The sequence below is a fragment of the Macaca thibetana genome, chromosome 4 (genome assembly GCF_024542745.1).
Source record: "Macaca thibetana thibetana isolate TM-01 chromosome 4, ASM2454274v1, whole genome shotgun sequence".
Taxonomy (NCBI): Eukaryota; Metazoa; Chordata; class Mammalia; order Primates; family Cercopithecidae; genus Macaca; species Macaca thibetana.
In genome coordinates, this window is record NC_065581.1 from 82,134,584 (window position 1) to 82,278,762 (window position 144,179).

Genomic DNA, 144,179 nt, shown 5'->3' on the forward strand with positions numbered 1-144,179 from the left:
CCAAGACATAAAAATGGGCAGAGCATTTTTCTATTTCCTGTTAAATCTATTCTTCTGCCTCATAGCCCTTCTTGAGTATGAAGCCTTCCCTAGACCCAATAACCAAAGTGACTTTTCACCCTATTCTCTGTGTTTCTGCCTCATTCTCCTCCTACTGCATCAAAAGTATACTCTCAGGAACTAAAGGATGGCTTATCCCTTTTACTTAACATTCAACAGCACTATCAGTGAACTCCAGAAATATTTCCCAAGGGAGAAGCAGAAAATATTTGTCTCACAAGTAATGTTTTCACTGTTATAATGAAGAATAAAAATGTTTACTAGAGTGAAAGAATTAGTAGCTGAATCAGTTCACTCTTTCTTATTAGAAGAACTTAGGGTTGTAATTAGAAGTGAAATTATTCTACTGATCCCTATGTCAGTTCCAGCTTGTTGACTTTAATGAGGAAGTATAACACTTGGAAATGTGAAAACACAGTGGGTAATATTTATATGAAATCTTCAAAAACCATGGTATTTTGCTCATGTGGAATACGATGGCATTTTGCCTAGATCAGGGAACCAGCAGATTAGCACATTAACACTTTTAGGATGCGTGCATATAATTTGCTTTGAACGTGGTCTTTGACTTCTAGGAGAAATACCTAATGATTTCAAACTGACCAACTACTTTATAAAGCATTTCTTTAAAAAATGCTGGTTGCCAAGAAGCTCCTAGCATCTTTATTATAAAACAAGTCTAAACTCCACTTTTGAACAGGAAAAGTCCGGTTTAAAACTCAAGGCAGGGGCACCCTCCATCTTGGAGTTTAGGTTGGCTTGGCGGTTCTAGCCTGCCAGGGAGTCCAGACAGTCCAGACTAGGAGGAGTGTCCTACAGTGCAGCACAGCTTCTGTGCCAGATTGTGGTCAGACTGCTTCTTTGAGTGGGACCCCAATCCCCAAAGGCCAGGTCACCTAGAAAGGGAAGCCCATCAGACTAACAGTGGACCTTCATCCCTCTGGATGGGGCCTCCCTGTGGGAATTTCAGCAACTCTAGCCAGTGTTATATGGAAATAACTCAAATCTCTCCCTGGGACAAAGCCCCTGGGGGTTGGGGATGGGGTGGCCACAGTTTCTACGGTTCAGACAACTCAGCCCTTCTAACTTGCTAGCTCGGAGAGTCCAGGCAGTCTGAATGAGGAAGTCTTTCCCTCAATGTAGCACATCTGCTCTACCAAAAAGCAACCAGACTGCTTCTTTAAATGGGTCTTCAATCTCATCCCTCCTGACTGGGTGAGACTCCCAAGAGGATTCTCCAGACACCTCCTATAGAAGCATCCAGGCTGGCAACAGTTGAGAATCCCCCTTGGATGGAACTCCCAGAGGAAGGAGCAGGCTGCCACCTTTGCTGTTTTGCAGTCTTTGCTGGTGATTCCTCCAGGTAACAGAAAAACCTGAGGCAACTAGGGTCTGGAGTGGTCCCCCAGCAAACCACTGCAGCCCTACAGAAGAGTGGGTGACTATTAAAAGAAAAAACAAAAAGAAAGCAACAACAACATCAACAGAAAAGACCCAACAAAAACCCCATTCAAAGGTCAGCAACCACAAAGATTGAAGTAGGTAAGTACACAAAGAATAGAAAGAATCAAAGCAAAAATGCTGAAAACTCAAAAAACTAGTGAGTTCCCCTTATTTTCCAAATGACCACAGCACTTCTCCAGCAAGGGCACAGAACTGAGCTGAGGCTGAGATGGCTGAATTGACAGAAGTAGGCTTCAGAAGGTGGATAACAACAAACTTCACTGAGCTAAAAGAGCATGTTGTAACCAAATGCAAACAAGCTAAGAAGCATAATAAAACAATACAGGAGCTGATAACCAGAATAGCCAATTTATAGGGGAATATAACCAACCTGATGGAGCTGAAAAACACAAAAACTTCACAATACAATCACAAGTATCAATAGCAGAATAGACCAAGCAGAAGAAAATCTCAGAGTTTGAAGACTATCTTTCTGAAATAAGACATGCAGACAAGAATAGAGAAAAAAGAATGAAAAGGAACAGACAAAACTTCTGAGAAATATGGGACTGTAAAAAGACTGAACCTACAACTGATTGTGGTACCTGAAATAGACAGGGAGAATGGAATCCAGTTGGAAAATATACTTCAGGATATCATCCAGGAGAACTTCCCCAACCTAGCAAGACAGGCCAACATTTACATTCAGGAAATCCAGAGAACCCCAGTAAGATACTCCATGAGAAGATCAACCCCAAGACACATAATCATTAGATTCTCCAAGGTCAAAATAAGAAAAGATGTTAAGAGCAGCCAGAAAGAAAGGCCAGGTCATCTACAAAGGGAAACACATCAGACTAACAGTGGACCTCTCAGTGGAAACCCTATAAGCCAGAAGAGATTGGGGGCCAATATTCCAACATTTCTAAAGAAAAAAATTTCCAACGCAGAATTTCATATCCAGCCAAACTAAGCTTCACAAGTGAAGGAGAAATAACATCCTTTTCAGACAAGCAAATGCCGAAGGAATGTGTCACCACTAGGCTTGCCTTGCAAGACCTCCTGAAGGAAGCACTAACTATGGAAAAAAGAATCATTACCAGTCACTCCAAAACCACAATGAAGTACACAGACCAGTGATATTATGAAGCAACCACATAAACAAGTCTGCAAAATAACCAGCTAGCATTATGATGACAGGATCAAATTCACATATAACAATATTAACCTTAAACGCGAATGGGCTAAATGCCCCAGTTAAAAGACAGAATGGCAAGCTGAATAGAGTCAAGAACCATCAGTATGCTGTCTTCAAAAGTCCCGTGTCATGGGCAAAGAAACACATAGGCTCAAAATAAAAGGGTAGAAGAAAATTTACCCACCAAATGGAAAACATAAAAAAGCAGGACTTGCAATCCCAGTTTCTGAAAAGACAGACTTTAAATCAACAAAGATTAAAAAAAGACAAAGAACAGCATTACATGATGGTAAAGAGTTCAACAAGAGGAGCTAAGTATTCTAAATAAATATATATATATGTACCCAATACGGGAGTACCCAGTTTCATAAAGTGAGTTCTTAGAAACCTTCAGAGAGACTTAGATTTCCACACAATAATAATGGGAGATTATAACACCCCACTGACAATATTAGACAGACTATCGAGACAGAAAATTAACAAAGATATTCAGGGCCTAAACTCAGCTCTGGATCAAGTGGACCTGATAGATATCTACAGAACTCTATGTCCCAAAACAAAAGAATATGCATTTTTTTCTCATCATTATATGGCACTTACTCTAAAACTGATCACATAAGTGAAAGTAAAACACTCCTCAGCAAATACAAAAGAACTGTAATCACAACAGTCTCTCAGACTACAGCACAACCAAATTAGAATTCGAGACTGAGAAATTCATTCAAAACCACAGAACTACATGGAAACTGAACAACCTGTTCCTGAATGACTCCTAGGTAAATAATGAAATTAAGGCAGAAATCAAGAAGTTCTTCTTTGAAACTAATAAGAACAAAGATATAATGTACCAGAATCTCTGGGACATGGCTGAAGCAGTGCTAAGAGCGAAATGTATAGCACTAAATGCCCACATCAAAAGGCTAGAAAGATCTCAAATTAACGACCTAATATCACAAGTAAAGGAACTAGAGAACCAAAAGCAAACAAACCCAAAGCCAGCAGAAGACAAACAATAACCAAGATCAGAGAAGAACTGAAAGAAATAGAGATACAAAAAGGCTTTTAAAACATCGACAAATCCTAGTACTGTTTTTTGAAAAAAATTAATAAAATAGACCATTAGCTAGACTAATAAAGAATGAAAGAGAGGGCCAGGCACAGTGGTTCATGCCTGTAATCCCAACACTTTGAGAGGCTGAGGCGGGAAGATCACAAGGTCAGGAGTTTGAAACCAGCCTAACCAACATGGTGAAACTCCATCACTACTAAAAATACAAAAATTAGCTGGGTGTGGTGGTGCACACCTGTAATCTCAGCTACTCAGGAGGCTGAGGCAGAAGAATCACTTGAATCCGGGAGGCGGAGGTTGCAGTGAGCCAAGATGGTGCCACTGCACTCCAGCCTGGGTAACAAAGTGAGACTCCATCTAAATAAAATAAATAAATAAATAATGAAAGAGAGAAGAATCAAATAGACACAATTAGAAATGATAAGGGGGATATCACCACTGACCCCACAGAAATACAAACAACCAGGCCAGGCATGGTAACACTTTGGGAGGCCAAGGCGGGTGGATTGCCTGAGCTCAGGAGTTTGAGACCAGCCTGGGCAACATGGTGAAACTAAATACAAATCTACTAAACTACAAAAAATTAGCCGGGCGCGGCGGCGTGTGCCTGTAGTCCTAGCTACTCAGGAGGCTGAGGCAGGAGAATTGCTTGAACCTGGGAGGCAGAGGTCACAGTGAGCCAAAAGCATGCCACTGTACTCCAGCCTGGGCAACAGAGTGAGACTCCATCTCCAGAAAAACAAACAAATGAAATACAAACAACCATCAGAGAATATTATAAATGCCCCTATGCACAAAACTAGAAAATCTAGAAGAAATGAATAAATTCCTGGACACATACACCCTCCCAAGACTGAACCAGGAAGAAATTGAATCCCTGAATAGACCAATAATGCGTTCTGAAATTAAAGCAGTGATAAATAGCCTACTAACCAAAAACAGCCTGGGCCCAGATGGATTTACAGCTGAATTCTACCAGAGGTACAAAGAAGACCTGTATCATCTCTACTGAAACTATTTCAAGAAATTGAAAAGGAGGGACTTCTCCCTAACTTATTCTGAGGCCAACATCATCCTGAAGAGATAAAACAAAAAAAGAAAACTTCAGGCCAATATCCCTAATGAACATCAATGCAAAGATCCTTAATAAAATACTGGCAAACCAAATCCAGCAGCACATCAAAAAGCTTACCAACCATGACGAAGTAGGCTTCACCCCTGGGATGCAAAGTTGGCTCAACATATGCAAATCAATAACTGCAATTCATCACATAAACAGAACTAAAGACAAAAACCACATGATTATCTCAATATATGCAGAAAAGGCCTTTGATAAAATTCAACATCCCTTTATGTTAAAAATTCTCAATAAACTAGGTATTGAAGGAACACACCTCAAAATAATAAGAGCCATATATAACAAGCTCATAGCCAATATCATCCTGAATCGGCAAAAGCTGGAAGCATTCCCCTTGAAAACCGGCACAAGACAAGGGTGCCCTCTCTCACCACTCCTATTCAACATAGTATTGGAAGTTCTGGCCAGGGCAATCAGGCAAGAGAAAGAAATAAAGGGTATTCAAGTAGGGAGAGAGGAAGGCCAATTACCTTTGTTTGTAGATGACATGATTCTATATCTAGAAAACCCCATTGTCTCAGCCCCAAAGCTTCTTAAGAAGATAAGCAACTTCAGCAACGTCTCAGGATACAAAATCAATGTGAAAAAATTGTTAGCATTCCTATACACCAACAACAGGCAAACAGGGAATCAAATCATGAATGAACTTCCATTTATAATTGCTACAAAAAGAATAAAATACCTAGGAATACAGCTAACAAGGAAAGTGAAGGACCTCTACAAGAAAAACTACAAACCACTGCTCAAAGAAATCAGAGAGGATGCAAACAAATGAAAAAACATTCTAGGCTTATGGATAGGAAGAATCAATATCATGAAAATACTGCCCAAAGTAATTTGTAAATTCAATGTTATTTCCATTAAAATACCATTGACATTCTTCACAGAATTAGAATAAACTATTTAAAAATTCATATGAAACAAACAAACAAAAAAAGAGCCCAAATAGTCAAGACAATCCTAAGCAAAAAGAACAAAGCTGGGGGCATCACACTACCCGACTTCAAACTATTATTTTACAAGACTACAGTAAACAAAACAGCATGGAACTGGTACAAAAACAGACCCACTGACCAATGGAGCAGAATAGAGAACTCAGAATAAGACTGCACATCTCCAACCATCTGATCTTCAACAACCCTAACAAAGTCAAGCAATGGGAAAAGGATTCCCTATTTAATAAATGATGCTGGGAGAACTGACTAGCCATATGCAGAAAATTGAAACTGGACCTCTTCCTTACAGCTTACATAAAAATTAACTCAAGATGGATTAAAGACTTAAATGTAAAACTTCAAACTATAAAAACCCTGGAAGAAAATCAAGGCAATAGCGTTCAGGATATAGTCACGGGCAAAGATTTCATGATGAAAACACCAAAAGCAATTGCAATAAAAGCAAAAATTGACAAATGGGATCTAATTAAACTAAAGAACATCTGAATAGAAAAATAAACTATTATCAGAGGTGAACAGACAACTTACAAGATTGGGGAAAATTTTGCAATCTATCCTTCTGACAAAGGTCTAAATTCAGAGGCTATAAGGAACTTAAACAAATTTATGAGGAAAAAAAACAAACAACCCCATTAAAAAGTGGGCAAAGTACATGAACAGACACTTCTCAAAAGAGAATATACATGCAGACAATAAACATGTGAAGAAAAAGCCCAATATCACTTATCATTAGAAAAATCCAAGTCAAAACTACAATGAGATACCATCTCACACCAGTCAGAATGGAAATTATTAAAAAATCAAAAAATAACAGATGCTCGTGAGGTTGTAGAGAAAAAGGAACACTTTTAAACTGTTGGTGGAAGTGTAAATTAGCTCAATCATTGTGGAAGACAGTGTGATGATTCCTCAAAGATCTAGAGGCAGAAATACCTCTAGATAGGACTTGACCTATTAGATAGGTAATAAGACTTGACCCAGCAATACTATCACTGGGTATATACCCAAAGGAATAAAAATCATTCTATTATAAATATATATGACACATATATTCATTGCAGCCCTATTCACAATAGCAAAGACATAGAATCAGCCCATTAAAAATAGACTAGATAAAGAAAATGTGGTACATATACACCATGGAATACTATATAGCCATAAAAAATAATGAGATCATGTCCTTGGCAGGAGCATGGATGGAGTGGGAAGTGGTTATTTTCAGCAAACTAACACAGGAACAGAAAAACAAGCGCCATGTGTTCTCACTTATACATGGGAGTTGAATGATGAGAACACATGGACACATGGAAGGGAACAACACACAATGGGGCCTGTTGGGGGAGTGGGGGAGGGAGAGCATCAGAAGAATAGCTAATGGATGCTGGGCTTAATACCTAGGTGATGGGTTAATTTGTGCAGCAAATCACCGTGGCACACATTTACCTACATAACAAACCTGCACATCCTGCACATGTATCCTGGAATTTAAAATAAAAGTTGAAGAAAAAAAAATTTGATTCCCTAAAACTATAAATTTTAAGAAATATTTTACATAACTACTTATATTTATGAATTACAAATAATATTTATAAACAAATATAATATTTAATATCACTATTAAAAATAGCTCTTAGGCTGGTCCTCAATTATACATTTAAAAAGTATATCTTATGTTTAAGTCTTATATTCCAAGAAAGGTTCTAAATACTATATCCATATCACTTTACTTAATCTTCCACGAGTTAGGTACTACTATTCTCTACTACTATTCTCATTTTAGAGGGAAAACAACGGAGGCACAGAGAGGTTAAAAGAAAAAAAAAGGGGGGGGCAGGCGCCGTGGCTCACATCTGTAATCCCAGCACTTTGGGAGGCCGAGAAGGGTGGATCACCTGAGGTCAGGAGTTCGAAACCAGCCTGGGCAACATGACGAAACCCCATCTCTACTAAAAATACAAAAAAGTAGTTGGGTGTGGTGGTGGGTGCCTGTAATCCCAGCTACTTGGGAGGCTGAGGCAGAAGAATTACTTGAACCCAGGAGGTGGAGTTTGCAGTAAGCTGAGATCGTGCCATTGCACCCCAGCCTGGGCAATAAGAGCGAAACTCCATCAAAAAAAAAAAAAAAAAAAAAACTTATCCAAAATCATACAGCTGGTAACTGGTAATGCCTAGATTTGAACCTGAGTAGTCATAGTCCGAGATTATGTGTTTAACCACCATGCCGCACTAATTCCATGCATGGATAGGCTGAGAGTTCTAATGCTCAAGAAAGACCCTATAAACAATAAACATTATTATCATTAACAGCATTAACCATCCAACTTTCCTCTTCCCATTTCTTTTATAAGTAGGGAACTACTGTATTTACCATTTAATCAGGCTCAAGCCAAACATGTTATTACCAGGAGATTATAATTTTGCTTTAAAAATATAATGCTTGCACTACTAGAGGTAAAATATTAATCAACAAGTGAGAGGTTTAATCTCTAAATTGGTATAACAGTTCCTCAGCAGCTTTGCTTAAAACGGTAAAATACAAATTTTTGTTTTGTCTTATTTTCTATTTAATCCTGCATCAGTTTCTGGTTCCATATTGACTCAAATGCCAGTATGAAGGTGGAATGCAAAAAACCCACAATAGATAACCCACTGCATGGCAGAGAAGAGGAGAGGAAGAGGAAAGAAGAAGTAAGAAGAAAGAAGAAAAAGAGGAAAGAAGAAGAAGGAGAAGGAGAAGGAGGGAGAGGGGGAGGGGGACGAAGAAAATAATTAATGCTGAGGGCAATAAGGGTGAATTTTGATGTGTTAAAAAGCTAAGGTAGAGGCAGGAGAGGGATGCAGAAAGACAGGACACAGTTGAGAAAACAGCTCCTGATTCTCAGTGACCCTCCAACACTGAAGAAAGTACCCTGTCTAGGAAGCAAGGAAGAATTAACAACCACAGAGATCACTAGCCAGCTTAGGCATCCAGGTGTTACATATATATATAATATATATGAATATGTATAATATATATGAATATATATGATATATATGAACATATAATATATATGAATATATATAACATATATGAATATATATTTTATATGAATATATATATGAACAACCCTACTTCCACAAGAGAAGGTTATCTTACCAGTATTTGTGTGTGTGTGCCCTCTGTATCCCTGCCCTCCAAATGACGTTTAGGCAACATTACTTGTATCCCTTCTCCTCACAGATTCAAATTGGCCCAGATGAAGCGGGTGTCTGGAACATGACTATCAATAAAGGCTTTGATTCAGGTTAACCAAATATATTTTGGGGTAGCAGAAAGCAAGTAGATATTCCTTTTCAGGGGATTTTTTTTCAACCTTGTTTCAGTTTTATCCAACAGAGTTGCATTTTCCCTTAGTTTCTTCTTTTTTTTTTTTTAGATGGTTGCTCTGTCATCCAGGCTAAAGTGCAGTGGCCTGATCTCAGCTCACTGCAACCTCTGCCTCCTGGGTTCAAGCAATTCTCCTGTCTTAGCCTCCCAAGTAGCTGGGATTACATATGCACGCCACCATGCCCGGCTAATTTTTGTATTTTTAGTAGAGACAGGGTTTCACCATGTTGGCCAGGGTGGTGTCGAACTCCTGACATCAAGCGATCTGCTTGCCTTGACCTCCCAAACTGCTGGGGTTACAGTCGTAAGCCACCGTGCCCGGTCTTCTTTTCTTTATCAACGTCTTCCCATACATCATATTCTAACTGGTATCTAAAGAGACCACACATTGAGGCTGACATATTGAAAAAAAAGAAATAAACTAAGAATGTATGAGAAATCAATTCAAGGCTTATGAACTTAACCATACCGTCTAATAAACGCATAATAAAGACTAGAACATAAAAGATTGGGTTCTTCGTCATATTATTCTCCTTCGAAACACTGAAACACTCATTCTGGGCAATTAGAACCAGAGCATTTGGAGTGCATTTTTTTTCTCTTCCCATTACAATGCTCAACTTTGTTGGATCTTTTATAAATACTTGCAGGCAATCCGTCTACTTTCTTTGATAAATTATTGAGAATTATTAGATAAATTATTACTCTCTTTTTTTGTTACCTTTTAAAGAATCATTCATTCAAGAGTTCTGAGCAAAGGAGAATCATTGCAGATTTGTGTTGCAGATCAGTCCTTTTAGAGGCTATGAAGAACAAAGTCAAAGTGGGTGAGGTTGGAAGCAGAAAATCCAAATAGAAGTTGGTGGTATCCCAAGGAAAAGGTAATGAGCTACTGAGCCAGGAGAGTGTGGTAGGGAAGAGGAAGATAGGAAAGATTTTAAAAATTAGATTTAGCAATTGATTGAATATGTGGCTAAAGGAGACAGGTTTATGGAGGAAGAGCAGGATCAGGAGCAAAAACAAATATTTCATTCTCAAATCAGTTGAGTTTGGAATCTTCAGGGATGAATCAGAGGAAAAGGCCCAGCAGAGAGTTGGACTGACATGAAATTTATGGAGACATCTGCAGAGGAGTAATAGACTAAGGCATCATCAACTGCAGGTGATTGGAATTATGAGAATAGATAAGGCAACTCAAGGAGAGCTCAGAGTGGGAGCACATAGTAGGTCAGGGACAGAACTCTTAGCCACAAGGCTAAAGGGGTAAAGGAAAAAAGAAATGCCTGTGAGTGATAATGTGCAAAATACAATATATTAATATTCAGGGCTAGTCTCACCTTTTTAAGCACTCCCTTTTACTTTAGAGACTGAAAGCCTTAGAAACTACATCACTCCAACTCTCTTGACAGTCATGTCTCCATTTAGATGCTGTAAATTTAAGATGCTTACATAAGAATAGAATGTGGGAGAAGATGTGGTTCTCTGAAGCTATGTGCTCGAATATCAGCAGATGGCCTTAGATGGCCTCAGAAATTTACTTCTGGGTACTGGCCTGAGAATCATTCAATTCAGTGATACAGACAAGAGTGTTTATTTGCTGTATTTTTACTGGGACTTTGTGAAGCTCCAGCAACTTCCTTGAAATTTGCTCCACAATGATTATAATGGTTCTAATTTCCTATATTAAATATCTCCCTCTTCAAAATGCTCACAATAAGGTCTGTTTGTGAACAAGCCTTTACTAAAATGCTCACAATAAGGTCTGTTTGTGAACAAGCCTTTACTAAGATAAAAAGTGTAGTGTCAGAGGGGTATAGAGACAAAAACCTTTTTCATTATGTTGAGAGTAAGTGACCCATGAAAAAAGTACAGACAAGAAGCATAGACTCATTCTGGGGAGAGAACCCCTTTTAACAGGGAGAAGAGACATATTAAATGGCACCTAAAAGGAGAGATGAGGCTAAATAATTCGAGTGCGAGTGTGTGTGTGTACCTTATGATAAGATAGACCCCAGCATGTTTACAAACTAAGACAAGAGCCCACAGAAAGGGAAAAGGTGAAGACATGTGAAATAGTAACTATGACTGATGAAGTAAGACCCTGGACTAGATGGAAGGAGTCAGGACCAGTGCTGGGTAGGCTAGCCGTAAACAGGGAAAGGAATATTCTTTTCTTCTAAGATGATGGGAAGAAAAAGGGTATCAATTGGGAAGTTGGAAGAGGTTCCACTTGTCTTGACAGAATAGATTCCCAGTTCAAAGGACAACTGGGTTTGGCCCCAGAGCCATTCATACCACCTTCTTTTGGCAAGCAAACCCTTATTCCCCTTGGGAAACCACCCCATTCCATTTTCAACCCTGTGACTCTGGAGTGGCACACATGACCCAGTCCTAACTCACTCAGAACATCACATTCCACTGTCCATAGTGACCGGTCCAGTCATGTGTTGCAACTGAGTTAATAGGCTGCGATAGGATGTTTGCTCAGGCATCTAGTTAAGAGGCAGGTATATTTTCCTGCAGGACTTTGAGCAGAGAGGATGAGTTTTCTTGTTTCCATGGCAGAAAGACTTTTTCTAATAATGGAATTAAACCAGAAAGAGAAAGAGATTGAGAAAAACCAGGTCCTGGTGATATAGATTAAGTCCCTACTCTGAGCTTCATTTGAAGCCAGACTTTCTCTGGACTTTTCAATTAGTTTAACCACTAAATTCCACTTTTGCCTAAGCCAATGTGGGCTGCATTTTCTCTCGTTTGTTGAAAATACCCTAAACCATATAGTGAGGTTGTCTGCTGAAAGTGAAGGAAGAGGGACGTAACTTAAATTAAAAAAAAAAAAGAGAGAGAGAAAAGCAGAGTGATAGCATAAACAGCAAAGGGAAGAATCTTAACCAATAATCACCCAGCTAGGCCATAAAACACAGTTCAATTTGGCTGAACTCAGCCATGCTAATGTCAAGCCCAAGTCAGTAATTTGGTTTTTTAATGTTCTCTGTGGCAACCAAAGAAACTGATTTTTTTCATCACTTCCAATTGCCTTTGTGAAGTATAGACCGCCTTTGGCTGGCTCATATGACACCTAACATCTGGATAAAAATTGAAAAATGTGATGTCAACCATGTGTTTTGTCAAACACAATTACAAACCCCTGGGTAGTTAGAAAATATCTAATAATTGTTTCAGATTTCATCTGAATCATGTACACACAGCATTTGTGATTCAAAACTTTCAGAGTTAAGGAACATAATCTCTGCACCCACCATTCCTGTTTTACAAGTCAGTCCCCAGCCCAAATGTGATGTCACCTTCTCCCCCAACTTAATATTTCCCCTGTGTAGTATTTTCTCAATGCAAATGCATCAAAATTTCAGCTCCATGAGCAACTATTTATGTTGGAGTCATATATCTTATATTTCAATTTTGTTGCATAAAAGGCAGAATTTACAATATTCAAGTTGGAAGGTATATATAGATTTAAAAGGGCAAAGCAAAATCTTTTTGCTTTTTTTTTTTTTATTTTTTTATTTTTTCTTTTTTACCAGGAATGAAGCTGATGTTCAGGAAGGTTAAGTAACTTGTACAATATCCCATTGCTAGTTAGTGGCTAACCTGAGGCTTGAACCCATGACTTTTGGCTACTCCCACTACTATACTATGCTACTTTCGCCTGTCATAACCTGCTCAGAAGTAAATTTTGGTTATGTTACTATTTTGCAGTAAGGAGCACTTTGTAGCTCTGAATATACTTAGAGCTACCCAAAATACTATCAACCATTCCTAAAACACTTCCTTTGAAACGTCCATAAAAGTTCAGGACCAGTCTCACCCTTCTAACCACTCCTTTTTACTGAAATCTGAAAATTCATCTATATCATTAAATAGATAAGCACTATAGCTATTAAATCTCTGTCTACCCACCATTCCTGGTGAGACAGCCAGGTGGGAGGGGTCCCCAGAGATAAAATCCAACTGGCCTGCACACTGGGAGGAGTGCGCATTGGGGTGGAGCCACAGAAGTTTTTGCCTTTTACAGTGGGGAGGAGCCTGGCCCCTCCTCCTCCTGGGTGAAACCTGGGATTCAATCTGTGAGGCGGAAAGCCCACTGGCAGGAAGCACACACTCTCGCTTTGCTGAGTCTCTGTTTCCCCTTTTCTCCCTTTTCACCCAATAAAACCCTGCCCTACTCACCCTTCAAACTGTCTGTAAGCCTAATTTTTCACGGCCCTGTGGTAAGGACCCCCATCTTTAGCTGAAGTAAGGAGAAGTTACCGCAACATTGGGATTTATTGTCCAAATATTTAATGCCAACTCGTGGCCAGTATATTTAAAGGGCTCTTTACATGAATTGTCTCATATATGTGATTCCCTTTTTATGTTTATGTAGCAATTTTATATATATTCTATTACCTTGTGGAATTCAATGGAATATAACAATCAAACTCATTTAATATGATATCATTTTCAATAGGCAGGGAAGGCATCTCTTTATTTTACATGAACCATATAAAAGGAGAAGCTTACAACCCTGTCTTCTCACTACAGGTCTTACTTCACAGAGAGTGGTCTAACAGTGCAAGGCCATTTATTCAAGGGAGATTATGACCTTATGGCTTCTCACTCATTAATTCTTTCAGTTAGACTTATGATACAACAAATATTCCATAACAAAATTTCTATTACTTCCCTATGTTTACTCAATATCTTCAAATGAAATGCTACATATTCACATACACATGGTTCTTAGCTAAGAATTATACAAATCAATTTATTCTGAATTAATTTAAGAAAAAAGGTTTTATGATTTTTTTCCATGTTTTAGAGTTTGAATCAAGACCAGGAGTTAAAATAATACTTACAAAGAGAAGACTTTGGCTGAAAAGCCTAGAGAAATTACCAAAAACTGGAAATCTAGCCAATCATTTTTTCACCTTTTTTAAGTCAGGAAAGAGAAAAGGTGAGATGAAAAATGTAAAAGAACGTGATCTTTTGAAAATAGTAGGATTAATGACTCTCACAGATTCTTGAAATGCAAGGAACAATATCCTTTATAACTAACCAATTCATCAAGTGCTGTAAATGTAACACAGAAGGGTGAGATGTGGCTTGGCATCTAGGATATTTATGATCCAGTTGGGGTGATAAGACATGGAATCAATTAGTGGAGAATATGAAATATTGTCTATTTAAGTGATAAATTATTCTTCTTCCTCATCCTCTGGTATACCACTTAATAATCTGATTAGAACTCTGCCTGAAACTTCTTGGGGTCAACCCTGTCTTATATAATGGAATACACACTTTTCTTTCTTTTATTTAAATCTGAAGTCAGTACATTGATGATGATAAAATAGCTCTTTTGTTCTGAGGTCTTGGAGTTTACAAAGTACTTTTATCTACATTGTTGTCTCATGACAATACTTTAGGAGTCCCATATTATTGATAGGGTGAGAATGTTTCCATTTTATAGGTAAGGAAGCTTGGACAAAGAAAAAAGACCTCTCTTTGAGTGTTCAGTAGTGCCTAGATAATTGAGACACAGTGAACTTTAATTTAATTAAACTTCACACTTAAGTCCATGGGTATTCAATCTAAAAGGCAGGAGAAATGACTAAAATCTAAACTCTACCAGTTATTACCTGTGTCATAAGAAGCACGTCATTTTAGTCTTTCTAGGCCCAATTTCAGAAACAGCTTCCTGTATTAGTAAAATTAGGTTTAATCCTGAGTAAAAGAAAACCAAAACCAAATTATTAAGAAGAAAACCAGATTATTTTTAAAAACCATATTATTAAACTTACTCATAAAGAAAGTCTGGGGTTGGGCAATCCAGGGCTAGTATAGAAGCCTGGAATCAGGGTTCCAGGCTTCTTCTAGGTCATTATTTTGTCATCTTCAGCTTGAGTTTTTCTACTTTAGGATTCAATATGTTTTCTAAAATTTAAACTATCACATCTGCATTCCATCCAACAGGAAGAGAAGAGTTCACCACTTCTCTGAAAGTATGAAATATGTATGAACTACATTTCCTGTGAGTTGTACACAATACTGCCACTTTTGTTGGTCAGAGGCTAGTCACAGCCACATCTACCACAAAGAATATTAGGTAATCAATCCTTATTCTGGATGGTCTTGAACTTACCTAAAAATTTGGAATTTTATTGAAAGGAAAAAGGAGGGAATAGGATTTGGAGACCAGTATCAGTCTGCTACACTATCCTATCAATATCATTGAGTTGCTAAAAATATGGATTTGACATATTACACATAAAAGTGTATACTTAAGAATATAAAGCAGTTTTATTGTATTATCTATTAATCTGACTTCAAGTGTAAAGAAAAAGATATTTCCTTACATAGTGCTATTCCTGGGTGTTTCATATCAAAGTACAGACATGACCACCATGAGTATGCACCTGCCAACCTCTGTTACAGAGAGCCTTTCTAATTGACCATGTGCCATCGTGTTTGCATGGAGGCCGTGCCTCCCACAGTCTGCTCCCAGCCAATGACTGTTGAGACAGTCTCATTCCTGGTAGACTAGGGACTCTTCTGACAGCCAACTTTGGCTCCAGGACTCTAGACAGTGTCACTGAAACTTCCTTAGATAACACAGCAGTCCAGGATGCTCCTCCAAACCTACTCTTCCTCTTTTCCTCACTTGAGGTCAGATGTGCATCATGGCCTGATGTCTCTCCCCGTCTTCTCCAGCCCATCCCTGTTCTCTCCCATGCAGATACTTCCCTTAATAAAATCTTGCATGTTTAATCCTGTCTTGACATCTGCTTCTTGTAGGACCCAGATTAACATAATATTTGATAAAAAAAATATATAACTCATGGAATTTCTTGGTAAAAGAGACTTTTGATAGAACTAAGCTATTGTTAAATAAGCACATCTTCAGGATCATGTTATATGTTCACATTCATCTCCAAAAAATTCAAATATCATAGATTATTTTTAATTATGGTAGCAACTAAATGTTTTGTAACATTATTTCTTTTTAGATACAATGGCAACATTTTACTTGGCTTATAACTACAGAGTTGGCATAAGTACCTCATAGCAATAATTTAAAAATCTAAAATAATATGCATATATGTTTAAAAACCATTAGTAAGGGTCTTGTATGTTTAAAATTTTTGTTCATTCGTTAATCAAATATTGTGTCAGCATTGTGTGTTAGGTACAAAGTTAGACTCTGGAGAGATGAATAAAATACATCTACCCTCAAGCACCTTGCCACCTGGTCATAGAAAAACATTTGTAACAGCCAACTACCAAGCCATCTAAACCACAACCCTTTCTTTATTAGTGGGAATTTTGACCAGAAAGGACCATGGATTCAGACCTCAAAGAGGCCTGCGTGCTAGGTCACAAAACAGAAGATGCACATCTGTACTTTTTCTTCAAACTCTTCAGAGTAACCTGTGTGGAAAGAGACCCTGAGAGCAGAGGGTCAGTGAAGAAATAAGAAGCCAGAAATAAGATAATCTAGGACAGCAAGGAGAAGAATCTGCCCACTCAGAGTCTGACACAGAAAAAGGTTTTGGGAGTCAATGAATATTTGGGACTCCCAAACCCATCCACAAACTCTGGAGAAGAGTCCTGGAGAAAAAGAAGAACCCAGGAGGAAAACTTGGAAGAAAATACTGCTTATTTGGACTTTTTGTTGCTGTTGTTTTTACATCTCCCAAGAATCCTTCTAGCAATATTTGAACTATTGTCCTCCAGGTTTTTGGCTAGCTCATACAATGGCAAAAAGTAGAGCTGCTATATTTTTCAGAGCTCTCAGCACAGAACTTCTTTAAAAAAAAAAAATTAAAAACATTTAAAAGTAAATACAATTTAGCTAATTTCAAATATTTCTCAGTAAACTCTATTTTATACTGAATATATCAAATATGATAATTTTATGAGCAAAACAAATTGTTAAGGCATTACATATTTTAATGTTCCCAAACAACTAAAGTGACTTTTGCTCTATAAAACTCTCCTAGAAAATTAAATATTGCCTAAGTTTTAAGTTTTGCCAAGATGTCTCTTCTTTTTTAGCTGAATTCTTTTTACAGAAATTCTATTATTTTTTACAGAAAGACTTATGAAAAAAGCAAGCAGTTGTGAGTGGCAGGGGTCCAAGGAATAGTTAAAACTCAATGAGACCATGCAGAGTCCTTAGAAGACCTGAACTTCCTTGCAGAAGACCTTGTCATATACCTGTCCTGTGGCTCTCTACAAGTCTTACCACAGATCTAGATGCCCAAATCCTTATGAAATAGATGCATGGGGGATCAACAGTTGAGCAGATGGGAAATAGGAAAGGAAGGAAGAGAGCTGGGATGAGGGATGACGCCACCTCAGAGCACTCAGCATTGGAAACGAACTGGGAGGAAGCTTGCCAGACTAGGAATCCTGTGACCTTAAGACAGTCAAGAAAACAAACAGCAGATTGTCTTTGTCTTCAAAAATAAACAAGGAGAAGAGGAAACCACCTGAACTAATGAAAATTGGTTTCTTATGGCTTTCTCCTAGGAAATAAAAACAGCTCACATAGCATTCTTGGTAGACACAAGTGTCTAGGAAATTAATTGCAAGTTAGCTGTGAGGGTGACCAAAAACTTGATCTGCTATGACATTGAAGGTAGGATATGAGACCCATGGGCACCATTACATTAGGACACTCTATTTTGAATAGTCCTTTCTTCTCTTTGAAGAGCATATAAACTTGGGTTCATCTGGTCCTGGCGCTGAGCTTCAGTTTGACTTTAATAGCTGCCTTGGGATTGGAAGAGAAACGATTTGAATTTGGTGGCAAACAAAATTCTGGCAACTGCTGCCTGGGCTAGGAAGCTGAGGCATGTTGAAGGCCAGCAGGCTGTAAATGCTTGCAGGTTGTGCTACAAGACAGGGCACTGAACGCTGCTCAGAGGTTACCTTCCTCACCAGCCTAGTCAGAAGGAACCTCCTCCTTTCTCAAACTTCGGCAGTTTGTGTGTCCCTTATAGACTTTATCTTAATCAGTTTTCTGTTCATTATTTTTGAGCTTGTTCTTTCTCTCTTAGAAGATCACAGGTTTCCTGAAAGTAGCATCTCTTTGCTTCCCTGTTTTTGGCTCATAGAGGATGCTCAATGAATATTTGTTAAATGAATTGATTGAAGGACAGACCAATGCAACAGGTCGTGGCAATATCCACTGTCTCTACTTCCCTACAATAAACTCTCTCCTCCTGGGCTTTTGTTTTGCTTTCTCCTTCTCTTTCCTGAAATCTCCCTTGGAAAGATCATCAAATACTTCCCGGCAGGTAAACTGAATGGTTTCTCGGCTGCTACATCCTTCTGGGCCTCTTCAATATGCATTATGACTATCCTACATTGTTTTAGGGACATCTCACTCTTTTGGGTTCTATTGCCTTGCCTTCTCTTGGATAAATCATTATGAGTTTTCTCATCTTTTCTTCTATTAGCTAACAGTCATCCACAAAACATCAACTTCAAGTCATTTGACAAAATTTTATTGAGCGCCTACTACAGGACCAAATACTGTGTTCATATCTCTAGGAGAAAATCACCTCATCTGACTTCAGTTACCACCTCCATGGGTGTATGCAGAATCTGCAATGCCAAGAGGCAGGTCAGCTCTCTTTGTACAGTAAATGTGATGCTGTCAAGCAGATAGAACCCTTGCTGTGCTTAAAGAAACTGCAGGGTGGCTTGGGGTTGTCTTAACATTTCTAAATCATAAACTTCCAGGTTCTGTTTTTATTGTCCTCCCCTTACCTGCTCCTTCCCTGACTGATATTATAAATCACTACCCACCTACATGTCATTCTTCTTTCAAATTGCCACCCTTCAGTCCCTTTTCCCACTTTCCAGGTTAAATTCTATTTGAATAAATTCCACTGTGGAGAATATCACTTTACAGCAAGTAAGTAATTTCCAAACCCCAAGGCATTGCTGAAATAATTCTTTCCTCTGATGACATTCCCCTTCACCAAAAAACACTAGTTGCTTTGTAATTTTACAAACCATTTCCTCTGTACTTTCTTCTCAATTCAGTGTGACAGCCATTGCAGACATCTCCCGTAGGAGATGTGCAGTCTGTGTGCAGTAAATAAGTAACACTATGAGGTCTCTGCCCTATAGAGGCTCTCTCCCTTTTTGATAGGAGGAGTAAGACAAAGCCTCAAAAAACAAGTCAGTTCTTCTGTCCCACATTTTTATCTGCCTCCAGTGTGGGTGCTCTCCACTGAGTTGCCAAATTCTTCCTAAAAGTTTGAAAAATCTCTCCCCTATGGCAAGTTTCCCGAAGCAGTTACGACCACATCTGCCTCTACAAGGGAACCCCCTTATGGAAAGAATCCAAACACATGAGCCTTCTGTCTCCAGGATCGAGTTCAGGCCTCCACTTTTGGCTCCAAAGCATGGCCCTGGTCTTCCCCAGCAGCCCAGGAAAGTCCTAGAGGACCTTTTGTGCACTTGACTTTTGGCCAACCTGAAACTTTGCAGGTTGCACAGTACCTTTCAAATGGGTGGGGAAGAGAAAGGAACAAACATGTAGCCCAGCTGTACTCTAGGGTCTTTAACTCATTCTCAAGTGGCTTGAATTTGGCAAACCCAAAATACTCTTTGCCAATAACTTTTTTGCCTTAAATTTTTAAACCCATGTGAATTTCAAAGAAAATTTGGTCCGTATGTTTCTGATTCATTTACACTTAACTCATCACAAAGTTGTTGTGAAATAGCCATTTGATGTCCAAGAAGCCTTTAGAAGTCCTTTCCTATGGCGTTTCTCCTTTGCCAATGCTAAATACAATTCCAGTCCAGAATCTCCAACTTAAATTTGGATCTAAACTCAAAACTCAGTTTTCAGAAAGAAGACTCTTGTCTTGACAAAACATTTCTTGTCATCAAGTAGCCGATTTAAACCCATGGGAAACAGAATTCCCTGAAGCTCCTGAAACTTCCTCCAATTCAAGATTTCCTCCCCCTTTCCACATTCATGTTAGATCAAAGGCAGAATGTTGATATATCAATGGACATTGCACCAGGTCCTGCCTCCATTGCAGCAGAAACCCCAGAGAGAACATTTGCCCTAACATTTGCTATCAGATATTTCAGCTTGAAGTTTTCAGGAGAATTACAGTCACTTCCTCTCAGGATTGAACTTTATAAACTGCAAGAGCCTTTGATCTCTACAAATTCATCCATAAGTTTCTAACATGCAAAGTAGCCTGACCATCAGCTATAGAAGGCTAGAACTAAAATAAGTATCAATTTACCTCATACATAATATAATCCTAATATAAGCTAAAATCAAACTGATAGAATTTAGGAGGAAAAGGATGTTTCAGGACTGTGGTTTCCAGCTGGTCTTTTGGTGTGGGCATTGTGGTGTTAGTTTTAGAATCAAATGCTGCAAAGAGGAAACAGGAGGATCAGGGAACGTCTTCCATACTTGTTCAGGTGTTTGTACACAGGAGTGAATTCCAAAGCCTCAGGCATCCTGGGGAAAGTGGGCAGGGCTAGCCAGGTTGGAAAGGAAAGTGATGAGGGTGCACGCTGGGTACTTCTTGGCCAGGCATTCACTCACTCAGGCCCAAGTGCCACCTCAGCACCCTCATCTTCCTGCCAGTGCTTTTTATCAGAACAAAGACTCTTCAGATGAGGGGAGATCAAGACTAGGTCACAGAGGAAAAAAAAATCACTCCCAAACAATCCCCTCCTTCACCTCTGTGCTCTCCTCCCCATCTTTTTTTATTTCCTGCTCATTCTTAAATCATTTTCTTAAGCATTTTAAAATGATATTTGCATTTAATCATCTGGAAAAATATCCTTTACAGCAGCTCCAGAACTCTTTCAAATGCCCCTCCATGAATCTGAACATAACTTGAACCATTTCAAACAACTCCCTCTTGGCTCAGTAAAGTTACCATGTTTTTCCCCCTTGATTTAAATTGTGCAAACAATTAGACATTTTGAAAACGGCATACATCAAGTAAAGCAAGTCAGGTTTTAATTACTTTAAACTCTTTATAATCTCTGCTGTCAAAAATCAGCCCTCTCCCCCTGGACGTGTAACATTTAGCAATGTTGTGATATCTTTCTGGTTTGACCTAAATATCTATTTACTTAATTAAGTCAGTATAGGGGCTGATAGGTCAAAAATTAGGCATGGCTAGTTAAAGAGCAAATACCTGCTACAAGATTTCAGAGTTAAGAGGAATTGTAAAATTAAATGCATCTTTCGAGGTTTCTAACTAAGTTCACATTTGTATTTAAATAACAAATAATCTTCCAATTTTTATGCATAGTTTTCAGTCACTGTAACAAAAACATGATGTCGTGCTCATGCTGTGAGTACTGTACTGGGTTTCCTTGTTTACATTCACAGCTGTAAACACAGTCTAATCCAGGCTTGCTTGGAAGGAAATTCCCCATTGTTGCCTGCATTCACCATGTTGAGAAAGCTAGAATTTCATTCTTTTCCTCACATTCTCATTCTTTATGCATTGGTCCTTAAGCGTCTAAACTTTTCAGGGTTTGACTTCTCTTCTACCTATCAAAATCCCAACTCAGGTTTACTTTCTCTAAATTTTAACTCCTCTCAGATTTTAAAATAAATTATAAATAGAAAACTCTGCCAGGGGTATTTATTAAAAGTCATTTTTATGCAAATATCTTTGCTTTAGCCCCACTCCTTGCCCAACAAGCAGCTTCCTGGCCATGTACTTGAACCCCATCCATCTTTCCAGGCAGAGCTTGCCTCTCAGCTCCTGTGCCAGAGCCACTCTGGTGACTCCAGGAACAGAGATTTTTAAGTAGAATTTTTAGCTCTCTTAATTGCCCCATCCAAAAGGACCCTAAATCAGTGCTGTGGCAGTAAACAGTATTTAAATAGGCTCTATAGGATTAATCAGAGGAGGGTTGAAAGAGGGTTTTGAAGAAAGGAGACAAAGGAATGAAAAGAAGAGAGAAGTAGATGACAATGGAAAGGAATTAGAAGAAAAGGAGATTAAATATTAAAAAGCAAATAGAAGCAAAAGACCATTAAATGTATTAAATGTATTTGTGTATAACATACTTTTATATTTTATTGTATTCCTTGTGATTTTTATTAGAATAGAGAAAAACTATATCCCTAAGTTTCTGAAAATGGACCAAATATCAAAAATTCTATAGTCCCTGAACTCGAAAAGAGCATCCTATGTACATGGAGTATTTTTAGGGCTAAGGAAAATGCTGGCATGTAATTATTTAATTTTAAAGACAGAATCATGCAACTGAAATGGCAAGGAACAGACAAGATATGTCTAAGTCCTTCGAGGAATTGAAGGCCCTCCGTAATTTTGCTACACTTTACAAATGCAAAGACCCCAAAGAAAAATCCAGAAAGCACACTGCTGATATGCAACAACAAAAGATCCTGAAATGACTTCTGAACCAAAGAATCAATAAATAATGTCCAACACACTTAAATATGTTTTAACACATTAAAAAATTAGACATTGAGTATAGCATATTAATCAGAAAATCCTAGTCCCTGACTACTCCATATAAAGGAAATGGAGTCACAGCAAGTGTTTAAATTAGCAAAAATGAAACCCTAAGTAGGGCAGCCCAAGTCAAATCCTTGTTTCTTCAGAAACATTGAGTGAAAAATCATTGAACGGAAGCAAACTGGAGGGTAGGGAAAAGGTGAAGGGAAGCCACAATGAAAAATAAAAATGGAGGAGAGACAACTGTGAGCCCTTCTCATGAAAGCCATGAGGCCACTCTTGTGAAAAATGCACATGCACATAATTTTGCAATCAATGTCAAGGAGTTCATAGACCCCCTCAGAGTCTCCTAGGGAACCCTATAGTAAATAATAATATAAACATCTTTGAAGCCTACAGTAGTGTTTAACCAAGGTATTTGCAAAAGAGGAAACTGGAGAAAACGCAACTGTGTCATTCAGAACAAAATTATTGCCAAAGATTATTTTGCTTAAATTAAGACTGATGACTCTGCTATTAAATCAAAACTTGTGTTAAACTCAGGTATGGATAGTCCTGTATCCCATTTTGTCTTCTTTAGAAATATTCTGTTGAAGATAGGGCCATTTCTCAAAGTTTTCAAATGTGAATATCATTTTTAATTTTTTTGATGCTCCTAACTCAATCATTTCATGTAGTAATAAAAATAATTTGTGCTTAAGTGCTCTCCAAGGACTCTGTTCCAAGTTCTGTAATTCCTTTCATTTGGCCTACAGCCTCTGTGACAGTTCCCTGCTAAGGGCCTCCCATGGGTTCCATCTGGATCACTGGAGTCTCTGGATAATTTGCATTTACTTTATGTTGAGTCAGTTCCTAATTCCAACATTGCAGTGTCAGAGATAGAATTAGATGACAAGTTTTCTTGAGAGATTGAGACTTCAACATTTCTGAATATTATGCCAGAGAGTACTACCTTATGAGGGAACAAATTCAAATAAGGGTAAACAAACAATACAAAAAGAAAGTTTCTGTCTTTGATATAGTTTGGCCCTGTGTCCACACCCAAATCCCATGTTGAATTGTAATCCCCAGTGTTGGAGGTGGGGCCTCGTGGGAAGTGATTGGAAAATGGGGATGCTTTCTCGTGGTTTAACACCATCCCCCTTGGTGTTGTCATGGGGAGAGTGATTCATCGCGAGATCTAGTTATTTAAAAGTGTGTAGCACCTCCCCATGCTCTCTCTTTCTCCTGTTCCTACCATGTAAGAGGAGCCTGCTTCACCTTCACCTTCACCATGATTGAAGGTTTCCTGAGGCCTTCCCAGAAGCTGAACAGAGGCCAGTATCATGCTTCCTGTACAGCCTGCAGAACTAAGAGCACATTAAACCTCCTTTCTTTATAAATTACCCAGACTCAGATATTTCCTTATAGCAATACAGAAACAGACTAACACAGTCTCACTCATAATTAAAGAAGTATAAGTCAAACTCATGATGTGATACTACTCTACAGCACTTTTTAAAGATAAAGTAATATTATTTATAAGGGTTAGTAATACTATAAAATGGTACAGTTCTTAGCCAATTGAAGTATATTTTAGTAATACACAGATAAAATAATAAAAATATTCAGTCTCTTTGACCCAGCAGTTCCATCTTTGGGGAATCTTAAAAGGGTGAAGAAGTAGAAATTACATATACCAAGCTCTTTCCAGTAGCATCATTTATACTAGTCAAATTTAAAACACCCTAAATATTCAATAGTAACAGATTGGTTATATAATTATGATTACTCCATAAGGCAGTGGTTCCTAACCTTTTTGGCACCAGGGACCAGTTTTGTGGAAGACAGTTTTTCCATGGAAGGGGTGGGGAGTGGCAGGGTGGGGTGTGGAAATAGTTTGGGGATGAAACTGTTCTACCTCAGCTCATCAGGCATTAGTTAGATTCTCATAAGGAGAGCACAACCTAGATCCCTGCATAGCAGCCCAGAATAGGGTTCCTGTTGCTATAAGAATCTAATCCTGCTGCTGATCTAATAGGAGGTGGAACTCAGGCGGTAATGTTCGCTAGCCCTCGGCTCACCTCCTGCCATGTGGCCTGGTTCCTAACAGGCCACGGACAGGTTCTTGTCTGTGGCCCAGGGGTTGTGGACCCCTGCCATAGAAGACACTGTGGTCTATGTCAGCTATAATTTTTTTTTTTTTTTTTTTTTTTTTTTTTTTTTTTTTTTTTGAGACGGAGTCTCGCTCTGTCGCCCGGGCTGGAGTGCAGTGGCCGGATCTCAGCTCACTGCAAGCTCCGCCTCCCGGGTTTACGCCATTCTCCTGCCTCAGCCTCCCGAATAGCTGGGACTACAGGCGCCCGCCACCTCGCCCGGCTAGTTTTTTTGTATTTTTTTTTAGTAGAGACGGGGTTTCACCGTGTTAGCCAGGATGGTCTCGATCTCCTGACCTCGTGATCCGCCCGCCTCGGCCTCCCAGAGTGCTGGGATTACAGGCTTGAGCCACCGCGCCCGGCCTATGTTAGCTATAATAATTCTACCCCCCAACTACCATCCCACGTCAGTGATTGGATTGCAAATGGTCACGACTGAATTCTGGACATAAGAGAAGTTTTCTGAGCAGTTTTGGGGAAAGTTATCTCTCCCCTAAGAAAGAGACACAGGAAGAAACCACTCATCTTCTAACTCTGAGCACTGTCCTGGTGTGGCCCCTGGAGATGCTGCCCTCATTTTATGCCACACCTGAGAATGAAATCAACACTGAGGAGCGAATTTGGAGATATGGGAAAGCCTGTGCTTGATGACAACTCTAAGTTATTGAATCAGTCAACCTAGAGCCTCAGCTTCTATACAGGTGAAATATTAAACTTTCTTACGCCTTAAGCCAATTTAAGTTGAGTTTCTCTGTAATCTGCTGCCAAAAGAATCTAATAGAATTAAACTTTATTTTATCTTGCCTATGCATTTTAACGTGAAGACTAATGTAAACCTGTGTCAAGGATTTGTTAAAAATCTTAAATATGAAAGTAACATTCCCAAAAGTTTATTCAATATAATTATAATTATAAGAAATTATGACTATATATACATTATGCATTATGAAATATTAACAAAATATATCAGAGATGAAGAAATTAAATGTAAGTTATAAAATATTTTGAAGTTTTTCATTAATATTTTAAGTATTGCCTTCTAACTTTTCTTCACATCATTTCTCAAAGTGGTGAGTTCTTAAAGGTTAAAGGACACATCTCATTGATGCAATTTCAAGTACAGTTGTTAGAATATTTTTAGTTTTTTATGTCAGCATGAATTAGGTTCTGTTATAGTAATAAGAACAAAGTTTATTTCTTGCTAGGCTACCACATCCACTGGAGTTAGATGGGGAAGCAGGTTCCTCATCAGAATTGCTCAGGAACTCAGACTGACGGAACAGCCACCATTCTAACCATTGCCTGTCACTATGCCAGAGGTAAGGGAAAAAAAAAAAAAAGCATCCAAATTGCATACCGGATTTTAATGCTTTCGCTATATTATTTCCACTTGCATTTCATTAGCCAAAACAGGTCACATGGCCATGCCTGAGTTCAAAGGAAGAGAGAAAGTATAATTCTCCCATGTCCCTGGAAGCCAGAAATATCTGGCAAATAGCCCTAATGACTATCACAGGGCTACAACAAATGGCTGTTGGATGCAAAGCACAATTATATGTGCAGAAGGTAGACATTTTTTATATCCCAGAGAGAAGATGAAGCTTATACAGAGTAAAATTAGCATAGTGAGACACAAACAGCCCCTCCCTTGCTCTGAGTACATGCTCAACTTCACACAGCAATTGATTCAGCATGTAGTTGAAGTTTCAGAATATTATAAATGTAGTGGAGACTTCTATATTGTTCTCAAAGTGCTACTATGAAAGATCACCAGACAGAAAGTAGATTAATTATTACATTAATATCTCCCTTGAAAAATCTGCCTACATCACCAAAAGCCACAAATGGTGAAGCTCCTCAATAGGACATACCTCATTCCTGAATCCCCTCCTTGCTATCTTTTAACATGTGTTTTGGAAGTTTTTTAAATTTTAACATTCTAATCTTAGATCAAGCATACATTCTAAGTTGTGAAACGTGGAGTTTATTATCATAGTTCATTCCTCATCTCATTTATCTCATCTTCCCTTACATGCCTCTCTGCATAGTGGAAAAGCTTTCTTTTGACTCCATTCTCTCCAAAATGCTTTCCTGATTACCCCAGGTCAGAGCACAACTGTCCTTTTTTTATTGCCAAGCTGTGATGTTTCCATGATTCACACCATTTAACTGCCATTCTTCCCTAGCTGCTTTCTCCAAGAGTGTATAAAGTCCTTTGAGAATCACAGGTTGTTAGATGTCTAAATGGTCAACCTGAACACTACATTCTCTCTTCCCAGTCCAGAAGGACAGGTGGGGTTCCTTCTCAAGGATTTCATCTCTAAGAGTGGTCTGGGAGCATGGCCAACCCCTGGGCTAAGGAGATGGACCAGCAGCTGAGTTAAGTGGATGTATTAGTTTGTTCTCATGGTGCTATAAAGAACTGCCCAAAACTGGGTAATTTATAAAGGAAAGAGGTTTAATTGACTCACAGTTCCACATGCTAGGGAGGCTGCAGGAAACTTAAAATCATGGTGGAAGGGGAAGCAAACACGTTCTTCACATGGCAACAGGAGAGAGAAGTGCAGAACAAAGAGGGGAAAAGCCCCTTATAAAACCATCAGATCTTGTGAAAACTTAACTCACTATCACCCAGAACAGCAGCATGGGGGAAACTGCCCCCACAATCCAGTCACCTCCCATGAGGTCCCTCCCACGACACGTGAGGATTATGGGAACTACAATTCAAGATATTTGGGTGGGGGCGAAGCCAAACCATATCAGTGGGAAAAGATGAGGGCCTCTTTCTCTCTCTCTCTGTCTCTCACTCTCTCTTTATATATATGTGTGCATATACACACACATACATATATATAATACATACATATATACACATACATATATATATATGAATGAAAGGAGACAAAAAGGAGACGTGTGTGTGTGTGTGTGTGTATATATATATATATATATATATATATATTTCATCTTACCCTTCCCAGACTGTATCAACCAAAAACCTTTAGGCTGTAAGTACTAGAAACCTTTACTTAGTTTTTTTTAAGAGTGTTTGTTTTAAGGGTAGGGTTAGTTTCAGGCCAGGATTCATCCAGGGACTCAAATGATGTCATCAGGATGTGATTTCTCCTCCTCTGCTTCTCTGCCCTCCTTTCTTGCTACTTGCTCAGTGTTTGGCAGATTTTCCTTCATGAGCACACGGTGGATGCCAGGAGTTCCAAGGGTCATATCCAGTTCTCAGCAGTCCCAGCAAAAGCCCTTTGCTCTACACACTGTCCACATCAGGTGTCTCCCCAGTCAACCTGCCAATAAGTGGCCTGGAGGATTAGATATGCAGATTGGATTTGGCCTATCAGGCTTGCCCATGGGGATGCGGGTTGGGTTATGTCTACCCAACCCATGGTGCTAGGGGTGCAGGTGATGTTCTGACAATGGAAATTCAGGGCACTCTGTTATGGAAAAAAAGATTGAAAGGATGTCAATAATCCTAACACAGGCTCTCGGCCTGCCTTTCCTAAGTTCTGCTGCTTTTCTTTACTGCTTCAAAATTGGCCTTTCTTTATCCAGTCTATCACTGATGGACATTTGGGTTGATTCCATCTCTTTGCTATTGTGAATAGTGCTGCAATGAACATACATGCACATGTATGTTTATAATAGAATGATTTGTGGTACATATATACGATAGAATCCTATGCAGCCACAAAAAGGAATGAGATTATGTCCTAGGCAGAGACATGGATGGAGCTGTGGGACATTATCCTCAGCAAAGTAACACAGGAACAGAAAACCAAACACTGAATGTTCTCACTTATAAGTGGGAGCTGAACAATGAGAACGCATGGGCACATGGAGAGAGGAACAACACACACTGGGGCCTGTTGTGGGTGGGAGATGAGGGAGGGAGGGCATCAGGAAGAATAGCTAATGGATGTTGGGCTTAATGCTTAGGTAATGGGATGATCTGTGCAACAAACCATCACGGCACACATTTACCTATGTAACAAACCTGCACACCCTGCACATGTACCCCAGAACTTAAAATAAGTTGAGAAAAAAAAAAAAAGGCTTTCTTTTGTTTCACTTTGTGGGGAAGGGGAACGGGTGAGGGTAGAAGAAACCTGGTCTCAGTATTTGGTAACAGTGATTACTTCCTGTGTTGGTCCTTCTTAAGCCACATTTCTATTTTAATGGGGACTTACTAAAGATTCATTGGATCAGAATAAAAATCATTGGCTGGTGGTTTAACACCTAGTGTTGGGTCTGTGCTCAGAGACTTCAGATAACTTACTTTGTGGGCTTGTTCTTTTTATTCATGAATGAAGACAGATGAACATATCTTCAAGGCATCGCTGGAAGCTATGATTTTATTGTTCTGTGAAACTGGGACAGAATTGCAAAAGTTACTTGCTCCATTTCTCATAACTGGGAACACATCCCAACTTCATCCTCCCAAATTCAAGGAAGAGGCTCTTTCAAGTACACCACAACTGACATATTCCAAGAGGGATTAGAAAGGTGATGTTGATGGTATTGTTAATCCATTGTATTTGTGCGTGGCAGGGGTGCGGTTAAGAAGGCACAGATGTCACTTGGTTTTCAAGGTGATGATAGAAATGATATTAAAATTGGTACAAGAAAGGAAGTTTTGACTATTTCTGACCCATGGAGGAGACAAGTTTGGTGTTAGATCTACCTGTATCTGGTTTACAGTGAATGTGGGGCAGTGATATGGAAATGCCCAGAAGACATTTAAAATGGAAATGCATCTCTGCAGCTAGGATGGGGCTGAAAAGGTGGAGGCTGAAATGGACTGAATGAAAAGCATGATAGAAGGTGGATCAGAGTCCCAGGGGAGATGGCACAGGGGGAGATTCTAAGACTGGAAAGAGTCTACCCTTCAGTGATAACAGAGAAGGGCACCACAAGGAGACCTGGAAGAGGAGAATCAGGAAAATTCATGGAAGAGTTGCTGAAACCAAATGGGAAGAGACAATTTCTGGATGGCTGGATGGGGGCAAGGGGGAGAGTGAGAACTGACAGCTCCAAGTGTCTTTCCTCAGGATGGACTTCTGCATCTCCCCTGTGAGGGCAGTTTCAGGTCAGTGGGTCACTGGGTGGGGGAGGGTTCCAGACAATGATTGTAGGAAGTTAAGGACAAAGTGAGTGTTGAGAGGAAGGCGGTGAACACAGCTGAGGCCAGGCAGCCCTGACTGCCCAGCTGAACAAGAGGGCAGGGGGCTGGGAGTGTGGAAGACATTGAGAAAAGTAAAGGGACCTGAGAACCACAGCTGTGAGGAATAAATGAGGGAAAAAACTACATTTGGTTTTTAGAACCTGCCCAGCAGAGCTGACTCACTGACATTAAATTTTGCGCATGGCTCCTTGGAAGCACACTGGAACTGGATGTCAAAGCAATGAGACAGGAAACTGGAACAAACGCTACACAAGATAAACAAAATGAACTTTTGTATTTATTTTGATCCCTCAAGACTCCCTGTGGAGACAGTCAACCCCTCAAGGGCCAGGACCCAGTCGTCCATCCTCCTTTCATCTCCCTATTCTGCTTGGCAAAATGTTGTGGAACTCAATGGATCTGGACTTACCAAGGGAAAGGGATGAACCCTCTAAATCAAAGGGACTATTAAGGGGTGAGCAGATATTCCTCCTCAAGAGGAAAACTTGAGAAGTCTATGGATTTCTCAAGGAAAGTGGCATGATTACAAATGGAATTACAAATTCCTTCATTATCCCATAATAAAACTTGAGTGGAAAACACCTTCTCACTTAAAAAAAAAGAAAATAATTGGCATTCTACAGAAGATCTAACTTCTTGTGTAAAGAAGTGACTATTTGGGAGGAAGCTGGACCCGTTGCTGAAACAATCTGCAAAAGCACGTCCTCTTAATCATTTTTTTCTCGAAGAAAAGGAACAGACAGAATGGATACTTGACAGGGTGGGAGAATGACCTTCTGAAAGGCGCTGTTGGCGTTTCCTCCCGGCAGCTTGCGGGAGAGTCCGGCAGCTGTGCTGTCCGTGCTTCCGCCTGGTGGACAGAGTTGGTAATTCTGATTGCTTGGGGACTGCGAGGAAAGGAAAACTTCCTGCTTCCCAATTTAAAAAAAAAAGAAAAAGAAACAGCAAACATGAGCCAGAAAAGACTGTCCGCTGTAGAGTACCTGTAATGCAGCCGCGACCAGCTTCCTGACAGCTGCAAACACATTCCTTGTGAGGCCACTCAGTACGTCTGTAAGGTGGAGCAACACTCCTCATGCTGAGTCCGAGAAAAGCAAGGCAGGCCACTGCAGAGGACAGTAGGTGAATCTCCGGTCTCGCGGAGACACAGCCTTTGCTATGGTTTCAGTCATGACAGCAGAACTCTTTTTTTTCTGGATCTGGGCTGTGTTATCCTGCTGCCCTTTTGGGTTCAGGACTCAGTGATGAAACAATCAGTGACCACTGGGACATTCTCGTTCACTGCCCAGGAAGAGTTGTGACAAGTTAATGAGATGCAGCCCAAGTCTCTTCTCCATTGTTTCTCCTGTTTCTTTACAGGCAACCAAACCATGACAGGAGGTCCGCGTTGGTGGAGGCATGGTTGGTGCCAGCAAACATCACCTTGGGTGGGAGACTGGGTTCTGGCTTCATGTGAAGGTGGAGTCTCTCTCCTACACTTCACTTCCTGGAGAAGTATCTCAAAGTCATATCGGCTCATCCACTCAGTCCTCATTTATTCACCAGCCAAATACCAGTTTAAAAGTGCCCTGTGCTCCATGGTGCCAGGGCCACCTCATTTCTATGACCCTTTTCCATCACAGCAGAGAAAAATCAAAACAGTCCTCTGCAATTGGTCATTTGGTGTTTCATGAAAAAGAATTAGCGGATAGTTAAATGGCTAAAACCAATGGTTATTAGAAATTTGGGCAGGATCTATAGATATGCCTTCTCTACTGAACAGAAATGTACTATCACTTACTGAAATAATTTCACGAAGACAGCTTTGAAGCAGAAAATGAAAAAAAGTATAAATTCCACATAGTAGTGCAAACACAGAGCGCTGTCTATTGTTTTAAGAAATAACTGACTTTTGAAATCTCCATACAATTTATAAATCTAAACCATTTTTCCCTTGAGAACAATCCAAAAAGAGTAAAGCATTCAAAGCACCAAATTTTCAAAAGAACTGTTGGATTTAAAGATTCTATCCAAGAAAATAACTCCCTGTGTTATTTAAATGGCCATGCAGCTCTTCGAGGCTCAGATGCAAGACACCATCAAAATAAAAAGTGTTATTAATAACCCTTGGTGGCCAGCCATCTCCTTCCCTTGCTCTTCCAGGGAAGTATCTGCCTAGTTCCATTTTGTTATTTGATTTCATTAAATATTTTTCAGACATCTGCTCCCAGGCTCTCTGAGACAACAGTGAATTCTGCTTAGAGATGAAATTGCACATGAAGGAGAAGGTACAGCAGAATCCCTGAAACCTGATGATCCCTTTAAAGGAATTTGGAGAACTGCAAACACAGCCTCTCCACTAAACACCATTCAACTGGAGGCCCAGGAGCCACATCACTGAATTACTCCTTGAAAATAATACGATAGAAGAAATGAACAATAGAGCAACCACTCAGTGAATAAGACCCTGTTTATTATGCTGAATTAGATGCTTAGCTGTTTGGTTGTAGCAGACTCTGTCAGTGCTCTGCCTCTTGTCTCCTCAGATCCCTCTGCCGTGTGTGTGCATGTTGTGTATGTGTGTTTGTTCTCTCAGCACCTTCCAATTTGTGATTACTCTCAATAGCCAACAACTGTGTCAATTGTTGAAGGGCTGCTCTCAGGCTTCCACTTGGTTGGAAAGGCAGGGAGCCTGTGAATTTATGCCCCTCCCGCTGTAGACAGCCTTAATCAATGACAAGCAGGTGTGAAGTATAAATATCCCAGCTCCCTTGCCCCTGATGGAAACTACTCTGAGTGGTAAACTGTGTTGTCTTCAGAGCTTCCCTGCAGGACTGAGCAAAAGTTACTGTAGTGGTTTTAAAATACATCCACAAATTATTTGAGGCTCCTCCCTTAAAAAGGTGAAAGCTAATTTTTCTTCTCCTTATATGTAGGCCAGACTTGGTGACTCACTTTTAAAGAATAGAAGGTGGGGAGCAATGCTATGTGACTTTCAAGGCTAGGTCATATAGACAATGGGTTCTGTCTGGCACTCTTTCTTGGACTACACATTCTGGAGAAAACAGCAGCCGCATCATGAGGACACTCAAGCAGTCCTGGGAGAGGTCCATGTGGAGAGGAATGAGGTCTTCTGACAACAGCCAGCACTAACTCACCATCCATGTGAGTGAGTCTTCCTGCCCCAGATAAACCTTCCAATGACTGCAGCGCCAGCTGATATCTCAAGTGGAACAACTTGAGAGACCTCCAGGGAGAGATACCCAGTCAAGTCACTCATGAAATATTAATCCGCATACACTCAGAGGCATAATAAATATTTATTGTTGTCTTAAGCCACTATACTTGGACAGTTTGTTACACAGAAATATATAACTGATACAATTTCTCTCCAATAGACTTTCCTTAATCCTCCACCTTTGTTTGCCTTCTTCCTTTCCTAATCATGCTTTCCCCTTTATTCCCCTATGGACTTTCCCTAGGAACACTTCCTAATAAATCCCTTTCACAAGAAGTGTCTTGGAATCAAGTTCCTCTTTTGGTTAAACTTTCTCATAAAATAGTCCTAGTTCAGGTCCTTTTTCCTGGCTCAAGTTGGCTTCTACTTTTGAAGAATTTTCTAAACTAGTTTTACCTTTTCCCATACTAATTATCCTCAATCCTTTCCTTTACCACCTAGAGCATGGCAACACAATTTCCTCAGTTCGCCAACCACAGGTGAGCATGAGGTTGATGTCATGAAAGCAAGCAAAGAGAGGGAAGACCTTTTATCCACCAGCTGCCAATGTGGGCATTTCAGCACCTTGACAGACAATCTCCACTCTGCCTCTGCATTCTCAGAGTGACCCGCGGGAGCTACTAGTTTGGCGGTAGGATGGAAGGTGCCTCTACTGCCTAGCTGCAACTGCAGGTGGTGGGAGAATCCTTGTGAGCTTGGGCTGCATTTAAGTCAGACAGCAGTTCATATTTGGATGGAGTGCTTCTCTGGGCATTATGGGAAGCAAACTGTGAACCAATGTGAATTCCTTTTTACAAGTAAACTTCAAAGGAGAACATAGGTTCTATAAAATCTATGCTCCGTCAATTTCTCCCAATGAAGGAAAAAACAAAAACATGAATAATCTTGGGGTATTTCCAACATGAAACTCATGGCCTTGAGAAGCAATGCTACTGTAATATGGACTGTTCTGAACCATCAGAAACTGCAAGATAATATACACAGCCAGAGATGAACAAGAGGTTTGAGAACAGACTCTGTTCTTTGCCTCTTCCAGAAGCTGCTGGCATTTTTTGCCTCCTGGCTGCACTATTCCAATCTCTGCTTCCAGCGTCATCCTTAGGGCCCACCGAGATCACTTAGGGGAATCTCTCCATCACAAAATCCTTAACTTAGTCACATCTGCAAAAGTCCCCTTTACCTTTTAAGGTAAATATTCACACGTTCCCAGGATTAGAAAGAGCATATCCTTGGGGGACCATTATTTAGCCTATCGCATTGCCCTTCTTTTTGAGCCAGGAAGCTCTCTTCCTGGGCATTGAGTGTTGGCCCTCCTGTTCTTTGCATTAGCAGCTCCAAATACAAAATAAAAAATAACAGTCTTCTGGACAGAAGAGGGCTGAAATGATTTCTCAGTAGACTTGGACCTCCTCGATAAATGGGAAAACTGTACTTTTAACCTGGATACCTTCAGAACCTTGCCCAAAATAAGATCACAGCTCGTTTGCCAGTTCTAAAGATTGAGTCCTTTATCTGGCCCCACAATGAAAAACAATATTTCCAACCCTATTGAGAGATTCTACATCACCTCACCCACATCCCATCCTTCATCCCCCTCAGAACCAAAAGGCAAAGAAGCTAGGAACACCTAGAGTGGCAGCAGTTTCCCTTGGTGAAAACATGATGGAAATGCTGGGAGTTTTATCAGTTTTATTTATCTGAGAAATGTCCTCCGATGCATCATTATGTTCCCAGATTCACAACTGATATCCAGACCAAGGAATGTGTAAAGTCATATGGTGGGGGCTGAAAATATCCAGACTTGTGAAAAACACAGAGCAGGAAGCCTGAACTCCCTCTGGAGATGATGAGAGAGAGAGTAAAACTTAAGTTTTCATACTCACACACACATGCTCACACACACACACAATTGCACAGAGATTGAGAGGGAAACCACTATTGCGACAAGAACTCCAGGACTTAAAGAGTCCCTGGTGGTACAAAGGATCCAGATATCAGCTAATATATGCTGCCAAACAAGTGGACTCTCTAGGAGAATCTGATTCTATGAGGCAGCAAAAGGCTTGGCTGGAGGAAGTCCTTCAGGAGGTGTGGGACATGTTAGTGCTTTGGACTCAAGGGATCAGGACATTTTTTACAAGTTAAAAAAAAGAAAGGAAACACAGAAGAGATTATATGGTAAGGTGCTAGGCTCTTATTGTTTCCGGGCTTAAGTCCTAAAAATCAGGACAAAAGGAAAGAATTAAGTATGATTTAACACACACACAAACACACATGCACTGATTTTTAAAATTTATTTATATAAATCGTGTCTATGGAGGATTTTCCAACCTAGGTTGTCTGTGGTGAGAAAGCAGAGGCTATTTAAATAAGCTTCCAGGGAAGGAATTGCAGGAGACAGTTGCTTTGTAAGATGGAAACATAGCACATGAGACCCGTTCACCCCTTCACTCAAAATAAAAGTCTCTCATTTGAACTTGAATCTCTAATCAACAGACTTCATGGCTGCCACCAGTCTTTCTGTTTCACCTTTATAATCTGTAATATGGTCTCATCTTTAAAAGGGATGTGAGGTTTAACAACCATCTGTATGTTCCTGCAGTAATTGGCTGCCCAATTTCTTCATGTGAATTTGTGTTTAAAAAGAGGCATTACTGTAGCCTTGTAGTATAGTATGCAACCAACCCAAATGCCCATCAATGATAGACTAAAGAAAACGTGATACATGTATACCGTGGAATACTATGCAGCCATAAAAAGGAATGAGAACATGTCCTTTGTAGGGACATGGCTGGAAGCCATCATCCTCAGCAAACTAACACAGGAATAGAAAACCAACCACATGTTCTCACTCATAAGCAGGAGTTGAACAATGAGAACACACGGACACAGGGAGGGCAACAATACACATGGGGGCCTGTTGATGGGTGGGGGGTGAGGGGAGGGAACCTAGAGGATGAGTCAATAGGTGCAGCAAACCACCATGGCACACCTATACCTATGTAACAAACCTGCACGTTCTGCATATGTACCCCAGAACTTAAAGTAAACAACAACAACAAAAGACGCCAGATTCATTTAGTCTCAATACTTGGACCCCATTGATTTTAGAGGACATGTGTTCTTATTCCAACAGGCTTCAACGTTCTTTGGTAGCTAGGAGAACGTCCTTCCCTGATCCATCTGCTGTCTGGACCAGAGACTCGAAGAATCCATCAACATGTGGCTATGTGTTAGCAGAAGGAAATATGATCTAAACCTGAATCCTTAACAACTATTTTCCAAGGAAAGAGTAAGGGAGGAAGGAAACCAATTTTCTTGCCTGTTTGCTTAAATTCTTACCCTCTATATGTGCTTTATATTCATTATCTTGTTTAATCCTCACAAGGCCTGGGGCAAGAATATCTGCAGATGAGTTCTCTACAAGGCTCAGAGAGAATAAGTATCCTGTTTATTATTACACAGTCAGTCAGTCTGATTCCAAAGCCCACGCTCTTTTCTTTCAGCCTTTAGAGATAAGTTGGAGTCTTAGTGCACTAGCTGTAGCATATTCTCCCTGTAATGACATGACATTCTGGTCATTATCATCATGATGTGTTTTTTATTTATGCAGAACTGTAATGTCCATGGGTAAAAAAATCAGCTTGAATAGGGTTTGGCAGATAGTGGGTCCCAAATTGACACTTACTAATTGAATGAGAATCTATGGGATTTTTTGTAGATGTTTATGTCAAGAGTGGAAAACATGAAATTCCGTGGCAATGGTGTCAATGTCCTGGGTTTACAGTTCCCAGATCCTTTCTATTTCTCCTCTCTGCTCTCTCATTTCACACTCTACTGTTGAAGAGGCTGCTAGCTGCTGCTCATCTCCCATGATGCTGCCACGAGCAGGACTGGCTTAGTGATGGCAGTGCTGTCTTCTATGGCACCAGCAGAGGCAAACAGAGACTCACATGTGATACTTCGAACTTGGAAACATCCTGCTTTGCAATGGAAACCCATATTCCTTAAGCTCAGATCAAAGCAGTGTTGCTCCTGTTTTTAATGGTACAGTGTCCTTATTTTCTGAGAGGCCCAGGCAATCTAGATGATAGGTGTGGGATCATAACACATGATCATAACATATACCTAAAAGAGTGTAGTTTTCACACACACACATTCTTCATATTAGGAAACACTTCAATGCAATTCTCATTACTTCTATGGTAATTTAGGGCTTTTAGATGAGCAACTACATAACTGGCAGCACTGCTCACCAATGCAGTATTCCCTAGTGCCAGCTTCTATGTGGAATCAATTCATGTGTCAGAACAACCAGTGCATTTGGAGCATACAATGTGTACTTTGCACAAATAGGAATGAGCCCCCACTGGTGAGAGAAGCTGAATCTGATGGGCAATAAGACCACTTGGATTTCCGGGTGACAACCCAAATTAGCTGAACTTGACAATTCTGCAAAATTAGCTGCTGATTCAAGCAAGAATCCCCCTGTCCCAAAGATAGATCCTGGCAACTCATGGAGAATCACCATGGTAATCACAAAGTTTTAGAAATTTAAGACTCAGACAAAATTCAGAATAAAAATTATACGCATCAGAAGCAAAAAGATAAAATATATAGAGTTTTTTGTGCAAAATACATCTTCCATATCAAATTGTATCTTATCTATAAAATGATTTTTAAAAAGTAATTTTAGGTATCAATGGAGATATTGATGAAAAAAGAGGCATGAACTAATAAATTAAGCATCCAAAACCCATCCGTAGACCCACACTCATACCTCCAATGAAAATAAAGATGGATCTGTCATCCATGTTTTCATGAAGAAGCAATACAACAACCCCAAATATTCCTAAAATCAGGAACACATCCACAGCAATGTATTAGCATCCCACTGGCTGTTTATTGACAACTTAGCATGTTCTGGAGGTGGGGGGAATAGAGCCACTTAAATCCTTAATTGGTAGACACACATTTTCCACACCACTAGAACTTCAAACATCAGCTTCTATCCCCTTTCCAAATAAAACCCTAACCAGTCACATGCCTCACAAAGGCCCACTAAAATATGAATGTACTTGAATACATAGTGAACTTAATTGCTGATATTCCTTGGCAAATCAGATACACTCTTAACAGCATAATAATGAGTATGCATAGAGACTCCCCAGTGTGACCAGATGTACATGTAAAATAAATAAATTAATTAAAACTGGCATGCTAAATAAAGTTGTCCTGCCATCTCAGGTTAGCATCTGTTTCTAGTTTTCCTCAACAGTTTTCTCTGAGCCTATTTTCTCAGCTCCAAACAACTACAGCTGACCAGCCTTTCTGGCCATGCAGTGTGGACAGGCCCACGGGTACCTGGGTCACCTCAGGCGTCCCCCGAACACCAACTTGGATGTCACCTCCATAAACAAGATCCTGCCATTCTGCAATTTTTTGGTCTCACATTTCATGTTAAAAAAAAAAAAAAAAAAAAAAAAAAAAAAAAATTAGAGTGAGAAAGAAAGGCAAAAAAAAAGAAAGAAAGAAAAGGAAAGAAAGAAAGAAAGAAAGAAAGAAAGAAAGAAAGAAAGAAAGAAAGAAAGAAAGAAAGAAAGAAAGAAAGAAAGAAAGAAAGAAAGAAAGAAAGAAAGAAAGAAAGAAAGAAAGAAAGAAAGAGAAAAAAGAGAAGAGAAAAGAGAAGAGAAGAAAGAAAAAGATTAAAACATTTTCCTGTTGGGGGGATGTTAATAATGGACAAGTGTTAGATTTGGCAATAAATTATTGTCCAGATGAAGGGAAAACAATTACAAATTAGAAACAGATTTATTCACACTCAGTGCATTAATGAAAACTTTAAAAAAAATAAAAGAAGGAAAGAAAGAAGGAAAACTAAACTGTGTGTACTGTGTGGAAAAAAATAATGGCCCAGCAGGCCTACTTTTTATTAACAACTCATCAGTAAGCAGGTTGTAATTCATAACAAAGAATTCACCCCAAAGAACGCCACATGACTGTGAGTTTTTTGAGTTTCCTAAGAAAATACATATGTTGTTCCACTTGGTTTCCTTTCAATAAAACCCACCAGTTAGCACTTCATTTTCAAGCTGTTCTGACAAATCAGGTGAGTTAGCTTTGTAGAAAAAACAGAAGCCAATTTTTCAGCTGAGAATTTTAGGGAATTTTTTTAATAACTTAAATAAATTTCCCAAAAGGCAAGGAAGGCATGATAAAGGCTGTGAAATGAGTTCATTTGGAACAGCTTGAAAGAAGGTCTCTTTTAATTCACTCCATTAATTTTTTCTGAGGAAATGTTTAAGGATACATCTCTTACTGCTATCATGTGTGTCTGAAGAAAGAAGAAAAAGAAAAACTGTATGATTTCTGAGTTTTTATAATGACTCAAAACATGATTAAAGACTTTTTGGAAAGCCCCCCTCAGCAGCTCCACCAAGTAGAAGACTTAGCAATGATAGCAGCAGGGAGGTTCTGATCCCAAATACTTGCTGAGCCAGACACAAATCCCGCGACCCTCTGCAAAGTGGCCACTACCCATGGTTCCCACCTGATTTCCTGAAGCTTCACTGAGGGCACCAGGCAAACCAGAACGTTTGATGTTCCCAGGAGTGAATGGGTACATTCTGCCGTTCCTCGAGAGGTGTGATCTCCTTACCCCACAACCTCCCCATATCTTCCAAATTTCTCATCATCCTTTAAAACTCACTTTTCCTGGAGACAATTATTCTAAGTGAAGTAACTTGGGAATGGAAAACCAAATATTGTATGTTGTCACTCATAAGTGGGAGCTAAGCTATGAGGACATAAAGGCATAAGAATGATACGGTGGGCTTTGGGGACTCAGGGATAAAGTGGAAAGTAGGTGAGGGATGAAAGGCTGCACATTGGGTACAGTGTACACTGCTTGGGTGATGGATGCACCAAAATCTCAGTAATCACCTCTAATGAACTTATTCATGTAACCAAACACCACCTGCCCCCCAAAAACCTATTGAAATAAAATAAAAATAAAAATAAAACCCACTTTAGGTCCAGCTTCTTTCAATGAAGGCTTCCCTAATCACTCTAAACGAATTTGTTCTGAGCTTCTGAGGACTCATTCAGAGCATCTCTCTCCAAATCTATGTAACACAATATTTATTCCTCTGTTATTCTGCCTTGTATAAAGCTCCACGTAAAAGAGTTCTTTGAGAATTCAGCTTTAGGAGAAGGTGTGCATACCTGTGTCTGTGGCACAGGTGGTAAGCTGACCACATACTACATCTTTTGGCCCCGTGTAGTTATGTATGATTGTGTGAATAGTCCTGGCCAATGAGCTTCAAGCAGAAGTGATATATCTAGTCACTCTCTCCCCCTCCCACAGGCAACACAGAGGCCTAGGGTTGGAATAGTAATTTATAGGGTGGAGGTGACCTGATCTCCTGAGTCACTACAGTGCATTGTCCTGGAGATCTGCTCGACCTGCAGCCTATTTATGGGATAAGAAATAAGCATTTGTTGTGATGGAACACTGAGATTTTGGGCTAGCATGGCCTGGTCTATCATGATCGATGATGTACTTGCTCGACAGGGTTAACACAAATTATTCAGTGTGACTTGATTTTTTTATGTCGAGAATTATGTCCTCCACTATGCTTCACTTTTCATTTTGGATGCCAGGAAACTCAGAGTTTGAAACTCACATTTTGAATCTCTAGTTTAGATTCTATGGTCACCATTGTGTTTTCCTTCTTATTATTTATGATCACTTTTTTTTTGAAATTTAGAATTTCCTAATTCCAACTTACCATCATATTATTGTGGGGGTTCTTCTTGTGAGCAGCTTCATACACTCCAGGATGAGATGTGAAATGCAGGCACACCTTGCTTTATTGAACTTCACTTTATAATACCTCACCGATACTGCAGTTTTTACTACTTGAAGGTTTGTGTTAACCCTGTCAAGCAAGTGCATCAGTGTCATCTGTCCAACAGCATGTGCTCATTTTAGGTCTCTGTGTCACATTATGGTAATTCTTGCAATATTTCATAACTTTTTCATTATTGTATCTGTTATAGTGATCTGTGATCAGCTATCTTCAATGCTAATATTGTAATTATTTTGGTGGCACCACAAACTGTGCCCAAAAAGACAGCAAACTCAATCAATAAATGTGTGCGTTTTGACTGCTCCACTGACCAGTCATTTCCCCATCTCTCTCCCTCTCCTCAGCCCTCCCTATTCCCTGAGACACAATAATATTGAAATTAGCCAATTAATAACCCCACAATGGCCTCTAAGTGTTCAAGTGAAAGAAAGAGTTGCAGGTCTCACTTTAAATCAAAAACTAGAAATGATTAAGCTTAGTGAAGAAGGCATGTCAAAAGCCTAGACAGGTCCAAAGCTAGGCCTCCAGCACCAAACAGCCAAGGTGTGAATGCAAAGGAAAAATTCTTGAAGGAAATTAAAAGTGTTACTCCAGTGAGCACACAAATGTTAAGAAAGTGAGACAGCCATATTGCTAATATGGAGAAAGCTTTAGTGGTCGGAAAAGAATATCAAACCAGCCACGACATTCTCTTAAGCCAAAGCCTATTCAGAGCAAGGCCATCAACATAGAGGAAAGCTCCCCCAACCAGCAAAAACATTACAACTTGCAGAAGGCTCAGATGAACATCAGCATTTTTTTAGCAATAAGGCATTTTAAATTAAGATATGTACATTTTTTAGACATAATGCTGTTGCACACTGACTAGACTATTGTAAAATGTGACCGTAACTTTTACATGCACTGAGAAATGAAAGAATTTGTGTGACTCACTTTAATGAGATACTTGTTCTATTGCGATGGTCTGGAACTGAACTCACAATATCTCCAAGGTATGCCTGTACACATGCATACAAGCACACACAAGCATGCACATACTTATATGGAAAGAATTAAGACAGTTGTTTGTCTACGTGCTTGTCTTACTCTCAATATTAGACTGGAAGCTTCTGCTGGGAGGACTGAAACCCACCTATCTTTACATTCCTCACAGTTACTAACATAGTACCTTTCTTAGTAAATACTTCCTCAGTTAAATGAATCATGAAAAGGCTAAAGACGGTACGAAGACACCGCTGAGAAAACAAGTGGGGCCAGTAGGGACTAAAATTAAGCCCATGCTCTGCCTTATGTCTAAGAAAAAAGGCCCCATTTCATAATTTTATTACCAGAAGGGGGCATCTTTTTGTACTTTATTCACTTAAAAGAGGCATCCTTTTATAACTTGTAGAACTAGCGGTGCTAGTTTCTACCCACTTAGTACACAAAAACACCGAACTAGGAAATTTAAAAACACAGCAAGAAGCATTAGTGATGTATCAAGTAAAAGGACAAGTGGAAAAAAACACACTAGAATAAAGATATGGTTATTTAAAAGAGTAAGATATGAAATAGATAGGCCAAGTTTAAGATATTCCAAAATCATTTTGACCTTGACCCTCATGAAGCTTCTCTGTTGCCCAGAAAGAGAGAGAGAGAGAGACAGAGAGAGAGAGAGAGAGAGAGAGAAATGTATACTTATACCTGAAAATGTCAAATGTCTGAAAAGTCAATGGTATGTTGTTCCGGGAGATGATACTACCAGGAACCTGTTAACTGCCCCCACATGTTTAATGTATTAAGGTTTCTATTATTTAGTTTCATTAGAGATTGGCACCTTTTAAACCCAACCTCCCCATGTCCCCACCTCCCTTCCATGTATGAGGAGCACACTGTTTTGCTGATGGCTTCTGGGAGGTGACCAAGATAGGACAGCCTTACAGACGTGTGGAATTCTCACAAAATTCAGAAACTTTTCATGTGGTGCAGGTGATGGTATTGCCCAGGACCCTCTAGCACTGCTGTCACCAGACCTCAGCACACATGAATAGAACTAGCTCAATGTGATTCTTGTGCATACTATTCTGGAGATATGCCCCCAACTCCATCACAGTGGTTGACCGTGTGGTTAATTTGAAAATAAACCTAATAAAGGTGATGAAAGAAAAAATTTAAATCATATATAAGACCGCCAACTCACTTATCTAAGTTGTGAAATATATGTCAGCTGGAAAGGACATAGGGTCACTACTGAGCCACTCTATATGATGTAATATTTAATGTCACTGGCACATACCCTGAGCCATCTTTTCCTTCATTGACAATTGTTTCAATCTTGAGAATGATCTAGATAATACTTTACATAAACTTCAACAATGGCTACTTTGTCTTCATACAATTCATTACTTTACCAAAAAAAAGACATAAATAAATAAAATTTTTAATTAAAAACATGAAAATAAAATAGTTGTTGACAATGAACTTTGGTTTATGATTCTTGGTCAAGTTTACTTTAAAGTATACAGAAACTATTAAAATGATTCAGATCGAACTAAAAAGGATTAGAGAAAAGACTCCAGCCTTTCCAACTGACATTTCTCCCCTCACATTCATGATGACTCTGCCCCTAAGAAAGAAGGAATATCACTCCAGGAACCCTCCATGAGATCCAGATATCTGGGAGGACACAGGTCACAATCCCTCAGTCATAGCCCACAAGGGAAGATTTCAGTTCCTATTACTTCCTTGTGGGGCAGTGGTCACTGACAAACAAAATGCTTATTATCATTTGCCAGGGCCAGTGTGGTCCATGGCCACCTCTCCAGACTTACCTCATACCTCTTCCACATCCTTGTCTGTTTCCAGTTCTTCACATGTGCCCACCATTTTCTTCCTTCACGTCTTCACGCACTGAAGCAAGCCCTCTCCACTGTTTCCTTCTGCCCCACCTGCCCTTGCCTGGCTAGCATCTTCTTGTCCTGCAGTCCTTGGTTTAAATGATGCTTCCTTCAAAAAGATGTCCCTGGAGCCCCATCTATGTCAGTCACCCTGCTCCCCCACCCTTCTCCTCCACAGCACTCTGCCATAATCCTGTTTTGTGCAAGCCCCTTGAGGGAGGGAAAACCTCTGTCTTGCTGACTGCTATACCTCTAGAGCTCAGCTCAGTGCCTGGCCCTCAAATATTTGATGAGTGAGTAAATAAATGGATGTGTGTGAGAGTTAGTGAGATGGAATGGAAAGTCAATGGCTCTCCCATTCCCATCACCCAGATCACAAAGTGATAAAGAAAATTGACCAAGTGGAGAACATCATTTCCTGAATTTGACATGAACATCATCTCCTGACAGCTTCCTTTCTTATAACCTCCATGTTCAGAAAGAAGCCACAAGGGTATTCTTGGTATGAAACTATCCAGATTGCAAAGGGACAAGGTAAGCAAACTTAGTAAAAGAGATAAACAAGCACCAATTTGATCTTTCAAGAAGACAGAAGACATGGGTTTGCTGAAGGCATCTGCTCCAATTGTCCACTCCTCTTGTGACCCCCCTAAGGTCCAGTCATCTACCTTGGTAAGCACCAACAATTCAGCACTGAGCCGTGTCTGACCTGCTCAGTCCCACCCACACTTCCTCACTCCCACTTCTTTGGCTCTCCCATCTCTTGGCTTTGGTCTCTGCCTCCTGCTACTAGCTTAGAACCACCATTATTTGAATCACCCACTTGAGGCTACTGTTCTACTAAAAGACTTCATCTCAATCCATGACCCTTGATTACTGATGTCACTCACCCTTGATCTCATCATACTCATTTATATGAATTAAAGCCCCTCTTGCTATCAGCCCTAAACCTGCTGAAGCCACAAATGCCAGACTAGCCTCCTAACTGACCTGCCCAGGAAAGGGGAACAGATCCAAAATACTAGTGCGTTCTGGCCGGGCCCAGGGGCTCATGCCTGTAATCCCAGCACTTTGGGAGGCTGAGACGGGTGGATCACGAGGTCAGGAGATCAAGACCATCCTGGCTAATATGATGAAACCCCGTCTCTACTACAAATACAAAAAATTAGCCGGGCGTAGTGGCAGGTGCCTGTAGTCCCAGTTACTCGGGAGGCTGAGGCAGGAGAATGGTCTGAACCCAGGATGCGGAGCTTGCAGTGAGCCAAGATTGCACCACTGCACTCCAGCCTGGGTGACAGAGCGAGACTCTGTCTCAAAAAAAAAAATTAAAATTAAAATTAAAACAAAATAAAATAAAATAAAATAAAAAAATACTAGTGCATTCTGATCCTAAGTGAAGGGGAGTGAAGTACAGTTTGTTTCATCCGCTGGCTTCCCCCCAACTACAAACCTGCTCATCCTCTTGGTTAAAAATATGACTGTCACCCAGCTTCCTAAGCAAGAAACATGGATTCATCCTTGGCTTCTCTTTCTATGTAACAAATTAGCCTGTAAGTCTGTTTCATTCCACTGATGAAGCATTTCTGTCTCCTCCTCTACATCATATTTCCTATTTAGCACCTATTGTCTCCAATTAGACCACTGCAATCACCACCCAACTTGCAGCCTCCTCCCTTCAGTCTCTCCTCCCTGCAACTGTCCTCTGTATTGTTATCCAAATTCGCTTCCAAACTACATTAATAGCACATTACTCCCCTGATCTAGAACCTTCCACTACACCTGGCTGCAAAACATAGTGCAAATCCCTGAAGTGCAAGGCCCTCCCAAACTAGCCCTAACCTATTCAGCCACTTTCCTTCCTACCTATGTGTCATATACTCCAGTCACACAAAACTCTTTGCTGGAGTCCTTTTATCTGGCTGGAATTCCTTTCTCTACCTCCTCTCCTCATCTCCATCTCAACCCCTCACACTATCACCAATTTCCCTATTATTGTTAAGGCCTCTTACTTTCTTTCCAACCCCTGTCAAGTTGGTCATTCATTCAAACAGTATTCAGTGAATACTTACTGCAGATACTTTCTGCACCCCTGGTTCTCTATTGATGCTTCTCCAATAACATCTGGTGGGTTGTGTATATTGTCTTTGTTTTATACCTGTCTCTAGGTTTAGTTCTATTAGGCACAGAGCATTTCTCATTTATCTCTAAAACCACAGCCCCTGAATGATGAACAATTGCATTTCTGATGAATATACTGATGAACTAATGTTCAATTTAGTCTTTGATTCATTGAAACTTTCCATTAGAAACTTAAGCCCTGGTATACTCTTACAGTGACATCTAATGATGAAGACAATTCTGTTACTTAGCTAGGACTTGAAAGATTGAACTCCTTCCCATCACCCCCTATTCTGACTTGCTGTTTGCATTTTTCCTTTCTTGATTACAGGCTGTAGGCATTGTCTTGGACTCTTTTCTCCAACTCCCATTTTGGACGTATCTTTTAAACCACCCTTTCTTTCTACTCTATGGTCACTGCTATTCTCCAGGCTTTCTTTCACTTATTTAAATCCAAGATGGTTGCAGTAACCTGTTTTCCCAAGCCCTTGGCTTACCTCCACTTTCATCAAGAGATGTCATACAGCCTCCAGAGTAATCCATTAATAAGCAAATACCTCTTGTTCCTCCTCTGCTTAAGGCATTTGATGACTTTCCAGTGATTTCAAGACAACATCCAATCTCTGTGACTTAGCACGTAAGATCTCCATCCATGAGACAAATACGTAATAAGTGTCTTATATGTGTCAAGCACTATTATAAGAGCTGGAGATACAGCAATGAATGAAACATTCAAAACTTCTGTTCTAATGGAGAATATATTTTAGTGGGAGAGACAGATAGTAAACAAAGTAAAGTGTGCAATATATTGAGAAAGTATAAGTGCTATGGAGAAAAATAGAATGGGGAAATGGGTAGAAAGTGCTGTGAGGGAGATGCACTATTAAATGGAGGAGGATGAGGCAGGGTGGACCTCACTGAGAAGGTGGCATCTGAGCAAAGACTCAAGGAAGTGATGCAGGGATTCATGAGGATAGCTGAGGGAGGGGCAGTCCAGGCAGCAGGAACAGCAAGTCTGGAAGTCCAGAGGCAGTGGATGCCCAAGCATGCTGGAGAAATAGCAAGTGGCCAGAATGCCTGGAGGGGTCTGAGTGAGGAGGAGAGGGAGAAAAGAGAGAAGAGGGCAGGGTGGAAATGGGATAGACCATGCAGGGCCTCACAGAAAAACTGTGTGAGGGGTTTTTTAGCAGAGGAATAGAATCTGATTTCCATTTTACCAATTTTACCAGGACAACTCTGACTGCCCTGTTGAGAACAAATTATAAGAGAATGAAGGTGGACTTGGCCCACACTGCTAGTTACATCTCCCAACACTCCCTGCCTCCTCCTCCCCTAATACTCATAGCTGATGCTTTGACAATGTCCCACTGAAGTTCTTCAGACTCCCTGTTTCACGCCCTGTACCCTTCCAGGTAGCATCCTGGGCCTGCAATAATTCTGTCCAACCTCCAGGCCCAATATGTGAGAACTCTGCTTATTTTGCCAAATCTGGCTTAGAAGTGCCTCTTCCAGAAGACCATCGTGACCATGCCTCCTCCCAAATAGGATTAATTTTGCACTTCTCTGGGCCACCTCTGAACTCACTTGTCTGTGTTTCTATTTGTTGCTCTTATCTGTCTACACATTTGTCTTTTCTACTAGACTGATAAATTTCAGTTTTATTTGTGAGTGCCTGGTATATCCTAAAGGCTTACTAGGTGTATTAGTCCATGCTCACCTTCTCTAAAGAACTGCCTGAGACTGGGTAATTTATAAAGAAAAGAGGTTTGATTGATTCACAATTCCACATAGCTAGGGAGGCCTCAGTAAACTTACAGTCATGGTGGAAGGGGAAGCAGGCAGGTCTCGCATGGCAGCAGGTGTGAGAGAGAGAGAAATGAGGGAAGAGTCCCTCATAAAACCATCAGATTTTGTGAAAACTCACTCATTATCATGAGAATGGCATGGAGGAAACCACTCCCATAATCCAGTCACCTCCTACCAGATCCCTTCCTCGACACTTGGGGATTACAATTCAAGATGAGATTTGGGTGGCAACATGCAGCCAAACCATATCATTCTGCCCCTGGCCGTCCCAAATCTCATGTTCTCACATTTCAAAACATAATCATGCCTTCCCAACAGTCCCCTAAATTAAAGTCATTTCAGCATTAACTCAAAATCCCAAGTCTAAAGTCTCATATGACACAAGGCAAGTCCCTTCTGCCCAGGAGCTGGTAAAATCAAAAACAAGTTAGTTACTTCCAAGATAGAGTGGAGGTACAGGCATTGGATAAATGCTCACATTCCAAATGGGAGAAATTGGCAAAAACAAAAGGATCACAGGCCCCATGCAAGTCTGAAATCCAGCAGGGCATTCATTAAATCTTAAAGCTCTGAAATGGTCTCCTTGGACGCCATGTCTCACATCCAAGGCATGCTGATGCAACGGGTGAGCTCCCATGGCCTTGGGCATCTCTGCCTCTGTGGCTTTGCAGTTTACAGCACCTCCCCCCCACTTGCTTTTATGGCTGGCCTTGAGTGTCTGTGGCTTTTTCAGACACATGGTGCAAGCTGTTGGCGGATCTACCATTCTGGGTTCTGGGGGATGGTAGCCCTCTTCTCACAGCTCCGCTAGACAGTATCACAATGGGGACTCTGTGTGGGGGCTCCATCCCTATATTTCCCTTCTGCACTGCCCTAGCAGAGGTTCTCCATGAGGGCTCCATGCCTGCAGCAGACTTCTGCCTGGACACTCAAGCATTTCCATACATCCTCTGACATCTAGGTGGAGGTTTCCAAATCTCACTTCTTGACTTTTGTGCACCCCCAGGCCAAACACCTCATGGAAGCCACCAAGGCTTGTGGCTTGCATCCTCTGAAGCAATGACCTGAGCTGTACCTTGGCATCTTTTAGCCATGACTGGAGCTGGAGCAGCTAGGACTCAGGGCATCAAGTCCTGAGGCTGCACAGAGCAACAGGGTCCTGGAGTGGCCCATGACACCATTTTTTCCTCCTAGGCCTCCAGGCCTGTGATGGGAGAGGCTGCTGTAAAGATCTCTGACATACCCTGGAAACATTTTCCACATTGTCTTGGCAATTAATATTTTACTCTTTGTTATGTATGCAGATTTCTAAGGCTGGCTTGACTGTCTCCCCAGAAAATGAGTTTTTCTTTTATAATACATAGTCAAGCTGAAATTTTTCCAACCTTTTACTCTCTGTAAACTCTTGAACACTTTGCTGCTTAGAAATTTCTTCCATCAGATACCCTAAATCATCTCTCACATGTTCAAAGTTCCACAGATCTCTAGGGCAAGGGCAAAATGCTACCAGTCTCTTCGCTAAAGCATAGCAAGAGGGACATTTGCTCCAGTTCCTAATAAATTCTTCATCTCCATCTGAGACCACCTCAGCCTGGACCTCATTGTCCATATCACTATCAGCATTTTGGTCAAAACCATTCAACACATCTCTAGGAAGTTCTAAACTTGCCCACATCTTCCTGTCTTCTTTTGAGTCCTCCAAACCATTCCAACCTCTGACTGTTACCCAGTTCCAAAGCCACTTCCACATTTTCAGGCTATCTATAGAGCAGTGTCCCATTCCTGGTACCAATTTCCTGTATTAATCCCTTCTCACACTGCTGCAAAGAACTACCCAAGACTGGGTAATTTATAAAGCAAAGGGATTTAATTGACTCATAGTTCTGCATGGCTGGGGAGGTCTCAGGAAGCTTTCAATCATGGTGGAAGGGGAACTAGGTATGTCTTACATGACAGCAGGCAAGAGAGAGTGAAGGGGGTAGAGCCCCTTATAAAACCATCAGATCTCATGAGAACTCACTCACTAATATGAGAATGGCATAGAGAAAATGGCCCTCATAATCTAATCACCACCCACCATATCCTTTCCCTGACACATGGGGATTACAGTTTGAGATGAGATTTGGGTAGGGAAACAGAGCCAAACTATATCACTAGGTATATGTCAGAGTAAGGATGAAAGAAAATAAAGTTACAGAATAGGCCCCAGAGCTGGTCTGAGGGCCTGGGGGCATGAGTCCCAGTAATACTGGTATCAGTTTTGTGTCTCTGGCTAATTTCAGGGAAAACTGTGAGCAAGGTTATGTTGGCCTGGGTAGGTGTGGGTGGGGGTGGCACATGAGGAGTATGCTCAGGCTCAAGTGCTCTATACCATACTATGCTCCATGGTCTTGCTGCATTCTGTACAACTGCAGTATTGATGTACCTGTCCTGGGCGATGTGGTCTCTGACATACCTGAACTAGCCCTAATGCAGAACCACTATTTGTATATAAGGCTCGGATTAGGGGTGAATTGAACTTCTTCAAGTCTAATATGACTCTCATTTGCTCAGAATATATCATCCATAGCTATGTACTGCTCCTGAGGGAAGGTTTGAGAAGCCTTTGGGCTTCACACCTACACTGAATTTCTTCTACATCTTAGAATATTAAGAAGTTAGGTAAACTTTGTTTGATTTGCCTGGATGCTATCTGTCTCAAAGTTTTCCACTAATCCAAATTTGCCATCAACATTTGTCACTATAGTGGCCACATGATGGAAAAGATGGAGGGAGGTGAGACTTATGCTTGTGACTGGATGGTGCCGAGTGCCTTCAACAGTGAACAGACATTCAGAGCACATTTGAAATTGTACTTGCCTTGGTACTTACTAGGCCAAAAAGCTGAATTAGGGAAGTCATGAGCCAAGAATCTCCTGGTTCTGATTCTGTGCCAGGCAGCATGGCCTTTGTCTAGTATCTGTATGCATTCCAGGGAGAGACTACACTTTCTACACCAGGCAGAGTCTGCTCACAGACCCCCAACATGTGCCCTGCTCAATTCAGGTGGTGATTGTGCTCCCAGGGTTTCCCTGATCTACAAAACCTCTCTTACTGCTCATAATCTATCTGAATATCCTAATCCTCTGTCAAAACCAGCGGAAATTCCAACTCCCCCATGTACTCTCTGATGCAAATGAAAGACCCACCAGGCCTTATCAAAAGAAGTTAGGTCAACACTCAAAGAAACCAGAAGAATCACACACTTACCTCAATTATTCAACCACTAGTGCTTGTGCTGGTAGTTGAACCACCTTCTCTAACCTTCCCTAAGCTTCTTCTCTAACCTTCTATGGTACATATACACCAGTGATTCCGTGTGCCCAGATTCAGAAGTGCTGAACTAGCAATATGGGTTTAAAAAGCCCTCAAAGTCATTCTCATGCACACTAAGGTTCAAGCTTCCCTGATAAAGATAATAATAGACACTGCAATATTCAATGATTTTCTGAATCACTCTGTGGATTCTTTCTTCTCCATTTTTCTATATATATTCTCCATTATCTATAGGTATAAGGGTAACACCTTATACCTCAACAAGATCAAGCACATATTAGACACTAAACTGTATTTTGTTGAGTTGATGAAACACCTCCTGACATTACTTTTTCTGAATCCCTGCTACACCTTACATGAGCTGGGCATAGACTAAATTTTGCTTCTGTTGTGTGCCCTAAAATGAGATCCTACTGCTAAAAAAGAAATTGACCACCTCAAAGCAAATTGACTGACCTCTAATAGACACCTGAAATCCACTGCTTCTCATAAGCAAGTAATTTTCAAGGAGTCAGGAAAGAAGGACTGAATGGCCAGATTGCCACATGGCTGAGAACAGCAGTTTCCTAATGGAAGCCACATAGCCTGCCTTCCAGAAGAGGAAGCAGGCAAATGGTCTTGGGTCTTGTCTGGGTAGGAGGGGGAAAGGCTTGGTGAGGGTAAACTGGTATGTTTTTATGTCATTGGGTAAGGAAAAGTTAATGTCATACTCCTAGTGATTCCTGTAAATAAAGATAAAAGTAGAGGCAGGATATTATCAAGTTTTAATACAGCTGCTGGAGCTTGTTACTCAGGGCTCAATCAACAGAGCTCAGAAACAGCTGGCTTTAAAGGTGAAAGCCAGATTAGGGTACCCAAAGGTGCTGATGTTAATGTGACTAAAGCCACATGTTTCATTAAACCTCTTCCAGCCTCTCCCTCTCTGATGGTTATAGCAAGACCTTGTCATGAAAACCCTCCCAGGTGTGAAGAACTCAAACAAAAAGAAAGTTGACCCAGACCTGGTAGATTACATGAGGTTTAGAAGCTGAATTTGAAAGGTGCCCAAAGGAAGAAAATTGACTTACCCTTCTCTGAAGAATAGAGGATGTAGGACAGCACACATCTGTAAAGACCAAGTTATAGTTATCCAATTTAAGCACACAAACACATGCACATGCACAAACACAAGTGTACATACACGTACATATGCAAACTCACTGGAATCCTTTTTCCCTTTAAACCCCAGACTGCTAGAATATTATCTAGTTGTTAAATATTGATTCTCTTTGCACCTTTGTTAATTCTCTAGGATCAAATTTCTTTATGTATTCTTGGCCTTTTAATTTCATAGAGTGGGACGTTCCATAAAAAGAGAATGTGTAAAAATTATGATCTGTCTTTCATTTTTCAAGTGGGAATTGTGAAATTTATGCTCATCCATCCATAGTGTCTTACCTTGGAGCTCATGTCTGTTCTGCAAAATGATGGCTAGTGTTCATGGGAGCGGCGAGGGTATCCATGGACTGCACAGCCCTGGATGGGGATTCCAAGGTGAAGGAAACTGTCCTCATTCTCAAGGAACTTGGAGTCTAGAGGGAGGGCAAGCAAGTCTACATTGATCATAGGGTATGCTGCAAAGTAAACGCAGGGTGGCATATACACAGAGACAGGCACATAGGAGGCTTCTGACTAGAGGATAAGAAAATACCATCATGCAAAAATACCATCTAAGTAGGCATGTAGAACTGATGTTAAAGGGAAGTCTGAATTGTCCAGGACAGGACTTAGAGTCTAGTTTGGAAAAGGAATGGTGAAGACAGAAGAAATAGAGGAGGGAAATTTATGGAAGCCTCATCAGCAGGGCTGCAGGGCCTGTTGCATGTTGGGGCGAGAAAGAGGGACTTCTAGAATGACCCTCAGCTTTCTGGAACTGGGGTCCTTTGCCACCTTCCCAAGTAGTGAGAGAAAAATGTGTAGCTAAGTAGGTAAGCACAGAGGGAGTTATACAAAAAGGGGTAGGAAAGTGTGGCCCCTGGCACAGTCTTCCCCTGTTTAGCCTTATCCTAAAGTCTGCCTGCCAACAAGAATATGCTCATTCGCTGACCTCTTGCAGATACCAAGGTCGCACTCCACCTTTCTCCTTTTTTGGCCTAGAAAAGTTTGTGTCACAGTCCAGCTTGACGGACTGGTAGAAAACACATGAATTATTTGATTTCCAGCCCAGCAGATGGGTTTTCCACACCCAGCTTCGGCAATAGATAAATTTATATTGCTTACAGCATTTCAGGGTGGCTGATGAGATAAGAAAGGCTTATAGTTTGAGGTACTTCAACCATTCTTGCTTATGTTTATGTTGCTTATACTAATGTTGGGTCACTGGTAGGAAGCTTTACTTATAAATTATTTTCTCCAAATTTTCCAAAATCTGTTTCTCAAAGTTCACCTACTTGGGACATGCTAATGCTCTTGATGTTCTATAGATATGATTACAGGCGTGACAGACCAGCTTACTTGCCAATGTTCAGTTAGGCAGGTGGTGTCTGAACCACGATCGCTCTTCAGATCTACAGTCTGCAACAGTGAAATTCATTTCTGTGACTGAACAGAAAAGTACAGTCAAGTATTGATGTGCAAAACTTAAGAGAAAAATAAAATATTGGGGAGGGGAATCGTAAGAATGGACAATATTGATCAGTTTCTGATTTTTAATACATTTTAATTGAACAGAATTATCCATCATAGATTTGATACATATATTTCACATGCAATAAACACATTGTTAATTGTAAAGAAATAAATAAATAAGAGAATGCAAGTTAAGAAACCCAAAAAGAGAAAGAAAACTACTATAATTTCTACTGTTGACAATTGGGATACATGTCTATGTTAATGAGTGTATTTGAACACAGTTTTGACAGATCTATAAAATACAATACATGTTTTTTGTTTGCACTTACTTTTCATCAGATAAAATGTCAAATATATTTCCTTAGAAATAAAAATACTTTTGCAATATTATTAATGGTTGCACAGTATTACATCTTATGCAATTATGATTTATTTAACTTACTAGACAGCTAAGTTACTTTCAGTTTTTCTTTATTATAAACAATTCTTCTCACTCACACATTCTCAGAATTAAATATCTACTTGACTTCTTTGTTGATTTTCATTAGAAATATTTCCTTGCAAGTGCATAAAAAGTTGGTCAGTGTAATTAATTGCTTCATTTAAATATTATAATTTTAAAAAACTTAGGTCACAAATTATAATCTTTTCTTTAAAATTTTACCTTATGTATCTTTCCCATTCTGTATTGAATAGCTTACAATGTAAATGCATACCATAAGTAATTTGCTTATGGAATTTAATTCAACAAATATCAGGACTGTGCTGGAGACATCTTCAGAAGATTACCCAGTGATCCTTAATGCCTAAGAATCTATAATGGAAATGAGAAAAGGATACAAAGAGCTGTGAAGTAGACCATTCATGCCATCAGGAAGGTCTAGATGGCTTCTGGAACTCTGGAAGCCTTCACTATTTGGGAGAATGAGAAAGTGTTTCATGGAGCAGTAATTATGTGAAAAGCATTAGATTTCATATGCAACACAGAAGTCAACACATTATGAAGATAAATTACATATAGAGGCTGGGTGTGGTGACTCACGCCTGCAATCACAGCACTTTGGGAGGCTGAGGCGGGTGGATCACCTGAGGTCAGGAGTTGGGGACCAGCCTGGCCAACATGATGAAATCCCGTCTCTACTAAAAATACAAAAAAATTAGCCAGGCGTGGGAATCTCTTGAACCCAGGAGACAGAGGAGAGCCGAGATCACGCCACTGCCCTCCAGCCTGGGCAACAACGAAACTCCATCTTAAAACAATAAAAAATTATGGAATTTTTGACTCATTACATATCTTCAAAAAATTTCAAATCCAAAACAATTTATTTTTGTTTTACTAAGATGATAGCAACTTGACCAAATAGAATATTTATCAGAAGGAAACTTGCATTTGAATTCCAGTGAGGCCCATTTCATTCACAAAGTACAGGGAAGAAACAGAGAATCTGAAAGCTTAATAGAACATTAATTGGTACTGCTCTCTAATGTTTTCTCAGAGGAAACTGCAGTTTGTAGAGGCTATGTACCTCATCTAATCCCTAAGTCACACATCCTGGGATAGCTGCAGCAGCTCTAGAATCCAGGAATCCAGACTCCAGCTTCGTGCTCTTTCCACCACTCCATGTGGCTTTCCCAAGGGCTGCTAAGCAAATTTTTGCATGATGAGGATTCCCAGCCCCACAGGTGCAGAAACATGAGAGGATCCTTCACCTGTCATATTGAGTTGATGAACCCTTTCCTGCAAATCAGTGAGGCTGAGGAGTCCATTCAACATTCATTCACTCAACAAGTATGTACTGAGTGGCTATGATGTACCTGGCATTGTGCTAAACACTGGGGACCCAGTAGGGAACAAGCCAGACCTTTGGAAACACGCCTGTTCAGATATCGGCATCTGCTGCTTGACTTGGGGAGGTGTAGGTGGGAGTAACCAGGTGTTGATCTGGCTCCTGGGAAAATGAGTTCAAATGTTCCATTGCAATCCACCACGCTCCGTGCAGAGCTACACTTTGTGCATCAATGATCTGGAAACTACATTAACACATGTAAATGATATTCCCATACAAAGATAGAAAACCGTGCCCTTCTGTTACCATCTCTCTGCAGCCCACTATATCATCTCTCCCACTGTCCATACTCACTGACTCTTTGTTTCAGATAAGCAGTTCTTCCAGTGACAGGTTGTTCACTTGGCTCTGGCCTTTACACTATCAGCTGTGGTCAGTGACTTTATCCTGTTTTCTCCATTCTTTAACATACCTGAGATAAAATATTTTCATAAAATTGAAGAAGATGCATAGAATATGAGAGCAGAAGGAGCCTGAGAGATTGCTTGGTTCAAATGCTTCTTTTGACAAATGAGAAAACTGAGGCTCAAAAAGGGGAAGTGACTCATTTAGGATCACACAGTTGGATCTAGAGGAGTTGAAACCAGAGTCCAGGGCCTCTCACTCCAGTGCATGCTCATTCACACCACACTCTTACTCTTAAAAGGGCTTGTCTTACATCTAATCTATAGCTTCAGGTTGAAGTTTTTATTTACTCTTGGCTCTTTACTCTTTCTCTGGGCTCTAATTAAGATAACAGCTTCATTAATCTCAAAACTAAAAATGATAAATATAAACAGTAATAAATAGACACAGTGGAGCATGAACACTTTGTACAAAAAGATTCTCAACTCAAGAAATGTACTTCTCCCACTGCACTGGCTGCTCCATGTCAGTTTCCTTTTCCTATCTTCTTTATCCCCATGAGCAAGCTCCTAACATTGGAAACTCCATAACTTCGTCCTTGGACCTCTTCCTTTCTCTTCTCTGTTCATACCTGTCCCCCTATCATCTCATCCCATCTTGTGCTTTTACATGCTGTCTACACAGACAACTCCCAAACATATGTCTCTAGGTTCCAGCCTATCCTCTGAATTCCAAATTCCCTACTCACCATCTTCATATAACTAGTAGGTATCGGAAACCTATCATATTCCAAATCAAAATTCTGCGCTTTTCTCCCAAACCTTAGGCTCTATGTTAAGTCCGTCCTCTCAACCTCCACCTCTAACCCATCAACATATCTTGCTAACTCTGCTTTCAAAACACATTCAGAATCTGCCTACTGATCCTCCTCCTCTGCTACCACTCAGGCCCAAGTTCCTATCATCTCTCATCTAGATTATTGCAAAAGCCTCTTTATTGGTTCCCCCACTTTGTCTCTTGACCTCTCAAGTCTATTCACAACAGAGCAGTCAGTGATGTTGCTTGATGTATGTCCAATTGTGTCATTTTTCTGCTTTTTATGTCTTCCTATCCCACTATGAGAAGAAGCCAAAGTTACCACAATAGCCAGAAAGTCTCCATTTCCTCTCTGAATTCATCTCCTACACTTTCTTGTTTGCTGTCTTCCCCAATCTCTTTGCTCTTCTTTGAACTTGCCAGACCATCTCCTGTCTCAGGCCCTTTGCACTTGCTGTTCTTCTGCTTGAAATGCTTGTATCTCACATTTCTGTGACTGTCTTACCTCCTTAAGTCTCTGCTCCAGTAACCTCTTCTTAATGTCTTTCCTGATCTCCCTATTGAAAATTCCCCCAGCCTCCAACATTCCCCACATCATTTTACTGCCTTATCTTATTTTTTTCCATAGCACTTACCACCAGCTGATAGTCTATATATTTTACTACGCCTTATGTTGATTTTCTGTCTCCAGCCACTAGAATGAAGGTTATGCAAGAACAGGGACTTTTTATGTCCTCACTGCTCATTGTGTGTCCTCACCATCTTTAAAACCAGTTGCTCAGAAATATATGCTGAGTAAATTAATTAATATTCCATAATTTTTATGTCAGTGTCTTATACTGAAGCAATTCTAAAATTAAGATATCAGATAAAAGTGAAAAACAACTGGAGCAATTTACAATCCTGTGAGCCTTCCTCATGCTTGAGATCTGGTTTGAAGATTTCAAACCAGACACCCTAACAGTGGCTACTGCATAGTGACTAGATAATATATTGACACCAGAGACTACTGGTGTCAAAAACTTAGACTAGGCATGCCTGCAACCAGAAAAAAATTACAAATTCAAGTGCAGTTTCTCCCTGGACTAACAGTAAGAGAAATTGGTAAAAGAAATTTACGTAATGCCAGAAAATGTTTTCCTGAAGAAAATAATGAAAAATATAAGTATTATGTTTCAATCAAATTTTAACCCTGCATGTTTGGGTCCATTCTTTACAATTTCTTAGTAAATTTGGGTTACTGAAGGGGGACTCTGCTGGCCAGAAAGAATGCAGTTTCCCAGCAGATTCTGGACTTCTTGCCTCCAGAACTGTGCGAAAATAAATTTCTGTTGTTTTAAGCCACCCAGTTTATGGTACTTTGTTACAGCAATTTTGGTAAATGAAGACACCCCACCACAGTCTGCTCGACAAGGCAACCAGAGGAATTCCTTCAAAATATGAGGCAGATCATCCCGCTCATGCACCCCAAAATCTCTGATGACCTAGAAGCCCAGTAGGTCCTCCAGGATTGACTTCTGCTATTGCTATGACCTCATTGCCTACTATCTCCAGTCACAGTGGCCTCCTTGCTGCTCCTCCGACACCCGAAGCATGCTCTTGCTTTAGGACATTTACCCTGGCTATTCCCTTGTGTAGAAGATTCCTTTCCCAGGTTTATGCGTGACTAGTGCTTCACCCATTCAGTTAAGTCTGTTTACGTGCTAACTTCTCAATAAGACCTAACAGGGCTACCTTATTTAAAACTGCAAATCTGGCCGGGCGCGGTGGCTCAAGCCTGTAATCCCAGCACTTTGGGAGGCCGAGACGGGTGGATCACGAGGTCAGGAGATCGAGACCATCCTGGCCGACACGGTGAAACCCCGTCTCTACTAAAAAATACAGAAAACTAGCCGGGCGAGGTGGCGGGCGCCTGTAGTCCCAGCTACTCGGGAGCCTGAGGCAGGAGAATGGCGTGAACCCGGGAGGCGGAGCTTGCAGTGAGCTGAGATCCGGCCACTGCACTCCAGCCTGGGCGGCAGAGCGAGACTCCGTCTCAAAAAAAAAAAAAAAACTGCAAATCTCCACCACCAGTCCTGAAGCTCTGGATCCGCCTCATCCTGCTCTCCTTTCTCGCTCTCTAAATAGCACTTATTCCCTCCTAGAGTACCATACAATTTACTTAATCATTATGTTTATTTTATATTGCCCATCTCCTCTCACTGGAAAGTTAGGTTCATAGGAAAGGAGATCTTCATTTGTTAATTGATATATCCCCAAAAGGGTGCTTGACACATCACAGGTGTTAAATCAAGACTTTTAGGATGAATGAACAGGAAAAGACAACACGACACAACAGATGAGAAACTGTACAACATCTGATCTCTGTTATTCTTGCCTCATTTTTATTTGGATGATTAAGTAATCAATAGTTAGAAACTGCCTTGATAGTTCCAGCTAAAAAAAATAACCCTCACATTCTCATTTTAAATAGTCATGCATATAATATTACATGTGGTGTGTTTTTCATCAAAAGCTGTCAGCAAAAGTGAATTTACAGCAAAGGCCCAAAAAGAGTAAACTCCAGCCGCTACTGCTTCCAAAATATTCTTGTGGAAAAACAAACTGTTTAAAGCAATTATTAAGTGCTTCAAAGGCTCTAGTAATGTTCCAAATATACAAGCAGCAAACTCCTTTCTATTGTAGCAGAATGGGCTCGACAATGTCCTCGATAAATTCTATGTTTAGAAATTACTAAATGTCTTAAGGATGCAGATTACAAGTTCTAGGTAATTGGCATCCATGAAATCATCATAGGCTAAAACACTTAATTCTTTGAGCCTAAATCCAAATTGTAAACTACCCAAGGGAAAAAGTGATATCATGTATCTGCTATTTAGATCATTTTTTTATCTGCCATCAAATGCCTCTGAGAAGAATTAGGAGAGTGTGTGTGTGTGTATTTGTGTGTTTGTGTGTGTGCAGCACACTTGCACATGACACACACACACTTTCATTCCAGAAGCAATATTAGTTTGAAAATATTAGTATATATTAATAAAAATGTGAAAAATTAGCCATGTGATTTTTAGATAAACTGCAGACAGTTTTTATTACTGAGAGTTGCATAGATGATCAAACGAAAACACAGACAAACAAAATGCAAGTAAGCTAACAAAGGAAGTTAAAGAATTTGAGTTTTTCCAGATGGATTAAATACTTAAACGTAGGACCTAAAACCATAAAAATCCTAGAAGAAAACCTAGGCAATACCATTCATGACATAGGCATGGGCAAATACTTCATATCTAAAATACCAAAAGCAATGACAACAAAAGCCAAAATTGACAAATGAGATCTAATTAAACTAAAGAGCTTCCGCACAACAAAAGAAGCTATCCTCAGAGTGAACAGGCAACATATGGGAGAAAAATTTTTCGCAAGCTATCTATCTGACAAAGGGTTAATATCCAGAATCTACAAAGAACTTAAACAAATTTACAAGAAAAAAAAATCCCATTGAAAAGTGGGCAAATGATATGAACAGACACTTCTCAAAAGAAGATATTTATGTAGCCAAGAAATATATGAAAAAACGTTCGTCGTCACTGGTCATTAGAGAAATGCAAAACAAAACCACAATGAGATACCATCTCATGCCAGTTAGAATGGTGATCATTAAAAAGTCAGGAAACAGCAGATGCTAGGGAGGATGTGGAGCAATAAGAACACTTTCACACTGTTGATGGGAGTGTAAATTAGTTCAACCATTGTGGAAGACAGTGTGGTGATTCTTCAAGGATCTAGAACCAGAAATACCATTTGACCCAGCAATCCCATTACTGGGTATATACCCAAAGGATTATAAATCTTTCTACTATAAAGACACATGCACACATATGTTTATTGTGGTACTATTCACAATAGCAAAGACTTGGAACCAACCCAAATGTCCATCAATGAGACTGGATAAAGAAAATGTGGCACATATACACCATAGAATACTATGCAGCCATAAAAAAGGACGAGTTCACGTCCTTTGCAGGGATATGGATGAAGCTGGAAACCATTATTCTCAGTAAACTAACACAAAAAAACAGAAAGCCAAACACTGCATGTTCTCACTCATAAGTGGGAGTTGAACAGTGAGAACACATGGACACAAGGAGGGGAACATCATACACCGGGGTCTGTCAGGGAATGGGGGCGCTAGGGGAGGGATAGTATTAGGAGAAATACCTAATGTAGGTGACAGGTTGATGGGTGCAGCAGACCACCATGGCATGTATATACCTATTTAACTAAACTGCACATTCTGCACATGTACCCCAAAACTTAAAGTATAATAAAAATAAATAAATAAAAGGATTTGAGTTTTTTTTAATTACCATAAATTATTAGTTATCTTGCCTGGTTGTGAAAAGAGGTGCTTTTGTTAATAAAGAGTTATATATGATTCACACATGAATTAGCAATATAGACCATAACAAAATAAGCTTAATACTGAGTACTCTAAAAAGAACATGGCCTGCCTTTGATGAGTCAGTTAAGGTTTCTTCAAGGTATTTCTGGTCCTTATGGTCACCTTAGCTAGCAGGAATTATCACTTTACTATAATTACATGCAAGTACAAACTAATAGAATTCTGATAAATAACAGAAAGTATATTGTAGATGAAATTCAGGTTTATCCAGAGAAATATTTACCTTTTGATGTAGTCCTTCTAAGTTTTGTTAACAGCAAGGCTTGGAGTTCTTAAAGTGCCTGTCTAAATTCGACCCCAAAATGAGTGTTGATATAATTATCTGTGGCACTTGGCTCCTAAACCTCTCCCATACACTTGCTGGTGTTATTAGAGGAGGCAGCAATTGGAAACACATTCCCTCACAGCCAAAATGCTTCCCATCTGAGAAGTTGTTGGAGATCCACTTCAGTGGCAAAGAGCATGAGAACTAATGGGTGTTAAAAACAAACCAAGCAGGATGGAAACAAATGTACTATGAGAGTGAACGTATTCTACAAATGTCAAAATTTGAATTGGCACACAAAAAAACAACCACTTTCAGTCCCAACTATTGAGCATGTTATTCTCCTTCTCTTGAAGGTCACTCATTATCACTTCTGTGCTCAATCTCTTGGAACAGCCTCCTTGTTAATAACAAGTGATTGTCCATGTTAATAAGTGGTAAGTACAGCAAAATGTAATGGTCTGTGATGCCATATAATGCATACATATCCCACTTAGGTGAGGACTACACTTGTGCCATGTTAGCCAGATAAACTTCGTGTTTAAAGAGTCTCTGGGTTTGGGAAATCAATATCTACTGCAAGAAAAAGAAAGGTCTATGAGAGCAAACACTATTTCATTCACTGCTATATCCCATCCCCTAGAATGTGGACGTGGTAGGCCTTGGATGTGGTAAGCCACTAGATAAATATTGGTTGAATGAATGGGTAGTCTTTTCTACTGTAAACACCTCTAAAATAGTAAGAAGTTTGATCTTATATCACAGTGAAACTCTTCTAGTATCCAGTTAGCTCCAATATGCCTTTTACTAAAGTCAGGGCTTCCAAGGCAGTGGTTCTAAAACTTTCATGTTGGTTGTACACTACTTGGGGTTTTTTTCCAAGGAAATAGTTCTGATAAAGTCATGAACAGTAGGGTCTGCTTTGGGAACTAAAGGAACAGGGAAAGTCTTAATACAAATGTGCAAATTGTAATGGCAAAATTCCAGAATGACAAAATGTAGAAGAGAATTTGGGCAGGTTACCCTTCCAATGGCCCTTCAATTATATATAAAAATGATCCTGTTGGCCCCATTCCTCTGCACAAATTGTTTTGTGTTTTTTGTATATCTTGCCCCACAGAGGTTCCTCTTCATTTCATCTGTGCTATGAGCCTTTATTAGAACCCATTTAAGCTGTCACAACACCATCATAACGACTCTACCAACCTCCAACCTTCCCTCCTTCCACTTTACTTCTTATGATTCTGTCTTTTAAAACCTCTCAGTTCATGTTCTCAATTTAATGAAGTTCAAACACCTTGGCAAGATCCCAAGGAAACCTTCACAAACGTGCCTAAACATAGGCTTATTTAATGACATTCTTTTCTATCCCAATTCTATCACTCATATACAGATATATCATATGTATCATATGTATATATTACCTACTATGTATTATATGTATGTGTTTCTTACTTCAGCTCCCTCTATTTCTCATGCATTTTCCAGCCTCCCCATTTTTGTCATGCAGTTTCTTCTGTCTATAATGCTTTCCACATCTCATCTACCTAGAGTATTCAAGAGTTCAAATGTCATATCTTCCCTGGATACCACACCACTCATCATGTCCAACCTGAATCTCCCTGCTACTGAATACAGAAACTCGTAGAGGTAATTTTGCAAAGCTGTCTGATCCTTCATCTGTGTTCCCAGAGCACTTTCATGATACCTCTAATGTGGTAGATTGTCTCCGAAGATGGCCACCAATGATGGCTCCCATCCCCATATGCACATGCCACTCCACTAGTGTATTTCCCACTCCTTCGATCTTGGCTGGCCTTGTGAGTTGAATGGAATCCAATGGAAGTAACACTGTGTCAGTTATGAAGCCTTAATAAAAGCCTTCACCTCACAAATAAGCTTAGGAACAGGCCACTATATGACAAGAGACCATTTGGAGAACCACGGAGGTCTTAGACATTCCCAAACATGAGTGACACCATCTTGAGCATTTCAAGTTTCTAGCAGAATACAACCATGTGAATGACCCCATTCAATGCCATGTGGCAAATAACTGTACAGCTGATAAGTGATAATTGTTGTTTCAAGGCATTCGGCTGTGGGATGGGTTGTTTCCCAGTAATATATAACTGAAACATTTAACAGAATATATTATAGTTACACATTCACATGTCTAATTCCTTATGGTAGGTTGGATTTTCCAAAGATTACTGCACCAACACCTCCCATGCCACGTGTCCTTTTGCTGTGTGTCCTTGCCATCCCACCTTCAAGAAATGGAGTCCAATTCCTTTCTCCTTGAACTTGCATTGGTCACAATGAAGAAGTGGTACTGCATGACTGCCAAGTTTAGTTCTTTCAGCTTCTATCTTGGTCTCTTGGAGGTTCCATCTCAGGTACTCCTGTTTGGAACCTCCTCACCATGCTAGAAGAAACTGAAGCTGAATGGAGTAGTCACATGTATATGCTCTAGTCAACAGCCCCAGGCAAGCCCAGTTGATTATCCCAATCCAGGCACCAGACATGAGAGTTAAAAAATCTCCAGATGATTCTGCCCCCAACCACTCAAATGTCTCCCAGCCCATTGGGGTCTTCTTAGTGGAGGCTCTAGACTTGTAAAACTGAGAGAATACAACTCTACTGAGTTCTGTCCAATCCCCTGAAACACAGAATCTAAGAGCAAGATAAAGTGATTGTTATTTTATGTCACAAAGTCTGGAGTAGTTTTTTACTGAGCAATAGGTGACTGGAACATTTCCCAACCAAATTGTGGGCTCCTGAAAGGTAGGAAAGCTTTAGTCATCATTGTGTGCCTCATTGTATTAGTTTATAGCAAGATACCTGGAGAAGGAGGAAGGCACTCAGCAAATATCTGTTGTAATTAGAAGACCGAATGTCTGCTGTCTTTTATTGTAGATGTGTTCAACTATATGAAGTGTTGGAAACCTACATTGGACTGGAAACAGTATGGGAAAAATATTTATGGGCCAGGTTTATCATACTACGTTTTTCTGATTCTAACAAAATGGCTCTTTATTTTCCTTTTTTCATTATATGAAATTCAATGAAAGAAATTGGCACAAGCAAACAGAAACAAAATAGAGGAACAAAATGGAACAAACTAGAGGAAAGTATTCCGTAAAAAGGAAAATCAATGCAATTCAGTTAAATACAGGTCATTTGTTCCCTTTTCCAATCAAACTGTTTATCCTGTGTTCCTCTGTCCCATTTTACATAAGGGAAAAAATTTCTAAATGTACTGTGAGCCCACAGTTTTCATTTCTCCTACCAAATCAAAATTCAATACCAAAATGCTGCTCAACATAATTATTTAATTGCCTTGGTTCAATAAAATGTCTGTAACGTTGAAAAGTTCTTCTTTAAAAAAGTATGTTAAAGCCCTAATATGTGGTTACTAGCTTTCCTCTGGTAACACACTAATTTCTCCCCTATCCAGCTTTGTCAGAGAATGAGGGACTCAGAGTAAGTGAATTCTCCAGATAGCTTCTCCTTCTTCAGAGGACTTTACTTAGAAAGCCCATAAATTCTCCCACCAGGAATTGGTCGCCCTGCTGTACCTTGAACTAAAGGAATAAGGCCTGATCAGCCCTTACAGTGTCAACAAATCATGGGCTGTAGAAGCTGCCAATCTTAAATTGTGTAAAAGTTAATGGCTGCACCCCCAAACCCTAAGACTCCCTGGAGCAAACCCAGTGACTAAGAATTCCTCTACGGAACGGAGTGAATATGAAGCAAAACCCACATTCAAAAACCTTCCTCCTGGGCTTTAACATTATTGGTTTACAGATACTTGGATTGTGGAGAACTGGTTCCATCAGCCCAAGGCTGCAATTTCCTTCTACTTCTTGAAAGCCTAACAATGGAAGTGGCAAAGTTCTCCAGCCACAGTGATCCAGATAATAGCAAAGGTGCCCTCTCTGAGTTTCCTGGCATATACAGAAGGATCCCACCCTGTGCAGATTTGATGTATTTCTACTTTCACCATAATTCACTTATTGACACCATTAAATGCTTAGTTCCCAACTTAATTCATGTATTCATTCACACATTAATCTGTGCAGCATTTATTAAATACTCTATGTGTCAGACCCAGATTAGATGCTGAGAACAGAAAGATAATCAAGACAAATCCTCCCATTTTAGGGAACTCACAGTCTAGTGAGGGAGAGAAGCAAATAGATAATTGACTGGAATATAACAGGGGATGACAAACTGCAGCCTGTGGGCTAAATTAGGAATGCTGCCTGTTTTTATATGTAAAAGTTTCATAGACACGGTCAATTGCTGACATATTGTCTATGGCTACTTTTAAATTACAAATGCAGATCTAAGTTGTTGCATCAAAGACTCTATGGCCTACAGAGCCAAAAATATTTACTATCTGACCCTTTATAGAAAAAGTTTGCTGACTGTTACAATGTGGTGAGATTAGCAGAAAAAGAGGTATGTCCATATTTACCAGCCCACAGAGGAAAGGATGAGCTCCAAGGAACACTCTCGCAGAGCAGGAAGTACTTAGGCCATGCACTGAGTGAGTAGAGGACCAGTTAGAGATAACAGTAAAGCCAAAAAGACATCAGGAAAAGGAAAAGGTTGGAGGTGAGAAATCAATAGGGCCCTCCTGAGGAGGGCTAGGTAATGGAGAAGTGGAAGAACAAAGGTGTGGTGGGAAATAAGGCCAGGAGGGAGAAAGGGCAGGTATCTGTAGGCCATGATAGGCCATGCTGAATTCTTTTATTTCAGCAGTGGAAATTCATCATGGGGTTTTAAGAAGAAGAGGCCACAGATAGAAAATAGATGGAAAATACACGAGCATAGAAACCAATTCCAATTCTATTGCAATGATCTAAGCAAGAGATAATGACAGGAAAAAAAAAAAAAAAAAGCAGTGGTAGTGGGAGCTGAGAGGAGGAGTAAAATATCTTAAGGGAACCGAATTAGCCAACATACAAGTTTTGTCATACACATGCAGTGAACACTCTATGTGACATAACAACTTCCAGGGGCCAGAGCAGGTAAGACTATTCCGGTCAAATTCCTGAAAGATGGGCAAGGACCATCACTTACCTGTGGGATTCAAAGAAAAAAATCTTTAATAATTGTAGCTAAACATTGTTCAATGGCACTTGGCAAAATGAGCCGACCAGGTGGCTTTATGGTCAGTGATAGGGCTACCTTTACTAATTGTTTGATCACTTGCTCCTTCTTGCATTTCACTCTGAGACTAGCCTCACAAAGAGGCAGGCAGGTGCTAGGAGGCAACCAGCACAGCCTTTGTATCCAGATTGACCTTGGTTGCAAGTCATGACACACTCACTTAACAGCTCTGTATCTTTGGGCAAGTTACTTAGCCTTTTTAAATCTCAAGATCCTCATCTACAAAATGAGAATGAGATCTCATTCCATCAGATCTTAACGAAACAGAGAAACCTCATCCCACCTCCCACCAAATAGATAAAATCCCATTTCTGCGAGCACCTAACATGACTGTGATTGTATAATTTAGTAAATAAGTTGGCTGATGTCTGTTTTCCCAAAGACAGTGAAGGTTCTACTATATCACAGACCATGTCTTTTTTGTTCAGAGCTGCACCCAGGGGCAGCACTGAACCAGGTATAAAGAAAAAATTTCCATACTAGTTCATCTGTGCTGCTGCTATAAAGGAATACCTTTTATAATGAAAAGAGGTTTATTTAACTCATAGTTCTAAAGGCTGCACAAAGAAGCATGGTGTCAGCATCAGCATCTGGTGAGGTCCTCAGAAGTTACCACTCATGACAGAGGGGGAGGGGGGAACAAGCATGTCACATGGTGAGAGAAAAAGGAAACGGGGTGGGTGCCACCCCCATTTTAAACAATCAGCTCTCTTGTGACCTAATAGAGGGGGATCTCACTCATTACTGTAAGGATGCGGCTGGCACCAAGCCATTCCTGAGGAATCCATCCCCATGACCCACACACCTCCACCAGGCCTCACCTCCAACACTAGGAATCACATTTCAACATGAGACTTGGAGAGGATAAACCTCTAAACAATATCAGGGTGTCATATGTATTTGTTGCACAAATGAGAGAGAGGGTGAGCTGAGGGGAAGGGGAAAGGAGAGGAAGAGAGGGAAAAACAAAGAACCTCTTCTCTGTGTACTCCTTCTGCCACTCAGCACTGCTGTTTCCAAACCTGAGTGTTCAGAATCAAAGGTTAAAGTAGTTGAGGTGGAAGAGACACTTCTCTGGTCCCTGAAAAAATCTTTTGGAGTCCCAGTTGTTTGGACCTTCTCTCCAGCTGGGAGCAGCTTTCTCAGGCTTCATTAGCAACAGGTGATGAACATCTCAAAAAAGCCCAACTTTGCAGGTCTGGGGATGGGGAGACTAGTTAATGGGGTGTTCTGATGGTCAAGGGCCAAGGCCAAGACAAAGCCTAGCTAGATAAGACTTCATTTTAAAGGAAGTTGTGTAGAAATTCATTAAATTTAAATCATCTTTTAAGCAACTCAATTTTATTTTTTTTCCAAGACAGACTCTCATTCTGTTGCCAGGCTGAAGTGCAGTGGCGCGATCTTGGCTCACTGCAACCTCCGCCTCCCTGGTTCAAGCGATTGTCCTGCTTCAGCCTCCCGAGTAGCTGGGACTACAGGCACGTGCCACCATACCCAGCTAATTTTTGTATTTTTAGTAGAGATGGGATTCCACCATGTTGGCCAGAATGGTCTTGATCTCTTGACCTCATGATCTGCCCGCCTTGGCCTCCCAAAGTGTTGGGATTATAGGCGTGAGCCACCGTGCCCAAATTTGGATTTCTAGAAATCTCAGTGAGAGGCCTTGGATTTGACAACCTGGGTTTATAGCAAATGCAGATTCTAAGGCAGAAATCTTAAAGCTGATAATGCTTAAAGCACCACAACTGCTTTTAACTATTTTAGTGGAAATCTTTCTAAAGTGTATGAGATGCCCTGCAGCTGTGATAAACACAGTAAACACGTTGCACCTTCTCTTGGTGAACAGGGCCTCTATCTTGAACAGCAGTGACTGCTGAGTTATAGGCATTGTTTATTATTCCTCTAACGGCCCCCAGACTACTATGCTGTTCAAATCTGTGGCAGTTCTGATTCTCTTTCTTGACATTTCTCCCTAGGTGGCTAAGATAACTTCAACACTATTGCTCCTATACTAAACAGCCCCTGGAAAGTGGTACTGTTCTAGCTGATATTGCTTCTATTTCTACCAAATGTGGCTGCTTCTGTTTTCCACTGCTGTTTCTCATGTTGCCATTGAGCTGCCACAATTCTTACCATTCCTCCCAACTAGCTGTCTGTTGCCCCTCCAGTCTCTAAGTAAAAACTAGGAGAATGCTAAAATTTTCCAGAACAAACCAGACAATCCACCATCATATGTAAAACTTAAGTCTCCATTAAGATCTAAGCATATGCAAAAATTAGGTTTCTGGAGTTAGAGACATCACGATAAACTTATGTTTAGCTTAATAGAAATGTAGATGGTTACCTATAGAAATATCCATAGCTGTATCTACATGTGTGGGTTATTATACACACATGTATTAGTCCATTCTCACACTGCTATGAAGAAATACCCAAGCCTGGATAATTTATAAAGGCAAGTGGTTTGATTGATTCATGGTTCTGCATTGCTGGGGAGGCCTCAGAAAACTTACAATCATGGTGGAAGGTAAAGGAGAAGCAGGCACCTTCTTCACAGGGCAGCAGGATGGAATGAGCGCAAGCAGGGGAAATGCCAGATGCTTATAAAATCATCAGATCTCATGAGAACTCACTACTACAATAACAGCATGAGGGAAACTGCCCCCATGATCCAGTTACCTCCACCGGGTCCAGCCTTTGACATGTGGGGATTATGGGGATTACAATTCAAGGTGAGATTTGGGTGCGGACACAGAGCCAAACCATATCAAAGCAAACCTTTCCTTGCTCATTCGGCTGACAAGGCCTACCACCAATGACACACTAGTAGCATGAGCATACTCAGCACCTAGCTTTTAGTTTCTAATACCATTCCCCAGTAAAAGGAACCAAGCTTCATGAAAAAATGGCTGATTCCAGGACTGGGGCAAGAAATATACAAATGAGTCTGGAGTATCTTGTAGTGCTAGAAAAGCAACTAAATGCTCAAAACAAATTTTAAAGCCTATAATAATGGGACTATGTTTAAGGGGCATAGGAACCAACTGAAAGAGCTCCCAATGGTCAAAGATAGAAGAATTTGAGCAACAAAATAAAAAGGTATTAAATTATAGCCCAAAGTAGAAAATAAACATCAATGAATCTATACTAATGTAAATAAATGACTGAATAAATAAATCACTGAGAAAGAAGAAACAAATCAGATATCTCATGCATAGAATTCCAAATAACTATGTAGATACTCTGCCCTCAGAGAGGGGGCACAATTCCCCACTCAAATATAGACTGCACATTGTGACTGTCTTCCAAAAAGAATAAAATAAAAAGGTAGGTAGAAAGTAGTGGAGACGCCTGACAAACACTACCTTAGCCAGGAGATCAAGGTTAATGTTTACAGTGATAAATATGCTGATAATATGTACTTGATATGATATGATTACATATGATAAGGATGTTGCTTTACCTCTGTGTTCTTCCTCCCAAAAATCTGAAACCCCATTCTAATCATGAGAACAGCATCAGGCAAATCCCAACTGAGGTACATTCTGCAAAATACTTGACCAGCACTCCCCTGAACTGTCCAGGTCACCAAAAGCAAGCAAAATCTGAGAAACTGCCATCACCAAGAGGAGCCTAAGGAGGTATGTCGACTAAATGACTAAACGTAATGTGGCATTCTGGATGGGGCTCTGGAGCAGAAAAGGGGCATTAGGGGAAAATGAAGGACATCTGGATAAGCTGTGGACTTTATTTAATAATAATAATAACTTATCAATCAATATTGGACCGCTAATTGTAACAAATGTAGCATAAAAACAAAAGATGTTAATAATTGGGATAACTTGGTGTGGAGTATATGAGAACTCTGTACTGTCTTATAAATTTTTCTATAAATCTAAAATTATTCTAAAATATCTATTAATAGTTTATTAAAAAATTAAGTCTCAGGCCTTCAGGCCTGAGATGGAAGGGTGAAGTACCCAGCACCTACAGACTCTGCTATCCTGGGCATGGGGACTTTGCATGTCCCAGTGTGCTCCAGGTCTCAAGGCTGCTGGACTTCTGACAGTGCTTCAGGGCAACATTTATATACTCAGAACACTACCCAGGGCTGGAAGGCTTTTAAAAGGCTGTGAAAATAATTATTTTATGTACTCTTTTATAGTTTATCATCCTACAAGATAGCAGGGCTCAAATTCATCAAGGAAGAAAAGTCTACCAGGAAAATGACAAAACCCATGTCACATTAGGAAGTCACTTAGTTTGAATGTGTTAGGAAAAGACTACTCCCTGTAGTTTCCATTTACAAGCTTCTCAAACTGGCTCCTAAACTAGCTTCCAGCTAAGAAAATGTGTTAAAGCATCAATAAAACTGGTCTGCCCTCCATAATCAAAATCTAATTGAAGCTTATTAAGAGAGAGAACACCAAGTAGCTCTTTAAAGGTAAAAGGAGAGAGGTCTTCAATAGCCAGCAGGACCCGGTGGGGTTAATGCTTTCTCCCTGGCCACATAGGGGGTGAGAGCACTGTAGTCTGTATGGACATGTGTGCTTCAGACCCTGGCAAATCATGGCATTACATGCCTTGGCAGCAAGGAGATTGGGCTCTAGTGAGTAGAACTCTGGATAGGTAAATGGGAGATAGTTCTATTCCTCCCTCTCTCTTAGTTTGTTCAGATAACAAACATCATAAACTGCGTGGTTTAAAAGCAAGAGAAATTTATTTTTCACAGTTCTAGGGACTGGGGAGTCCACATCAAGGTACCAGCACATTTTGTGTCTGATGAGGGCCAATTTCCTGATTCATTATGGAGCCCTTTGGCTATTTCCTCACAGGGTGGAAAGAGTGAGGGGTCTCTTGCAGGGGTCTCTTTTATAAGGGCACCAATTCCATTCATGAGGGCTCCACTCTCAAGATATTATCACCTCTCAAAGGCCCTACCTCCTCATACCATCTCCTTGGAGATTGGGATTTCAACATGTGAGTCTTGTGGAGATACAAACATTTAGACCATAGCACCTTCCTTGATTAAACTGCTTTACTGCTTTGACCAATAATTTTTTTCATCCACTAAAGAAGAAGAAAGTTTTCATCCTTACTCAACTAAGTGGCAGGTAATAATTAATAAAAAACAATGTATAAGCAAAGGGGCAGCTCTTAACTTCAAAGCTTTTGGATTACATGATTTTTGGTAGAATTCTTAGACAAGTAAATCAGGACTTTGCAGTTAGTGTGTGAATCTACCTTTTAGCCAATTACTTGTCAAACATCACTCAATCAACACATTTGTCATATTCACTTCCTCTGGTTATCAATGTGTGAAATATAATTGCTAGACCTAAACCATGTGCTTTTCTTTTCTACCTTTCAAGCCCTCCATCTCCTAGTCTGACCTTTTCCCAGTACTCCTGGGAATACCTGAAATACTGAATTAACATTCTTACCACAAGGACATATTTAAAAGTCTTATGGACCAAAAATGTCATATTGTATAGATATCTTAAATTGTCCATGATTGGACAACCTGGAAACACTGAGAGTTTCTGGTGACTTCAATGTATACCACCTATTTGCCTCACCATAACCTGAGATATTTTATTTTACTCCTGGCTGGCATGCAGGGCCTTGGGGTCATTCAACGCTCCTGTGTTCATTCTCCCCAATTTCCAGGGCTTCTTTTTGAGTCTTACTTCAGCAACACTTTTCCTAGGTCATTAGCTCACTCCATCCCCAGCGTTAGCCTGTACCCTCAAAGCCAGATCTGGTTTTTGACAGTGGCCAGGATATTTCCCTCATATCCACGCAACAGAAGACCCATCTGTTCCTTCTGCTGTTGTCATTCTGGCTGTCCAGGTAGAGGTCGCACCCTTTCCCCCACTGGACCTTCCATAATGTGTATGTGTAAGGCTTTCCTGTTTCTGGTTTCCTTAGTGTAACTTGAGGCAGGCATGAGAGTCCTTATTTAAAGCATAGAATATAGCCACTAAAAAAGGAGAGGTTAAAGTCACAGAAGTGTATAAGTGCCACGTTTTCTTAATCCGGTCTGTCACAGAAAATGTGGCACATATACACCACCATGGAATACTATGCAGCCATAAAAAAAGATGAGTTTGCGTCCTTTGTAGGGACATGGATGCAGCTGGAAACCAGCATTCTCAGCAAACTATCGCAAGAACAGAAAACCAAACACCGCATGTTCTCACTCATAGGTGGGAATTGAACAATGAGAGCACTTGGATACAGGAAGGGGAACATCACACACCAGGGCCTATTGTGGGGGGGAGAGGGGAAGGATAGCATTAGGAGATATACCTAATGTAAATGATGAGTTAATGGGTGCAGCACACCAACATGGCACATGTATACATATGTAGCAAACCTGCATGTTGTGCACATGTACCCTAGAATTTAAAGTATAAAAATAATTTAAAAATACATAACAAATTTCCAAAAAAAAAAAAAAAAAAAGGTCACAGAGGTAGAGGAGCTCAGCGATACAGTAAAATCTCAGAAGAAGAAGAAGGACTTGGGGTTTGGAGCATAGACAGTTGAGTTTGAGGAAGGAAGAAGGGAAAGTATGGAAGTGGGAAGATGTTAAGATGACTAGTTTCTGCAGCATCTTATTTTTAATGAAAGGAGAGAGCATCCCTGCTAAACCTGCATATGGGAAAAAATTATGAAAAATAAGAGTAAATAAGAAACAGCAGTTGAGGAGAAGAGGTGAAAGAATTGCTTTGGGACAAGAATTAAGATTTCTCTCATCACACTGCAAGTCCCACAGAGACTGGCTATAACTGCTATGAACGCTAAATGGCACCTTTCGCCATGTGCGGAGGCTCTATATTATTACATAAACCTTAAATACTGCCACTAAAGCTGTTTAATGGGGTCTGTGACCCAAAAAGTTAAGCCCCACTGCTCTAGACGATCATGCAACTCTTTCTGTCACAGTGCTTCTCTCCTGGAATGCCTTTAGACCACAGAACTACAAAACCACCTCTATCTGGATTTGAAGTAAAGGAGATATAAGGTACCGGGAGAAAAAAATTTACATTCTCATAACTTTCCCTCATCATGGGCATTATTTTGGTGTGGTGCCAAGCACCAATCAACTCTGGGTAGTGCCTGCATTCTGAAACAATTGTGCAAGACTATATTATTCTATGAACAATAAACTATTGTAGTGTTTCTTAGTTCCAATATCCGACCTTAAGGAATGCCACATCACTTGTTTTCTTGATTATTTTCTCATGAACCTAGAGTATTTGATTTATGCTCAACTATTTCCACATCTAAAAACATGTTGGTATTTTATAATCAAGTTTTAATCTTCTAAACTAGATGATTCGGGGGAAAATACTTAATCCATCAAAATAATTCCAAACCATGTGTTTTTCAAATCACCTTCAAAATGGCATATCGTTTCCATCATGTTTGGATTGTAAAAGGCTTTGCAATTTATGACCATTGGCTTATTTCCAGTTCCCTAAGCTGTCAATACTATACTAATACCATCCTCCAAAGGTCCCCTGGCAGGATTTCACAGGGATATCGGTGGGTTCAAATTAGTAGGAGTAACCAATGGATATATTAAATAATAGCACTCAGTCTTGAACTCTGTTTCCAAGTGCCCTTATAGCTCACCAGAATTTTACTTTTGAATAGGAAACAAGCGTGTTAGAAAGAGAAAGGAAACTAAAAGTATTAAGTGCTTACCAAGAGTCAGGAACTTTACATACCATCTCATTTAAATTCATGGAATTATTTATCATACAGAGAAAATAAGGCTCATAATCTCAGAGTTTACCTAAGGACAGAGCCAGAGATTAGATTTCAGGTAGGTCTGATTCTTAAGCTTGTGATCTTTCTACCACTCCATTCCATTTATACCTACTGATAATTGTTAAAACTAGAATAAATAGCTCCAAAAGTCTATTCAAAAAGATGTCCATCAGAGGGTATAATCTCCTTTACATAAAATTTCAAATTTCCCCACTGAATACACAGGATATGTGTGAATTTGGTACACTAAGACAACAATAGTAAGAAAACATGTCTTTCCCTGAACCAGAGGTAAAAAATACATATATATACAGACATCAGCAATTCTAATAACTTCCCAGACTCAAACTGAGTCTGCAAGTAGAATTTTGCAAAAAGAAAAAGCAGGTCTAATAGTAATAGTACTAAAGTAACAGTACTCTAAGTGACTAAAAATAAGGGAAATTATTTCAAAGCAATTCCTCTACAAAGATGGATTTTTCCAGTGTAAGTCGAAATTTTTGTTTATATTGTTGGGAATAGCTGCCTTTGTCTCAGTTCTATCTTAGAATGTGCACATAGATATTATTGAATATGAAAGATGCACAGCATATAATCTAACATCATTCATGTTTGAAGAAGCAAAATAAAACCACCCCATCAGAAATTCCTTTCTGACATCTTTTTATAAAAGAGCTATTTTCAGAAAAATAGAGGGCTTTACTGTTCAATAGCATAACTTCTTTTCTTACTCAAATTTATCCCTCAAATTATTTTAATTCTTCCACCACAAAAATGACTATATTTTATCAATAAAAGGCTTTTAAAAATGTTTACTTCTTATTAGACCCTTCCAAGTAATTTTCTAGCTATGCTGCCAGTCTTTGTCCTTTTTCTTAGTCTTTTAACTGCATTTCTTCATCGCACCGTAGCAAAAAGATGCAATAACAATAACAAAACAACAAGCCTAGCTCAAGAAGCAATACTTGTTGCAGCTGGTTAAGAGTCTCAGGCCTCTGAGTTAAAAAGCTAAAGTTCACTACTTATGAATCATGTGACCTCACACAAGTTACTTGAGCCCTCTGGAGCTCAATTTTCTCATCCTCAAAATGGGGATTCCAGGACCTCCCATATAGAATCATCATGAAGATTGCATGTGGCATGTCAAATACTTGACACCATGTCTGGTACTGCTCATCAGTCCCTTAATGTTGGATATAATTAGGTCTTGATTTCTGATGGGTAAAGTTCACTCATCTGAAGACTTTGAAATTCCAGGAGTCACAGTCATATAAGCCTTTTCATGTCATGGTATACATTGGAGTATCCTGTTTGATGAGACTTCTCCTGAAGAATCAGCATTTAGAGCATTCCTCACGGTCCCCGTGAGTGACCTAAAATTTTTGTGAACAATTCCACTCTCATATAATGTGAGAACATAAGAGGACATTGACATTTTAAAATGTTAGAAATCTTCCCAAATGTTTTCTTTCTCTCTTCACTTGTCTATCAAATTATTTGCCCTTTCTCTGTCATCAAACAATTAAATCATATTAACTGAGCAGCAGGCTTGATGCTTTTGGTGTAGACAAGAATTATATGTCTTACTCCTGATGTCAAAGAGCTTGGAATTTGTAGGAGAGACAGGAACCGTGCCAAAGAAAGGGACTGCAGTTCAAGATGGTGGGTTACTCAGTGTGAAACAGAAAGATACAAAGGAGTTCAAAGGGGAGGAATAACTATAGGTGGGAAACACATACATTATTTACATCACCTGGCCTCCAGACTGGCTGTCTCTATCCTTCAAATGACATGCTCTAAGAGTCAGCAGATCCAGTCGGTGGGAGGATGATTGGGTCTTGGGAAATTTAAATTTAGAGAGTACGTGCAAACTTGCTCCAGACAATTTTAAGAGAATACGGAGGGTAGGCAAGGCTACTCCTTAGCTCTCAACAAAACTGATGTGTGCACCTCCCCAAATTCCCCGCCCAACTCCCCTCTACATTAATCAACATCTCCTCTCACTGTCAACTTTAGACTCACCCATTCTTTAAGAAGAAAGGGGATCTGCTATGTTGCATACAAAGCATCTCATAAATAGTGTCATCTTTGCTTGAAAACAGCCTGAGAGGGGGCTGGGTGCGGTGGCTCAGGCTTGTAATCCCAGCACTTTGGGAGGCCCAGGAGGGCAGATCACCTGAGGTCAGGAAAAGACCAGCCTGGCCAACATGGCGAAACCCCGTCTCTATTAAAAAATACGTAAAGTAGCTGGGCTAGATGGTGGGCGCCTTTAATCCCAGCTACTTGGAAGCCTGAGGCAGGAGAATCCCTTGAACCCTGGAGGCGGAGGTTGCAGTGAGCCCAGATCACGCCACTGCCCTCCAGCCTGGGTGGCAGAGTGAGAATCCGTCTCAAAAAAAAAAAAAGAAAAGAAAAAGAAAATATCTCAAGAGGATTTGAGTATCAAGTCAAAAAAATTATTTCTTGCCATTAAAAGGTATGAAAGTTAGAACTTCACTTTTCTCTCAAGTTGTTTTCCAAAATGGTTTTGTGTGTCGCCATATAGTTACCTGCACTATTTGGGAGCCTAAGGAAGCTTTAGTGTCTCCTGGGCTTGCACTTTCTGCAATAAAAGGTGCCCCGATGAGGAAAAGTGAAGAGGATTGAGGGGATGGGAGGAGCAACATTATAACACACAGAGCCGGAAAGACCTCAGTTTGGACTTGTTGATAATGTCTTGATATGTCTCTTAGTAGAGATTTCTTGTTCTTTGGTAGTCCAATTACAGTTCTTCTGTTTAATAGCTTTAGTTGCCATTTTATCTATAAAATCTGATGTAACTCTTGCATGGTTTTACACTACAAGTGTTTTACATATAAAAGAGTTATACAACGGCAAGGAAAGAAAAGGAAAGATTGACTTTAAAAAGATTGCAAGGGAAGTGGATCAGATGTATAGAAGGCTTAACCTTTAAAAAAGAATGGCATAGTAAACATCATAATTACTACGTCAATTTCTATAATTTACATTCTTTTATTATAGATTCCTTCCCAGAAAACCTCCAGTGTTTAATAATTTCTGAACTAGCAAAGAGATAGGGTTATTATTTCTAATGAGCGAAATTTCAATATGAGATAGAGAGAGAGGGAGAACTGATTAAAGGTCATAGAGGATGGAAGAGCTAAAAGGAGAAGGACATTGGTGCTTAGCCTGTGTCTTCTGGAAAAAGACGTTTAGAATTTTCATAATAGGTTTGTGATGTGCCTAGTTATGGTGTGATCAACCTTATGCAAAAATAATCATGCAATCCCTACTAAAAGGAGACTATATTTTAGAAAGTTAAAATGAATAACATCGTCCACACATACACAGGTTGTCCAATAAATATTTAAATTAATGCATGAGATAACTAATGAGTAAGTCATAGAAGGGTCATTTTAAGGATAGGACACAAGCGTGAGTGTAATTCCTGTTCAGTGTTTTTCCAGTTCAGTGCTGAGCAGTGTATATGCATTGTCTTCTCTGATTTCTGTGTCTGAAGACACATCCCTGAGTATAAGCCAAGGATTTTATGAGGAATTGTTTTAGGCTTCAGTCTTAGATAGCTGCCATGATTCAGTGTTTGATGACTATTTTTTTTTACTCACTTATTCCATTCATTCATTTGTGAGTGGCTCCCATATTCTGGTGTCTGTGTCAATGCCCACTCTTAGCCTCTGCCCTCATCGAGCTGCCCCTCCTGCTAGAGGAAACCGAAAATCTCTACATCTGTGTTACTGGGAGAGCTACTGGAGCCTGGTGGTGGAAGGGGACTTATCTGCAGGAGCCTCTTTACTCACCCTGCTTTCTCTGCAGCTCAATGCTTTGCACTCCCCCCAACTCTCCCTGCCTACTGGTGTCTGCTGTGGGGCAGAGGCTGTTAAGTAAAATGGAGACCAAAAGAAAGCAGTTGACCTGGGACTCTGCTACTTATTGATTCCTAATCCTTAGTTCTTGGCCGATTCTTTCTTTGTCTCTCTCATATGTCTGTCCATTTCTCAATACATTTATCATCTCCACACATATTTAAAAGGCCACCAAAACTGAAATGAATCTCTATTTCCAATTAAAGAGAGTTTGTAAATCATTCCACAAACATGTATTGAATGTCTGTTATTTACCAAATGCTGGCATTTCACCGTCTTCTCTTTTATACTTCTATTTGTTTTTGTTTAAACATTGACCAGGTAGACACTAATGATTGGAAACTCTGAACTCTAATCCAAATGCCAGGTTTGCTAATAATTAGCTGTATAACTTTGGACAATTTATATCTTTGGGTCTCAGTTTCTTCTTGTTCAAAAGAAAGATACTATGATACTGTTATGGGCCCAGTTGTACCCATACTTCCAAATTTATGTCGAAGCCCTAATTCCCAGTACCTCAGAATGAGACTCTATTTGGAGATAGGCTCTTTAAAGAAGTAAATAAATTAAAATGAGACCCTTAGGGTGGGCCCTAATTCAATCTGACTGATGTCCTTACAAGAAGAGGAAATTTGGGCACATGGAGAGACATCAGAGGTAACTAAGGTAATATAAGGACATATAGGTGGGCCCTAACTGGGCCTGGTCCATGTTAGTTGTAGTTCTCCCACCCTGGACTCTTTCTGTTCCTTCAGCCACTTGCATGGGGTCAAACCCGCTGCTCTGCCAAATTTTTCCTCCAGAAATGTAGTTCTGGTGTCCTCGTAAGATGCAGAAATTGGCCATGTGCAGTGTCTCACGCCTGTAATCCCAGCACTTTGGGAGGCTGAGGTGGGCAGATCACAGGTCAGGAGTTCAAGACCAGCCTGGCCAACATAGTGAAACCCCATCTCTAGTAAAAATACAAAAATTAGCCGAGTGTGGTGGCACCCACCTGTAATCCCAGCTACTTGGGAGGCTGAGGCTGAGGCTGTGGCGGGAGAATTGAACCCTGGAGGCGGAGGTTACAGTGAGCCGAGACTACGCCATTGCACTCCAGCCTAGGAGGCATAGGAATAATAATAATGTCTGAGACTCCGTCAGAAAAAAAAAAAAAAAAAAAAAAAAAAGGAGGCAGAAATTAGGACACAGATGTACATAAGAGAAAAGACCAAGTAAGGACATGTCGAGAAGATAGCCATCAGTAAACCAAGGAGAGAGCCCTGGGGAGAAACTAAACCTGACAGCATCTTGAATTTCTGGCCTCTAGAACTGTCAGAAAAATTAATTTCTATTATTAATTCACCCAGTTTGTGGTATTTTATTATGGCAGCCCTAGAACTAACACAGGTATCTAGCTAAGACCCTCTTCAGTTCTACCCTCCTGGGATCATCTCTCCCCTCAAGGTAGTAAAAATATCAAATCCTCTGTTTCAGTAACAATATAAATGTTTTTAAAATGTATTGTATCACATTAGTTCTCAAAAAATTAACTGATTAACAGTAGCAAACCAAGTCCTATATAACACACTTTTTAAAATTATTTTTTAAGGTTCAATTGTTTAGTAGTACATGAACTAGTACTGAACTACTACTGTACGTGAACTTCAAGGTATTTGCTTCTCTATAAGCAATTACATTAAATAGTTCCTGAAATTTTTCTTAACTACATTTCTGGAGTAAAATTGTGCAGAGCGGCAGGTTAGACCCCATGCAAGTGGTTGAAGGAACACAAAGAGTCCAGGGTCGGGCAGCCACAGCTATCATGGACCAGGCATGGTCCCACTGAACGCGTGTTGGTGAGGTTCATATGCCCTGAAAAAAAGACTTGGAAACCACACCTACTTGGGTTTTTCGTTTCTTTTCAATTTTTTTTTTTTCATTTTTTTAAACAAGTTTGTCTCCCTTTCCATATTTCGTAGTAGTTCTACTCATACCACCTCAGGGATCTGAATTTAAACAAATGATACCTCAATTATTACATTTGAGTGTCTGCTTGCAGATTTCTGACCTGGCTAGTTTTGACAGGCTGACAAACTTCAAACAAAGGTGAAAAAACTAGCTGTAAGACAAAGACCTATAAATTTGAAGGAAAGGGAGGGTGGCCTGGGTGAGGGTGATGGGAGTGACATTTTTCTTTTATTAACTGCTAGACAGGAAATGAGGCTTAAAGTATTGAAGGGATGATGAGAGGGGAAAGAGGGATCAGGTAAACGGATTGCAAAAACACCACAGAAAAGGTCAAAGGGTATGAGGTAAGAAATTAGTTTTAGCAACTGATTCTGTTACATAGGAATGGAAGCCAATAATCTGGACTCCTCTGATATTAGCTTACAAGTATCTTAATTGGTATACTATCTCAATCAGTGCCATCAGAAGGCATGTTTCTTTCTCAGTCCTCAAACCCATATTATAATCTTTGAATGGTAACTTTATAACTTGCTGTTCACTCCTGAAAACCATCACTTTATTATTCCTTTGTCTCAGGCCTTCCCAAATGTCACGACTATCCATCCCAGGAGGGCAATAACCTCAAGAAAACATTCGCAGCAATGCTGCAGCTATTAACAGTGTTTGTATTCTATTGTTATTGTGTGTCACGACAGTGAGACTCAGGGAATTTTAGAAGGAGTTTTAGAAAGGGACTGTTTGGGTGAGGTCACTATGGTAATTAGACTGGCTCTATTAGCTGGTCACTTAACAACATCCACAGAACTTGATAGCCTTCCAACGAAATACTTAATTTAGTTTCCCCATAATCCATCTCTCTCCTGGCCATCACACCTTTAATAACCCTACATCACATGCTCATTACTCTTTCTACCTCTACATCATAGAGTTTTACATTTTAATATTAGAGTCGGTCATCTTGTTAGTTTGATTTATTGTTTTCCTCTTTTGAAAAGTCCATACTCTTTTTCTAAGTACTATAAATAACAAAGCTTGGCTCTGGATTGAATAACGGAATTGTAACTCAGACTTGGGACTTTCCTGACATTCCTAAAGCCTCAAGCCGCACCCTTGGAACCAAGGATGTCAGTAGAGGCTGGTGATTGAAATATGGCCCTGCAGTCAATCAAGGGCCTCTACTGTTCAAAATAGTTCTACAAATGACAAGTTATTAATGCTTTGAAATGAAAGTCAGAACTACGGTATATCAGATATTAGTTTAATGAGGACAGCTTTTTTCCCCCACTTAATGAAGTAAGAGACTTTTTCTCTATTTCTTACAGAAATAAATCACAAGCAATAAATAGAGAAATCGCTTAGGTAGTCAAGCTTTATTATTATTGTTGTTACTATTATTTTAAATATTGCACAATATTCTTTACAGAACACTTTTAATTTTAGAATACTGGAAGAGTAAAAAGAATTCAACAACAGGAGGAGAAGAAGAAAGGGAGAGAGAAAGAAAGGAGGTAGGAAAGGAGGGACGGAGGGACGGAGGGAGGGAGGATGGGAAGGATTACTTGCATGGTATCCTAAAGTTCTAATCACTTCATAATTGAACCTCATAATTTTAGATACTGTTGAAGAACTATGAATGTGAACACTTGGCAAGTGACTAAGTAAAATCGAACAACTGAAATGTAAATCTTAAGATGTCAAGTCAAATAGAGCCATATATCTTGGTTATTAATGTCTCAGGAAAACAGGTAATAGATACAGAATATTGTAAAATTCTGGGGAGCTCCACAATAATATTTTTGGATACTTTTTTCTTAAACTTTAACATTTTAATTTCTCAAACATTAGATTTTTGAGAACAAATGTTATTAGAGAAGACAATGTCAGAAATATGACAAAATCTGCTTCCTTCTGCAGAAAAAGGCTCTTATAACCAAATAGCTCGCTTGAAAAAGTATTCTTACCCTTGGTAAGCTGTGGACCTCTTTGGACCTCTTTGAGAATGGACTATGGTCCTCTTTGAGAATTTGACACAAGTCCTTTGCCTCAGGGAAAAAAAAAATGACATCAACAAGCATCATCTATCTCTTTCTCTCTCTACTTCTCAAATATGAAATTTTATACATTTCAAGGGATTCACGACCTCAGGGTAGAAACCCTTGACCAATGATGTAAATGGCATCTAAAAAAACAAAACAACCTTTCCCTCATTTTTACATAGATTACATCTGATTTTGATCAATTAAAAAAAACCTAATGCTTGATTTGGATATTAGAATCAAATTCAATTTTTCATGGGGAGCTAAACTTTATTAACTGTTTATTATATTCCAGGAAAATCAAAGGTATCTCATTTTACAGAACCAAAATTCTTGCTATAGGGCGTGTTATTGAATGCAGCTCTTAATCATTGCTACAAAGGTATACTTGCTGGGAAAAGGTGACATAATAATCTAAGTATGTGTCTTTTTCTTGCCAGCATTAGAGTCAAACAAGTCATGGGAATAATTATTGTTATTTTCATAATCAAACAACAGATGTAATTGAAAATATTCTATGGGTCTCATTTTTGTTGTCAGAAACTAAGCATACTTATAACAATCTAATAATGTAAGTATTTTAGGTAACAAGCCTTTGTTAAGAGCCTACTGTAGCACAGTGTCCATTATCAGCTAATTAATTCATGCCCGGAGGCAAAAAGCAGTGCAAGTGAAACCATAATGTTTCTTCAATGAACTTTGCCTTCACCGCTCTTTGTTTGAGCTATACTACTCTCCTTTCTTTCTCTACTTTGAAATTTCCCATTGATGAAAATGCCTCATTTTATCTTTATTCTTTTGTCTTCATTGCTCTTTTTAACATGGGTATGTGTGGTACAGATTAGAAAGGGTCTGACAGTGTGCATATGCTGAAGGCAGTTTCTTCTCTAAAGAAGAAGAAACTTAGTTAAGTAACATGAGAATCAGTTCAAGAGCCAGAGAGCAAGTCATGAGTGCCACCAGATGACCACTGGAGTCCATTCCCCACATCAGTCAAGGTCTTTGAGACAAGCAATGACAGAAATCTTTGATGTCTTTCCTCTGCTATGACTCATAAGGCAGCAGTGCCCAGGGGTTTCTTCATCAAGTTTTCCTACTTCACTTGGGCTCAAACTCATTTTAAGTTTCATTTAAGATGGGAGAGTTTTTAATGGTCACTAGCTTTGCCAAACCAACTATCACAGTGAATTGAGAGTTCTCAGTTTAAAATAAACTGGAAAGCAGTTCATTCCTGTGGCAGGAATATCCCCATCCAGTAAATGTCAAAGATAATCTGAGTTTACCCAGATTGAGCCAAGAGAAGCTCCTACACTTAGCCTGACACTATGACCTCCAGAGATGCCCAATATGTGTATCCAAATGACCCAAAATTGTTCTTCTGCCTTTCAATAATTAAAATCCACTCTCTGAAAAAAAAAAAAATTACACATGTAAAACATCAAATAGAATGCAGACAGTAAATTAGGGCATTTTATCCTTGATCGTACCATCCAAGGAAGTGTTGTACATTTACCACTGTTCCAAATGAACAACCTTGTTAAGAATAAAAATGATCAAAATGATGTCTAAAATCCATCAAGTTTGAAGTCTTTTAAGTTATTGTGAGCTCATGTCCCTTGGAACTTGTTGGGAATTCATTGAGGCCTGTTTTTAAAGGGTATTCACTAGAATGTTTTCTTTAAAGTGATTTTTTCTTTCCCTAGAATTGCCTTTTGTCATTCTATTAGCTTGAGTAGAAGTTTGCATTTTGGAACTATTTCATGCATAGGAGAATTGACCATGTCTCTAGGCAAACTCTGGGTAGCATCTGTCAAAGTCTTATTAGGAATTGACCTTCACCCACATTGACTGGGGGCTTTCTACAAGCAAATCGCATATATAGCATTTTTGTATATGTTTCCTTATTACAGCTTCACAGATCTGGGAAGAAACAAATTAATTTCATCATATATATAAAAATCCAGAGAGAGGAAGTAGAAACTTTTGCATTGGTTTGGCAGATAGGAAATAGCTTATAATGCAACGTCTTCCATCGCCTCTAACTCCTTTTCCATTCATCCTTTTAACTACACTATTTCCTCTTGTACTCTAGAATAGTCCAACTAGAAATTAAATCCAGAGTGATTTTCACTTAAGATTATAATTTAATCTCGGGTTGCTGTAACTTGCTCTGGTTTTCAAATTACATTATGGACTTAACTTTCTAGCAACATTGATGGATGCTGCCTCCAAGTATTACATAAATAAGAATGCTAGTTAAAATTCAAAATCATAATATTAATGCATGAATAAATTGGCCAGAAAGAAGAGAATTCCTCAGAAATCAGAAACAATGAGAAAACACAAATCCTCATGGGTAAGGAAATGCTGGAGTCAGCATTTTCCCAGGAGATATATGCAAATCTTTGATGCACTAAGCAGGACAAGCTTCAGATCATAGACACCAACTTAAAAGCTGAAATCCCAAGAGAGCAATTTCTTTAGTGGGTGAGGTAGAATAAAACCCACCTGTAATAGTCTGATACAGCTTCTGATAAAGACATACCAGAGACTAAGTAATTTATAAAGAAAAAGAGGTTTAAGGGACTCACAGTTCCATGTGGCTGGGGAGGCCTCACAATCATAGTGGAAGGAAAAAGGGCAATCAGGCAAGAGAAAGAAATAAAGTGTATTCAAATAGGAAGAGAGGAAGTTAAATTGTCTCTGTTTGCAGATGACATGATTGTATATTTAGGAAACTCCATCATCTCATCCCAAAATCTCCTTAACCTGATAAGCAACTTCAGCAAAGTCTCAGGATACAAAATCCATGTACAAAAATCACAAGCATTCCTATATAACAGTAACAGACAAACGGAGAGCCAAATCGTGAGTGAACTTTCATTCACAATTGCTAAAAAGATAATAAAATACCTAGGAATCCAACTTACAAGTGATGTGAGGGCCCTCTTCAAGGATAACTACAAACCACTGCTCAAGGAAATAAAAGAGGACACAAACAAATGGACGAATATTCCATGCTCATGGATAGGAAGAATCAATACTGTGAAAATGGCTATATTGCCCAAAGTAATTTATAGACTCATTGCTATCCCCATCAAGCTACCATTGACTTTCTTCACAGAATTGGAAAAAGCTACTTTAAAGTTCATATGGAACGAGAAAAGAGCCCGCATAGTGAAGACAATCCTAAACAAAAAGAACAAAGCTGGAAGCATCACGCTACCTGATTTCAAACTATACTACAAGGCTACAGTAACCAAAACAGCATGGTACTAGTACCAAAACAGATATATAGACCAATGGGACAGAACAGACGCCTCAGAAATAACACCACACATCTACAACCATCTGATCTTTGACAAACCTGACAAAAACAAGCAGTGGGGAAAGAATTGCCTATTTAATAAATATGTTGGGAAATCTGGCTAGCCATATGCAGAAAACTGAAACCGGATCCCTTTCTTACACTATACAAAAATTAGCTCAAGATGGATTAAAGACTTAAATGTATGACCTGAAACCATAAAAATCCAAGAAGAAAACCTAGGCAATACCGTTCAGGACATAGGCATGTGCAAAGACTTTATGACAAAAACACCAAAAGCAATGGCAACAAAAGCCAAAATTGACAAATGGGATCTAACTAAACTACAGAGCTTCTATACAGCAAAAGAAACTATCATCAGAGTGAACAGGCAACCGAAAGAATGGGAAAAAAGTTTTGCAATCTATCCATCTGGGCAAAGGGCTAATATCCAGAATAAACAAAGTACTTAAACAAATTTACAAGAAAAAAACAAACAACTCCATCAAAAAGTGGACGAAGGATACGAACAGACACTTCTCAAAGAAAGACATTTATGCAGCCAACAAACATGTAAAAAAGCTCATCATCACTGGTAATTAGAGAAATGCAAAACAAAACCACAATGAGATACCATCTCATGCCAGTTAGAATGGTGATCATTAAAAAGTCAGGAAACAGCAGATGCTAGGGAGGATGTGGAGCAATAAGAACACTTTCACACTGTTGATGGGAGTGTAAATTCGTTCAACCATTGTGGAAGACAGTGTGGTGATTCTTCAAGGATCTAGAACCAGAAATACCATTTGACCCAGCAATCCCATTACTGGGTATATACCCAAAGGATTATAAATCATTTTACTATAAAGATACATGCACATGTATGTTTATTGCAGCACTATTCACAATAGCAAAGACTTGGAACCAACCCAAATGCCTGTCAATGATAGACTGGATAAAGAAAATGTGGCACATGTACACCATGGAATACTATGCAGCCATTAAAAAGCATGAGTTCATGTCCCTTGCAGGGACATGGATGAAGCTGGAAGCCATTATTCTCAGCAAACTAACACAAGAACAGAAGACCAAACACCGCATGTTCTCACTCATAAGTGGAAGTTGAACAATGAGAACACATGGACATAGGGAGGGGAACATTACACACCAGGGCCTATCAGAGGGTGTGAGCCTAGAGGAGGGATAGCATTAGGAGAAATACCTAATGTAGAGGATGGGTTGATGGGTGCAGCAAACCACCATGGCACCTGTTTACCTGTGTAACAAACTACTTTCTGCATGTGTACTCCAGAACTTAAAGTATAATTTAAAAAAAAAAAGATTTAGTTCACCAGAGAGTCATAAAAAATTCAAACTTTTATACATCTAGAAACTGCATAATACTAAATATCTTAAAAATAGTCAGAGTGGGGTGTTCAGGAAGAAGCATATTGATATTTACAATCTACTTTGAAGTACACCAAAATGAGATGGATTTATAGTTTAAAAATATAAAAAGCTTTCTGTAAGGAGAAACTTATAAGCCCACTGTCACAGTGAGATTTATCAATAGTAGATAAATCAAGTAGATAACATATTGTAATGTGGCAAGGCAATACAATATCTGAACAACACAAATAATATCCTCATTCCGATAGATAATATATAGAAGATGACATCCAGTAACTGGAGAATACACACTCTTTTCAAGCACACAGAAGACATTAACGAAAGTTAAGCAAGTAGCAGTTTCAACGATTCTCATCAATTTTTAAAGATGCTGTAGTATGAAGATCACAGTTTTTGGCAATACAATTAAGTTAGAAATAAGGAAGAAAATGGAAACTAAAAATACACATGTATTCAGAAACTGAAAAACATTTCTAAACAATATATAGAGTAAAAAATACTTAAAATGATTAAATGAAAAAAATGCTTCTTAAAAAACTTGGTGGCATCTACAAATACTTTAGAAGAAATTTAAAGCATTACATATTTTTGTCAAAGATAGAAGTTTGAAAATAACTGACCTATGCATTCAAGTTAAAAAGCTAGAAAAAGAAAAATAGAATAAACCTCCCAAAATAGAAGAAAGAGAATAAATATAAAAGCAGAAATTAGTGACATATAAAACAATGACACGTTAGAGAAAATCAACAGAACTAAACATTTCAGTTTATTTTTCATACTGTATAGTCATTTCTTGCAAGATTAAGAACAAAATAAGGCATAAATGAACAGTATTAAAAACTAAAGCAATTACAACACCGTGTATGCAGCACAGATTAAAAGGATAATAAAAGAATATTATGAATAACTTTTTGCCAATTTATAGAAATTAAACAAGTGTTAGGCCACAAAACAAATCTCTACAAATTTCAAAGAATCTATTTCAAATAGACTAACTAAAGTATAAATGAAAAGCAAACATCCTTTACAAATATATAAATTGACACAGTAATTTAAGAAGAAGTAAAAATCCTCACTTGTCCTCTATCCATTACAGAAAATGAACCCAAAGTCATGAATCTACCCACAAAAGAAAACACCAGGATGAGATTAGTTCAAACATGATTTCTATCCGATTTTGAAAGAAGACACTTCTATTTTTACAAACTCTTTCAGAAACTAGTAAAAGAGAAAATATTTCTTTATTTATTCTATGAAGCTAGTACAACACCAATATCAAAACCAAAGACATAAAAGAATGCAGTAGAATGCAGTATTACAGGCCTGTCATAAGCATAAACTCAAAAAGCCAAAGCAAAATGTTTGCAAACCAAATCCAGAAATGTATAGAAAACATACACTCATATCAATACATGCAGAATAAGCACTAAATAATTTTTAAACGTTTAATAAAAACTTCTAGTAAACTAAGTATTACTTTCTTAACCTACAACAAACATTGGCCTTTCAAATCAGAAACATGGCAAGGTTTTTGGCTATCACCACATCTAATTGTATTGGAGGTACTAGCTAGAACAATAATGCAAAAATCTATACATTTCCTATATATTTTCTATATTTCCTATATTTTACATGTATTAAAAAGGAAGAAAAAAATTGGCAACATTTATAGGTGGCAGTTTATGTACACAATCAAATGTGTGCAAATACCTTTTTAATTAAAGGAAAAACAAATTTGGTGGGTACAAAATCAAATTTTAAAAATTGAGTCAATTAACAAGCTATTGGAAAATGAGTTGAAATAACATATTCCACAGTCAATACATGTTAATAAATTATATCTACAATAACATGTAATAATTTTAAATAATTAGGAATCAACCTAACAAAGATGTATAAGACAGTGAAAATTTATAAAATCTTGCAGAGAAAAATTTTAAAATTCTCTATTACGGTTTATTATTGTTACATAACTACCCACCAAACTTAGAAGTTTAAAACAGATATCACTTTGTTTTGCAAATGAATTCCATGGTAAATACTTCAGAAAACGAAAAGTGAGGACGGCTTGTCACTGCTTCAGGATGTCTAGAGCTGGGAAGACTTTAAGGCTGGGAGTGCTCTACTAAATATGAACATCCTCCAGTGAGGAACAGGAATCATCTGAGGATTTGTTCACTCACACATCTGGCTGCTGGGCTAGGAAGACTCAAAGTAAGGACTGCTGTGGGAAGTACCTGCACATGGTTTCCTATGTGTTTGACTTCTTGCAGGCTAGTGGCCTCATGGTAGGATGTTATGCTCATCAATTATAAGGCTCAATTTTATAAAACCATCAATTCACTACATATTGATTTATGGATTCAATAAAATTTCAATCAAAATTACAATAAGTAGTGTGTGTGTGTGTATGTGTGTGTGTAACTCAACAAACTGATTCTGAATTTTAAATAGACGTGCAAAGAGCCAAGATACTCTTGAGAAAGAAAAGGTGGGAGGAATTACTCCACTAAATATGAAGACTCATGAGACTATAGCAAACATGACAAACTGAAATTATCCCAGTAAAAAACAAGTAGTCCAGTGGAACACAAATGAGAACCCAGGAAGAAAACCGTGAATATATGGACATTTCATTTCTGGAGGGAAAACAAATGCAGCACTGCAGGTCAATGGGGGAAAGATTTGACTTTTTAATGAATGATGTTTGGAAAGTAGCTATCTATACGGACAGTCTGAAAAATAAGAACCAATAATTCATACCATACCAAAAACTAATTCCAGGAGTATTAGATACCTATTTATGAAATGCAAAAGTGTGTTTTATAAGATAATATATAACAATATAGAAGACAATTTTTAAATATAGAAAAATAAAAGATTTTAGATGTCATCATAACCTCATGGAATTTCTTAAGATATAAAAGAGCCATAAAAAAAGGGTTGATAAATTTGATTACATTAAAATCAAGAAAGTAGTTCATCATCATAAGACAAACTAAGCAAGTTAAAAAGTGATCCACAGAATAGAAAAAGACATTTCTAATTTCTATTAAAAATAAAGGATTTGCATTCAAAACATAAAAAGAACTTCTACAAGTCATTTGAAAAACAACCAACAAATAGAAAAATGAGCAAAGGACCTGAAAACACACTTCAAAAAAGGAAACTGAAATGGCCATCAAATATTTGGAATGGCTTTTAATTAATTTAATAATCAAAAATGACACATTTTTGATGAGATTTTTTGATAAAATGAGATAATAATCAAATATCAGATATTTTTCACTGCTGTCTGTTTAGAAAAAAATTTAAAAATCTGACCACACCAAGTATTAGCAAGAATATGTACCAATGGGGACTCTAATAATAAACTACTGATAGAGGATAAATTGTTATAAGCATTTTTAAAAAACGAAATTAAAAAGGAAAGCTGATCGTGCATATAATTTCTGAGTAATAATTCTCATAGATTTTACTGAGACATGCATGAGGAAGTTCAGAGCATCGCTGAGTGGCAGAGAAAAAAAAACAACCCGCAAGTATGTCTATCAACTGTGTATTAGTCTGTTCTCATGCTGCTAATAAAGACATACCCAAGACTGGGTAATTTATAAAGGAAAGAGGTTTAATTGACCCACAGTTCCACATGGCTGGGGAGGCCTCACAATCATGGTGGAAGGTGAATGAGGAGCAAAGTCACATCTTACGTGGCAGCAGGCTAGAAGGGCGTGTGCAGGGAAACTCACCTTTATAAAACCATCAGATCTCAGGAGACTTACTCACTATTATGAAAACAGCAAGGGAAAAACCCGCCCCCATGATTGAATTACCTCCCACTGGGTCCCTCCCACAACACATGGGAATTATGGAAGCTACAATTCAAGATGAGATTTAGGTGGGGACACAGTCAAACCATATCAAACGGTATAATATATTCATAAAATGGAATATTGTATAGCAGTGAAAATGTATAAACTGTAGCTATATGCATTAATAAGAATGATACCAATGTAACAGTGAATGGAAACAAAGACTCACAGAATGTATACAATAGAGTTTCATTTATTTAAACTTAAAAAATAATGTATTGTTTAGAAATACAAATATGAAAAAAAGCAAGAGAATGATTTACTCAAAGTTCAGGCTAGTATTACCTTTGACGGAAAGAAAACAGAAGGGATTCAATAAACAGAAAGTGTTAAAAGTACTGAAAACAATGTATTTCTTGGGATAAGTGGTGGGTGAATGAAAATTCATGTTATTAATCTTCCCCAGATTGTACATATTCCCCACGTGCACTTTTTTTAATATATGATGCATCTCACAACAATATTTTTATATTACATTATGTACCACAGTAATTATATAAGCTGTAATCTGGTCCTGTGGCCACGCAGAATAGACCCCAAACAGTTAAATAGCAAACACTGTGGTTTCATAGAAATATGTTTGAGGGTACAGCCCAAGAGATACACTTCAGTCAACAACTTCAACAAAGTAGGAGAGAAACTTCCAGATGGTAGAAATTTTAGTAAAATTATTATTTTATCTATTTTTAAAGCTGTGGCTGTGTATAAAAATCCTGCCATTTCTTGGCATGTACACAGCACAAGGACAGGGCCCAGAGACAGTGGAGGATCTGGTAAGGGTTTGAGAGCAGCACGGTGAAAGAGAGCAGTCTTTTATATCCAAGCCTTGTGAGAATCTGCCCTCTGTGAGCAAATTAGAAACAGAAGTTCTTTTCATTGTAGAAATACAGCTAGTGATGACACTTTAAAAGGACAGATTCTGAGCAACTGCAGCAGTGACAGTGAGAATTGCCACAATTAGGATATTCATCTCATTATGATGATGTGGCTGTTCAGATGGTATGCAGAGCATCATGGGACACTGAAGATCAGAAACGCTGCAGAACAAGATGATGAAAGAAGAGGGTGGTCTGAACAAAACCGAGGCATGGACCATTCCCTTAACCACACCTGGCTATGGGTTCTGATGGCTTAGGGACCAGGAATTGGAAACAATACCAGATACAGTTCTGCTGCATATCAGTATTGGTTTGTTAAGTATATTTTCTCATAAGTTTATGTTTGTTTCATAAGCTACCGAGCTCATTCAGCAGCAAGAGTTCAGTTGTTTTCAAACCCCTTTGTTATATTCAAAATTTTCCAGGTAAAGAAAATTTAGTTGTTACATAACTACCCACCAAACTTAGAAGTTTAAAACAGATATCACTTTGTTTTGCAAATGAATTCCATGGTAAATACTTCAGAAAACGAAAAGTGAGGACGGCTTGTCACTGCTTCAGGATGTCTAGAGCTGGAAAGACTTTAAGGCTGGTAAAGAAATTTCTTCAGTAATCTCTATAGAAGTACTTAGATAGGGTGGAATACTTAGTCTGAGGGCTGTAATTAGAATTATAGCCCCCAACTGAGGACTATAATTAGAATTCTGGATGACAATAATGAAAAAGCAGCAGCCTCCCTTATAGAACAGTGCCAGACTCAAACTTCTTTCTACATGGTCAGAGTTACATATTGTCACCTTAACAATTTTTTTCAATAGGCTCTGTCCCCAGGTAACAAATTACCTTCCTTTTGCTGTTCTTTCTTCTCCTCCACTAATGAACATTATAATCTGACAAACCTAAAATTTTGAAAGCGATCCAACTTTTAAACTCAGTTCTAGAGATTTTTTTCTAGAAACAGAAACTTCCAGATGTAGATAATTTATTTAAATGACATAGTCCTTCAAATTGACAGGGAGCCAACTCACAATCCCCAATAATGGAAACTAGGTACAGCAGACATAACCTAATTCCAATGATGATCAAAGAAGCTCATTTGCCTTCTCTTTATCAAACTTTCACCAGAGTTACAAGCCAGTATCTGAGAGAACTGGTTTAAGTTTCATCTTCTTTTATTTACCTTACCATTCCTCTAGTGAGAGGACTAATGAGTCACCAGAGTCAGGCAATAGGGAAAGGAGATCCAGGGAGAAGAAAACCACATAATCCCTTAACTGGATAATCACCTCTGAGTCAATAAAGTTGAACATGTTTTCTCCTTGGTTTTAAGGCTAATTTAGAAACTGCATGTTTTTACTCTGAATGTGAATACCCAGGGTGACCAGATTTCCTACACCACCACCACTCCTGTCAGCAATATGTCTATCAATGCAGCTTTCACTTCACCTTTGCACCTTCTTTTTTTCTTTTTCTTTTTCCCATTCACCACCAGCTATCCCTCTTTCTTCCAGGGCCTCCTTTTCCTGAATTCTTTACTACAGCAGTAAACATGTAGGTTCTACAGGGGCTCCAAAGATGAGTTGAGGGCCCTCAGGAATAAAAAGTGTCTTCAAGCTTCATTTACTTCCCCTCCAGGGGATAACATCACTCTCCCCACTACCCCCTGATGCCAAAGAAGAGACCTAACTTCCGCTGTGCACTAGCTATACGTCAGACGTTGCTGGATGCCCTACTTCCGTCCTCTACTCAGTCTCGCCTTCAGCAAAGTGCAGCATTTGTTTATGTTGCCTATTTTACAGAGTCCTCAAAGGGATTATGTTTTATTCTGTTACTGAGTAGCAGAGGCAAGATAGAGACACAAGCTTTTACTCTTTCTACCACAAAATGCTACCAGGCACAATACACAGTATCTCTTATTGTGTTCTTACTTTCAGTCTCTAATTTGGTCCTTATATTATGTTTCTTATGTTAGTTCCCATTTAGAGAGGAAATTATTAAATTGTAGAACATTAAATTTTTAATTACAAAACTAAATAGCAGAAAATTCTAGTTTGAGGATTTTAATGGGTACTAAAATCAATCTGGTTTCACTTAAAATACTTCAAGGGAATTTCAGAGAAATCTAGAGATCAAAACTGTTGAGTATTTACTTCTGGTTAAGAATGACAGCTTGTTGTACTATCTCTGTTCCCTTCAAAAATTCTACTAGAATAACAGCAAGGAGAATTTTTTAAAAGTCATAAACCCACAGGCCCAAGAGAATAGAAAAGAAAACAGAAGTAACAAAATTCTAGATTCTGGAAAGCAAATGAATGAGTGCAACAGACTTAGCATACCTAAGAAAGCAAAGAGCTAAAACAGCAATAGAGAAAGGCAAGAAAAACCAGATTCATGCCACAAAAAACCCAAGCGGTTCAGAAATCGACAGCACCCAGGACTTTGGGAAGTAGGGGTGAAGGTAGAGCTAATAAAAGAAGGGTTGATTGATAATCCGCATGAGATTTCCAAATACAGTAGTCTCTTCTTATCCCTAGTTTCACTCACTATCCACAGTTTCAGTTATCCACAGTCAACTGTGGTCTGAAAATATTCAAAGGAAAACTCCAGAAAGAAGCAATTCACAAGTTTTAAATTGCATGCTGTTCTAAGCCCAGCACAGTGGCTCACAGCTGTAATCCCAGCACTTTGGGAGGCCCAGATGGGCTGATCACGTGAAGTTAGGAGTTCAAGACCCACCTGGCCAACATGGCAAAAACCCATCTCTACTAAAAAATACAAAAATTAGCTGGGCGTGATGGTGCACACCTGTAGTCTCAGCTAATTGGGAGACTGAGGCATGAGAATCACTTGAACCCAGGAGACAGAGGTTGCATTAAGCCGAGATCACACCACTGCACTCCAGCCTGGGTGACAGAGTAAGACTCTGTCTCAAAAAAAAAAAAAAAAAAAAAAAAAAATTGCATGCTGTTCTCAGTAGCATGATGAAATCTTGCTCTATTCCGTCTAGGGTGTGAATCCTGCCTCCCTCCACCGTATCTATGCTGTAGATGTTTCCCACATGTTAGTCACTTACTGGCCATCTTGGTCATCAAACTGACTGTCCCCTCTCACAGTGCATGCGTTTAAGTAACCCTTATTTTACTTACTAATGGCCCCAAAGGACAAGAGTACTGTGCTTAATTTCTAAATTAAACTTTCTCGTAGGTATGTATGTATAGGAAAAACATAGTAGATACAGGATTTGGCACTATTTGCAGTTTTGAGCATCCACAGGGGGTCTCAGAAGTATCCCCCAAAGGTAAGGAGGAGACCACTGTACCTACTGTGATACCAACAGCAAGGTGGATGCACTTCTAACCATGGCAAAAAACAAAAGTTTATTCTCCAGGGAAGGTAGAGCAAGGGGTCCCTGAACTGAAAAACACTAAGCTCAACTGATAGGATACACTGAAAGCTGGTAGTTAGGTAAATCTATTAGTAAACGCCTCTGCTCTCCAGTTCTCTTTCTATATTTGCTTTCCAGAAACATGAACTATTTCCTCCAATAAGATATTGTAATGTCCTTCTCTAGGGAATCTGAATATCCCAAGAAAAGGGCCCAAAGGTATGGACATTGGATCTGCCTCATTGAAACCACCCAAGCTGATCACCCTGATCATCAGCCCACAGTTTCCCTCAGCTACATGTACAGAGTTTACAGGTAGTTCTGTAGTCTCCGACACTTAACCATGAGCAGAAGGACACGGCTCTCCAAACTTTTAGCGATGCATCTGATATGAAAAACAGAAGGGCCAAATAAACATCTAAAAATCACATGGAGGTAAAAAAGAAATGCAAGAAAAAACATTCATAAAAGTTATCAGTAAATACAACTTTTATGAATAATAGTCTCAGAAAGATGAGAAAATACTACATCTATTAAACAGTAGTATAATTTTAAAAAGTTAGAGAATTTTTTTAAAAGCTCAAAGAAATTAGAAAGGAGATAGTATATGTAAAAAACTTCAGTGAATAGTTGGAAAATAAGGTTGACAAAATCTCACAGAAAGGAGAGCAAAAAAGACAAACAGAAGATAATATATGTTCAAAAAATTAAGAAATTAGAAAGTTGGTTCCAGTAATTCCACACTCAAATATTAGCAGCTTCAGAAAGAGAAAAATGAAGAAACTGAAAGAAGCAAATCAAAGAAGTAATCCAAAAATATTGGTCAGACCAATGGATGAGTTTTTAATCCGAAGGATCTATGATGTGCTTAGCATAATGGATAAAATTAGACCCATGCCACAGGCACACTGTGACAAGTGCTGTCATGCAATCCTCAGATTTCCATTCAGGAATGAAGGACTCATTCCCCCAGCTGCTGGGAGTGCTGCCAGCCGTCTTTGGGGATTGCATTAGCAGAAGAAAATTGCCTTTCCCAAGGTCACTGCTTCCAGGAGCAGCTCATATCTAATCAACGTGGGGATAAAGGACTCACCTCCTTGACCCAATTCAAGACAACCCTGAAGGGTTACTGCAGCTATAGAGCCAATACAGTCTCTACCAGTGAATGTTGGGGTGAGGTAGTTGGAAAGTACATCACAACTCAACTTTTCCCTATGCCGTCTCATACTTCCTTCCCCTTCCTCCACAGGTATTGATTCCAAGACCACTTCCTAATAAATCTCTCACACACTAATTTCCATCTCAGAGTCTGTTTCTTGGGAATTCAACCTGTAATACACATTACTCTGAATTTTCAGAATGCTTGAGGTTTTAAAAAAAGGAAAAAATAACAAATCCATAAAGCCTTCTGAATGGGGGTACAAAGGAAATGAGACTGAGGAGGAGTGCAGGTTTCATACAAAAGAACAAGGATGAAAGTGGTTTTGGATTCTCAAGAGAAACACTAAAAACTAGTAGACATTGAAGAAAGTTTTTAAACTAAGAGAGAGAAAACTGCTTCATACCTGGAAATTTATACCCAGCCAAATTCTAAATCAAGTATGAGGGTAGAATAAAGGCATGCTTGGTCTTATAAAATTTACCACTCATGTATTTTTTCCTAGGAAGCAACTGCAGCATATGCATAAGTAAAATGCTGGAATAGACAAAAAACAAAACAAAAAACACCAAATGGTAAACAACATGGAATTCAGGACATAGGGGCTTCAACTCAGGACAATGTCAAAGAGAACCCCCAGCATGACTGAATGATAAAGGAGATCCCAAAATGATACCTGTTCCAGAGAGAGCCCTCGAGAGCAAGCAAATCCAACAGGTCCAAGTCAGACTGCTCTGCTGAGATTTGTTCAATCAACTAAAAGAGACAGGCTGCCAGATAGGTTTGAATCTATCCTGAGGAAGTTTACATGGCTGAAGGAGTTTGGGAATAAATTAGTGGCAGGTACATAGAAAACTAAAAAATGAAAGAAAGATCATTTATAACTTCCAAGAAAATAAAAAATGTGGAAGATCCTCCACACAAAAATAAAGTAATGTCTTTTGCAGCAACTTGGATGGAACTGGAGGCCATTATCCTAAGTGAAGTAACTCAGGAATGGAAATCCAAATATCTCATGTTTCATTTATAAGTGAGAGCTAAACTAATAGGTACACATGGGGCATAAAAGGTGGCATAATGGACATTGGAGACTCAGAAGGGAGAGGTTGGGAGAGGGTTGAGGGATAAAAGAAATATTTATTGGGTACAATGTACATTATTCAGGTCACAAGTACACTGAAAGCCCAGACTTTACCACTACACAATTCATCCAAAAACCACTTGTACCCCTAAAGCTATTGAAATTTTTAAAAATTAAAATAAAATAAAAATGTGGAAGAAAGGAAAAGAAAGACAAAACCTTGCATAGTTTCAGTTCTGTGAATATTGTTATCAAAATGTAAATTACAATATTTATTGAAAGATCTAGCCAAAATTAGAGCTAACTATATTGGGAGAATGAAGGGACAACAAGAGTGTGTGCACACATGTGCATCAAGTGCATGTGTTAGGGAGTAGGAGTGTGTGAAGAGAGTGAACCCCCACTTTTTAAAGCTGAAAGGCAGTAGAAATGCCTAAAACTGGAAAATCAAGTGAGAACACTGTAGCATGTTATGCATAAACACAAAAATACACAAAAAAATTGGTTATAAGCGGAAAGTACTCACTGGGAGCAGGTATATGCGGAAAAGGTGGGAAAGAGCATTGATCAAAGCAAAAATCAAATTAAAAGAAGAATAAGAATTCTTTTTGTTTTTGAATTTATTTGTTGGCTTTATTCTGTCCAGAAAACTATGTTGCGAAAAGTTTAATTTGAGAACCTTGATTTGGGGTTTATTTTACTAGCATTGTGGGTGCTACTTCACTCTTTTGGAGATTTTTACTGGCTAAGATGACAAAAAGGAATCATTTGCAAACTAGTTTTCCGTGCTCATGATATTTCCCAAAATCTCAGCTGGTCAAACAGTCTTCATAAGTACACTTTAAGGTACAATATGTTATTTTTGGTGTATCTAAAATGTAGTTAAATTATGATTTTTTTAAATCAAGGAAAACCCCTGAGCAACAAGGCAAGACCCCATCTCTACAAAAAATATATATATATATTAAAAAGTTAGCTAGATGTGGTGCACACCTGTGGTCCCAGCTACTCAGGAGGCTAAAGAAGGAGGATCACTTGAGCCAGGAAGGTTGAGACTGTAGTGAGTCAGAATCACACCTCTGCACCCCAGCCTGGGTGACGGAGTGAGGCACTGTCTAAAATAAATTAAAATATAATATAATAAAATAGTAAAATCAAGGAAAAAAATTGACCCCCTCTTGTTTTGTAAGTAGTGCCACAGAAGGAAATATTCTCTGCAAAGGAAATAATTTGCATGCTCATCTCCTAAATACAACAGAAAATAAGGGCTGCTTCTAAGTAAAATCCAATGTGCTTACTTGGATGACTTGGAGGGAGACAATGGGATATTGAAGCAGAAGGGACATGCCAAAGTGAAGCCCACATCCCTGACCCCAGAGTGTACCAGTGGGTCCCTGCCTCTAACGATGGAGAATATGGTGGATCACAGCCCCTGAGGTGAATGGGCTAGGTAGGAATCTCCTAAAGAGGGAAAGGTCTTTGGGCCTCAGTGTGTTGATCCTGAATAGTGAGGCTCTAGACAGTCTCCACCAAATGCCTCACAGTTTAGCCCTATTGCCAAGCATGGCACTTGTCATACAGAAGACACTCAATAAAAACATATTGGGTGAGGGAATGGCAGATACAAGCTCTAAGAGCTAGGCCACCAAAGGCTTAAGAAAAAAAAGTCAACAGACTATTCAAAGTTTTTTTTTAAAAATCTGCAATCATTGAAAATGAAAGCTCTCCCTGGCCAGATGCAGTGGCTCACACCTGTAATTTTAGCACTTTGAAAAGCCAAGGCGGGCAGATCATTAGAGTCCAGGAGTTCAAGACTAGCCTGGGGAACATGGTGAAACCCCGACTCTACAAAAAATACAAAAATTATGGCTGCATATTATTCCATGGTGTATATGTACCACATTTTCTTTATCCAGTCTATCACTGATGGGCATTTGTGTTGGTTCCATGTCTTTGCTATGGGGGTGGGGGGTGAGGGGAGGGAACTGAGAGTACAGGTCAATAGGTGCAGCAAACCACCATGGCACACGTATACCTATGTAGCAAACTTGCACGTTATGCACATGTATCCCGGATTTTTTTAAGAAGAAATAAATAAATGCAAATAAAAATATAAAATACAAAAATTAGCCAGGTGTGGTGGTATGTGCCTGTTGTCCCAGCTGCTCAGGAGGCTGAGGTGGGAGGATCCCTTTAGTCCAGGAGGTGGAGGCTGCAGTGCACCACTGCATTTCAGCCTGGGCAACAGAGTGAAACCCTGTCTCAAAGAAAAAAAAAAAAAAAAAAAAGAAAAAGAAGGAAGGAAGGAAGGAGGAAAGAAAGAAAGAGAGAAAGAAAGAAAAAGAAAGAAAGAAAGAAAGAAAGAAAGAAAGAAAGAAAGAAAGAAAGAAAGAAAGAAAGAAAGAAAGAGAGAGAGAGAGAAAGAAAGGAAAGAAAAAGAAAGAAAGAAAGAAAAAAGAAAGAAAGAAAGAAAGAAAGAAAGAAAGAAAAAGAAAGAAAGAAAGAAAGAAAGAAAGAAAGAAAGAAAGAAAGAAAGAAAGAAAGAAAGAAAGAAAGAAAGAAAGAAAGAAAGAAAAGAAAGAAAGAAAAGAAAGAAAGAAAAAGAAAAGGAAGGGAAGGGAGGGGAGGGGAAGGGAAGGGAAGGGAAGGAGAGGTGAGGCAAGGGGGAGGAAGGGGAGGGCAGGGGAGGGGAGAGGAGGGGAGGGGAAGGGAAGGAGGGAGATGCCCCCTGCATTAGGAGCGCAGCACAAGTAGTTTTTCTTCCCTAAAGCTAGAATGGCTTAGGAAAACAAGGGCTTCCCAAAGTACAGAAAGTAATCAGTAGAGTGAAAATGACCAACTCATGGAAGGACAAAAAGTGGGTGCTGTTGTCTGAATGTTGATGTCCTACTAAAATTTATGTTTTGGAACCTAATACACCCAAATATTAGAGTATTACAAGGTGAGGTCTTTGAGAATTATTCAAATCATGAGGTCTTCGCTCTCTTGAGTGAGATGAATTCCCTTATAAAAAAGGTCGAAGGGAGCTGCCTTACCCCTTCTGCCATGGCACCTTGATCTTGAATTTCTTAGCCTCCAGAAATGTGAGCAATAAATTTGTATTGTTTATAAATTACCTAGTCTAAGGTATTTTGTAAGACAACAGGACTAAAAGCTCCCAGATAAAAAGCAAGCTTAACTGGATTTATTTAGTTAGTTAGTTCATTAGTTTAAATAACTTCAACTTTTGTTTTAGATTCAGGGGTTATATCTGCAGGTTTGTTAAATGAGTATATTACGTGATGCTGAGGTTTGGGGTACAATTGATCTTGTCACACAGGTATGGAGCATAATATCCAATAGTTAGTTTGTCAACACTTGCCCCTATTTCTCCCTTCCCCATCTAGTAGCCCACAGTGTCTATTGTTGCCATCTTTATATTCGTGAGTACCTAATGCTTAGCTTCCACTTATAAGTGAGAACATGCAGTATTTGGTTTTCTGTTCCTGTGTTAATTTGCCTCTAGTTGTATCAATGTTGCAGCAAAGGACATGATTTCATCCTTTTTATGGCTGCATAGTATTCCATGCTGTATATGTACTATTTTCTTTATCCAATCCACATTTGATGGGTACCTAATTTGATTCAATTTAACTGGGTTTAAATGACCAAAAAAAGCACCATCAGTGAGGGCAAACATATTCTTGATTGCCATGGGCATTTCAGGGCTAGGTGTCAAGGAGAAAGGAAGTGAGAGCCATAGCCAATGCCTGGTGAGCATGGATACTGATTAACTGTGTTCCAGGTACTGTGCAGACAGCTGTAGATGTGTTCATGCATTTAGTCATTACAACAACACTACACAGTAAACATGTGCTGCATAACCCCGAAGGTTGCCATTCACACTGTAAAACGCCAGAATACCTCATAACACACCATCCTGTGGGATGACTACAGAGGATATAGGAATGGCTGTTTCATCCTGGAAAGGTCACCACTCTTGCCCAAGGAACAGATAGTGGTCATTCTTCCACCTGTGAGGTCCCCTGAGGGAGATCATTTTATTGGCCTCATTGTACAGTGAAGAAACTAGGGCACAAAGGGACTAAGTATCTTGCCCTAGGTCACTTTGCTAGTACAAAGTGGTGCTTGTATCCAAACCCAGGCAGACTAGCTCCTGTTAGGCCTGTGTTTCAATAACCACACCTTACTCTTTCAAAAAAAAGAAAAAGAAAAAAAAAGCAGGGTAGTGAGGGAGAAGAGTAATAGGAATGGGACAATGAAGAAGAAAAAGGAAATAAAACAGAGGGAAAAGTGTTTGGTTCAGGTACCAAGCACGGATGTGGTTCTGTAGATTGCTCTGGAGGATTCTGCTCAGGTGATTTTCTTCATAGGGGATTGCTTTCCCCTTTTGAGAGTGGTGTTTGAATAAGACCTTGATGGAGGAGAAATTTGTCAGAAAACACCTTCTTACATAGCAAAAATAAGGTTTGCTTCTTCTTCTTCTTTTTTTTTTTTTTTTTTTTAAGAGACAGCATTGCTGTCAGTGATGATGGCTTCTGGGTGGATGTGGGGCCTGCCATACATGACCTCCCTCTGGACTCCACCTTCACTTCCTGATCTGTTGCTTAAGCATAAGGCAAGCTGATGGCATAAGGCATCCTTCCTCCTCTGGGTCGGAGAAATGGAAATCTATGAACCTGAAATAGGTCATCTGTGGATTTAGGTGATAGACCCATAAGCAAGGAAGTAACTGAAAGGTCCACGAAAGCTTGACTCCCCTATCACAAATGCCAGAGAAAGTTCATCCTACAGGGAGGCTGCCACCAGGATTATTAAATGGCTTTGCCTGTGCTCTTTGCTCCTGTGGCAGAAATGTTACTTGCTTTGTAAAATAAGAAATATGGCTCATTTTCCTTGATGTTTGAATAATTCTGCATTATCCAAATAATACCTACTAATATGCAGCAGTGTACATTTTAAGTGGACTTGTTTGAAGTTTGTTGAAGGCTCCACTCATCACCTCCTTTCACCATCTAAGGAGCCAGATGAAAAGGACATCATGCTAGGGCAAAAGAACTGAAATATCAATATGATTCAACAGCTTACAAGGGCACACATACTAAATCATGAAATATTCAAGGGTATATTTCTCATGTTCGTAAACGTTTTTTGGTTCGAGATATATAAGTCAAAATCTATGTCCTCCATATTGCACAGGTATGCACAGATATGCACAGGTATGCACAAATATGCACAGGTATGCACAAATATGACCTTTGGTTGGACCATTGTCTCTAGGATACCCCTCTGCCTACTATGAAGAATGAACCTCTCACTTGCAAAACAACTTCCTCAACACTGAAAAAGGTACCATGTTATTAATCTTCTAGATATTTATTGATTACCTGGAATGTGCAACATATTCACATTTAATGTCAAGAGCTGGCAATCTAGCTAGGAAGGTAGTCCTACAGATATACCTAATAATAACAATAATAGCTATTTGCTAAGAGAATATTCCAGACACTAAGCTTTATATACATGAATCTCAGTCTCAATTCCTACAACAACCCTGAAAATGCAATTTACCCCTGTAAATAAAATTATTCCCATTTTACAGAAGAGGAAACCAAACTACAAAGATTAAAACGACTTGCCGAAGTCACACTCTGCTAAGAAATGGCAGAGCTGGGATTCAAATTCAGGTGGGCTGACTCTAGGGTCTAGCCTATTTATACATCATTCTATAGCCTCTAGGTAGGATGAAATGGGTATTTTGATTTAAAAGAATTTTTTAAGGTAAGTTATTGTCAAACAGCAAATTGCTGCTTCAGTGTCTATTTTTTTACTACCTTACTGTCAAACTGGGAGAGGAGTTAACCTGACACTGAACAGGTAAGAGGAAGACTAAGCAAAGAAGTGAGGATGGGGAGCACTTTGGAGGGGAAGGTGCTAAACCTCAGAGACAAAAACAAGGTAAGTAGGATCAAGAAACTGCAAGGAGATTTAGGGTCTACAAGAGGGTTAGAGGGCCACAAAGTGGCACCAGCCAGCACAGGGGAGTTGATGAAGCAGGGGCCAAATCAGGCCAGGCGAGACATGGATAAGGAGTTTGGCATTTCATGTCATTTCCTCTGTGTTTAAAAATGTAGTCAAACACCAGGATTGATATTATATTTTAACCCCAAACCATCTAAATGGGATACTCACTCTTCAAATTGTCAACTTTAAGGAGGCAGTGGTTGTCGGCACAACATGCCTGGGGAGGGTAGTAGGAAGAAGACGTAATGGGGAAATTTTCTTTTTTAATGGTGAGAACTTTGAATTCTAAAATCAAAGCCATGATACAATTTATTGTGTGAAAGTCTGACAATATACGATATTCACCAACATTGAAAGTAAAATCTTTGCCCACTACACCCACTACCCTGTGACCCCAGGGCTCAAGTATTTTAGATTCACTGAGACAGAAGCCCTTCATTTCTAAACTGGCCTATCATCTTCACCATCAATGGTCGCTAAATTAACTAAGTGTGTCTCAACTAAAGCAGATCTTCACAACATCTTCAAACAGCCACACTTGAATTAGAAATGAAATGCAGCCCTTTGATTTGTACCCTGCCTCCCTGCAGGATGAGTGGAAGAGTTTAGAGACACCAATCCCCACTGAAACACATAACCTGACAGCCTCCTCATCTGTCTACTGTTTTTAGTTACCATTCCTTCTCTAGAAACGCCGCTTGGAAAACCCAGGGACAATCCTTAAGTACTGACAGCATCCCCTCCTTCACTAAATCTACCCTCAGATTAATTGGCACTAATGCAGCCATTCACAGCTGTATACAAGATGTTACGGAGTGCAGTGGAGGGGGTGGTTATGATTGTCTGCACACTGTCATTGCGTTGTAAGAACAGACCTGCCCCCTTCAGAAATGGCAAGATAATAGAATGTAATAGAGCATCTTGGCAATCAATGCCATTATGGAAATAAGAGCACATCTCAGTGACAATAACAAAGATGGAATGTAAAACAACAAAGCCCTCTCTCTCTTCACTAGAACTCTCAAGAGCAGCTCATTACTTTAACCTTTCCACCTCCCTGGATGCACAATTAGAAACATGCATTTCCTTGGGTACTAAGCCCACTCACTTGCTCACTCTGCCCTCATTAGGCTACAATGGGGCCCAATTAGCTGGATGGTCATAAACAGATGTCTGTGACTTGAAAAAACAAAAAGAGAACATTCTTGGAGCCAAAAGAGAATAAAGAAAATCCAGCTTTTTTGTGTCTCCATCTCCTTCAGTTCTGCTCTTAGTTATTTCTTGCCTTCTGCTAGCTTTTGAATGTGTTTGCTCTTGGTTCTCTCGTTCTTTTAATTGTGATGTTAGGGTGTCAATTTTAGATCTTTCCTGCTTTCTCTTGTGGGCATTTAGTGCTATAAATTTCCCTTTACACACTGCTTTAAATGTGTCCCAGAGATTCTGGTATGTTGTGTCTTTGTTCTCATTGGTTTCAAAGAACATCTTTATTTCTGCCTTCATTTCATCATGGACCCAATCAATGAATCCAGGAGCTGGTTTTTTGAAAAGATGAACGAAACTGATAGACTGCTAGCAAGACTAATAATGAAGAAAAGAGAGACAAATCAAATAGATGCAATTTGAAAAATGATAAAGGGTCCTACAAAGACATAAACTACCATCAGAGAATACTATGAACACCTCTACGTAAATAAACTAGAAAATCAAGAAGAAATGAATAAATTCCTGGACACGTACACCCTCCCAGGACTAAACCAGGAAGAAGTTGAATCCCTGAATAAACCAATAACAGGCTCTGAAATTGAGGCAATAATTAATAGCCTACCAACCAAAAAAGGTCCAGGACCAGACGGATTCACGGCCAAATTCTACCAGAGGTACAAAGAGGAGATGGTACCATTCCTTCTGAAATTATTCCAATCAATAGAAAAAGAGGGAATCCTCCCTAACTCATTTTATGAGGCCAATATCATCCTGATACCAAAGCCTGGCAGAGACACAACAACAAAAGAGAATTTTAGACCAATATCCCTGATGAACATCAATGCAAAAGTCCTCAATAAAATACTAGCAAACCGAATCCAGTAGCACATCAAAAACGTTATCTGCCATGATCAAGTGGGCTTCATCCCTGGGATGCAAGGCTGGTTCAACATACACAAATCAATAAACGTAATCCATCATATAAACAGAACCAAAGACAAAAATCACATGATTATCTCAATAGATGCAGAAAAGGCCTTTAACAAAATTCAACAGCCCTTCATGCTAACAACTCTCAATAAATTAGGTATTCATGGGATGTATCTCAAAATAATAAGAGCTATTTATGACAAACCCACAGCCAATATCATACTGAATGGGCAAAAACTGGAAAAATTCCCTTTGAAAACTGGCACAAGACAGCGATGCCTTCTCTAACACTCCTATTCAACATAGTGTTGGGAGATCTGACCAGGGCAATCAGGCAGGAGAAAAATAAACGGTATTCAATTAGGAAAACAGGAAGTCGAATTATCCATATTTGCAGATGACATGACTGTATATTTAGAAAACCCCATCGTCTCAGCCCAAAATCTCCTTAAGCTGATAAGCAACTTCAGCAAGTCTCAGTATACAAAATCAACATGCAAAAATCACAAGCATTCCTATACACCAATAGGAGACAAATAGAGAGCCAAATCATGAATGAACTCCCATTCACAATTGCTTCGAAGAGAATAAAATACCTAGGAATCCAATTTACAAGGGATGTGAAGGACTTCTTCAAGGAGAATTACAAACCATTGCTCAATAAAATAAAAGAGGACACAAACAAATGGAAGAACAGTCCATTCTCATGGATAGGAAGAATCAATATCGTGAAAATGGCCATACTGCCCAAGGTAATTTGTAGATTCCATGCCATCCCCATCAAGCTATCAATGAATTTCTTCACAGAATTGGAAAAAACTACTTTAAGGTTTATATGGAACCAAAAAAGAGCCTGCATTGCCCAGACAATCCTAAGCAAAAAGAACAAAGTTGGAGGCATCACGCTACCTGACTTCAAACTATACAAGGCTACAGTAACCAAAACAGCACGGTACTGCTACCAAAACAAAGATATAGACCAATGGAACAGAACAGAGGCCTCCGAAATAATACCACACATCTACAACCATCTGATCTTTGACACACCTGACAAATACAAGAAATGAAGAAAGGATTCCCTATTTAATAAATGGTGCTGGGTAAACTGGCTAGCCATAAGTAGAAAGCTGAAACTGGATCCTTTCCTTACACTTTATACAAAGATTAATCCAAGATGGATTAAAGACTTAAATGTCAGACCTAAAACCATAAAAACCCAAGAAGAAAACCTAGGCAGTACCATTCAAGACATAGGCATGGGCAAGGACTTCATGTCTAAAACACCAAAAGCAATGGCAACAAAAGCCAAAATTGACAAATGGGATCTAATTAAACTAAAGAGCTTCTGCACTGCAAAAGAAACTACCATCAGCGTGAACAGGCAACCTACTGAATGTGAGAACGTTTTTGCAATCTACCCATCTGCCAAAGGACTAATATCCAGAGTCTACAAATAACTTAAACAAATTTACAAGAAAAAAATCAAACAACCCCATCAAAAAGTGGGCGAAGACTATGAACAGACACTTCTCAAAAGAAGACATTTATGCAGCCAACAGACACATGAAAAAATGCTCATCATCACTGGCCATCAGAGAAATGCAAATCAAAACCACAATGAGACACCATCTCACACCAGTTAGAATGGCGATCATTAAAAAGTCAGGAAACAAAAGGTGCTGCACAGGATGTGGAGAAATAGGAAGACTTTTACACTGTTGGTGGGATTGTAAACTAGTTCAACCATTATGGAAAACAGTACGGCGATTCCTCAAGGATCTAGAACTAGAAATACATTTGACCCAGCCATCCCATTACTGGGTATATACCCAAAGGATTATAAATCATGCTGCTATAAAGACACATGCACACGTATGTTTATTGTGGCACTATTCACAATAGCAAAGACTTGGAACCAACCCAAATGTCCATCAATGATAGACTGGATTAAGAAAATGTGGCACATATACACCATGGAATACTATGCAGCCATAAAAAAGGATGAGTTCATGTCCTTTGTAGGGACATGGATGAAGCTGGAAACCATCATTCTCAGCAAGCTGTCGCAAGGACAGAAAACCAAACACCGCATGTCCTCACTCATAGGTGGGAATTGAACAATGAGAGAACACTTGGAAAGAGAATGGGGAACATCACACACGGGGGCCTATTGTGGGGTGGGGAGGGGGGGACGGATAGCATTAGGAGATATACCTAATGTAAATGATGAGTTAATAGGTACAGCACACTAACATGGCTCATGTATACATATGTAACAAACCTGCACGTTGTGCACATGTACCCTAGAACTTAAAGTATAATAATAATAATAATAAATAAATAATCACACACACACACAAAAAGAAAATCCAGCACACCCCATCTTATTAATTATCTGAAATCTACAGCGTTTTATATTTGACATGAGCCTACACTTTTTGTTTTGATAGAAAAAACTTATGGTGAGAAACACTGAGTTCTCCTATGGCAGACATTATTTGTTCAGGTCACAGAATATTTATTAAAATTGAGTCAATCTTTTAAAATACAGAAATTTTGCAAATTATCTGCATCCTTTGAAAATAAGTCAGAAAGTTTGGCAACAGTGAGTCCACTTTCCAGTATGGTCAGATGGCTGAAGATGAGTAGTGTCTGCCGTACACAGTGAATATGTGTTCCACATCACTTCCCTCCCAACTGTCTCTGCTTGCCTCACCTCCTTATCCTGCCTCACTTCTCTTGCTCACAGCACATACGTTGTACTTATGGGGTGAACTCAAAACTCTGCCACTTACCAGCTTGGACAGGTTATTTCATTAAACTCTCTGTCCTTCATTTTTTTTTTCTTTTCTTTTTTTAATATCCACTCACTGGGTTGCTGTGAGAATTAAATGAGCTAAAACTTCTAAATTATTTAAAATTATGACTGACACATAAGTATTTGATAAGTTTAGTCATTACTTGGTCTCTACCATCATCATCATCATTATCATTATCATCATCATCACCACCACCTGCCTGGAGAACATAACTCAGTTGGGTTTCTTCATTCTTCCAGTGGAGTAGTGAATGCAATGTAATTTCCACCAGGAACACAGCCTATAATAAAGATGGTTTGGGAACAATTTTTATCCAGAACACCATGCCAATAATCTTTATTGCAATTCTATGGTGAGGTGAACAATGGGCTAGACACAGAGAAGACAAAATATCAGAAATAAATAAAAATCATTGCCCAACCCTGATATCCTCAAAGTCTGTGAAGGAAGGCATCAGCAGTATATGATGGAGGTGCTATGGAGGAAATAGATGGACAAAACACTGAAAGGGGTAACAACAGCAGAGCAATGGCCCCATAGGGGCCTAGGAGAGAAAAGCAATTTGTTTTGAGGAGATTTCAGGCCTAGACCCTAATTCATTTCTCCCCAGTACGTTAGTGAGAATTCGACTATGTGAGCAGGAATTTGGGTTTGCTCCAATAGAGGCTAATCATATTCCCAGACCCAACTGCATCAACACCATCCTTTCCAGTAGCCTTCACCGACTCTGAAGTAATAGAAGAGGATAAAGAAGCACCTCACTGAAGTGCACATATGACAGGCATGTTTTTGTTTGATTGCTCAGTTAAATTTTTCCTTTTGTCTTAATTTATTCAGATGATTGGTTAATATCACACCATAGAATACCTTCTAATTAAGATTCTCTATCAGGTTCAGTAACCACTACTCCTTTCAGGGGCATTTGAAAAAGGGTGGGTGTGCTCTGGTGGTCACAGTGATGGGTGTATGCTACTGGTAGTTAGTGGGCAGGGTCCAAGGATGCTAAATGTCCAATTGATGATGGGAAGACTCAGGCACAACAAACTAGTGTTCATCCCAAAATGCTGGGAGCAACCTCATTGAAAAACACCAAATGATTCATTATTATTCCTGTTCAAATAGAGCATGAGTAAAATTTTCCCCCAAGCACAAGTGCATTCTGATAGACTGATCAGTTCATATTTGACCTCCATCCCAAACACCAGGGTTAGAAAGTAGTTCAGTTGAATTTTCACTGAGAAGGAATATCAGTAGTGACAACAGCAGCATCTATTCCAGATACCCCTCTAGAACTTTTGTTTTTCCTTTGACACTTCTAGAATTAGCCCACATGATTTCAAAGTTTCTCCCAAGACTCTAATTCCCCCTTTACAGGGAGATTAAGACCAAAACCCTAGTATGTTCTAGCTCCTATCCTGAATGTGAAGAATATGCCTTAGTACACTAGGCAGAAGAGGTTTATGTTCTTATCAGTCTTCTATCCTTGAAAGAGGAGATAATATACTAGTAAATAAATAATGAAAAAGATCATTTTCAGTGATGAGAAGAGACATGAGTACAATGAAAGAGGGTGCTGTGATGGTATGTGGTGGGTTAGGACTCCCTTGATAGAGCAGTCAGAAACAGCCTCTGTTTCCAGCAGAAGATTCTGTGGGGCTGACTCCTGGCTGACAAGAATGAATTCGGCATATGAAGATGGGGAATGATGGGTACAGTGTCCTAGGCAAAGAGTATAGCAGGAACAAAGGCCTTAGGGCAAGATGAAACAGACATGTTTCAGGAAGAAGAAGAATTCAATGTGGCTGAACCAGAGGGTTCAGAGTTGAACCCTCTGGCTGAACCAGAGTTGGAGAAGTAAGTTCGTACCAGTTCAAGAAGGTCATTTGAGATTGCAGAGAACCATCTGGATTTTATTCAAGGTGCAGTGGTAAGCCACTGAGGAGTTTTAACCAGTGAAATGACAGGTTCAAATGCACAGTTTAGAAAGAGCACCTCAGCTGCTGTGTGGAGAATGTATTGTAGGGATATCAGCAGTGGGGACAGAAGCAGGGATATCAGCTAAAAGGCTGTTGGACAAAAATTTGGAATAACTGGCTCCTAAAATCCCTTTCAATCCAAAAATTCCTTATTTGGTTCTATAGTTCATAAGAGGCCATAAATACAAGACAGAGCCCAGAAAACAGAGGGTTGGTGTAACATGAAGCTAAGGCCCATTTGCTGGCAGGATCATGTTTCATCAAAGATACCAGTTCTCTAGGGCAACCACAAGGACTCTGCAGTTTTAGACTCTCACACCCTGCAATCTTGCTGGAGTTTTGTGGCAAAGAACCCATAACGGTACTAGTGTACCCTTTGTAAGGGTTTGAAACCAAAAGTCCTCTACATTTGATGTTTAAACCACAAATACTTCTAATTACTTATATTGGACATGAAATATAGAAGGTATTGATTTTTCCTCCATTGTTATTGTTAAGCAATTTGCTTTCTCAAAGTCCTCCTGTAACTGTAACTTCAAATAAGAAATACATTTTATAATGTGCCCTGTCTCCCACCCCCTTCCAGAAGGAGAAGATTCACACTACCAAGAAATGGCGACTGTCAACTATTATAGCCCTGGGATCACAGCCACTCATAGAAGAGTTAAAAGGACTGTGAGGGACAACCATGTTTGACTCCCCTGACAAACAGAAGTTGGCTTCCTCAGGGTACCTTGCTAAACTTATAATTTTCTTCCATGTGGATATTTGAATTTTACAAATTGGACAGAAACCTTCCCCTGCAAGACAGAGAAGGCTTAGGAAATGGTTAAAGTCCTGATTCATGAAATAATTCCTAGATTTGGGCTTCCCCAAAGCTTACAAAGTGACAACAGTCCAGCTTTTAAAGCCACGGTAACTCAGGGAATTTCCAGGGTGCTAGGAGTACAATATCACCTTCACTGCGCCTGGAGGCCACAATCCTCAGGAAAGGTCCAGAAGGCAAATGAAACACTCAAGAGGCACTTAAGGAAACTAACAAAAGAAACTCATCTCCCATGGCCTACTGTCTTACCCACGGCCTTGTTGAGAATCCAAAAGTCTCCTCACAAAATGGGGCTCAGTCCATATGAAATGCTGTATGGATGACCTTTTCTCACAAATGACCTCCTACTTGATCAGGAAATGGCCAACTTGGTCAATGATACAACTTCCTTGGCAAAATATTAGCAAAACCTTAAAAACCTACCCAAAGGATGTCACAGAGACGAGGGAACAAAGTTGTTCCAACCAGGAGATCTAGTGTTGGTCAAGTCCCTCAAGGGATTCCTTGTGGGAAGGACCATACTCAGTAATCCTCTCTACCCTCACTTCAGTTAAGGTGGCAGGAGTGGAATCTTCACCACACCCGAGCTAAACTTTGGACAACCCCTGAGGAGCCTGTGGGACCATCAGCTCAAGAGTCCCAAGATCAGCCAGACCAGCCTCAATACACCTGTGAACCATTAGGGGACTTGCGTTTCCTATTTGGGAAGGAAACATCCCAGACTAAAAAGGCTCCTACAGCTGATCCTGAGGAAAAAACCCTTCCTACTTAAAAAAGGTAAGTGAAAATCTACATAATCTTTAACATCGCTCCTTGCCCATTTAATGGAATCGTTTTACTGTTTCATCACATTATTAGGCAGCATACTAACCATACTCTTTGCAGTAGGACTATATACTGTAGCTCCTGCCAGGATGAAAATCCTAATCACATCAACCTTTTTTTCTATCAGCCTTCCTTCTGACAGCAATTTACTCCTACCTTTAACTCAGACTGGATAAAATGATCTCATCTTCCAGGACACTCTCTTTACCTTCCTACTTACTCTTTGCCTATCTATCCCTCCTGCTTCCTTGGATACCCCACATAGTCACCCCTCCCCTTCCACTAGCTCCTAATTACCTCTACAAGACTCTCAACTTAACCCACTCTCTGTTAAACCAGTCCAATTCTTCCCTGGCAAGTGACTGTTGGCTTTGTATCTCTCTATCAGCCACTGCTTACCTTGCCACACCCATTCCTGCAAAACTGGGTCTTTGCTAACTTAACCTACCACCTCCATTAAGAAGGAAAAGATCCTTTCCAACTTCTAAATATGCAATCATTAACTGACTTCCCCATCTCTGATAGGACCAAAAATACCCTAATAGGACACGCAATCTAGCTTTTGTCCTCTTACATTTCCAACTTCACCTATGACATGAGCAATGAAAAGCCCATATGTGGCCCTGTAACCATGAATACTGTCTTAAATTTCCAAGCGCCTTTATGCATCCAATGCAACCTGTTATCCGGCCTGCCCCTGGGGCACCTATTATCCCATCAGTGTAATTACATCCTACAACTTCAAGCCCCAACCGATCATAGTAACTTCTGAGTCACCCAAACAGCCCCATTCAGATGGCTTGTACACTTCTCAGGGCCCCCAGAAATCATCACCTCCTCCCTGCTTAACAAAAACAGTCCATGTTTTGGAATGGCAAACGTACTCCTTGCATGACCATGCACCCCTAGACCCCCTGCAGCAGCGCCCCTTATCATCCCCTTTTTCAGTGAATGAATGCCTTATCATTCCCTCTTTCAATTACTCTCTCGAATGGTTCCCAGTAGACACAAAATGGTTTTTTCTCCAATGGGAAAATAGAACACAGGGAACCACTCAGTTTGCTCCCAACACCCCTTTCCAGCTGGTCACAGGAACTAACTTGGCAAGTACTCTAGGAGTATAGGAAAATAAAAACAAAATACTCACACACCTTTCTAACATACACAACTGGTTCTGTCTACCCAACCAAGGCATATTCTTCTTATGCGGAACTTCAACCTGTATTTACCTCCCCACCAACCGGACAGGCACCTGGACCTTAGTCCTTCTAAGTCTCAACATTAACATTGCCTCAGGACATCAGACACTATCAGTACCCCTCAAAGTTCAAGTACATCAGCGCAGGACCATACAACTAATACCCCTACTTATAGGGTTAGGAATAGCCACTGCTACAGGAACTGGAATAGCCAATTTATCTACTCCATTATCCTACTACCACAGACTCTCAAAGGATTTCTCAGACAGTTTGCAAGAAATAACAAAATCTATCCTTACTCTACAATCCCAAATAGACTCTTTGGCAGCAGTGACACTCCAAAATTGCCAAAGTCTAGACCTCCTCACTGCTGAGAAAGAAGGACTCTGCACCTTCTTAGGGGAAAAGTGTTATTTTTACACTAACCAGTCAGGGATAGTACGAGACACTGCCCAGAGTTTACTGGAAAAGGCTTCTGAAATCAGACAATGCCTTTCAAACTCTTATACCAACTTCTGCAGTTGGACAACATGGTTTCTCCCCTTTCTAGGTCCCATGACAGCCATCTTGCTATTACTTGCTTTTGGGTCCTGTATTTTTAACTTCCTTGTCAAATTTGTTTCCTCCAGGATCGAGGCCATCAAGCTACAGATGGTCTTACAAATGGAATCCCAAATGAGCTCAACTCACAGCTTCTACTGAGGACCCCTGTACTGACCTACTGGCTCTGTGACTGGCCTAGAGAGTTCCCTTCTGAAGGACACTACAACTGCAGGTCTCCTTCTTCACCCCTATCCAGCAGTAAGTAGCTAGAGTGGTCATTGCCCAGTTCCAAACAGCAGTTGGGGTGTCCTGTTTAAAGGGGGGATTGAGAGGTGAGGCCAGCTGGGCTTCCTGGGTCCAGTGGGGACTTGGGCAACTTTTCTGTCTTACAAAAGGATTGTAAAATGCACCAATCAGGAACTTTCCTGTCTTACAAGAGGATTGTAAAACGCACCAATCAGCGCTCTGTAAAATGCACCAATCAGCAGGATTCCAAAAGTAGCCAATCACAGGGAGGATTGAAAAAGGGCACTCTGACAGGACAGAACTGGAACAAGGGAGGGACCAATAAGGGAATAAAAACTGGCCACCCCAGCCAGCAGTGGCAACCCGCTTGGGTTACCTTCCACACTGTGGAAGTTTTGTCTCTTCACTCTTCACAATAAACCTGCTACCACTCACTCTTCTGGTCTGTGCCATCTTTAAAAGCTGTAATACTCACTGTGAAGGTGCGGCTCCATTCTTGAAGTCAGCAAGACCACGAATCCATCAGCAGGCACCAACTTCGAACACAGTTTCATAGTTTAAGGCCTTAAATTTTCATCTTTGATCTATTTTGGTTTGACTTTTGTATATGGTGAGAGATTAGGGGTCCAGTTTTATTACTCTGCATGCAAATATTCAGTTTTACCAGCACCATTTATTGAAGAAACTGTCCTTTCTCAATGTATGTTCTTGGCACCATTGTTGAAAATGAGTTCACTGAGAGAAAAAGGAGTGGAGAGAAACATAGCAGAAAAGCTGAGATAATCCACAGACCCTTTGAAGGACGTGGCCTTTCTACTGCAAGCTCCATGAGACAGCTGAAAAACTGTGAGTACCCAAAGTATAAATGTGTGAAAGAAGGATCATATGCCCCAAACATACATCCTCACTGGGGAACCCAGAGGTCCAGATCACAGAAGAAGGATTTGACCTTATCTGGGGCTGAGATAAATTTAGAGAGCTGAGTGAAACACAGGGGCACAGGAAGCAGCAGAAAGAGCCCTGTGGGCATCCTCGGTTTCCAAGGAAGCCATTTTTGACTTTGTCTCACAGGTATTCTTGGGGGAGGGGGACTGCCAGTGGAACTGGGGAAAGACCACAGGAAGAAGAAAACTGCCAGCTGAACTTTGTAACAATTTCAACTGAACACAAAGTTTCCTGAACAGAACCCAGGGGAGGGGGCAAACTGGGAGTACAGATAGGAGCACAGAAGTAGGCAAGGAGGTATGAAATCTGAAAGCCCTGCTTGCTTTCTCAGCAGGGTGGCTGGTAGCCTGGGGCAAGTTCTCAACCCTGACCACTGGCTGCCTGGAAATAAACTCAATGCTGTTTAGGGGGGCATGGTAGAAGTGAGACAAGTCATTTGGGCTGCGTGGGAGCTGGGTGAGGCCTGTAACTGCTGGATTTCCCCCATTTCTCTGGTCCCCTACATGATGCAGCAGAGGCCACCATAATCCCCCTGGGAACATAACTCCATTGGCCTGAGAGCCACATCCCCATTTCCCACAGCAGCCACAAAAGCCCCACCCAAGGAGAGTCTGAACTCAGACACACCTAAACCGGCACTCACCTGATGGTCTTTCTCTACCTGCCCTAGTAGCCAAAGACAAAGGACATAATCTCTTGGAAGATCTATGTTCCTGTGCATTGCCTGAGAAACTGGAATACTTTTCCAGGCAACCCTAGGGCAAGCTTATATCCTCCCTATACTACCACAGCTGATGCTCTCTTGAAAGTGCCACCACCTGGCTGGAGATCAACCAACACAAAAATAGCACATTAAATGAAAATACAACCAAGGAGTCCACTTTACTCCCCTGCTACCTCCACAAAGCAGGTGCTGGTATCCACAGCTGAGAGACCCGAGGACAGATCACATAACAGGACTCCTTGCAGATGATCCCCAGTGCCAGCCTAGAGCCTGATAGCTCTGCTGGGTGGCTAGATCCCAATGAGAAATAACAATCACTGCAGTTCAGCCCTCAAGAACCCACATCCCTAGGGGAAGAGGGAGAGCCCCACATCTAGGGATCACACCATGGGAAAAAAGAATCTGAACAGCAGCCGTTGAACCCCAGATCTTTCCTCTGACATAGTCTACCTAAATGAAAAGAAACCAGAAAAACTATTCTGGTAATGTAACAAAATAAGGTTATTTAACACCCCCAAAAGATCATACTAGCACACCAGCAATGGATCCAAACCAAGATGAAATCACTGAATTGCCTGAAAAAGAATTCAGAAAATCAAATATTAAGCTACTCAAGAAGGCACCTGAGAAAAGTGAAAACCAACATAAAGACATTTTTTAAATTTATAGAATATGAATGGAAGAATCTCCAGAGAAACAGATAACATAATTAAAAACCAATCACAAGTTCTGAAAATAAAGGACACACTTAGAGAAATGCAAACTAACGGGGAATTCTCACAATAGAATAAAACAAGTAGAAGGAAGAACTACAGAGCTTGAAGACAAGGCTTTTGAATTAACCCGATCCAACAAAGACAAAGAAAAAAAGAATAAAAAGAAAATGAACAAAGCATCCAAGAAGTTTGGGATTACATTAAATGACCAAACCTAACAATAACTGGTGTTCCTAATGAGGAAGAGCAATCTAAAAGTTTATTTGTATTTGAGAGAAGAATCAAGGAAAACTTCCCTGCCCTTGCTAGAAATATAAACATCCAAATACAAGAAGCTCCAAGAACACCTGGGAAAATCGTTGCAAAAAGATCATTGCCTAGGCACATAGCCATCAGGTTATCTAAAGTCAAGATGAAGGAAAGAATCTTAAGAACTGTGAGGCAAAAGCATCATGTAACCTATAAAGGAAAAACTATCAGATTAACAGCAGATTTCTCAGCAGAAACCCCAGGAGCTAGAAGGGATTGGAGTTCTATCTTCAGCCTCCTTAAATAAAGCAATTATCAGCAAAGAATTTTGTATCCAATGAAACTAACTTTCATAAATGAAGAAAAGACACAGTCTTTTACAGACAAACAAATGTTCAGAGTATTTGCTACTACCAAGCCAGCAGTACAAGAACTGCTAAAATGAGCTGTAAATATTCAAACAAATCCTCAAAATACACCAAAATAGAACCTCCTTAAAGCATAAATCTCACAGGACCTATAACACAATAACACATTGCAAAAAAAAAAAAAAAAAAAAAAAAAAAAAGGTGTTTCAGCAACAAATAGCACAATGAATAAAACAGTACCTCACATCTCAATACTAACGTTGAATGTTAAGGACCTAAATGCACCTCTTAAAATCCCAAAATTTATAAAACAATTACTATTATACCTAAGAACTGAGATAGACAGCAACACAATAATAGTGGGAGACTTCAATAATCCATTCACAGCACTAGACAGGTAGGTCATCAAGACAGAAAGTCAACAAAGAAACAATGAATTTAAACTATACCTTAGAACAAATGGACTTCACAGATATTTACAGAACATTCTACTCAACACCTGCAAAATATACATTCTATTCATCAGCACATGGAACATTCTCCAAGACAGACCATATGATAGGCCACAAAACAAGTCTCAATAAATTTAAGAGAATTGATATAATATCAAGGACTCTCTGAGACCACAGTGAAATAAAATTGGAAGTCAACTCCAAAAGGAACCCTCAAAACCATGAAAATACATGGAAATTAAATAACCTGCTTCTGAATGATCGATCATTGCATCAATAATAAAATCAACATGGAAATTAAAAAATTTTTTAGACTGAACATTAATAGTGACACAACCTATCAAAACCTCTGGGACTGCAAAGGCAGTGCTAAGAGGGAAGTTTATACCCTTAAATGCCTACAATCAAAAAGTCTAGAAGAGTGCAAACAGACAATCTAAGGTCACACAACAAGGAACTAGAGAAACAAGAACAAACCAAACCCAAGCCCAGCAGAACAAAAGAAATAACAAAGATCAGAGAAGAACTAAATGAAATTAAAATTAAAAAATACAAAAGATAAAACAAAATCTGGTTATTGAAAAAATAAAATTGATAGACCATTAGCAAGATTAACCAAGAAAAGAAGAGAGATCCAGATGAGCTCAATTAGAAATGAAATGGGAGGCCGGGCGCGGTGGCTCACGCCTGTAATCCCAGCACTTTGGAAGGCCGAGGCGGGCGGATCACAAGGTCAGGAGATCGAGACCATGGTGAAACCCCGTCTCTACTAAAAAAAAATAGAAAAAAATTAGCCGGGCGCAGTGGCGGGCGCCTGTAGTCCCAGCTACTCGGGAGGCTGAGGCCGGAGAATGGCCTGAACCCGGGAGGCGGAGCTTGCAGTGAGCCGAGATTGCGCCACTGCACTCCAGCCTGGGTGACAGAGCGAGACTCCGTCTCAAAAAAAAAAAAAAAAAAAAAGAAATGAAATGGGAGATATTACAAGATACCAAAGAAATACAAAAAAATCACTCGAGGCTACTATGAGCATCTTTACATGCATAAACTAGAAAACTTACAGGAGGTGGCTAAATTTCTAGAGAGATGCTAACCTCCTAGATTGAACCAGGAAGAAATAGAAACACTGAACAGACTAATAACAAGCAGTAAGATTGAAATGGTAATAAAAATAATGCCAACAAAAAAAGACCCAGGACCAGACAGAATCACAGCTGAATTCCAGAAGACATTCAAAGAATTTGTACAAATGCTATTGATACTATTAATGAAGATAGAGAAAAGGGGGATCATCCCTAAATCATTCTATGAAGCCAGTATTACCCTGATACCAAAACCAGGAAAGGACATAACCAAAAAAAGAAAACTACAGACCAATATCCCCGATGAACATGGATGCAAAAATTCTCAACAAAATAGTAGCGAACCAAATCCAACAGCATATCAAATAGATAATCCACCATTATCAAATGTGTTTCATACTAGGGATACAAGCTGGTTTAACATAGGCAAGTCAATTGAATTAAAAACAAAAATCACATGATCATGTCAATGGATGCAGAAAAAGCATTTGACAAAATCCAGTATCTCTTTATGATTAAAACCCTCAGTAAAATCAGCATAGAAGGGACATATCTTAAGGTAATAAAAGCTATCTATGACAAACACACAGCCAACATTATACTGAAAGGGAAAAAGTAGAAAGCATTCCCCCTGAGAAATGGAACAATACAAGGATGCCCACTTTCACCACTTCTACTTAATACAGTACTAGAAGTCCTAGCCAAAACAATCAGACAAGAGAAAAAAAAAAAGGGCACCTAAATTGGTAAGCAGGAAGTCAAACTGTCACTGTTTGATGATGATATAATTGTATACCTAGAAAACCCTAAAGATTCATCCAAAAAGCCTCTAGAATTGATCAATGAATTCAGCAAACTTTCAGGATACAAAATTAATGTATGCAAACCAGTAGCTTTGCTATACACCAAACGTGACCAAACTGAGAATCAAATCAAGAACTCAATCCCTTTTACAATAGCTGCAAAATAAAATAAAATACCTAGGAATATTCCTAACCAAGGAAGTGAAAGACCTCTATAAGGAAAACTACAAAATACTGCTGAAAGAAATCATATACCAACAAACAAATAAAAACACATCCCATTCTCATGGATGGGTAGAATCAATATTGTGAAAATGACCATACTGTCAAAAGCAATCTACAAGTTCAATGCATTTCCCACTAACATAACACCATCATGCTTCACAGAACTAGAAAAAAAAAAATCCTAAAATTCATATGGAACCAAAAAAGAGCCCACGTAGCAAAAGCAACCTTAAGCAAAATAATAAATCTGGAGGCATCACATTACTCAAATTCAAACCATACTATAAGGCCATAGTCATCAAAACAGCATGGTACTGGTATAAAAATAGGCACATAGATCTATGGAACAAAATAAAGAACCCAGAAATGAACCCTAATGATTACGGCCAACTAATCTTCGACAAGCAGACAAAAACATAAAGTAGAGAAGGGCACCCTATTCAAAAAATGGTGCTAAGATAATTGGCAAGCCACATGTAGAAGAATGAAACTGGATCCTCATCTTTCACTTTATACCAAAATCAACTCAAGATGCAAGGACTTCAATCTAAGACCTGAAACCATAAAAATTCTAGAAAATAACATTGGAAAAACTCTTCTAGACATTGGCTTAGGCAAAGACTTCATGACCAGAATCCAACAGCAAATGCAACAAAAACAAAGATAAATAGATGAAACTTAAACTAAAGAGCTTCTGCACAGCAAAAGAAACAATCATCAGATTAAACAGACAGCCCAAAGAGTAGAAGATAATCTTTGCAAACTATGCATCCAAGAAAAGACTAATATTCAGAATCTACAAGGAGCTCAAACAAATCAGCAGGAAAAAAAAAATCTCATCAAAAAGCAGGCTAAGAACATGAATAGACAATTCTCAAAAGAAGATATACAAATGGCTAATGCACATATGAAAAAATGTTCAATATCACTAATTATCAGGAAAATGCAAATCAAAACCACAGTGAGATACTACCTTGCTCCTGTCAGAATGCCCATAATCAAAAAATAATACGTGTTAGCATGGATGTGGTAGACAGGGAACACTTTTACACTGCTGGTGGAAATGTAAACTAGTACTATTACTATGGAAAACAGTGTGGCGGTTCCTTAAAAAACTAAAAGTAGCCCTACCATGTGATCCAGCAATCCCACTAAATGGGTATCTACTCAGAGCAAAAGAGGTCCATTATACAAAAAATATACTTGCACACCCATGTTTATAGCAGCACAATTTGCAATTCCAAAAATATGGAACCAGCCCAAATGTCCATCAATCAATGAGTGCATAAAGAAAATGTGATATATACCATTAAATATTACTCAGCCATAAAGAGGAAGGAAATAAATGTCATTTGCTGCAACCTGGATGAAATTGGAGACCATTATTCTAAGTGAAGTAACTCAGGAATGCAAAACCAAACATCGTCTATTCTCACTCATAAGTGGGAGCTAAGTTATCAGGATGCAAACGCATAAGACTCATACAATGGACTTTGGGAATTTGGGGGAAAGAGTGAGAAGGAGTGGGGGATAAAAGACTACATATTGGGTACAGTATGCACTGCTAGGGATATAGGTGAACCAAAATCTCAGAAATTACCACCAAATAATTTATTCATGGAAACAAATACCACCTGTTCCACAAAAGCCTATTGAAATTTTTAAAAGTATCTTTCTCAAAATAATATTTCTATTAGTACTAATAAAGAGACCATATTAGACCATTTCAAAGTACAGATAACAAATGCCTTTTAAATGCCTTTTGTCATAAAATTATGATTTCTTAAAAATAAAGCATTCATCTTGTCAACTCTAAAAAAAAAAAGAAAGAAAAGAAAAGAAAAAAGAAAGAAGCCGGGCGCGGTTGTTCACGCCTGTAATCCCAGCACTTTGGCAGGCTGAGGCGGACGGATCACCTGAAGGCGTTCGAGACCAGCCTGACCAACATGGAGAAATCCCTTCTTTACTAAAAATACAAAATTAGCCAGGCATGGTGGCCCATGCCTGTAATCCCAGCTACTCGGGAAGCTGAGGCAGGATAATCGTTTGAACCCAGAGGCGGAGGTTACGGTGAGCCGAGATAGCGCCATTGCACTCCAGCCTGGGCAACAAGAGTGAAACTCCATCTCAGAAAAAAAGAAGAAAGAGAAAAAAAAGAAGGCAGGAAGGCAGGAAGGAAAGAAGGAAGGGAGGGAGGGAAGGAGGGAGGGAGGGAGGGAAGGAGGGAGGGAGGGAGGGAGGGAAAGAATGAAGAAAGAAAGAGGAAGGAAAAGAAAAAGGAAAGGAAAGGAAGAAAGGGAAGGGAGGGAGGGAGGGAGGGAGGGAGAAAGAAGGAAGGAAGGAAGGAAGGAAGGAAGGAAGGAAGGAAGGAAGGAAGGAAGGAAGGGAGGGAGGGAGGGAGGGAGGGAGGGAGGGAGGGAGGGAAGGAAGGAAGGAAAAGTGAGTTCATTGTATGATTATGAATTTGATTCTGGGTTCTCTATTCTGTTCCATTGGTCTCTGTGTCTGTTTTTATGCCAATAACATTCTGTCTTAGCTACTATAGCTCTGTAGTATAATTTGAAGTAATGTGACTCCTCCAATTTTGTACTTTTTGCTCAGGATGGCTTTGGCTCTTCTGGGTTTTTTGTGGTTCCACATAAGTTTTAGGATTGATTTTTCTATTTCTGTGATTAAAGTCATTGGCATTTTGAGAGGAGTTGCATTGAATCTGTAGGTTTGAGTAGTATAAGCATATTAACAACATTAATTCTTGCAATTCATGAACATGGACTCTCTTTCCATTTTGTTGTGTCTTCCTCAATTTCTTTTATCAGTGGTTTATAGTTTCATTATAGCGATTATTCTTTTTGGTTACATTAATTCTTAGATATTTATTTCCAGTTATTCTAAATAAAATTCCTTTTCTTCTATTCTTTTTCGGCTTGCTCACTTTTGGCACATAAAAATGCTACTGATTTTTTATGTTGATTTTGTATCCTGAAACTTTCCTGAATTTATCAGTTCTAGTAGTTTTCTTGTGGCATCTTTGAATTTTCCCAATTATAAGATTACATCACCTGCAAACAATGATAATTTGACTTCTTTCATTCCAACTTGAATGCCATTTATTTCTGTCTCTTGTCTGATTTCTCTAGCTAGGTCTTTGAGTACTCTGTTGAATAACAGCGGTGAAAGTGGATATTTATGTCATGTACTCAGCCTTAGAGGAAAGGCTTTCAGTTTGTCCCCATTTGGTATGATGCTGGCTCTGGGTCTGTCACATATAACTTTTATTATCTTGAGGTATATTCCTTCTATCCCATTTTATGAGGGATTTTTATCATGAAGGGATATGAAATTTCATCAATTGCTTTCTCATTATCGATTGAAATTGTCATATTATTTTTATCCTTCATTCTGTTGACATAATGTATCACTGATTTATTTGCATATGATGAAACATCTTTGCATTCCTGGAATAAATCTCAGTCATGATGAAGGATCTTTTTAATGTGCTATTTAATTTGGTTTGCTAGTATTTTGTTGAAGATTTTTGCACCAATATTCATTAGAGATATTGTCTTGTAGTTTTCTTTTTTTGATGCATCTGTTTGGTTTTAGGGTAATACTAGCCTCATAGAATGAGTTTGGAAGTATTTCCTCCTCCTCTATTTTTTCGGAACAGTTTGAGTAGGACTGGTATTAGCTGTTCTTTAAATGTTTGGTAGAATTCAATGGTGAAGCCATCAGGTCATGGGCTTTTTTTTAACCGGGAGACATTTTATTACAGCTTCAGTATAACTATGTGTTATTGGTCTGTCCGGGTTTTGGATTTCTTCATGATTCAATCTTTGTAGGTTGTATGTGTCTAGGAATTTATCCATTTCCTCTAGATTTTTCAATTTATTGGCATAAAGTTGCTCATAGTAGCTACTAATAATTCTTTTAATTTTTGCAATATCAGTTGTAATGTCTCTTTTTGCATCTCTTATTTTATTTATACAGATTTTCTCTCCTTTTTCCTTAGTATAGCTAAAGTTTTGTCAATTTTGCTTATTTTTTCCAAAAACCAACTTTTTATTTCATTGATATCTCACATTTTTATTTTAAATTCATTTATTTCTGCTTTGATCTTTATTATTTCTTTTATTCCACTAATTATGGGTTTGGTTTGCTCTTGCTTTTCTAGTTCTTTAAGATGCATTGCTAGACTGTTTATTTCAAGTTTTTTTTTTTTCTTCTTTGACGTAGGCACTTATAGCTATAAATTTTCCTTGTAGTATTAGTTACACTGCATCCCATAGGTTTTGGTATGTTGTGTTTCCATTATCATTTGTTTCAAGAACATTTTCAATTTACTTCTTGATTCCTTTATTGACTCACTTGTCATTCAGGAGCATATTGTCTAATTTCCATGTATTTGTATAGTTTCCAAAATTCCTCTTGTTATTGATTTCTCATTTTATTCCATTGTGATCAGAGAAGATCCTTGATATTATTTCAGTTTAAAAATGTTTTGAGATTTGTTTTGTTACATAACATATAGTGTATCATTGAGAATAATCCATGTGCTGGGGAGAAGAGTATGTACTCCATAGTCATTGAAATGTTCTTTAAATACCTATTAAGTCCTTTTGTTATAAAGTGCAGATTAATTCTGATGTTTCTTTGTTGACTTTCTGTCTGGAAGATCTGTCCAATGCTGAAAGTGGATTATTGAAGTCTCCAGCTATTATTGTTTTGAGATCTATCTCTCTCTTCAGCTCTAATAATATTTGCTGTATATGACTGGGTTGCTCCAGTCTTGAGTGCATGCAAATTTACAATTGTTATGTCCTCTTGCTGAATTGGCCTAATAACCTTGTTTATCATTTCTTATAATTTTTGTCTTGAAGCATATTTTATCTTACATAATTATAGCTACTCTTGCTTTTTTTTGTCTGTATTGGCATGGAATATCTTTTTCCATCCCTTCATTTTCAGACTATGTGTATTTCTATAGGTGAAGAGTGTTTCTTGTAGGCAACAGATAGGTGGATTTTGTTTTTGTATACATTCCACCACCCTGTCTTTTGATTGAAGAGTAGTCCATTTATACTCAATGTTATTTTGATAAGTAAGGACTGACTCATGTCACTTTGTTATTTGTTTTCTGGTTGTTTTACCATCTTCTCTTCCTTCTTTCCTTCCTTCATGTCTTCTTTTTAGTAAAGATGATTTTCTCTGGTGGTATTATTTAATTTCTTGCTTTTTTATATTTTGTATATTCATTGCATGGTTTTTTATTTGAGTTTGCCATAAAGCTTGCAAACACTCTCTTATAACCCATTATTTTCAGCAGATGAAAATTTAATGCAGGCTGAATAAACAAATAAGAAAAATGAAAACTACAAAAACTCTACACCTTAACTTCATCTTCCCACTTTTAAACTTTTTGTTGTTTCTTTTTATATCAAAATAGTAAAAAAGTAAATTATAAAAATAATTATTATGTATAATTTTACATTTCCATCATCCAAACTTAGCATAAGAAGAAAATAGAACCTTATAATAAGCACTTTCTACATGGTTCTATTTAATCCTCACAAAAACCCATTACATAATACTATTATCATTTGTATTGTGTAAGTGAGGAAGCGGAAGCTTAGGGAAGGTAACTTGTTATAGCCACATGTTTAGCAAGTGATATAATTCATGCATTCTAATGCCAAGGTCTAATTGCCTAACCTTTATATTATGTTGCTTCCTGAAGACCTGATCGAGTCACCAGGCATGAACAAGAACCCAATAATGTACCTAATTTGTAGAGAGGGGAGATAATGGGTGTGAAGGGGACCTAGGAGAAGCCATTATGTGCCTTCATTACAGCCAAATAATATAAGATCTCTTGAGGCTTTTTAAGTTCTAGTGGGACTAGGGCCTACTTTCCATATTTTTGCAGGAGATGTTATTATTGGAAAGTCTTGCCTAACACTTATGTTGAGACATAGAAGGTGTCATTGACAAAATTTGCCCTGAAATTTTGAGTATGAAGTTAAGTTTGATGTTGAAATTCTGTCACTAAGGGCTCGGCTAGCTGGCAGTTGCCGTCATTAGACTTAGATTTACTCTACACTCAGGAGTAGCATTTTTGTTTCAAGGAAGGTTCTGTCTGCAGCGTGAAGAGAACACGTTCTGAATTTACAGACTGCACCTGCAAATACAAAATCCAGTTATTGTCGGTGTTGGTATTTTTAAAGTCTATTTCCTGCAAGAATCTATCAGCAATACACTTACCATGTGCCAAGTACATATATATATATATATCTCCTCTAGCTGCAGCTGATTCCTACTGTACCTCAGTTTACCTCGCATTTGACTCATGTCACCAACAGAAAAACCACTCCCAACTTTAATGTGGAATGCCATCAGACACAACCTCATGATTTGTAGATGAGCTCATATGTTGCTCTCCAGCCCAAATCAGCACTTTCTCCATATGTCTCATATAAGCCAGACTCTCATTTGGCTTTGGCTGTGAAGAGTAATTCAGATTTGGGAAAGGCAAAATGATCTTGCCAACTTAGCTACTTTTGAGAGGAAGATTACCCAAGCTGTTAGCACAGCCCAGGGGGGCAAGAACTGTCGATCCAGAAACATCCAAGGGTACAGTCGTTGCCTGGCCAGAGGCTTTCACTCTTTTTGACCATAAGCCACAGTAGGAAATAGCATGCAAGACTACAGCAATCCAGTGCATACATGGATATAGATACATGTATGTGGGTAGGTAGGTTCACATGCACACATACACACACACACACACACACACACACACACACAAACTGAAACTACCCTTGCATTTGCTATTTTATTTCATTTGCTAAAACATGTTGGCCATGTATTAGGCTTTTCAGAAAGGCTAGAAAATTGCCTTCAGACAACATGGGTAATATGGAACACAACCTGTATTTGAACTTGAGTCTCTCCACCGCAATGCCCATGTCCTTGTGGTGAGTTCTCTCATTTCCTCCTTAACCTCCTCCTAAAGCCAGACTTTAAGTCTTCCCTCCAGTCACCAGGCCAGCATTCGGGGAAGCAGCCTCCTCTTCCAGGGCTTATTTCCTGGAAATTCTTAAAGCCTGAAGCTACTGCCTTCTTGTTTCATAGACCGCTTTAGCAGAAATACACTCATTCTCTCTCTCCTCAATTTAAATGCAAGGGTAGTACCTGCATATTTTTACATAAGACAGAGTCTGCTAGCTTTTAATTCAGACTTAACAACCCCAGTGAAGCTGGCACAGCTGTAATTTAAAGCAGGAATGAGGCTGTGGAAGTCAAGCAAGAATTTAATACAACAAGCTATGAAATTTTATTTCGAGGTTTATTTCTAGGTTTTCAGATAGACTTGAGGAAGAATGTTTTCACAATCCTGATAAAAACTCTCTAAAGAGAATTGACTATTAGGCAAAGTCAAAGCCAGCAGATGGTAAGTAATATGGTAGATGGTGCCTTGGGCTACATGCAAGGTCACTTAGTAGGATGCATAGCTTGAGTGCTGAAGTGAAACTCAGAAACCCTGAGATTTAGCCCCAATCTGCCACTAGTCAGCAGTGTGACCTTGAATTTAGGGATTTAAACTCTCTGCCCTTCACAGAAAAGATATAGTGCAGAGGGTAAACCTGTGTTTTCTTCAGCCAGACTAAATTTTGAGTTCTTACACTCAAAAGGGCTCCTTTCAAATTTATTGATTAGAAAGTAGATTATCATTAAAAATGTTTCTCCTGTCATCTTCCTGTGGCTCCCTGAAATAAAGAGAAAGCTAAATTAAAGCAGAATGTGTATTAAAGGTAGTCACGGATTAAAGTGTTACATAGCCCTCTGTGTAGAACATTGTCAAAGAACTGCCCCTCCACCCCAGCACCCAGCAGATCACCATTTATCAGATTCCTTAATAATATCAACACACCCCTTGGGAAGTCAGTGTAAAGTCACCACTTCACTTTCTCACTCTGGCAAGTGATAGGTTAAAATAGAATACCACTTCATGAGATTAAAACTATTTGTTTCAAAGAGATTTGAAATTGGTAATTGAAAAAAAATTAAGATGTCAGAAAACAGTAATGTGCTCTAGCAGAGGAGGAAGAAACCTAAGAAGCCAGCAGCATGGCACATGTCATTTATGTGAATAAAGCCTGGCACATAGAAGGTGTTCAACACATAATTGCTGAATAAATGAGTTTACAATCTGATAGGCCAGCCGAAAGATCAGTGGTTTCCAGCAAAAAAAAAAGTCACTGACATTTCATAAAACAGGAGGAGAGTGTTTGGGGAGCCTCATATGATTTCACTGGGATAAGCATATAGTCTTTTGGGAATTTTTTTAAAGAAGCTTAAAATAATGAAGAAACTACAAACAGCTCTGCCAGCTTCCTTCCACCCAATCACTTTCTTTTGACAAGCAGAGAAGAAGAGAAACATGGAATATACTTATTAAAGATTTCCCTAAAGTGTTTAGCTGTTGTACAACATGGTGGGAAGATTTTAGGTTTTAAAATAAGTGGGAAAGAATTAAATTGCCTCTCCATACTGCTCCTAGATTTTTATGCCTATATCTCAAGCATCGTGTTAGAATAACTTGCCCTGCAAAAAGAAAGGTAGAAATGAAATTAAGCTAATAAAAAGCCCAGAAGAGTTAGCCAATGGGGAAAGGGGGTCTTGCTTAAGTCTTAAGAGGCAAAGAAAGTTGAGAGCTCGAAGGGGGTGGGGAGAGAGATATGTCATTCTAGAAACAAAACTAATAGAAATGAGATAAAGAGAAGGGAAACTGAGTGATAGCTTGGAAATTTGCTAATAATGAGAAGTCTGTTTCCCTAGAGGCAACCCATCACATCAGGCAGATTGGACCAGACTGAGATGCTATTTCCTAGAGAACTGGTTCTTCCCTCAGCTCGTTTCAGTGACAATGAGCATTTCTAGTTGAGTGCGAGAAGACATGAAGGGCATCTTTTATTTTCCTAAGAGGAAATTGAACCTATGCATTGTAAGACTTCAGCATGTGCCTGTGTATGAAAAATATGAGCCAAATGCTTTTGAAGAGAAACAGAAGTATTCTGCCCTTGTGACAGAGAAGTGTCCAAGAACAAAGACAGAGGTATTTCGGCATGCAATTCCTATCCTACAGGCTCTTTGTTGTGATACATTTTATGACCAACTTTAAAGACATTGACCTGTTGATCTTGTTCTGGTTTTTATTCACTACATCCTTCTTAACATAAGAAAAAATCCCTTAGGAAAAGCAAGATTTTTATTTCCAAAAAAAAAAAAAATTCTACACAGAGCCCCAATATCCTAATAGTCTCTCTCCTGCCATATAGAACATTCACTGCTTTAAATGTATAAAGAAGGAAAATTGCACCATGAAACCAACTTGAGAGTGTGGCAGGAGTCCCACCCACGTGTTACCTCGTGGGTGGAATTAGAGATCTAATCCACAAAGACACCTCAAGTTGCCTTACCAGATGCCCTCTGCTTGGCTGAAGGCTGAGTTATGCTAAGAAGTCACTCTTTCAGTGAACAAAATTTCTAATTAACACTGAAAATGTGTGGTAGCTAAGTTGCTGGTGAAGACAGGCTATCTCCTCATTCTTCTTAGTTGAAGCTAGATTAAACTATAAAAAGGGGACAGGATAATTGCTCATGGTGGGGCATGGTGTTTTCTCCTGCACAAACATATAATTAGGCTGTCTTAACCTCCCCATTCAGCAATAAACACCACTTCACAGACTAATTTACAGGCAAGAGTCGCAGAAGGCTGTGGAATAAACTCTCAATGTGACAGGCCCTGAAGTTCAGTTAAAAGAGAGCAGCTTCACTATTTCAAGTCAGCAAAAATCTTTTTGCACTTACCACAAACTAAAATGAGATTGAAATAAGGGCTATGCATTCAAAACATTGAACACACCAGCTAATAAAAAATACATTTGTGACTGGTCGTAAAAATAGAGAATATAATTGGCTATACCCTAGAAATATCTTTTACTTACAATATTTGGGAAGACAGAGGTCTCCATAATATTGACTTTGCTAACACGTCTACATTTTTCTGTCCACCATAATTATGCATCAGTCAGCGACACCTCACTTTTGTAGCTGCCAACAGGCCTTGATTCAGGCAGTGGGAGGTAGGCTGGCTGAGGCCCGGCACTGGATAATATTTGCCTGGCAAATTACTGTTGGCTTGGGGCAGTGAGGCGGGAGGTGCTCTTGTAAAAAGACAACTCCTTCAGGCTGCATCATTCTTCCCATTTAAACCCCCAGGACCGGGGATGGGGGTCCTTTCTGAAGGGATGTGGGAGTTCTTCAGCTGCCTATTTTGTCCAAAAGCCTTCTTTAAGCATGGAACGCAACACAGACTCAGTAGGGGAGGTCACAGAAATAGATACACCCCTTTGTGGGAATTACGTTTTCTTCTGGCCAAAGCAAATCATCTAGACACAGAGAGGCTGTGGTTTGACACTGGTTGGACTTCAGGAACAATCATAGAAGAGTTGCCGGCTGTGGATGCGTTGGACATGATTCATGTGGTGTGAGAGTTGGAGAAAGAACGGTAGACAAAAACACAAAAGGGAGACCCAGAGACCAATTAATGGAATGAGAAACTAAAAAATTGGGTAGATGGTTTTATCCACAGCCAAATCTTAATTATTTATAGATTATTTTCTTCTTGATTCTCCCTCTAAGTTTGCAGAAATAAAATAGGTAATTGGGCCATGTTTTCTCCCAAGTTCTTTTTTTACATCCAAGTCTCGGTTCAGTCAAGATTTTCAAGGACAAGAACTGTGTTTTCACTATTGTAAGTCTGTAGGATTTGGAAGTACCCATTACAAATAACCAATCCTTGTGGAAGCAGTAACTGAATGAATGAATGAAATCTTCCCTACTGAAAGACTGAGAAATAAACAGGCTAATGTTACATTTTCAAGATGCAAGTAACTACAAAATCAAACTTTTATAGGTTTTTTAATGAATGAAAGAAAATGATTGATTAAAACAAAAATAATTTAGATAAAATAATTTTAAATTTTTCTGAACAAATGCTGCACAAATAATATCATCTAAAATATTAATTATGTTTTAAAATATTATTGATTATGAAAAACAACTTGAAAAACTTTCAGTTACTTGTCTCTAATATTTTCATGAAATAAGACAACTTTAAATGGCAAACAGGAACTTCTTATCTTGATAACTTTAAACTGAGTCTGCTGTGCAGGGTAAAGATATTAGTTTTAGTAAGCATTAATTTTAAATTTTGGAAATTAGCAGTGACGCAGCACTTTTAAAAAGTTAAATATCAAGTTTTCAGTTATCTCAAATTTGCCCGATACATAAAATTTTTTAAAAGAAGTTGAGATTTCCTTCAAAATTTCAGTACTGTCTATAAATTCATGATAATATGCATAAACTACAAAAATTATAGTTGATATCTTTAAAAGAAACATAGCTGTAGTTGGCATTTTACAATTTTTTGACTCATAATGCCGTCAATTCTAACTTAAGTGTTGCGTTTAACTTCCTTAATATGCATGAGGGGCCCCTTTAAGAATTAGACTTCCTCATCTTTCAAACCAATTTTAAATGACTGCACGGTAGCAGGGGGATATGGCTCTGAAATGGAAGATTTTAATAAAATATATAATTCAACAGTAACTAAATATCTTGTGTTTTCAAAGTTACTGCAATTCCCTTTTTTTTTTTTTTTTTTTTTTTTTTTTTTTTTTTTTTTTAAGTTTTAAATCCCACTTTGACTACTGGTGGTATTGCAATCAATGAAGTTTATTCAAGGAGTAATCGTTACTATTAAAAACTTAGTAAATAGTTTAAATACATAAGTTCCATTATCAAAAGATTGTGTATGTGTGTATATATAGATATATATATTATAAATTTAGATTTTTATATAGTTAAAAAGATTATAATGTATAGTCAGGATTTCCAATAATTTTTCATAAAATTTTTCTTTTGTTCTTAGTAAGAAAATGTCATATATCTTTTGCAGTTTTTAGATAAACAATTAGTAAATGAAATACAGTACATTTAAATACTTTAAGGCTTTAAAAAAATAAGAAAAGTAATTTCAGTGGAATGATCATTTTAGCAAGACTAAGATCATTCCATAAAGACGACAGAGGTGGGTATCCTGGTGAAGCCCTGGCTTGTGTATGTGCGCACACGTACACATGTACCATTTGGCAACAGACTTCTAACAAGTAAAAGGTACTTTAAAAATTGTTGCCACGAATCATTCACATTCCCTCCTCGGGTGAAACATGGCAATGGTTTTAAAGTTAAACATAAGCACTGCACACACCGTAGCTATGGGGAAATGCTTGTAACCATAACCCACTGGCTTTCACAGATATATTTAATTTAAGGCTCTGGCTGGTGCAGAGGTGAGAGCTGAAGCAAATAATGTCAAGAGAGTGAACAGTTACCTCAAAACACAAGGATATTTTCTATTGTCTAAGAAAAGGAGAGAATTAATCCAGGTAAGGAACAACTTAGTAGTTTAATTATGAGTCTTTTAATGTCTTTTCATAATCAGTTAATAAATACCTTAACAATAAAATTGAATTTAAGCTTTTAATAGGCCGTGTTGGCTTAAACCTAAACAAAGGAATTAGCAGCTCCAGGCATTGTGCAATAACTGCTCACTGTTTGGTGCCAGGAGAAACAAAGCATTTCAAGTGCGTTTTTTGTACCTTACTATAATAAACGCTTGTAATATTCCCCAATTTCTGGAGTGTAAGACGCAGATCTTATTTATCACAGTATGTGACACACCTGGCACGCGGATCAGGAAACAACTGTTTTACTTCATTTCTGTCATCACCTTCCAACACATTTCTTTCACATTCCAATTTGGATGGGAGGACTTGACTTTCTCTCCATAAGTTCTCCATTAACAGTTTCACAGCAGAAGGCGCCATTGGTCCGTTTCCTCTCGCAGCAATTAATTACACAGAGCGGCGTGTTTTGACGCGGACCACAGCAAACGCGTCAGGTTACGGGCATTTACGCCTATCTGCGAGCAACGTCTTTATCATCAACACGGTGCGTTCCCTGCAAAGGTAATGAATTGTCACAGTTCCTCAGACAGGCAATGACGAACACCGTGTCAAGTCAGCAGCACAAATTACCAACTTCAACTCCCTTCAGTCACTTTTATTAATATGCATTTTATTTGAGGGAGTTTTTTTTTTTTTTAAGGGGTTGTGTCACTTTATGCGTTCGGCAGATGAAAGGCAGTTTGGCTTTCTGTATTAGCAGCGGAGAGCGTATCAGACTTCGAGTCTTGAGCTCTGTGAGCCCTGTGAACAACTATGCACTAATAAACCTTGAAAAGCTTGAATTACACTATAACCCACAAAAATTTTCAAATTAAAAAGGCATATTTAAAGGCCCCCCGTGGATAGTGATTTTATTTAGTTTAATTCCCTCTTGTGGCCAATTAGGTAGACACCCCTGCACACAGGCACACAGTCCTAGGGGAAGAAAGTGGAGCGGGGAGCGGGGGGGACGGGAGCGCGGGGGGGCGGGGGTTGGCTAACTTTTTTTTTTTTAATGGCAGTATATCATTCCTCCATAGACAGAAATGATTTTCCCGGCTGTTGTTCTGTAAAGAACAGGACTGTTAGAAATCAATGAAAGTGTATGCAAGATGAATTTTTATTTGGATCAGTTTTTTAAGGCCATACAGTACTCCAATTTCTTCCTAATTCAGCCGTAAGTCAATTGCCAAGTTGAAGAATAAAAGTTAAAGTTCCACCATGACCATGACAACAGAGTATATCCATTTAGTGCTCTTCAATTATCTACTGGTCAAAATAACTTCTAAGAAAAATGCATAGTTAATGGTAGATTTATTTGTATTTTTTTAATTAAGTGATTTGCACAACTTCAATGCATTTTTATCACCTATGCATTGAGCTCATTTACCCAAGTGAAACTCGGATCCACACAAAAGATATATTTGTTACAAAAATTGTTCCTAGGGAGCTGCTGTTTCCATCAGAATTGTGAAATGTGCCTCCTTTTCATCTGGTGGCAGGCTCCACATGTACCATATGAAAAAGGAGTTAATAAAATGCACATTGGAAATATAAAACAAGGTCAGAGGCGACAGTTTGGCTGAAGGCCTTTCTTTAAGTGTGGAAAACAAAAGAACAAGATTGTTTTAGCAGTTGCAGCTGTTGGGAGAGGCAGCTTTGGGTGGAGAGTAGCAGCCGAAGGCCCTGCTACCTGTTTCCTAGTCTATCATATCCAGGGTCCTCTCCCTAATACAGATACCCTGCACAGTAGGTGCCCCAAGCTTTGAAAAGTCTCAGTAGAGAAAAAGAAAAGTCTCCATCTTGTTCCCAAGAGAGCTCTGGGGACCAGAAGGATGTAGCTTGGGGAGGTGTAGGGTCAGGCTAAGGAGTGGGAGGGCCTGTGTGAGACTTCAGTCTCTAAAGCCCCACAGTGCTGTGTCCTCCTCGGAGCCAGCTGTGATGAATGGTGTTACTGTGTGCACGTTGAAAGCCACCCCGATTGGACGCCTTTCAGTGGTAAATTTTTAAAAATAAGTACTTAAGATTCTGTGGTTGGGTCCATCGTATGCCAACCAAACCAGGGGAAAGAAAATAACATTGTCAGTCAAGCAGCTGCTTGTTCCACAAGACCTCAAATACATCCCTTAACAGATTTGTTTTTCTTAATGAACTGACTGGTTACTTTGGCATCACTTAAGAGCTGCAGGGCAAACAGTGAAACTCAATCAGAAAAACTTTATCATTTTAGAATGAAGATAAAAGAGAAAACACTTAATAATTATGTCACAAGACAATGATAGTAGCCCACGAACCATTAATATGTGAACATAAATTGGTTTATCAGAGTAGCTGTGACCCAGCAAAAGAAACAACTTTATAGTCTTGATAAAGAATAAGAAAACCAGGTCATCCAAACAGGAAAAGACAGGCTTACAGAGAGGGAAGGGCGATATAGTGGGGGCAGGGGAACTGTTTGGACTCTGAAAACATAAATAGGCAATAATGAGATGTGATTCCTCCAAGAGTTAATTCTATGATCTTGGTCAAGTACCTTTTCCCATTTAGCTCTGGTTTCCTCATTTGTGAAAAGGGAGTGATAACCTCACCTTCCCAGATTGAATAGGACAGTGAGTGCAAAGAATTTGACTAGGACTTGGCACATAGTAAGTACTCAATCAAGGTCAGAACATGTGCTTTCTCTCCCTTTCCTGACTCCAGCCATACCTAGAAATACCCTAGCCAGCATAAACCATCACTCAGCATGGTGCATTTGAGATCATATTTTTGTTGTTTTAGGAAAATCTTAGCTTTTGATAGGATTTACCCACACTGGAAGTAGTGAAAGGGTCCAGGCCAGTGTGTTCAGAAATTCCACACATGAAAGACTGATGTGAATGGTGGAAAGGGCCTTCCACCGTACCTTCTTTCTACCTTCCATGTTGGCCTTCATAAGATAAAGATTGTTTCGGAAAAAAAAATCCATACTCAAAATGCTTCCTCCAGACACTCACTACTCAAAATGTACTCTCAGACAGCAGCAGCAACAGCAGCAGCTTAATCCAGAAGCTTGTCAAAAATGCAGAATCTTATCCTGCACATCCACCTTCCGTGGTCCGCAACATGCACCCCTATTGATTAGATTCTGCAACAAATCCCAAGTCATCCCTATGCACATTAAAGTTGGGGAATTTTTCTAATTTAGGACAATTAGACCAAAATTTCTGGTGTTGGAACCCAGACACCAGTACTTTTTAAACCTCTCCACATGGTTTTAATACACAGCCCAGTTTCAGAACCACTGTTCTAGTCCCATTAGCAAAAATCAACCTTAAAAAAGACAAAAATACTTAAACAAAAAAGAGTAAAAAAGACTATTCTTGAACTAGATTCACCGAAGGAAAGAAGTTTTCAAATGCGGCTTAAAGACATCTACACTTCTACAATTCTAGTGATGGAAGAAGGAGAAGTGAGATACATTTTCATATTTACACCTTGCCCTTATACAAGTCTTGGTTAACAAATGCCCAGGTGGGCAGAACATTTATTGACATAAGTCACCGTGTTTATTGATGCTGCCCATTTTCCACTGATTTTAGAACACTGTAGGGGAGGTGCTGTGACTTTGAAAAGGCCATTTTTATAATCGAATTGTTTTACTTAAAGGTTTATGTAACATGCTATACTATTAAACAGTAAATAAAAACCACTGATAAATCCCGGGTTCCCCACAGGTAATTTGGCACATCCTTAATTATCTGGTTTATGAGCAAATTGCCACCTCAGCTTTGGTTCTCAGCTTGTTAGATGCACGTGTGTGCACACCCTCGTCTTGCATGGCAAACTTCCCACAGACTCAGAGTTTAAATGATGCCAAAATATAATGGTGGGGGTGGGGCAGGGGAAAGACATGTAGAAAATAAAAGGACTGAAGTTTGTGTTGGAGTTTTGGTTTTTTATGTTTGTTTGAAGAGTTAATTTGATTTTGATTTTCATTGTAGTTGCTGTTAGTGTACATTAGGGCACACTCCTAGACCTAGGGGCCTGAAAGAGATGGCCAATGACAGCTGACTGCATCAAAAGAAATCCATCTTGTTTTGTTAAACTGAAGTTTTTTGGTGAAAGCTGAGATGCCTCTCTCACAGCAGTCCCATCTAGGCTACATTCTACTTTCCATGCTAGCAGGAAGATCTAGGAGGCTCAGATTGCCTTCCATCAATTAAACCTTCCCAAAAGGAAAATCCTCTATGCTTGTGCCATCCAAGCTTAAACCAAATAACATTCTTCGATGGCATTAGATGACTTTTGTTTGAACTTTTATTGTTCTGCAAACATCTGAGTTCAGTGAGGCTCCCTGTGTGCAATCCCCTCTAACCCCCAAATTCCATGAAATTAAAGCTTTTCTTTAGGGCCTCAGCGGCTCACAGCATCCTGTGGGCTCAGCTTGATGGGCTCCCCCTGGTGGTTGCACCATGCCTCTCCTCTGCTGGTCTCAAAGGAGAATCCTTCTTCAGATTTTACTGAAGACATCGGGAAAAGGAGGCTGAGACGATCAAGAGGAAGGAAAACAGCGGGAGGGGCTGTACAGCTTCTCTTGGAATCCATTCTTGTAACAAAACTTCAAGAATTAGTCTTCTGAGTTTGAGACATAATCTTTTTTATGTCATTTTAGTCAGTTCCTAGCACCCTTTACTGCCCGGATATGAAAGGACATAACACTGTGGATATTTCTGAACCCTCCCCACTTCCCTATGCCATGGGTTCAGGCTGTTTCCACAAGGCATAACTACTATTACAAAACATTGCAAACTCCTGCATCCGGTATTGATTAAACAATGTCTGGAGCTGGCAAACATTATTAATATATAGAATGCTATCGAGATTGATTGTTCTACTTTCATTTTTCTTCTTCCTGCCAGCCCCTACAGGAGAAAGCCCTGCAGCTGTTCTGAATCCCATTGCCAGAGGCATATTATAGCTTGTTTTGATGTTTCACCAGCAAGTTCTGTGCCTCATACAGGGACAAACCAAAGCGAACATCCTAAGCTCCAACTAGAGGCTAAGGCACAATCACCCTGTCAGGTATTGTTAGTAAGTCGGGATCATAAAAGATAATAAACTCTCTCCCATCTTTTATGACGGCACACCAAGATCAAACACTTTCCATACCACAGCATAAAGCCCCCAGGACCAGTTCTCCCTGACAGATGTTCATCTGCTATCTCGGTATTGACGTGTTACTTAATTTATTGATCCACAGAGAGAAGGAAATACAAAGACTCTAGAAATCTGGTACTGTACAAGCTATTTTCCAGGGCTCTGAGCCCTAGAAATAAAGCGGAGACTTGATGTTGTGTTTTAAAAGCTGTTTGAATATTGTCATTTTATTGTTTTTTTCAATGTTTAAACAAATTAAAAAATTGGTCAAAAAATAAGTTGGACCAAAAAACCCTTTTATTATTTTTATTTGACTGTTACTCAATGAACAGTATGCTTAGCAGTGGACAATGTGGTTTGTTACTCCTTAGTAACTCACTGACACTTGCCGACACTCTCCTGGCCCTGTCAATCCCATATACGCAAAAAGCCTGACTCACCCTAGATTTCATAGAATGATGAGGAATGAGGTGAAATAAAACTTCCTAGTGCAATGCTAAGTAATTCAGTCTTTCCTGCTCTAATCCATTCCACACATGACCCCTGGACTGCTCACGTTAAAGCAGACCTCTGATGGCATGTCTCCAGGTTGACAGTCTTGGCAGGTGCCCCTGACTGCCAAAAGGAGGATACACACCAAATGGTGTTCAAGGCCCTCCTCCTTGGGGTCCCAACCAGCCTCACCAGTCTTACCCTGAAACATTCCCTTTCACATGCATGTGCCCCAGCCCAACTGGATTAATTACCAGCTCCTCTTTCCCATCTCTGTGACTTTGTTCATGAAGTCCTTGCCCATATATACAAAATAAAAATGCTGTAAGTATCAAGCAAAATCAACCTCTTTCTCCCCAGATTATTTGTAGCCATTTTGTTTCGTTATTGTTTTTGTATTACTCCAGAGGCTATTTGTATGTAGGGTTCTCCTTCTGAACTTCAAGAAAATTGAAAAAGAAGATCTTACGCATCTTTTGGCCTCATCCACCCCTTCACTGTTATGTAAGAGGTGTTTAACACATTGTTCAGTGAATCAATGAATAAAATACCCTGCTTATCTTTGGAATTTCCTGCTCCACAGCCTTCCGTAATTTCACCTGAATTCAGAATATATCCAAAATCCCTTGGACTTTCATTTGAGACCCTTCAAATCTCGCCCCTATACGTCTTTATAACTTACCCTAAACTACCTAGAAAAAAATCCTTTAGCAAAATAGTCCACTGACTTTCTCCCACCACATTTTATCAGCAGCCTGGACTGTCCACCTCCCTCCTCTTCCCACCCAGAACCACACATTTTCTTTGGTTATGGGACCAGGCGCAGCCTCATCCTTCCTAATGCAGCTTTCACTAGTAACCTCAGCCTTCAGAGATCTTTGATCTTATTCAGAGATATGTGTTCCACACATTTGTCAACCATTCCTTGCAAATATTCATTGCCATCATATCCAGTATTTAAAATTCACATTTCTTAATTTTTGAAGGCATGTATTACATTGTCATAATCTTTACATCATGACTTGTTCACAATATGCAATCATCAAATATTTTATCATTTTTACTTTAAAATATACTAAAGAATAGTGATTGAATTATAGGTGAAATCAATTCAAAGGTTATTCCACCCAGGGGTTCAAAACCAAATGATTTGCTAATAATGAATAATCAGAGCTTTTCTTTTTTCATCCATATAGAGGAATATTTTCTAAATTTATCTATCACTCATAAGAAATCACACCCCAACACACAAACACACCCACACCCACATAACTAAAACCATAGTTCTCAATTTAGTATTTACCTATACTTTGTGTAATGCAATCTAATGTTTTCCATTTTATGTCACCTCATTTTAGAAAAATAGTCACTATAGCCCACTAATGATTTTGTGACCTACAAATGGGACATAATGGGCTAATGGGCTGCTGTTGATAATCATTGACAAGTTCCTAAACATTTCTAGTTACTAAAGAATCTCTGAAACCATGTAAGTATAGAGAAGCCTGAATTCTTTTTCCTGCTTTAAATGTCCAAGACTATACAATAAAACAGCAACAAGGCAAATGTAGCAGCCTCTATGATTATGCCAATAAGGAAATCCCAAGCTGGAGTGAAATAGCCAGAAATGGTCCAACTAACAATTAAAGTCGTGGCTATACTACATAGCTAGAAATATATTGCTTCCCATTGTCTTTAGTTGATTGATTAGGCAGTAAGAGCATCATGCTGATGTGGCTGAGGGCTTGGGTCAATTAATTTTCCTTGACTCCATTTGTATGACTCCAAAGCTCTTAGCTGTATCAGTTTCTTGCAAATGTGCATCACTGGTCACTTGGAAAAAAATTGTTTTTACTTGCCAAAGAGAGTCCTTTTATTATTACTTTCTTTTAACAGGGCTTCTCACTTAGGTATGATTTTGCCACTAGGGAATACTTGACAATTTCTGGAAACATTTTTAGTTGTCAGAACTGATGGGGGAAGGGACAAGGGTGCAATCCTATTGATATCTAGAAAGCAGAGGACAAGGATGCTGCTAAACATCATACAATATACAGGACAGCTCCTTCTCCTATGATAAAGAATTATTCAACACAAAATGTGCTTTTGTTTAAATGTGCCCCCCAGTTTCATGCATTGGTAACTTAATCTCCAAATTCATATGCTGATGATATTGGGAGGTGGGGCCTTTGAGAAGTAATTAGGGTTAGATGAGATCACAAGGGTGAGGCTCTCATGATAGGAATAGTGGCTTTATACGAAGAGGAAGAGAAACCTAAACTGGTACTCTCTCTCTCACCTTGTGATGCCTTCTGTCATGTCATGATGCAGTAAGAAGGCCCTCACCAGATGCAGTCCCTCAATCTTAGACTTTCCAGACTCCTAAACTGTGAGATATCAATTTCTTTTCTTTATAAATTATCCAGTCTTTGGTACTGCATTATAGCAGCAGAAAATGGACTAACACAGTACAAAGGTTAAGAAACCCTCTCCTTGTATCTTTATGTACCTTATTTATTATCAAAGGCAACTATACCATATCAAAGGCAACTATACACACAAAAGAGAAGGACGAGCCAAAACCATCATTCGGAGATTTTGCTCTATGTTATCTCCAACTGTGGGACTTCAAATTAGCCTCTATCAGGAAAGCTGAGACCTGGCCCTGAAGGATCTCATATTCTCCAAAGAACTATGCACACAGAAAGCCCAACAACATTATGGCTTCACCACTGGTATCATCCAAATTTCAGGATTCTCAGAACTCCACCTAATGAAGGGGCACAGCTGCAGCCATCAGAAACCCATCCAGGAAATGCAGATGCCATTCCAACATCTGTAAGAAATGTAATATTTGGATCATTAATTCAAAACATCACTAAGGTGGAAACATGTTCTCTTTAAAATGTTCCTTGCTGCAAAGTCATCTGTCATTTGTTTAGTCCTTTTCCTGTGCAAAAGTGTGTTATCATCTGCTAAGGGGATCTCTAACTCACATAGTCACCCAGAAGCCAACAATTATTTCCTCTCTGTATGAGTATTGAGAGTTCCAACTGACACCCACATTGCGATCCTTTAAGACTCAAGGCTGGAGCAGTAAATTCTCAAGTATGCTGCTTACACGACAGACCAAGACACTTTCCCAATAAGAATTCTGAGATTTCTGTCATAGCTTCCCAAAAAATTCTCTTGCTGTTACTCTCCTTTCTCTATTCTAGTCCACATTCGACCATTATCTTCTCATATGCCTTCTCTACCCAAAAACCTTCTGTGACTTCCCTTTTCAGAGGAGGACTCCAAATATCTTGGAACGTGATATCTTTCTCCACCTGACCTCTACCATTCTCTCCAAACTTAACTTATGTGGGACACTTTCTCACTTAACTATTCCATTTGATCCATCTGCATTTGCCCAAGCATATTCCTGCTTTTAGCCTCCCTGCATATTGTTTTCTTCACCTACAAAGACTGCTATGTCAGTCATAGTTCCAGCAGAAGACAGGACCAATGGAACTCAAAGGCCTTAACAAATTATTTACAGAGATATGGTCTATAGTTAAGGAATCACAACAAGGGAAACCTGTTAGCCACTTTTGACTTGCACAGCAAGGGGAGAGAACAGTGTTACCTGGAAGAGAGGCTGTCCAACAAAAGCTAATGTCAAAGATGGGGGACAATGCAGCTGCTGCCAAGGCCAAGCCAAGAAGGGAGGGGTCAGAAGAAGAAATATCCCAGTCTATCTGTTCACCTGCTTTTACCTACCATTGGTTGAACCAACAGGAAGCCAGATGGCAAGGAAGCTGGGTGAAGAAGTCCATGGAGGTCAGCATTCCAAGACTCAAGACATGGCAGAAAAGACAAAGAAATGAGTGTGTGTGTGTGTGTGTGTGTGTGTGTGTGTGTGTGTGTGTGTTCATAATCAACCCGTAAAACTCTTTTCCTTCCCCAACCAAATTGCCATCTCCACATTTGTGCTCTCTTGTCCCTCTAGGCTCCTTGAAAATGCACTGATGTTGCTCTTATTGTATTTAATGTCTCAATTTTTTATTGCTTCATTATTACCTAATATATTCCACTCTATACTTTTCATCCTGGTTGCAACTGTGAACAAATTATGGGGGAAAGTCTATTTTCTATGGCTTTGCTTTCTCCTATAGTTAAACCACTGCTGTGATCATTAAGATTTTCAACAAGCATATATTGAATGAATAATGGGGAATAAGTAAGAGTCAGGAGGAAAGTTATTTGATGGAAAATAATTAATCACTGCCCAAAATTATATGTGAAAGACAAAAATACAGTTAGAATATTGTTATACTTGTATCTTAAATTCTGTCAAAAAAGATGCTAACCTCTCTGAAACATACTACCCTGATCTCCCTTTTTACTTTTAATGCTGATTCACTTGGAAAAAAAAAAAGCTAACAATTCTCAAAACCAGAGCAGGGATGTGGTCAGAGCTAATGATGTCCCATCCCTTCTTCTTGCCTCTTTCAAGTCCTGCCCAACAGAATATACACTGTCCTCGGGCACAGGAAGGAGACTCCATAAATACTGAGTTATAATGATGCAGAAAATAGAAGAGTGTGAAAGAAAAGTAGAGTTGAAGGAATTGAATAATATAAATCCTGTCACGATGAAAACAAGCAGTGAGCTATTAAAAGATCCAAGTTCATTTTGATGGCTATAAAAGTCTTCCAGTTGTCTTCAAAACTTGCCTAAATTGCTTTCTCATTTTGAAAACAATTAGTTATTTTTAACAGCAATTTATTTTCTGCAAAATCATAAATCATCAATGTTTGTTCTACCAATAGTGCAGCTTTGGGAAATTCTAGTAGAAATACACGTGGCATTCTATAGTAAAGTACTCCAGAAAGATTTAGCAAATTCCATGTGATTAAGGCTATTACTCAAGAGATTTTAAATTAATAAGTGCTTTTAATAAGGTTTACATTTTGGCAGGTGTAACAGAAGAAAAAATATTACTGTGAAAAGTTTAAGTAGGAAAAGTGAGTATTTGTATAGTCAGGGAAATCAGAAGATGAAGCTGAGAGAAACAGTTGTCAACACTATTGTTAGCTAATTTCCTACAGTAATGTGACTTGGGAAGATTGTTAGATGGAGAAAGGTCATGCCCAGGGAGAGGACATGAAGAAACAGTGCTTACTGGTGCCTGGGTTAGGAAGACCAAAGGATTTAGGGAGGACAGACAAAATGGGGAGATATGGGTAAGAAGGACAATGGGGAATAAGCAAAAGGGAGGCTTCTCCAACAGGGCAACCTCATACAGTCATGTGCAAGCCTTCTCAGCTCATGATTCAATTACCAAGGTATTATAAATCTTTTCCTCAAGTGGCTTTTTAAAAATTTTGCTCAAGCATTTTTTCTACAAGGTTATAAGAGGCAGAGATGTTGAGAATGTTTTTAGCCTAAGATAGGTGTTTTCATAATAGATAAAGATGCCACCCAGAGAGCAGAGAGCTTAGCCTCTAACACAAAACAGGTTAGTGAAGAGAGTCAGTTTATTTTATTTATATAGCAATGATTCTCAACAAAATCCTGGCTTTCAACAAATTATATTATAGTGGAGAAGAAAGCCCAAAGTTTCCTCCTGTCATTCTGATGAAATCGCCTACAACTCAACTCAGTCCCATGTCTGTACGAGTGCAAATAAATGTCACTGTGAGAAAAAAAATTTTCATCCCTCTGGTGAGCTAAAATTTTTCAGTCGTATGATTTTTTTGAAGCAAATTTCTACAATTCAGAGTTCTCTGAACTTGGAGGAATGTGTTCTTTTTACTTAGGAATTTTTGTTATTGTTGCTTTTTGAGGCTCACTGAAATTTTTTAAAACTTTATTTGTAAGATTCCAAACCTGGAATTACATGCAAATTAATCCTAAATAAGGAATAAAAACTTGGGCTCATTTAAACCTATTTGTTTTGGAAGTAAATGAAGGGTACTTTCTATAAATACAATGTGTCTTCAAAATATGACTCCTAGTTTCTCTACAGAAGTCCTTCTTAAAGCTGTAGACTTTCCTACTCCAGCTGTGATACAAGGAAAGTTGCACCATCATGATCTCACTGCCCCATCAAACAGAAGTCCCAGAAGACAAACGGATTTCTTTCCTCGACAACATCCAAATCTGCCCTCATGCCCACAGAACTGTTTTAAAAGTCAAAAATAAATGTTTATTAAGCTCTCTTGATGTCACAGAAGAATTTACCCACATTTTCTCATCTAATCTTCATAAGAGTCCTGTGAGATTTATTTTATCCTCATTTTTACTGATTAAAAAAGCAAGT